Source organism: Anabrus simplex, chromosome 3 (assembly GCF_040414725.1).
Source record: "Anabrus simplex isolate iqAnaSimp1 chromosome 3, ASM4041472v1, whole genome shotgun sequence".
In the NCBI taxonomy this organism is placed as follows: Eukaryota; Metazoa; Arthropoda; class Insecta; order Orthoptera; family Tettigoniidae; genus Anabrus; species Anabrus simplex.
The window spans coordinates 430,891,146-431,035,324 of record NC_090267.1 but is presented as its reverse complement, the minus strand read 5'-3'; the positions used below and the strand labels follow the sequence as shown (position 1 = coordinate 431,035,324).

The 144,179-nt window shown below is 39.8% G+C and overlaps 2 protein-coding genes across 4 annotated transcripts; both read left to right on the top strand.

The window, feature by feature from the left end:
- The first annotated feature begins 31,655 nt into the window (after window positions 1-31,655).
- Window positions 31,656-121,845, top strand: LOC136867396 (mini-chromosome maintenance complex-binding protein). Of its 3 annotated transcripts, none has more exons than XM_067144585.2 (13): window positions 31,656-31,770; window positions 35,672-35,763; window positions 42,087-42,269; window positions 44,075-44,182; window positions 53,683-53,913; window positions 61,710-61,941; window positions 85,585-85,702; window positions 87,696-87,869; window positions 88,831-88,940; window positions 92,840-92,973; window positions 100,672-100,839; window positions 114,209-114,300; window positions 120,943-121,845. In XM_067144585.2, exons 1-13 carry the CDS (start codon window positions 31,764-31,766, stop codon window positions 121,058-121,060), a joined length of 1,767 nt encoding a protein of 588 aa, XP_067000686.2. In that variant the 5' UTR covers window positions 31,656-31,763; the 3' UTR covers window positions 121,061-121,845. The 3 variants fall into 3 exon arrangements, with proteins under 3 accessions (XP_067000686.2, XP_067000687.2, XP_067000684.2); XM_067144586.2 differs by lacking the exon at window positions 31,656-31,770 and adding an exon at window positions 31,796-31,877 and having other exon boundaries at window positions 53,686-53,913; XM_067144583.2 differs by lacking the exon at window positions 31,656-31,770 and adding an exon at window positions 31,796-31,877.
- Window positions 74,373-75,477, top strand: LOC136865904 (uncharacterized). The gene is made up of 4 exons (XM_068226539.1): window positions 74,373-74,592; window positions 74,721-74,791; window positions 74,919-75,053; window positions 75,259-75,477. Exons 1-4 carry the CDS (start codon window positions 74,454-74,456, stop codon window positions 75,475-75,477), a joined length of 564 nt encoding a protein of 187 aa, XP_068082640.1. The 5' UTR covers window positions 74,373-74,453.
- Window positions 121,846-144,179: the final 22,334 nt, after the last annotated feature.

Genomic DNA, 144,179 nt, shown 5'->3' with positions numbered 1-144,179 from the left:
GGTCCACTCAGCCTCGGGAGGTCAACTGAGTAGAGGTGGGTTCGATTCCCACCTCAGACAATCTCGAAGTGGTTTTCCGTTGTTTCTCACTCCTTCTCCATGCAAATTCCGGGATGGTACCTAACTTAAGGCCACGGCCACTTCCTTCCCTCTTTCTTGCCTATCCATTTCAGTGTTCGCATCCCCCCATCCTCTGTCGTAAGAGGAGACTAAAAGGGGCCCCAGGGGCTCTGAACTTGGGAGCGTGGGATGGCGACCATAGGGTCCTCAACTTGTGCCAGGCTCCTCACTTTCATATATCCTATCCGAACTCCCGTGGTCAATTCTTGTTCTACCGAGGTCGATAGCTGCAACCAGTATGCAGTATTCGGGAGATAGTAGGTTCGAACTCCACAGTTGGCAGCTCTGAAGATGATTTTCCGTGGTTTTCCATTTTCACACCGGGCGAATGCTGGGGCTGTACCTTAATTAAGACCACGCCCACTTCCATCCCTATCCCTTCCAGTCTTCGCATCTCCCACAAGGCCCCCTGTTCAGCATAGCAGGTGAGGCTGCCTGGAAGAAGAACTGGTCCTCCACTCCAGTTGTATCGCCGACCATATGTCTCACCCTCCAGGCCCCTGTGGGTGGGGGCGTAGAATAACATCCACGGTATCCCCTGTCTGTCGTAAGAGGCGACTAAAAGGGGTCCCAGGGGCTGTGAACTTGGGAGCGTGGGTTGGCAATCATGTGGCCCTCTGCTGAGTCCTAGCATTGCTTCCACTTACTTGTGACTCCTCACTTTTTTTCTATCCTATCCGACCTCCCTTGGTCGATTCTTGTTATTTTCCGATCCCGACGGTATTAGAGCACTCGAGGCCTAGGGAGTCTTTCATTTTCACGCACTTCGAGGGCTTTGTCTTTCTTTGGCCAATACCTTCGTTTTCCGAAGTGTCGGATCCTTTCTATTTTTTCTCTCAGATTAGTGTAATATAGAGGATGGCTGCCTAGTTGTACTTCCTCTTAAAACAATAATCACCACCACATCGCTAGAGCACCCTCCAGGAGGCGGTAGCGGTGGGATCCCTCGCTGAATCCGGGGGGAAGACCAACCCTGGAAGGTAAACAGATTAAATAAGCGAATAAATAAATATGATTATTTCTGGATTAAAGCCGAGCTTTCAACAAAGTTTTATAGTCTTTCATGAGGGCAAGCACATGAAGTGCTGCTCACAGTGGACACGGAAATGCTTCGGGGATTGTCACAAGTGTTGTGGTGATCGGGAGGGAAGTCACTGACTCACCCCCCCCCCCCCCCCCTCTGCTGACAGATTCTGGAGTGCGTCGTACTGTCCATGATAGCGTTACATGTGTATTCTCCAGAGTACAGGTCTCCATATATTTGACAACTTGAAGCCGCCTTTCCAGTTGAAGTTACTTGGGCACAGCTCTATCTCTATGGACCGAGCTCGATAGCTGCAGTCGTTTAAGTGCGGCCAGTATTCGGGAAATAGTGGATTCGAACCGCACTGTCGGCAGCCCTGAAGATAGTTTTCCGTGGTTTAGCATTTTCACACCTGGCAAATGCTGGGGCTGTATCTTAATTAAGGCCACGGCCGCTTCCTTCCCACTCCTAGCCCTTTCCTGTCACATCGTCGCAATAAGACCTATCTGTGTCGGTGCGATGTAAAGCAACTTGCTATCTCTATGGCTTCCCTCACAAGTCGGTCATAGTAGACTTGCTAATATAGATGTGGCTTTAATCCAGAAATTATATTTTTTTTTTCTAGCGGCTTTACGTCGCACCGACACAGATAGGTCTTATGGCGACGATGGGATAGGAAAGGCCTAGGAGTTGGAAGGAAGCGGCCGTGGCCTTAATTAAGGTACAGCCCCAGCATTTGCCTGGTGTGAAAATGGGAAACCACGGAAAACCATCTTCAGGGCTGCCGATTGTGGGATTCGAACCTACTATCTCCCGGATGCAAGCTCGCAGCCGCGCGCCTCTACGCGCACGACCAACTCGCCCGGTATTATAATATTTAATTAATATATTACGTTATCTCCTTCCACCACTTTTTTCACATCCTGGTGAGATTGTGGTTACGAACTGTGTCACACATGTCGACTTGACCCTGCTTTACGGCCGGATGCCCTTCCTGACGCCAATCTAAAGTAGAGGAATGTGTTCATTACTGCGTATTTATCAGGCTGTTGGTGGAGCGATGTGTTATGCGTAGGCCTACATGAAAAGTCGTGTTTTATGGCAAACACAAATATTCAGTCCCCAAGCTAGATTCATTAATCAGAATGGGTTAAAATCCCCGCCCTGACCGAGCTGGAAATCGAACCCGGCGCCCTCGGAACCGAAAGCGGCTAGGCTTAACAATCAGCCAAGGAACTGGACAGTACGATATATATTATTAAGAAGTGTAAATTTCATAGATATTGACCGTGATACAAACCGCGTTTGCTCTGGTAAGAAAACTAGTGACGAAGTCAGTCCACTTTCACATTCCGGTCATTCATTATCAAGGCGACTGAAAGACTACCACATCTGAGGCAATAACTCTTCCGAAGCAGCTTAATATCGTTTAATAATAATAATAATAATAGTAATAAGTGTGAAATACATATATCTTCATTATAGACTGTTCTGCCTTTCAGCGTTCAGACAGCAAGAATCAGTGAATTTACTAACCATCGCCACAATCCTCTATTTGTAACTAGTTCTGTTGCCTGGTTTAGTTTTATATCCCTTCTCTCTAAATCGTTAGAAACTGTCTAACTTGGTCTCCCACTAATTCTCTTACCCCCCCCCCCCCGGCCTCCCATAACAGAGTCCATTGTTCTCCTAAGTAACCTATCCTCCTACATTCGCCTCACATGACTCCAACACCGAAACTGATTTATGCGTACAGCTTCATCCACTGAGTTCATTCCTAACTTAGCCTTTATCTCCTCATTCGAGTACCCTCCTGTCATTGTTCCCACGAGTTTGTCCAAGGAATTATTCTCACTACTTTCATGTCTGTTACCTCTAACCTATGTATAAGATATTCTGAGTCTACCCATCTTTCATTCCCGTAAAGCACAGCTGATCTGAAAACAGACTAGTGTAAAGATAGTTTCGTCGGGGAACTGTCTTCCTTCTTCTGTTGATGGCAACACTGTGAACACACTGAATTTGCTTCACTGCACCTTGATTCAATCTATCTTACTATACTATCATCCTGGGAGATCACACATCCTAAATACCTGAAATGATCTACCTGTTCCAACTTAATATTCCCAACCAGACATTCAATTCTCTTAGATTTCTTACTTACTGACGACATTTTAGTCTTGGAAAGGATAATGTTCATATCATACTCATTTCACCTATTTTCATTATTATTATTATTATTATTATTATTATTATTATTATTATTATTATTATTATTATTATTATTATTATTATTATTTGCTCTACGTCGCACCGACACAGATAAGTCTTATGGCGACGATGGGGCAGGAAGGGGTTAGGAGTGGGAAGGAAGCGGCCGTGGCCTTAATTAAGGTACAGCCCCAGCATTTTCCTGGTGTGGAAATGGGAAACCACGGAAAACCATCTTCAGGGCTGCCGACAGTGGGGTTCGAACCCACGATCTCCTGAATACTGGATACTGACCTATTTTTAAGTTCCAAGATATTAGACTACAGGCTGTCGGCACAATCTGTGAAATAAGCGGGTTTTTTTTAATCATTCACTTTCAATACAATTATTCTCCGTTAAGAAGTATAAATCCCGATAGAACGTCAATGATTCACCACTTTTAGGCCTACGGGAAAGGTAATATGCTCCAATATTGCTCTGGTCCTCCTCTGTGGTGTAGTGGTTAGTGTGATTAGCTGCCACTCACAGCTCTGCCATGAGCTCACGAAATTTTAAAAGTGGTACGAGGGCTGGAACGGGGTCCACTCAGCCTCGGGAGGTCAACTGAGCAGAGGAGGGCTCGATTCCAACCTCAGCCATCCTCGAAGTGGTTTTCCGTGGTTCCCACTTCTCCTCCAGACAAATGCTGGGATGGTACCTAACTTAAGGTCACGGCCGCTTTCTTCCCTCTTCCTTGTATATCCCTTCCAGCCCCCTCGCCTTCCCACAAGGCCCCTGTTCAGTATAGAAGGTGATGCCACCTGGGCGAGGTACTGGTCTTCCTAGCCAGTTTCATCCCCCGACCCAAAGTCTCAGGCCCCATTCACAATGCAAACGTAACCGTAAACTTAACGAGGTAACGTAACCGTAACATTTGTGGTATTCACAATGGAGGAATGTAACATTAACGTAAAGAGTACACAGCAGCCAATCAAAACACCACCATGTTATTTAGCACAGAAGTCGGGTTTTGGACTATCTCGCAGTTTTATATTTCAGTACCTCGATGGAATCAAACAACGTGGTAGCGGAATTCATATTACTTCAAACATCTATTGCTTTGCTCCTGGGAGCTGCGTAGGCCTACCTGAAAAGGCGATCTAAAAAACGGTGCAGAAAATGGGCTCATTCCTTGAATCAGAGAAGGTTATCTCAGGGCGATTTCGGTAATCTACTGTAAGAAATGACCCTCATCAGTTCGTTTTGGACATGCGGATGAAACCTGAACTGTTTGACTTTCTTACGATTTGCTTCCCCTTTTCTAATAAAAAGGAATGTAAGGTCTCCTTTACGACATCTATGACCCTATCTATCACACCCCGATGAGATGTTGAGATCTATTTGTTTGGATGATATCGTTTTCGTAAACTAGCAGTCTGTCACAATGTTAAGAAATATACAGGGTCACAGATTTATGACAGGGATAGTCTCTCATCCGTTCGCCAGCGCTGCGAGCTTGTCTCCCGCCATTTACCGTCAGATTTCATTGCTACAGGATATTTATTTCCAGCTATTATTTTTCGGTACAGCGTCTTTGTAATTCTTTTTCCTTTCATCATACATACACACAAAGGTTATTTTGAAAGAGAATTACAAGTGTTTCGTCGAAAGAAGTCAATTATATCGTGCACAAAATACAATGTTTACCTCTGCTGTGAATGGCTGGTTCTTAAAGTTAACGTAAAATTAACCCGCAAGAGCTTGGAGTTTGCAATCCCTTAATTTTACGGACTCGCAGTTAAGTTTACGTCGGCGCATTGTGAATGTTTCCATTAGATAAAATGGCCGCTAACTTCTAAGTTTACGTTACGTTACATTTGCATTGTGAATGGCCCTTCACGCTCCAGGACGGTGTCCTTGAGGCGCTAGAAGTGGGGTCCCTCACTGAGTCCCAGGGAAAAACCAACCCTGGCCGGTAAACAGAGCTCGGAGTGCGCCGGAGTAACTCAACTACTCGCGCGGACTTCAGGTGTAGCCCAATCAACTTCAATACCAAATTCTGCATAGATCCGACTCCCTAGAAGTGTAAACGCTCACTCCATTGCTGTTATCTATTACGCGGCAAAGAAAAGAAAATGGCTGGGCTATGCATGTAGCCCACGCAAGTGTCGGAGGGTTAAGGAAGGAGGAAAAAAAAGAAATATTGCTCTGGGTCCTCAGAGCCCAGCTGTTTCAGTAAAGGGTTACGTAACAGTCGTTTTAAACTTTAATGAACACAATAGAGCTAATTTTATTGGTTATTCATAGTGATGGAAAGAGTACAAGAGCACCTTCAAGTACCACCGGACTGAGCTAGGGTCGAACCTGGATTACAAGTATATGAGAAATATTTTACTAAGTAACAATTGCAAATTACTTTTTAAATAATAATGTTATTTTTTATACGTTCCACTAACTACTTTTTGGAGATGCCGAACTGCCTGAATTTAATCCCGCAGGAGTTCTTTTACGTGCCAGTAAATCTACCGACACGAGGGTGACTTATCTGAGCACCTTCAAATTACTTTTTCAACTAGTAGACTAAACACGATAGCTTGGAATTTTTGAAATTATTTTCCCCATTATTTTTAACGTCCGGTTCCTTGTGCTTGTATAATATATAGGTCATCGGCCCCCGGCCCCTTAGCTAAATGGTCAGCGTAGTTGTCTTCGGTTCCCGGCCGGATCGGAAATTTAAAAGCTTAAATGTTTAATACCCTTGGCTCAGCGATTGGGTGTTTGTAATGTCCCCAACATTCTGCACGACACACAACACTATCTTCTGCTACAATAGCACGCAGTTTCTCTGCCTTACAAGGTCTGCACCACGCTAGCTACAGCCTCATGACATTATTATTGTTTTTATCATTTTTGTTTTAGTTAATGACTAATGACTTGTCATCATCATCATCATCACTGACGCGACAGCCCTTTGTGGGCCTTGACTTTCTAAAGAAATTTTCCCTATTCTTTCGTGTTAAGTGCAGAGCTCCTCCAGTTTTTGATTCCAATTATCTTTACATCCTCTCTCACCCCTCCTTCCCACCTTAACTTTGGTCTGCCAACTTTCCTGATTCCTTTTGACACTGCATTAAGTATCTTCTTTATAATTCTGTCATTAGCAGGCAACACATGTCCTGCCCACTCCAACCTTCTGATCTTTATGCAGTTAACAATGTTTGGTTCGTTGTATAATTTATACAATTCATGATTATATCTTCTTCTCCAGACACCATTTTCTTCCAATTTGCTTCAAAATCATTCAAATATACTGAGCTGTCTTTCATCAGATTTTGTCCAGGTCTCAACACCGTATGTTAATACAGGCTTTACTAAAACTTTATACATCAGGACTTTAGTTTTCCTGAACAGCAGTTTAGACTTCAGATGTTTTCTAAGGCCATGATAGCACTTGTTAGCAGACAGTATACGTTTCTGGATTTCAAGTTAATGACTTGTAGCGTTTAAAATCACTTTTCGTTTGTTTTACACATAAAACAACTGGTTCTTACAATTTTCATCGGTAAGCCTCGACTTCTTTGGGGGAAAGTACATATTCACGTTTAGGGAAAAGACGCTCTACAAGATCACTTTAAGGAATACCTGTGTTTATTTTTAAGAACATCGATGGGATAAGTATGATATAATTTTGGATGTATTGGAGAGGTAAAAAGTACCTCAGCACTGGTTCTGCTGAAAACGTAATTTCCATCATTTTTTTTTTTCTGTTAATGCTTCCGTGCGATGTATATCAAATACCAGAACATAGCATAACGATTACTATAATGTAACGATTACAATATTATTTCAAGAAGTAAATTCTTCTTCTTCTTAATCTGTTTACCCTCCAGGGTCGGCTTTTCCCTCGGACTCAGCGAGGGATCCCACCTCTACCGCCTCAAGGGCAGTGTCCTGGAGCTTCGAACTCTGGGTCGGGGGATACAACTGGGGAGGATGACCACCTACTGTGCTGAACAGGGGCCTTGCAGGGGAATGGAAAGATTGGAAGGGATAGACAAGGAAGGGGGGAAGTAAGCGGCCGTGGCCTTCTGTTAGGTACCATCCCGGCATTTGCCTCGAGGAGAAGTGGGAAACCACGGAAAACCACTTCCAGGATGGCTGAGGTGGGAATCGAACCCTCCTCTACTCAGTTGACCTCCCGAGGCTGAGTGGACCCCGTTCCAGCCCTTGTACCACTTTTCAAATTTCGTGGCAGTGCCGGGAATAGAACCCGGGCCTCCGGGGGTGGCAGCCAATCACACTAACCACTAGACCACAGAGGCGGACCAAGAAGTAAAGTACAAGTAAAAATGACTAAGAATGTAATCGGTACAAGTAATCCGATTACTTATACTCAATCTGGTTATATAAATGCATATTTGATCTATTTTGTTCAAAACACAATATGAGTATACACACACAAATAATCAACGAAATCTCATGGATTTACAGCCCTGACTGACCTTGGCCTACCCAACGACCGCTGCTCAGCGCAAAGGCCTGCAAATTCTAGACCGGCCCCCAATTTCAGGTAAAATTCCCTGACCTAGTCAGTAATCAAACTCTGGGTCTCCGAGTAAGAGACAAGCTCGCTACCCCTAGACTACGAGGTCGGCTATAAAAGTACTGGATTAAAAGACAACTGAATTATTTTAAAAATGTCAGCAGTTGTTTGTGTTACCAAATAAGTTTCTGACAAGTTACTTACCCTTGGCTTGGGGACATGGTGTTTGTACCGTGCGACTCACACACCACACACAGCACTATCCTCCACTACAATAACACTCAGTATCCTATACACGTCAGATGCCGCCCACCCGACGTTCCACACGAAATTATTATAGCGAAATCCTCTTCTACTAAAACCAGCGACCCGACCCGTCTTCGCACGAGAGCAATTTTGAATATTTATGGTGATAGGTAGTTATGATTTCATCGTAGACGGCAACAGCCGAGTACTTTCTCTTTCCGGTGCTTTCCTCCAGCTGCGTATTTTTCCAAGGCCTTTCCGTCCGCTGCCTATTATAAGATTACTCCTTTCTCCCCGCATGATGCTTAATCCATTCCTGCGTTTTCACTAAAATGATGTCCGACTTGTTGGCTGAATGGTCAGCGTACTGACCTTCGGTTCAGAGGGTCCCGGGTTCGATTCCCGGCAGGGCCGGGGATTTTAATCATTGGTTAATCCAATGGCCCGGGGACTGGGTGTTTGTGCTGTCCCCAACATCCCTGCAACTCACACACCACACATAACACTATCCTCCACCACAATAACACGCAGTTACCTACACATGGCAGATGCCGCCCACCCTCATCGGAGGGTCTGCCTAACAAGGGCTGCACTCGGCTAGAAATAGCCACACGAAATTATTATTATATACTAAAATGATGCTAACTCCTGAAGCCTACACTAAGCCATACATGCAAAATAGATACTGGATCCGAATTGATTCCCAAAACAAAATATGGCGTTCGGATCGGCTCCCAAATTCTCTTTCGAATTATTGCATCGATCCCCACTGCATCATCATTTTCCTTCCCAGTTTAACCTAGCACTGTGCATATTATGCAGGCCTGGATATTCTGAAGGGAATAATAATAATAATAATAATAATAATAATAATAATAATAATAATAATAATAATTCTTTTTCTACCGCGTTTTCACCCATCTGTGGGGTCGCGGGTGCGAACTGTGGATTTCCCCCTGTTTTACGGCTGGATGCCCTTCCCGACGCCAACCCTATATGGAGGGATGTAATCACTATTGCGTATTTCTGTGGTGGTTGGTAGTGTAGTGTATTGTCCGAATATGAAGAGGAAAGTGTTGGGACAAACACAAACACCCAGCCCCCGGGCCAGAAGAATTAATCAAAGGCGATTAAAATCCCCGACCCGGCCGGGAATCGAACCCAGCACTCTCTGAACCGAAGGCCTCAACGCTGACCATTCAGCCAATGAGTAGGACAATAATAATAATAATAATAATAATAATAATAATAATAATAATAATAATAATAATATCCCATCGTCGCCATAGAACCTATCTGTGTCGGTGAGACGTAAAGCCAATAGCAAAAAAAAAAGGATGAAATGATGATGAAGACGACATATACACTCAGTCCCCGTGCCAGGAGAATTAACCAAGCCAGGGGAATTAAACAATGGTTAAAATTCCCGACCCTGCTGGGAATCGAACCCGGGACCCTTGTGACCAAAGGCCAGCACGCTAACCATTTAGCCATTGAGCCGGACTAGCATATTCCATGAATGCCACTAACGGGAAATACTACATAATTACAGTTCATTTCTGAAAATAGCAACAGAATGCATTCCTCCAGAGTAGTTCTTGGAAGGCCACTGTTCGGCCAGAGATGCCTTGAACAGGTTTCAACATGCATAATCATAGTTAACCTGAAAATTTTCGTTGGTCGCGTATGAGAACTGGCACCTGGTAAAATGAGTGATCTAATTAGAACAGATGATTTTATTGATGATGATGATAATAATATACTAGGGGATGCCTGACCGATACGGTAAAGGTATAGGTCTATCCGGCTCACATACAAAGGCGTGGGTTCCATTCCCCATCAGGAAGCGAAAAATATTAGAAACGAGATATCCACTTCCGGGCAGGCACAGGAATAGAATAGAATACTCCCATCCCCTAGTTCCGGACCGCTACGAAGTGGGGAGAGAGTAATCATGTACTGCAATCCAAATTATTCTGATACATGCATAATTTTGTTGCATTTAATTTATCTATTACTACCTTAAATATTACAATTACGCCTGCTCACTAATTACACCCGATCTCTAAATTGTAGTTTCTAAGAATTTTATTTTTGTCCTAGACGTTAACATTGTTATATAGTCTAGGACAACATGTACCTTACACCAATTAATTCGTGTTAGTGCAAGTATTTACTGTATTTATGTCACGAGTCTGAACAATGTTATCCGTGGCTTACAATAGACATTATGAATTAACTGAATGACTGTACGAATGAATGAATTGCCTGATTGGATTATATTGGTTCACTGCATGCATTAATGCATGATGAATTAATTAATTAATGAGTGATTGACTGATTGAATGCTCTCCTCCTGCATCTACGGAACTCCAGCTGTTAGGGTGAGAACTTTCCAGGTGGATGAATGAGTGAATGAATTAATTAATTAATTATTAATGAATAATTGCATGATGAATTCATGCACGCATGAAAAGAAGTCTCTCTCTCCCAGTCGCGGAAAACCACCAACGGGGGAGAGAGCTTTTATTATTAAATTAGAGAATGAATGAATGAGTGACTGGCTGAACGAATGAGTTGCCGGACAGGCACATGGCCCGGAGGTTCACTCAGCCTATCCGAAAACTGAGTACCAGGTTAATTCCTGGGGGCAAACGTGGCCGGGCATAGATCTAATCACTATAACAGGAGATGGATTATTATTATTATTATTATTATTATTATTATTGGAAGGGATAGACAAGGAAGAGGGAAGGAAGCGGCCGTGGCCTTAAATTAGGTACCATCCCGGCATTTGCCTGGAGGAGAAGTGGGAAACCACTTCCAGGGTGGCTGAGGTGGGAATCGAACCCACCTCTACTCAGTTGACCTCCCGAGGCTGAGTGGATCCCGTTCCAGCCGTCGTACCACTTTTCAAATTTCGTGGCAGAGCCGGGAATCGAGCCCGGACCTCCGGGGGTGGCAGCTAATCACGCTAACCACTACACCACAGAGGCGTTGTCTTAATTTTACTTATTATTATTAGTAGTAGTAGTAGTAGTAGCAGCGAATTCTCCCAATATTCTTCTGTGGGTTCTTCTTGTTTTTCTAATAGGTTTTCATTCTTTTCGAGATTGCTTGTTTACTTTCTGCCGACCACTTTGGTCTGAACTGTTTTTGTTGTGGTTGCTCTGATGTAACTTCCCAGTTGTTTACTTTGTGTCTAAATATATCTCTTTCTAGAATGTCTGTTGAACTTATGTTTGCGTTTTTGAGGTCCCTTTGAAGTTCGTTAAGCCAGGATGTTGAGTTCTTAAGGGAGGTTACGTAATCTATTATTCTTTTTGTCAATCGATTTTCTGGTAATCTAGTCAGATGGCCGAAGAATTTCATGCGTCTTTTCCTAATGTCAGTTTCGATGTTTGAGAACTTTTCTGTTGTTTTGATTGATTGTAACCTGTAACCTTCTTGGGTGTATCTTGCTCCTAGGATTTTCCTAATGATCTTCCTCCCTGAATTCTTCCAGTTCTTGCTTTCTGTTGAGTGTCAATGTTTCACTTGCGTAAAGGACTGTTGGTTTTATGACTGTGTTGTAATGCCGAAATTTTGTATGTCTTGACATGGATTTTTTTGTTGTAGATATTTTGCACTAGCCCTAACGCTCTTTTAATTTTTTGGAGACAATTTTTTGTGAGATCTTTTCAAGGCCTATGGTTCGATAAATTCTCCGAGGTATTTAAAGTAAGGGACTCTGTCAATTGTACCATATTTTGTTCTTAGGCTCTTGATATCTGTCGTTGAAATAAAAGAATTTAGTTTTCTGGAATGATATCTGTAGTCCCACTTTTTCTGCACTTTCTTTAAGTATCTCGAGCTGTTTAACGGCAGTCTCCTCATCCTCTGTTAGTATCGCCAGATCATCTGCAAAAGCGAGGTATGGAGTGAAGAGGTTATGTTTGGGAAAGCCCAGTCGGACTGGCTTCCAAAACTCACGTTTCTTGAGTTCTTTCTCCCATTCTTCCAAAACCTTGTTTAGGACGACGTTGAACAGAATAGGAGGCCATAACCCTGTTTGAATGTCGAAGGATTCTGAGATTTCATTATTATTATTATTATTATTATTATTATTATTATTATTATTATTATTATTATTATTATTATTATTATTATTATTTTGCTAGTGGCTTTACGTCACACCGACACAGATACGTTCTATGGCGACGATGGGATAAAAAAGGCCTAGGAGTTGGAAGGAAGCAGCCTTGGCCTTCATTAAGGTACAGCCCCCCAGCATCTGCCTGGTGTGAAAATTGGAAGCCACGGGGAGGGCTGCCGACAGTGGGATTCAAACCCACTATTTCCCGGATACAAGCTCTCAGCCGCGCGCCCCTAACCGCACGGCCAGCTCACCCGGTGTTATTATTATTATTATTATTATTATTATTATTATTATTATTATTATTATTATTATTATTATTATTGTTGTGCACTATGTCTTCTGGAATGGGCTAGAACACTGTTGTTACTTTCATTGATCTGTCTCTGTCTTATCCTTGGCTTTGACAATATGAAAGTGACTGAGGTATGAGCGATGCTAGTAATACCATTCCTTCTGCAGCCAGTCCCTGCTATGAATGGTGTGAAAATGTTGCTCATAGGGTCGGTTGGTGTATGCATTTCAGTGGGCTTGGCAGACTGATATGTAATAGCAACTTCTGGCTCGGTGCGGAAAGCAACGGGAAACTATCTCACTCCTCATTTCCCTAGTACGCCTCTTCAGTGATCTAGCGTGCTACGGCTGTGGAGCCAAGATTTCTGTTTGCTATTAGTAGAACTAGGAATTTTAGGTGGTGCACCTTAATTCTTTTTCGCTATTTAAATGCCCAAATTAACTTGTCTTGCAAAGAAAACATAAAATGAACACCCCTAACTGTGTTTTAGTTGCACCTTTTCTCAATTCTAGCACCTTTTTGTACCTTTTCCTAATGTCAGCACCTTTTTCCACTTGTTTAATAGTCTACTTTTTTGGCTCTTTTGCCGTATTTTATTCCTAAGGAAATTAAACAAGAAAAGCCGAACTTTTCGTCAGTAAAGCTTGGTTCTATGTTCAATGTAGTTCCTTTATTCGACGCTAAAATCGTAGGCTCCCTATACTGCACTAATCGGGAGGTAAAGTACGAACTTGGCGATGGTTGAACTATTAGCTTGCCGCCCTTCATCAGTTGCTTATCTGCGGGCCTTATTATTATTATTATTATTATTATTATTATTAGATAGGTGATGGTTCAGAATACGCTTTGACTGCATGTGACGTCTGGCATTGCCCTATTATTAGAAAATAGCTTAATATTACGCTATTTGTTGGTACTGTAGTATCAGTATCAAGTATGCTGAAAAAGAAAATGAACGCCGAGAAAATACATGATAGTGGTAAACAGTTTAGTGCTGATGGTATTCAGTTCTGAGGTGCAACGCTTGTGATTTATTAATAACAAAAACAAAAAACACACACACATCAACGTAATCATGTTATACACTATACAGCTAGGGCAAAACATGTGAAGAAGCTATATGAAATTACTTAAATGGGCTGTTGTGATGAAGGTGAAGGAAGCACTGGAGGGTATTGCAAAGCAGATACTAGAACAGAACTTAGCCAAAAAACCCTGATGTTAAGGATGTTGCAATAAACAGGCATTTAATATCGACTGCGAACAAAATATGCACCACTTGTGTCTGTTCTCGTTGAACATTCTTTTTTTATATATAAGTATTTACTCAGTGACTGGAGATGCAATCTCACTGAAAATAACATAAAATGTTATCTGTTTGACAGTTTCCTGGACATGCGATTTCAAAAACATTGTATTGTTTTAGGCAGGTTTTTAATACACGATAACATGAGTGAATTTTGTGTCCTTTTATATGATGCAAAATTCGTTTTGGTGATGTTTGTATGAATATTCACATTTAAAATTTGCACCTTTCTTGCACGTTTTCCGACTATATTAAAGCACCTTTTTTACTAAAATTTGCACCTAAAATTCCTAACTCTAGTTATTAGCAAACTGGAATGATGGCATGTCGCACATGTATTGTACCGTTATCATTAACTAGCTGTAGTACCCGGCGTTGCCCGGGTAATTTTGGTTGAATTTTTACACTTAGGTTTGTATTAACTGTTAATTATATGTAAAGTGATTTTTTGTTTAAGTGACTCCCCCCCCCCCTCCCCATGGCACTACAGCCCTTGAAGGGCGACCGCTGCTCAACCCGAAGGCCTGCAGATTACGAGGTGTCGTGTGGTCAGCACGACGAATCCTCTCGGCCTTTATTCTTGGCTTTCTAGTCCGGGGCCGCTATCTCACCGTAGGCTGAGTGGACTTCGAACCAGCCCTCAGGTCCAGGTAAAAATCCCTGGCCTGGCCGGGAATCGAACCCGGGACCTCCGGATAAGAGGCCGGCACGCTACCCCATAATATTACGTTTTAGTTTTAGCTTATTGTTTTTCGCATTAAACGTTGTCCTCTTCGGCAACCCAGATTGTCTGGAAAGCAAAAAATGCATGAAAACTTAGTCAGTCCGGCCATTCTATCTGGTCGATTTCCTTCATTTTTTAAAAACTGAAATGTATTCATGCACAGATTTATCATCAGGTACTATAAATCACTTAACTTCCGCCTTCCGTAAATTATTTGATTTTTTCAACTTTTTGTATCTTTGAAGCAATCATATCTTTAGTTCTAATTGAGGTGCCCAGTTCGTTTTGGTCTAAAAACACTCAGTGGATCAAGTGCTTTCTTTTGAGGTAATAACTACTTAAACTGGCAGATTTTGGGAAAAGTTATGAGTACATTTGTCTCCATGACGAAGATCTTTGAAGGACTTTTCAACAGTTCGGCGCGTAGTGTTGTTCCAAGGAACGTTTAATTCAATTTCTTTGTGTGATGTATTTTCAAGTGTTTTGTTGACATAATATTCCATTCTATTACCACAGCAGATCATGACTGTGCTTTATTTCATTAACTCCAAACTTTGCAAATACATCCGTGAGGATGGTAATGACCAGCACCATACTTTGTACATTGCGGGTGGAGCCAGCGGGAAACTGCTAGTTTAAAATTAATAATAAAATTACGTATTTATTTTTCTTCTTGTTTCGTTGAGAGCGCTTGGGTCAGGTGGTTCCTAATTCTCGTGGGCTTTCTTCTTAGCCCAGTATTCTTAGCTTTCTTTTCCTGAGTCCACTTCACTCCCACTCCAGGACGCAGTGTTTTAGCGTCAGTGACTGGAGAGTATCGGGTGTTCTGATGCAGTAGCGGTGATTAGGGGAGGGGGGGGGGCGTTCAACCCCCCCCCCCACTTTTTGGAGAAAATATTACATTTTATTCGCATGTTATTCTGCTGAAACTAGGAATTATTTTAAAAAAGCAATTTGTGCAAACACTGTTATCTTATCAGCTAAATGTTTCCTTTTATTTTCTTTAATTGTTAACAAAATTTTTAGCGGAAATACGCACAAAATGTCGTTCGTCCTAGCTGAACCGATTTGTATAGCGCTACAGCAAGTAGTGGAGACTTTGCATTTGCTATGAGGAACGGCAGCAGGGGTATATATATATATATTTGCAAAGGTCATTGGCACTGAGGTATGATTCACCCGCTTGCCGCGCGCATTCGTCACTCTGGCATTCTGTTTAGTATCTGTTAGTTTCTCAGTGTGTAGCCAAATACTAAATGATTTTAACTGTATAATCACACCGTACTTTTGTTTAATTGTAATAAATGCATACCTAATATTATTCCTTTGGTGAGTGGTTTATTGTGTAGTATTGAATCAAAATCTTAAAACTTATTATTACCGCACTGAAATTGGTAAACTGTCAACCTTTACCTCCCTATCGAAATTCGCTCAGAGAGCATAAAAAATCCTCCCATTCTGTAGCCCGTTTCTTCAGTTTTTATGTATATATCCCCCCCCCCTCCGGCCACTATATCCCACAAACCCGAGTACTGTTTGTTGTCCGCATATTTTTTTTGCCCCCCCGCACTTTTAATACCGAATCGCCGCTACTGTTCTGATCAGCATTCTAAATTCATCACGGTTGAATATATCTTTGAGATCAATTTTTAAAAATTCTAGGATTTTCGAACCAGTTTCGTCCATTTAGCATATGTCCCCTTCCCTCTAGAAATGGTGTTGAAGATTGTTGACGTCAGTCTCTTGTTGTCTATTTAAGATATGTACCTAAAAATATCTCGGAGAATGGATAACCTCGAACTTGGTAAGAACGTCTCATCCCTTTCCCTTCGCCTCAAACTTCGACACTATGAAACCGTAGTACGTCCTTGGGTACAGTGTGCCTCGGAATACTTGAACATGGTTAAAAAGGGGCAGTTCAGGAATTTGGAACTCAAAGAACGACCATATGTGACCTCTTTCTCGTGGCTGATGTTATGCTAAATGTTGGTAAAGTCTGTTATTATGCCTAATTCTGTAATCACCTCTCTCTTTAATGGGGCCCATGATTTTTCTCAGGATCTTTCGTTCTTTCAGTTCCAAATTCGAAGTTTCAGGCGAAGGGAAAGGGATTTGCACTTGTAAAGGTTCTCACTAAGTTCGAAGTTATCCATTCTCCGAGATATTTGTAGGAGTTACTCTTTTTTTGTTACTGTATCCCCATGTGAATTGAGTTGGGTGCATCTCTGATGTTGGTGATGAACTCGGTTTTGTTACTGGCAATTTATTTATTTATTTATTTATTTATTTTTGCTAGTGGTATTTTTCCGGACATTCTAAATGTCAAGCTTGGTCTTACACCCCACAGTGTTTCTTTTTCCAGATAGTGTATAATTTGATTGCCAAGTTTGGTTGAGAGCTTTGCTGGAGCATACACATATACTACCAAAATTTCGATAATTTTGGACATTTTCTTTTTCACCCCCTCTCACACCTCATGTCAATGGGGGATGAACTTGTACTTAAACGAAATCCGAAGTGTGACTTTTCATCTAAGCGACCCCGAAAACTATAGATAACTGTGTGTATTCACGCGGCACGCCATAATTATGTACACGACTCAAACTGCCGTTGCGACTGTCACTAATCAGCATAGTGACCTCGAAAACTGTATATTCAGCACTAATATTGGACGCTTTCGATTATTTTTTACAAATAAATCCCCGCTCCCTCTCCAATCCCAAACTTAGGGGTGTCTTGCCCCCCACAGTATTTTTTTTTCCACATAGTAAGTCATTTGTTTGCCATGTTTGGTTTAGAGCTGTGCTGGAATATACACCCATAATTTCGATCATTTTGGACAGTTTCTTTCTTTCAACCTTTCTCACCCCCTATACCGATGGGGACTGAACTTGGACTTAAACAGCATTCAGAGAGCGAGCAAGTGACCGCATGCTTTGGGTCACGTAGGTGTCAGCTTGCATTCGGGAGATAGCGGGTTCGAATCCCACCGTCGGCAGCTCTGAATATGGTTATCAGAGGTTTCCTATTTTCACACCACCTTGATTAAGGCAACCGCCGCTACCTTCCCAATCCTAGAACTTTCCCATCCTTGCGTCGCCGAAAACCTTCGATGTGTTAGTGTGACGTTAAAGAAGAAGATTTGGTGAAATTTGATCAGAAGAGATAGAGACATCCAGGACTTTTTCGGTTAGTTTTTGAGGGAGATGTAGGCGGTAATAACGGTAGGGGCAGACCAAGGTATGAATATGGCAGATTAGAGTAGATGTAGGAGTTACGTAGAAATTAAAAGGTTAGTGCAGGATAGGGTGGTATGGAGTGCTGCATCAAACCAGTTTATAGACTGATGATAATGATTCAGAAAAAAAACATGTCAGAGGTGCCAACCTTTGAAGTGGATTATCAGTAATCGCCCTCCGCCCCCGAGAATAATTTCGAGTCAAGTCCAAAGCATGTTCCTTCCTTCTCGATAATGACACCCCTTTTGCCCCCTCCCTCTAGCAATCTGTTCGAAAGTATATCACATTACACAATGACATTTGCACGCAACCTGTTAGTTCTGTGATAAAACATTCCTTGTAGCTTGTTTCTCACGCAGCAGCTGTTTTTCAGTGTAGTTTTTCTTGAAGCATCCTTCCCACTCCGATAACATTTTCGTCTTCTGAACCATAAGCGATTCCAGTGCAGATGTGCCTGCCTTCTTTCTCAATCTTTCTGTCAACTGTCAGGTACACGTAACACAGCAAATACAACTTTACTGTAGGATTTATAGTGGAGAAGAGTAGCGCCTGAGCCCCTTCATTCTCAATGAATTTCACAACGCTTATGGGTAGCAAAAGGAAGTCACGATCGAATAGGTATCGTTGCCAACTCACAAGCATTGAAACGAGGACGATTTAGGAGAAAGGCTCGAAAGGATTGAACATTTTTCCTTCTCTTTTTTTCCGTAAAAAATTATTTTCTCGTGATGTCAGCTTTTCCGTAATAATTTCCCATTTGACCGTAATTCCGTAATAGTGAGGTTAAACCCATAATAATTGCGGACAATTCGTAATAGTTAGCACCGCCGTACTTTTGTACACACTTATCGTTTACCGTTTGGTTTGTTGTAGATCAGACCAATATTCGTAACTTCATACACCGTGAAGAACTGCGCAGCATACCTTGACCTTGGTAAAGTCCAGTACCGGTATTGAATTCTCTTTCCAAGAAAACGGGTAGGCTACAGTGCACGCTAACTGGCTTCTCAAAAGATCTCATAAGAAGATTAGGAACTTGGGGGGTAAGGGATCCTCTCATAGTCAGATGATTTATTGCTAAAAGCCAGCAATATGACTTCCTTCCCACTCCTAGCTCTTTCGTAACTCATCGTCGCCACAAGACCTATCCGTGTCTGTGCGACGTAAAAGATATTCGGCAGTCATGGCCTCGGTGTCCAGACAAAGTTTGACATTTAAAATGTCCGGGAAAATACCATAAAATAAATAAATAAATAAATAAATAAATAAATAAATAAATAAATAACCCATGGGTCCGGCTCGTATTGGCCTTCGGTTCAGAGGGTCCCGGGTTCGATTCCCGGCCGAGTAGGGGATTTTAATCGCTTCTGATTAATTCTTCTGGCTCGGGGACTGGGTGTTTGTGTCCGTCCCAACGCTCTCCTCTTCATATTCAGACAACATACCACACTACCAGCCACCACAGAAATATGCAATAGTGATTACATCCCTCCATATAGGGTTGGCGTCAAGAAGTGCATCCGGCCGTAAAACAGGGCCAAATCCACATGTGCGATACAGTTCGCACCCGCGCCCCCACAGGTGCGGGAAAAGCGGTAGGAAAAGAAGAAGAAGAAGAAGAAGAAGAAACTAAACCCATGGCACTACAGCCCTTGAAGGGCCTTGGCCTACCAAGCGACCGCTGCTCAGCCCGAAAGCCTGCTGATTACGAGGTGACGTGTGGTCAGCACGACGAATTTTCTCGGCCGTTATTCTTGGTTTTATAGATCGGATAAATAAATAAATAAATAAATAACCTAACCAAACTAACCCCATGGCACTACAGCCCTTCAAGGGCCTTGGCCTACCAAGCGACCGCTGCTCAGCCCGAAAGCCTGCAGATTATGAGGTGACGTGTGGTCGGCACGACGAATTCTCTCGGCCGTTATTCTTGGCTTTCTAGATCGTTCGGTTCTAGATTCATTTCGGTAATCGCAGATGAGACCACCGATATATCAACTACAGCACAATTTGTTATCATTCTTCCCAACGGTAAGCCAGTTGAAAGATTCTGGGGTTTCCTCTACCCTCTAGTCATGATGCTAAGACAATAGCAGAGTGTTTAAAATTTTCTTTGAGCAAAGTTGTGGATAATAGAGATAAGTTGATTTCACAAGGTTACGATGGAGCAAATGTAATGGGTGTCACCATTCAGGGTGCAAGTTCTCATCAGGGAAGATTTTAGGCATGCACATGATGTGCACGTTATGCCCATTCTCTGAACTTAGTCATGGCACAGGAGACAGGGGGGGGGAGGAGATATTGAGGGGGGATATTTCCTTCTGTTGAACCCCCAGTGACGAAAGTCACGCGCCGCCACTGGTATGCGGGCAGAACAGCCCTTAGAAAGCCGTACATCAGTAAGGCTATCAAGAAGAAGAGACATGGGTACGCTAAAGAGCACAGAGATGACAGCTATGAGAATTGGAAGACAGTCGTTTTAACCGATGTGAGTAAATGTACCCTTTTTAGGTCGGACAGACGAGTGACTGTGTGGAGGAAGACGAATGCTGAAGTTGAAGAGAAGAACATGACAACTACTGTGAAACATGGAGGTGGTTCCCTGATGGTGTGGGGTTGCATGAGTGCGAATGGTGAGGGTGAATGAGCCTTTATTGAAAGGACTATGGATCACAAAACATACATTAACATCCTCAAGACACATCTTCCATCAAGTGTACACAAATGAGACTCTCAGCAAAGTATACGTTTACGCACGATAACGATCCCAAACACACAGCTCTGAACACGAAACTATGTCTGCTATATAATACACCTCGTTGGGTGGAAACTCCACCACAATTACCCAACATCAACCCCATCGAGAATTTTTGGCACTGTTTGATGCAAAACACGAGAAAACATGTAATATCCAACAACGCTGACCTGAAAGAAACCTTACTCATTGAATGGAATAACATGCCAAAGGAAACTACCAAAACCTTGGTACGATCGATGCCAAATAGGTTGGCTGAGATTATAAAGAGGAAAGGAGGATCTACCAAGTACTGAAACGTTGACGAAGGATCAAGAAACTGCGTTATGTTAATTCAGACCAATACTTTTTGGATGGCAAGTGAAAATGATTGTTTTAAGTTATGGTTTTTAATTATAATGGCCATGGAAGAATTATGTTTTTCTTAACATGGGAGACTGATTACCTCACATCGAGTGGGGGTATTTCAGTTGCCTTGACAAAGAATATTGCAGTGTATTCGAAACGTCTGCAAACTAACTGTACGGAATTATCAGGAAACAACAACACGGTTCAACCCGGAAAAAGAAATACATAGGCCTAATTACATGTGTTCAACACGGCGTTTCCATAAAATTCGCGAAACATAATATTATGTAATCACCGTACAGTCTGCGTCTGTGGTGTAGTGGTTAGTGTGATTAACTGCCACCCCTGGAGGCCCCAACTAACCAAGGAGAAGAAGAACCTAGAAGACATTGGTCTGGTAGTATTTCTTCGCACATGTAGGTAAGCTGAAAATAAATACACGAGTGGTAATTATAGTGCAGGAAATGTACGAACTTAATTAAAAATGCGACCGGTGGTTGTTCAATAAATTTCCAAATTCTTTCAAATCATTTAAGAAAAGGCTAGGAAACAACAGGGAATCTGCCTCCTGGGCAACTGCCCTAAATGCAGATCAGTATTGATTGATTGGGCTCGATACCCGGCTCTGCCACGAAATTCGAAAAGTGGTACGAGGGCTGGAACGGGGTCCACTCAGCCTCGGGAGGTCAACTGAGTAGAGGAGGGTTCGATTGCCTCCTTAGCCATCCTCCAACTGATTTTCCGTGGTTTCCCACTTCTCCTGCAGGCAAATGGCGGCATGGTACCTAACTTAAGGCCACGGCCACTTCTTTCCCTCTTCCTTGTCTATCCCTTTCAATCTTCCCATCCCCCACAAGGCCCCTCTTCAACATCGAAGGTGAGGCTGCCTGGGCGAGGGACTGGCCCTCCTCTCCAGTTGTATCCCCGACCCAAAGTCTCACTCTCCAGGACACTACCCTTGAGGCGGTAGAGGGGGGATCCCTCACTGAGTCCGAAGGAAAAGGCAAACCTAGAGAGTAAACAGATTAAGAAAGAAAGAAAGAAAGAAAGAAAGAATCACCATATACTAGGAAAATAAATAATTACTTTAAAGGTTGCTACAAAGTATAAAGTGCAGAACAAAAAGCTTCCTTTGTTTTAGGGGCTTACTTGCTGAACTCTCCTATCAACAATTATGAACCAGAATAATAGCGAATGCTTTCCCGCTTCTATAGCCTATCGCTTCTGTGGCAAAACGTCATGTTTTTATTTAAAAAAAGGGAAATAGACTTCGATAAAATTAGCATCTCCTCAAGCAACCGTGTTGATAAAAAGTACACAAATACAAACACACACTAACCAATTGCTGTGTCAATACTTAAGGTGGGCAAGGTTTGACACCCGTGGTCTATCTGCTATATCGTGCTCGAATCCTACAAGTTGAGCCTCACTGGCATAACCTTTCCTAAACCCGAACTGCTTTCTATCAAACCAGTAGTTCTTTCCCACTGGATGAAGATATATACCAGTTTACCTTGTTAGGCTCAACTATCCTAAAGTGTGTCTAATTAAAGCGAAGCATGAAACTCGCAGCGAGGAAACAATTTTCGAATTAGCATACACGAGCAAGAGTTTTATTGATATTTTCTAATTCCCCCCCCCCCCCCAATTCGTAAACCAAGTGCTGTTATTTTGGAACATGGTATTTTTCTGGAACACGGACAACCGGGACTGTGCAAGTAAAAATAAAATAAAAAATGCCCATTTTTCAAGGGAAATACTACTTTTTTTTGTGGAGGGTGGGGGAGGGGGAGGTACTCGGGACAAAGCCCACTCAGCCAGTGAATTAGCAAGGAATTTTTATTTACTTTTATTTTAGGACTTCCAGTGGTATGTGTGAGTAGGACATGGAACAGAATGAGGTAGGAGTACCATAGTTCTAGTAGGGGTTAAATATCGATACTAGGTGAAGGTTTTAGATCCGCAATCCAACATTAGAAAGATTAACATGTAACTCAAGATAGGCAGAGTATTATTATTATTATTATTATTATTATTATTATTATTATTATTATTATTATTATTATTATTATTATTATTATTATTATTATTATCATCATCCTGGTGGCAATGGTCACTTACAGTAGTGTGATAGTAAGGTAAAATTAAAACACAATTACCCAACAACAACAACAACAACAACAACAAAAGTACAACAAGCAATTCCATAGAAAGAAAATATCACAAGAAATATTATTCATTTAACATTCTTAAGTATATTCAAGGCTTAACATTGCGGCTTACAATAATATAGGTTGAGCTTAACGATACAGGTGATAATAAAGTTACCGAGCTCGATAGCTGCAGTCGCTTAAGTGTGGCCAGTATCCAGTATTCGGGAGATAGTGGGTTCGAACCCCACTGTCGACAGCCCTGAAGATGGTTTTCCATGGCTTCCCATTTTCACCCCAGGCAAATGCTGGGGCTGTACCTTAATTAAGGCCATGGCCGCTTTCTTCCCACTCCTAGCCCTTTCCTCTCCCATCGTCGCCATAAGACCTATCTGTGTCAGTGCGACGTAAAGCCAATAGCAAAATAATAATAATAATAATAATAATAATAATAATAATAATAATAATAATAATAATAATAATAATAATAATAATAATAATAATAATAATAATAATAATAAAGTTAAAACCTAATTACCCAACAACACCGCTACAACAGCTAGAGCACAACAAGCAATTCCATGGAAAGAACATACGACAAGAAATACTACTAGTTTAACATTCTAAAATCCAGCATCATCATACAGTATATAATTTCACACATAACTTAAGTATTTTCAGTGCTTAACACTACGGCTTACAATACTGTAGGTTGAGCTTAGTACTAGCTTAGCATTACAAGTGATAATAGAGTTAAAAATTAACTACACAACAACAACAAGAGTCCTATAACAAGTAATTCAATGTAAAGGAAATATTACAATAAATATTACTAGTTAAACATTCTAAATCCAGTAAGTTATCATAATTTACGAATTCACTTTGGTCACTTTCGTAGAGAACTGACGAGAGAATAGGTGGTAATTGGTATCCCAATGACAATAATTCTTTTAGTAGAGAAGTAGTGCGAACAAAGTGGTGTGGATATCCAAAGAATATGTGATTAAGATCTGCAAATGTATCAGCTGAACACGAACAGAACGGAGATCGTAGCACTGTACTTGGATTTTGTGGAGGTGTTGAGGGAAGCAATCGTGATGAAATGTTATTCTTACGATTGCTCTGATGAGTATTGGCGCAAGTAGGGACGTTTATGGTGGCAAAGAACTTCCGGAAAATATGGATTGATAGTGGTCACTATTCGCTTTAAGCATGTGCTACGACTTCCTTAATCAACACGGGATTTACGACCTTCTCCAGTTCACACGGAACAATGTTCTCCTCTTGTCGGCCGTAAGTTTCTCGTCCGTTGTTTAGTCATGACAGAACGTGAAACTACGAAAGTTATTTGCGAACTAATAATACATGAGTTGAGAAATCTTTTGAAAAACTGAAAAAAAAAGAAAAAAAAGGGGGGCATGTGCAGGTTCGTGACTGGGTGAAGAGGCAGAATTTACTCGTTGCCACAAATAGTATTGTGCAGAGAGTTATCACTGGAAAATCAAAATGGCTACATAACTTTTTTAAGGATGGAGCCAAATCTATTTGGGTTTTTGCTGAATTATGTTAAAGCAACTATTCAGAAAAAAGACACCAGTATGAGGAGACCAATTCCGGAAGATTCAAAACTTCACGAAGAAGGAACTTGACAAGTTTCATCCGTCCCCTTTTCATTCGGCGAGTTTTCTGTTCGAGGGTCATCAGTATCAGAAATGTTTGTTTCTTCTCGCCACTTTGACGTTGTGCCGCTTCGAACTTCTGAATCCAGATTTGATCCAGTTACATTCATTTCCGGGTTCTTTTTTTTAAAAAAACGAATGCGCTATTGTAAACCATTGGCCCTGTGTTAATGTAAAATGCGGAAAATGCGCCTGAAACCATAACTTCCAAGATTGTGATCAACAATCTTTCAAATGTGCAAACTGTGAGAGAAATCATCTCTGCGGGAACTGAAAGATGTGAGGTACAAATACAAACAGAAAGTGATGAGCATAGAAAATAAATCATATCTAGAAGTTAAGAATTACTTTGTGACAATAGATCCTAGATACTCGAAGCGACTGACAACCTCATAATCAGCAATTCTTGTTATGGCAGGTCTGTTGTTATTAAAACGGTCTACAATCAATCGCTACTGATCTGCATTTAGGGCAGTCGCCCAGGTGGCAGATTCCCTATCTGTTGTTTTCCTAGCCTTTTCTTAAATGATTGCAAAGAAATTGGAAATTTATTGAACATCTCCTTTGGTAAGTTATTCCAATCCCTAACTCCCCTTCCTATAAACGAATATTTGCCCCAATTTTTCCTCTTGAATTCCAACTTTATCTTCATATTGTGATCTTTCCTACTTTTAAAGACACCATCCAAACTTATTCGTCTACTGATGTCCTCCCTCGCCATCTCTCCACTGACAGCTCGGAACATACCACTTAGTCGAGCAGCTCGTCTCCTTTGTATCAAGTCTTCCCAGCCCAAACTTTGCAACATTTTTGTAACGCTACTCTTTTGCCGGAAATCGCCCAGAACAAATCGAGCCGCTTTTCTTTGGATTTTTTCCAGTTCCTGAAAATCATCACTTTGGTCTTTTTATTGTTGATTTCAAGACCATATTCTCTGCTTCGCTCGTCTAACCTCCGCACGATGGCTTCTGGTTCATGATCATCTGTTGCAATGTCCGGCTCGATGGCTAAATGGTTAGCGTGCTGGCCTTTGGTCACAGGGGTCCCGGGTTCGATTCCTGGCAGGGTCGGGAATTTTAACCATAAATGGTTAATTTCGCTGGCACGGGGGCTGGATGTTTGTTTCGTCTTCATCATCATTTCATCCCATCACGACGCGCAGGTCGCGTACGGGCGTCAAATCGAAAGACCTGCATCTGGCGAGCCGAACTTGTCCTCGGACACTCTCAGCACTAAAAGCCATACGCTATTTCATATCTGTTGCAATTATCACAGTGTCATCCGCATATCTGAGATTGTTAATTTTCCTGCCACCAACTGTGATGCCGTCACTCCAGTCCTCGAGAATCTCCCTAATGTACTCACTGTATACATTAAATAGGAGGGGGGAAGGAATGCAATCTTGTCGCACTCCAGCACTAGTAGAAAAGATGTCTGAGAAGTCGCCATTAACTCTCACTGTCGCAGTGTTCGAAGAGTACAATAATTGTTGATTCAGGTACACTAAATGTCTCGGCGTCCCCATCTCAATGAGTATAGCCCAGAGCTTTGAGCATTTTACCTTGTCGAAGGCTTTCTTGTAGTCCACGAAGCACAGGAACATCGCATACACCTCAAACATATTCTCCATTTTACTTCAACAAATCACCATAAATGGACTTGGTATGGCTTTTGAACATCGGAAAGATACTGGCCCACGTAGAAATTATATAACAAAAAACATGTTAATACAGTCCCTACCGATTGGAATGACTTTCAGATCATTCCTATACTAAAAAGAAACGGGAGAACATCCTCAAGATTCAAATGGGTACCGGTATAGAGGAATTTCTTTGAATTCATGCTTAAGAAAAACATTCCCAAGAATTATATTACAACGCCTGCTATGGTGTTTGGAATATTATAATTCCAAAATATAAATTTGTTTCCTAAAAGACAGGGGTAAGGCAGACGCCGGAAATACTCTACTAACAGACATAATTACTTGCTAGGATTCGTGGAGATTGTGTAACTACTCTGTTTCTTTATATAAAAGGGGCCTATGATAATGTAGATATACTTCTGACCAAACTATATAGTTGGTATTTTCCGATTCAGTTTATAAATGTAATAAGTAAATAATAAGGCAACTAAACAACGCAGATAAAAAAGCAATGGGCAACATCTTGATACTAGATACACTTCCAAATGTCTGCCACAAGGCGATATCAAAAGACCGAATTTTATATATTTTACATACCTACAAGCGAGAATCATGGAATGCAGATGAGATAGTAATTTATTCAATCAACGAGTCAGTAGTAGAATCACGAAATACTATAGGGAAAACATTAGAGATTCTACATAGTGACCAGAAATCATGGGTTAGAAATATAATATAAAAAAACCTACTGCAGTGATTTTAACAAGAAAACGCTACTATGACCGTAGACCAGTGACATCCAATAATCATGAGATTAGTGTAAAAACACTCAACGCAATACTTAGGAATGAAAACAGATAGTAATAATTACTATGGAAAGAGCATTTAGATTATCTTATCTCCAAATTAGAAATCAAAATCAAATATTATTAACTCTATAACGAGAAGAACATGGGAATCCGACCCATATATACTCCTTACGGAGTATAAAAATACAACACGATCAGTATTAGAATATGTTTTTTTTTATTTATGAAATTGCCATCAAAACAGTACTTAAAATCTCATACGAGAAAACACAGTCAATGGAAGAAGCCCCACAATATTTAGATGAACAACCTGTGATAACTAAATTCGGCAAAATTTCTCAAGTAGACATTAAAAGAAAACAAAAAAAACTATTGGCTTAACGTCGCACCGACACAGATAGGTCTTATGGCAACGATGGGATAGGAAAGGACTAGGAGTGGGAAGGAAGCGGCCGTGACCTTAATTAAGGTACACACCGGGCGAGTTGGCCGTGCGCGTAGAGGCAGGCGGCTGTGAGCTTGCATCCGGGAGATAGTAGGTTCGAATCCCACTATCGGCAGCCCTGAAGATGGTTTTCCGTGGTTTCCCATTTTCACACCAGGCAAATGCTGGGGCTGTACCTTAATTAAGGCCACGGCCGCTTCCTTCCAACTCCTAGGCCTTTCCTATCCCATCGTCGCCATAAGACCTATCTGTGTCGGTGCGACGTAAAGCCCCTAGCAAAAAAAATTAAGGTACACCGGACGAGTTGGTCGTGCGGTTAGGGACGCGCAGCTGTGAGCTCGCATCCGGGAGATAGCGGGTTCGAATCCCACTGTCGGCAGCCCTGAGTATGGTTTTCCGTGGTTTCCAATATTCACGCCAGGAAAATGCTGGTGCTGTGCTTTTGTTGCGGCCACGGCCGCTAGCTTCCCAGTAGGCTACTAGACCTTTCGTATCCTTCTGTCGCCGAAAAGCTTCGTTGCGACTTTAAACCACTAAGGAAAAATAGTCCGAGTTCTTATGGTACGTATTTACATATTCATTGGTTATTTAATGATAAATAAAACTATCTTCGCCATAAGACCTATCTGTGTCGGTGCGACGTAAAGCCACTAGCAAAAAAAAAAAAAAAAAAAAAAAAAGATAAAACTCCTAGCTATACACTGTATATCCTCCCATGGTTGATAAGATTACTCCGGTGAGTGGCGGTGGTGATTTTTTTTTGCTAGGGGCTTTACGTCGCACCGACAGATAGGTCTTATGGCGACGATGGGATAGGAAAGGCCTAGGAGTTGGAAGGAAGCGGCCGTGGCCTTAATTAAGGTACAGCCCCAGCATTTGCCTGGTGTGAAAATGGGAAACCACGGAAAACCATTTTCAGGGCTGCCGATAGTGGGATTCGAACCTACTATCTCCCGGATGCAAGCTCACAACCGCGCGCCTCTACGCGCACGGCCAACTCGCCCGGTAGGTGGTGATTATTGTTTTAAGAGGAAGTACAACTAGGCAACCATCCTCCTTTAAGGGCCTATAACATTAATCAAAGAGGAAAATGGAAGGAGCTCGACACTTCGAAAAATGAAGGTATCGGTCAAAGAAAGATAAGGGCCACGAAGAGCGTGAAAATTAAAGACTCCCTAGGATTCAGCAAACCTAATACCGTCGGGTTCGGAAAAAAGCAAGAATTGACCCACCGCGAACCTCGAGGAGAACGGCGAGGGACACAGCGAAGCACGCAATCACATTTCTTGGCGTTGCACTACTTTGCTTCTACGCAACGCCTCCTTTTTTCTTCTGCCGGGTGACTGCTCAACTTTAATTCAGTACACCGCCGCCATAACAAAGCACATAGACTGGCACCACCAAGTTAAACGTCGGCCTTCCCAAAATGCCGTTCACCTGCATTGCCCGCAACATTCTTCTTGTATTATCAGAAGGTGACATCCTCACTGCACTTCGTCCGACCGGCGCCCATGTCTGCAGATATTCTTTTGTATTTTCACTCTCCAGCAGACCTCTCTACCATCTACAAGACTGGAGCACGCATTCATCACCACCTTTATCAAGCGGAACCTACTCCAGAGCATATCGTCATTGCCGGGACAAAACCTCCTATGGGATAATATTTTTGGAGATATACTGACCCGCAGCACATACATTATGATAAGCGAGAATGCCTTGACAATATGCACACAATATTGCACCTTAGATGACAGAACCTTACCAGCCAAAGTTCTAAGCTAAAATATTTCACATACGAGGTTTTGTCCCGGCAGCGACAATATTCTAGCGCAGCTCCTGGATAACGAGCCGTCTTCGCCTACAACCACCGCAACCGCACCACCTGCCTACCCCTCATCCCCGCCACCTTCGTCCTTCACTTCAACCACTTCTGTCACCACCACCACCATTACCACCTCAGTACACACCTCCTCCTACAAGTCTATTACTACCACTGTTACGTCTCATCCTTCCCCTCTCATGACATCTCATCTCCCCTTCCCTCCCTCCTCTGATCTAACACACCCCCAGAGCGCATCGCTTCAGTCGCTTGCCGAGGGAAATTCTTCGCCACATATACTCCTGGAAACATGGCACATCCACCATTGGTACCACATCCTTCTTCCAGCACCAACACCTATAGCTACGTCGTTTGCGGTGTGGAGCCCAGCATACCATCAGCATTCATCGTCCACGAACTCCGCCAGGCAGGGATACTCGTCCGCAGAGCCTTTCGTATTTACAACGCCGATGGTCCCACATATCTCGTCCGACTCCACCTTCCAATTGCTGAAGACGCCGCACGACTCATCGCCACCGGAATACACCTCAACGGCCGCCACCATCGAATCGAACCATCTCGTTCACCCCCCAAACTTCATCTCGTCACACCACACCTAGTTGCAGTCCCCGGCTTGCCCCACCTCCCAACCATCTAGCCCATAATTTCGCCCTTATCCACCCTCACCCATACCTAGTTACTTTTCATCACCACCCTCCTTTGACATACTTCGCCTTCTCCTCACTTCCGTTGTTAACTTCGCTTCCTTCTATCATACCCCTGCACTTCAACTATTTCCCTCTCACTTTCTTAGCATCGCTGTCCTATCTACTCATGTATTGTGAATCGCCGTAATTTCTTCACTGTATTATTCATAGCTCATAATAAAGCGCATTATATATCTTCACCTCCCTTAGCCAAGAGACCGATTCTTCACATCTCCCGTTTTCTTCATCTCCTTTACCCAACTCCTTTGTCTAACATTTCTCCCCAACCCCGTCATCTCTCCTGGCCAGAGAGAGGGCGTTACCATCTAAGTGGCCCGCCCCACCCCTTCAGGGTGGTGAATGAAAATATTCGAAAAAAATTGACCAAGCAAGGTCGGATAGGATAGATGCAAGTGAGGAGCCTCGCACAAGTAAGTGGAAGCAATGCGAGGACTCAGCTAAGGGTCCATGGTCACCAACCCACGCTCTAAATTCAGAGCCCTTGGGGCCCCTTTTAGTCGGTGAGTGACAGACAGGGACAAAATTGAGCTAACCCTTTTTTTCTCCGGTGAGGAATAAAGCTTATCGAAGTGACATAATATGATTCAACTGCGGCACGTTAAACGAGATACATAATGTCGAGGCGGTAAAGGCGTGCTCGGTTCACCCGGATGGACGAGGGGATCAGAAAATCGAAAAACGTAAGAAACGAGATTCCCATTTCCGGAGGTGCACATGGCCCTGAGGTTTACTCAGCATACACCAAAAATGAGTACCAGGTTAATTCCTAGGGGCAAAGGCGTCCAGTGCCGAGATAATGGATAGTGGAAGCCTTTACCTTCCGCCCCTTCAAGGGCCTTCATAGCCTATATGACGACTTTACTTCCATTTTTAATTTGAACAAATCCATATTTCATTTAACCACCGCCGTCTCAATCTGTAAGTCAGTGTATACACCGCCTTTTGACGGAACCTTACTGCGTGCAACCAACTGTACGAATGTAAAAGGAAGACATTTGAGACCGTTGTAATACATTGGGCAATAATTACTCGACCTGATTGCATCACGTTGGGGAGGGAGTTTTATGCAATCAAGTGTAGTTTTAGTGTTAGTACTGATAACAATCTTGTCATAATATCCCCTACATTAAATGCCTACTTCAACACAATGGTTGGTCATTATTTATGAGCAATAATTTACTATCGAATCCCGAAGATATGCTACTCACCACAGTCGTAGTGCACCCGTATTTACGCATTGTATTCGTTCGTATAAAAGACAATATTAATTAACTTCTTAAGGTACCAGTTCCATATTTTGAATAATTATATCCGGTGATATTGGAATTATTGCTATTAAACGTTCCTATAGTTTCTTCATGTTAAAACAGAGTATCTTTACGTTTGTTATTCCTTGGTAGTGTTTTGTTAGATTGTTACACCAATTGACCGATTTGGCGGGAATGGCGCTAGCGTTCAGTACCTAACGTGGTTTAGTGTTGGAGACTGTCATTATTTTTGTAATCGAAAATTTTTTTCATCTCAATTGTACACCTTATTGTTTTGACGACATCCAGCCTGAAAATTATGGACAGTAAGTATGGATTTCATTCCTTATCTTATTTTTGTAATCGAAAATTTTTCTCATCTCAATTGTACACCTTATTGTTTTGACGACATCCAGCCTGAAAATTATGGACAGTAAGTATGGATTTTATTCTTTATCGTTTGCTTTGTTCCTCAGCACAATGGTGATTATTACTAATTTCTGTAAGGCCTGTTTCAGTTCATTTTCAAGACTGGATAACGAATGTTTTCTGGGCTGTAGTTGTAGTTTGTTGTAAGGGACAAAGCAGCCTCTCAACACCTCGAAGGACTAAGAGACCAGGCTTTCGAAAAATGATTTTGACCTAATAACAAGGAAAGGACATGGTATGACAACCAAGGCTTTCCCTACGGTACTGGAGTGTGGGGTCCCTTTGGATTAATCTTGTGGGTTTCACCAAAAGACCACTTTTAATAGGAGTCAATTTCATTCTTTGAGCTGAAGGCTCGTTCACCCTCTGCTGTCTGCTGTGGATACTGCAAATATAGGGAAGACTGCTGACAAAAGGGGGAAGAGATTATTTTCTTTTAGCTTTTGTCTCGCATGTATTGTTTGTATGCCCCAATTATTTTACTTCAATCTTGAGTGTTAAGTTGATTACACAAATACCTGATACTTGCCTGTCCATATAATGCATCCTCTTGTGGGTGGGAGCGGTAGAATAGCATCTGTGGTATCTCCTGCCTGTTGTAAGAGGCAACTAAAAGGGAGACCAGGGATTCTCAACTTAGCAGTGTGGGTTGGCGACAGTGATTCCCTTATTTGTGAAGAATTTAAAGGCCTTCACAATTATTGAGTCTCAATGCGGATCAAATAATTCATTTTATAAGGTGCAATGCAGTGGTTCCCTTAGCCGAGTCCGGCATTGCTTCCCCATATTTGTGCCAGGCTCATTTTCATCTAGGCCTATCCTATCCGACCTGCTTTGTTCAACTCTTATTCTTTTCTGACCCTGACGGTGTTGGGTTCCTGAGGCCTAGAGAGTCTTTCATTTTCACACCGTTCCTTGTCCTTGTCTTTCTCTGGTTGATACCTTCATTTTTCAAGGTGTCAGACCTTTTCCACTTTTCCTCCTCTGATTACCCTCTTAAAACAATAATCACCACCTTCACCACCATCCATATAATGCATCCAAGACTTCTAGCCATTCAGATATATACCTCACAATTGAGTGATTATCTGTGAGATACCCGTGTTGTCAATAGTCTTAGAGGATGGTTGTCTAATTTTACACTACTTCCTCTTAAAATAATAATAATCATCACCACCACCACCTGTCAGCAGTCTCAGTTCCACCAAATTGGCTATGAGATAAAAATTTATGAAAATAACTTTTTAGAATTTAATCCTGACTTGTTAAAACGACTTAAGTCCAGTTTTTAGCGATTTTGAGTTAAGTATCAATACAAGGTCTACAGACCTCAATACACAATGTTGTGTTAAAACAACTTTAGTCCTCGAATCATCATCATCATCATCATCATCATCATCATCATCATCATCATCATCATCATCATCATTATCAACATCATCATCATCATCCCACTCCAGTCGCTCGGGTGTGGTTAGTCGCAGCATAGTATTGAAGATGCTATTCTGAGATGAAGTGTTAATAGGATTTAAGAAAACAACAATATCACTGGAAACTATGATACATTCTGTCCCACATTCTGAGAAAGAAGCTTCAAACCTACAGAGTATAGTACGCGCACCTTTTAGCGATAGATTTTTGTCCGGGGAGAGGAGTAAGGAGGGAGCTCTCCCGGTTCTGGTTATACTGCCAACTGAATGGATATGAAATCTGAATGGAATCTATAATATTATCGATCGATATGAATTTTCTAAACCTTTATTATCTTAAGCCAATAACTGTGTCACACACACATTATATAACGGTATATAACATTTCTCGATGCAAATCTTGTTCCTAGCATGAATTCTATAGTTTGGCTTTGCTGTGTAAACAACAACAGTACTAGTACGTAAAGTGTATGCCAGATGTCGCACAGCGATGCATAAGCGATTCATAGTTTGTGTTTCAAAGGTTGCCAATACGAATCTCGAAGATAACCGAGGTCGACCCATTCAGCACTAGGGTGTCCATCTATCACTAAAAGGTGCGCATTTCAAATACTCTGCAGATATGAAAGGTTGTGTAGTTACTTCTCCATACATCAGCAGTCCTGTTTGTCATAGTTTCAGACTTGCACAGCCAGGAGTATAGGCAATAATTCTTCCAAAGACTTTAGCATACCCACAGGGTAGTGTTTTCATAAAAAAAATAAAAACTGATATTCAACAGGTGCTGCTGTACATTCTCTACCAGGTGAGTTGGCCATGTGGTTATCTGTGAGCTTGCATCTGGGAGAAAGTGGGTCCGAACCCCGCTGTCGGCAGTCCTGAAAATGGTTTTCCATGGTTTCCCATTTTCACACCAGGCAAATGCTGAGGCTGTACCTTAATTAAAGCCATGGCCGCTTCCTTCCCACTCCTAGGCTTTTCCTATCCTGTTATCGCCATAAGACCTAATACCAATATAAATGGTCCGTTATTGGACATTATAAATTTTCCAGCTAACTCATTCCTGGTTGCCAGCGTTTCACCCTCGTGTGCTAGGCTGGGCTCATCAGTTGGTACCTAGCACACCTACCAAGACGCTGGCTAGTGCAGCCTAGCACACGAGGGCGAAACGCTGGTAACCAGGAATGAGTTAGCTGGAAAATTTATAATGTCCAATAACGGACCATTTATATTGGTATTATAAATTTATTCATTCGGAACAAATATTTCAGATTCCCTATGGGAATTAGCATCTATGCCATAAGACCTATCGGTTTCGGTACGACATAAAACAAAACAAACAAAACCTGTACATTCCTTGTGGTACAGAGGAAGACACATTTTACCAGGAGATTCTGTGGTGGAACAATGAAGACAGAGGGGGTGATGTTGGCGATGAAGACTAATGAAATAATATCGTCACGCTCATGACTTCTACCATTTGTCACATGTCTGTAAAAAGTGTGTCTATGTCACTTCAGTGGTATTAATATTAAAAAGTAGGCGTAATGAAACTATTTACATGTGTATGGTTTCAAACTGTGTCATATACCTACTAACGATATTCAAGAATGAATTGTTAAAAGGACTTAAGTCCATGTACTTTAAATACTTTAATCTGTGTGTAAAATTGCATTAAAATGAAAGAACTTATATCCTACATGTTATAGATTACAGGTTGAATCATAAGAATAGTGCAATTTACAAGAACAATATTAACTGGTTGATCAATAATGTTTTTTATTGTGTATTAAAATTAGGTTCTATGGACTTACGCCATTTTAACAAGTCATGATTCATTTGTCTCTTTTTTGCTATTTGCAAAGTAATTATCCTGCATGAAACTGGGTTAGAAATGTATTGTACAGGGTTGGGTGGCGCAGGCAGTAGGGTGCTGGCCGGTTCAATCCTGTTTCAATCTGGTTTCGTATCTTTATATTTTTCGGGCTTTTAGGCCGTAGTCCAGGAGTCCCGACGTTTCACCAAAAACTGCGTTTGAGATTCTCAAGGGTTCTGCTCTCTTTAGACTGCTACAAAGCACTGAGTGGAATACAGTGGTATCACAGTTCTACCTCAGTATTATTCATTATTAAACACGTTTCATTTCCATTCCCTCTATTGGTAAGTTGAAGTTCTCAGTGCCTTAGCAAATTTTTCTGTACAGCCCTTATTCTCGTATCAGAAGTACTTCATTGGTTTAATTTTAAAGGAAACTGTGAACCTTATGACTGCCATTAGTATCATATCTCTGTATTGTCATGTTTCTCTTCCTTACTTATTAAGTTTTGTATATTCTCCTGTCTCATGGTTTATACTTTATGTTGTTCAGGTGCTGACATACTGTCGTGGTCTCCAGTTTATTGGGAGGCTAACCATGAAGCATGTTTGCAATGTCTGGCCGAGGAAAAGAACTGGGAGTCGGTAAGCAGCCTTTCATTTTATTATGGTGGTGGTTCAATGATTATGTTATGTTGCATTTTAATATACTTGTTCATCTTTAAACCTATTTGGTACACACCTAGTGTAGGCACTCCAGCATATAACACATAACTTTGTGAAGAAATATATGTGAATTTTACCATAAAATCCTTTTAGAAGGGAGATATGTTTATTACAAATGCCAGGGACCCACCCAACGTGCCCAGAAAGATTAATTTACTTTCATAACCTAATGAAAGATTTCACGCGCCATTGTTTATTAGCCTGCCAGCTACAAGCACAGCCATTGGCTGACATGACATCATTCCCAGAATTCCTAACTCACTGCTTTCGTTACCAACCTGCTCAACAAGAAAAGGCTCTATTAGTTGTGAGCTATCTTTGCAAATCCGGCCAAGCTCTGTCGTGAGAACAGTGGACCCTTCGGGGGCCACACTCCCTTTGAAAGGATTTTAGCTATCCTATACTGCCTGCATGGCAAGAACCAAAAGTGATTTAGTGGTTGTAACCTTCTTCTGAATGCTGGAATGGAAGAGTTCCCATACTTTTCGTTGGACATTTCCGTAACAGTTGGTAACAGTTCGCAGCTTGTAAAGATGCTCCTGTCGGCAGTCCCATTAACTAAGCATAGAACAGAAATAAAAGAGCATCACCTGCCGCGGAGCTTCCGTGTGCAATGAGTGGAGTGCCTTCACTAGGCTTATGCCATCTATTTGAAAGGATGGATCATTTAAGAAAACTGGACTTTTGGATATCACAGCAGTACTCAATTGTTCTAATTTTACTTTCTCCTCCTCCTCCTCCTCCTCGCTTTACCCTTCTTAAACGGGGCCAGCTTCCCTTATCATGAGGTGCTGATGTTTCCTGTCCAATGCTCTTGTTTCTGACAGTCAGTCCAAGGGTTTTCATGTCTTTCTGATGGTAAAGTAAATTCGTGTCCTCATCCCAAGGTGGTGCAGCTCTTTTCAGGCCCACCACCATTGGAGGTGAGCTGCATGCACCATATCAACCACATACCAGCCCTCCTGCCAGTTTTAAATTTCTGGCAGCGGGAATCGAACCCGGGCCCACGAGGATGGCAGGTAATAACATTAACCGTTACGCTACAGAAACGGACTTTCTGATGGTGATTTTTGTTTAAGAGGAAGTATATGTGGGCAATCAAGTTGGTAGCCAGAGATCTATCCTATCCTCTTTTGGTAGTGAAAATGGAGTGACAACTTCCCTGCACATATTTCTTAATTGATCGTTCAGCAAGAATACTTCTGACCAGTCCAGAATGTTTTCTTAACCGCCCGTCATTCACTGCCATAGAGCATTGGATCATATGGGCATTCTATCACATAGCACCCCACTACGACTGCACCTATTTGTCCAAACCGTATTTATTCTGTGCAAATATTACTGGTGTTTTGAAATTCTGTATTGGCATATGAGGTCGACTGATTACAACACATTGCTTCCAACTGTAGAAGAACGAATTATTCTAATGCAAATAATCTGCCACCTGGGCGACTGCCTTAAATGCAGATCAGTGACGATTGATTGATTAATTGAAGAATCCTTTCCAGCAAGTAGGCCTACATAATATTCTTGTTGGCAATGTTTATTATGCCACAAGTTGTGTTATTTGGGAGAATGATAGGCCGGATAAGAAATGTCACTTGTATGAGGTAGAGTTGTGTATTACGAGAAGCTTCTGAATTTAGCTGATGACTCTCGTAACTTGAAGAAAGAAGATGAGGTCTGTTTATGTGGTGTGTTGTGCAGTGAGTGCGAATGGCATGCATTGATGTAATTTGTAGCTAGTTGTCGTGCTGATGATAAGAATTGCCTATATGGGCCTTTTGTATTTGAAGTAGACAGCTGTAGTCCTAATTCAAAAGCTCACAGCGGATACTGAAATTCAGAGAGGTGTTTTTCTGTTTCCTCTTTTATTTATATTCTTTTAAAATATTTAAACAACCTTCTACGGATTCAGAAATGTGGATGAAGACAACATAATAGTAATCAACTTGTTTAGAAACACGGATGACACTGTATCTATAAGTGACAGTCTCAGTTATCTCCAACCCCTGCTTGGCAAGGTCAGTCTGCTTTAGCAGTCAAACTAGTCATTTCTTTGCAGCTGAATGGTCATCTTACTGACTGGTGGAATTTTTTCTTATAGGCTACAAATGAATGACGCACAATCACAGAAGACCTAAACAATCCTCTAGAGCAGTGGTCTACAAAAAGATTAATGTGACATTATGATTGAAAGTCCGTATAATGCTACAAATTTAATCTCTTTTGTGAACAGTTATTCCTATTCTGTCCGGCCCCATGGCTAAATGGTTAGCGTGCTGGCCGTTGGTCCAGAGAGTCCCGGGTGTGATTCCTGGCCTTGTCGGGGATTTTAACCTTAATTGGTTAATTCCATTGGTTCGGAGGCTGGGTGTGTGTGGCGTATTCAGCAGTAGAAATCATCCTAGGTAGGGCCCTCATCTTCACAGACATGCAGGTCGCCTAATAGGCTGTCTACGAGAAAAAGACCAGCACTAGGCCTCTCCGGAGGCCATACGCCATTATTATTATTATTATTATTATTATTATTATTATTATTATTCCTATTCTCATATTCTTGGTACTGTGAACCCAGGTGGGAAGTTCTTGAATTTTAGTTCAGATTATTACACTTTCGCAATGAATCACGCTGCTTTAATTACAACTTCACAAGTATTGACCTGCATAGGCTGGCAACAAGATGCTGTCACCATGAGTTCTGAGATTAGTTGCTATGACTCTCGTAACTTGAAGAAAGATGATGAGGTCTGTTCATGTGGTGTGTTGTGCAGTGAGTGCAAATGGCACGCAGCGATGTAATTTGTAGCTGGTTGACGTGCTGATGATAAGAATTGCCTATATGGGCCTTTTGTATTTGAAGTAGACAGAAGAACTTCAAAATCATACCACTGGTAGTGTTAAATTCTGACTAAGAAATTGTTTTTCGAAGGGGGGGTGCTGTATAAAATGTTTGTCGGCCACTGATGTAGAGATAGGCTGCTGAAATAAAAAAAGAAAAGGAAAAAAGCCAAATGAACAAGAAAACTAAAATGTGGCATGTACAACCCGATTTCTGATTCTGTGGCTAACTGGTTATGCTAGCCCGTGGTCGAAGGTGTCCCGGATTCAATGCTTGGCCATATATTTGGTTATTTCCTCTCACTCGGTTACTGGGTGTTTGTGCCATTTTCAACATTAGGTTTCATCCTAGGTAGACAGAGCGAGTTGGCTACGCTGCTTGGGTCATGTAGCTGTCAGCTTGCATTCGGGAGAGAGTGAGTTTGAATCCCATTGTCGGCAGTCCTGAAGACGGTTTTCTGTGTTTTTTCCACCTTCACACCAGGCAGATGCTGGGACTGTACCTTAATTCTTTCATTTAGCAAGACTGCCTCGCTTTCTCCACGGTGTTCTAAAAACTCGTGCACATAAACAAGAAATACAAACATACAGGAGAAACTCTGTTATCCAAAACACTTTTAACCAAAATACTGCATAACCGAAACGACCGTAAAAATTATATTTTTGGATAAAACAAATTAAGGAAACATCATTAGTTATATTATGACAAAGTGGATGAGTAACATAATGCGTAGGCACTGACCTTGACTGCCTCCTTCCCTTCTCTCCTGCCAATTCAGTTTGTGATGTGACAAATCAAAGCCTTTGGACGTTCTGCTAATGAAATGGTGGCATGACATAGCTGTTAGAAAATGATGTGAATAGGAAAATAAGCAAAAGAAAATAGAATACAATTTCATATACATACTACATAGTTAAAGTATACGCTCTATAAAACATAGTTTTTTCTAAATTTGTACAGTAGTTTGTTTTTATTAAAATACTTTGTTAACATTGTATGTGTATTGTCATCATTTATCTTCATCTGGATCAGTAGCGGTGATTGGGTATTAGAAGTGGGGGGCCAAAAGCATATACATATAACCGAAAGTAGCCGGGTTGAGGGATATAGCGGGCGGGGGTTATACACATCAAAACTGAACAAAAAAACTACAAAATGGTAAGTTTTCGACAGAAAGGTAAAGGTTGACAGTTTACTAACTTAAGTGCGGCAATTATAGTTTTTTGAGATTTTGATTCAGTACTATACTTTCACCAAGGAAACAATATTGCATGCGTATTACAATTAAATAGAAGTACAGCGTGATTAGAAAATTAAAAAATCATTTAGTATTTCACTACACTGTAAGAAATTAACAGACAATATTAAAGAGACTACCAGACTGATGAATGCACTCAGTAAGCAGGTGAATCATACCTCAGTGTCCATGACCTTGGCAAAAAATATACCCCTGTTACCCTTCCTCATAGCATTAAAAAAAAAAAAAATTTCTAAAATTCCTAGTTTGAGCCAGCTAAAATGGTATTAAAATGTAATGTTTTCTCTACAAAGTGGCGAGGCGACTGCCCCCCCCCCCCCTGCTCCTCTTAGCCGCTGCTACTGATCTGGTCAACAAACATTCCTTAACCTCTAAAAATGACATTTTAAATATTATCCAAAATTTTGATTAACCGAAACCACTTTTTCCTCTTTGTTCTGGTTACCAGTAGTTCTACTTTAGATAGAAAATTTATTTTCTTAAAAACTATAAAAGTCATTCGAAGAAGTCCAGTTCCGTAAAATTGTCAGGAATATCGTATTTTCAAATCTGCTTAGGTCTACCCAATAAATTGTAGTTTATTGGGGATAGTAACAGAATCTACGAATTTAGGTGTGTGCAAAGTCCCGTCACCACCACCCGTTGCCAGTGAAACAATATTGAGAATACCACTGTGGTCTTCATCATGATTGGTATTTTCCTCACTAGGTTCACTTGAACTTTCACTTTCACTGAATAAATCACCATCACGATACACAAAACAGTGCAATGAAGCCATAGTGCAAACAAACAGTGGCTATCATTCTTTTGTTTCTAGTTGGGCCATAGAAGGGGGATAAATACTTAGAGCAGCACTGTTCAAAGAGAATATCTTTGTGATACTAATGATGTGCAACAGATGGTGTTTTGCATTCATTTTCAGCTGCAATTAAGAGAAAGCCACACAAGCCTGAGTATGTATTCAGGCTGACACTGTGCGGTGGCAATGGGGAGCCAGAGTACGTACTCGGGCAGACAGCAAAGAAGTTAATTAATACTTCCCTGTACGTACTCGGGCAGACAGCAAAGAAGTTAATTAATACTTCCCCGAATTTGTCCTCTCGAATTCCAACTTTATCTTCATATTATGATCTTTCCTACTCTTACAACTACTGCAAACACATGTATCTCCACAGAGGTGGATACAGGATGGATACTCAAGGTAAATTTGTAGCCAGTATTGTGTTGGACATAAAAGCTGAAAACCATAAAAAAGGCCATTAGTGGGACATCAAGCCAATAACATTATTGTTATTAGACATAAAAAGAAAATGTGACTAGACAACATCAATGGTTTAGCACTTGCAATGCCCAGCAGCTATTTCACCTAACTTCTGACATAGTGATTGTCAGTGTTTGGAGGACCAAACACAGCATACAATGAGCAAAGAGACTCTCTTGTTACAAGCTCTGAAATCTGTCACCTCTGTCAAACAGCTTTGGTAGTCAGTAGTTTTGTTCTGCAGTAATAGGTTCAAGGATGTGGCACATTATTCTAGAGAACTTAGGAGGAATTATTGTATGCAGAAGTGTGGATGTCATAGTTCAGTACACATGTTTATATGAACGGAAAATTGGTGATCACGGTAGCACAGGAAAATAAAATACCGGTAGTAACTTGAACTGATTCTGTCATCAAAATCCACTTCTTTGATCATCTTGTACATCAAACATCCTAGCATAATCAGTTGATTCACCTATCAAGGTGGTTATTATTTTAAGGGGAAGTACAACTAGGCAACCATCCTCACCTATCAAGGAGCAGGGGTTCATGTCTGGGTCAGATTTTCATACCTTTTATGTTTAATAAGAGTGAAGTGTTTAATATCTTTTTCTCATTCCTGTAATAGTTAAGAAACTATAATATCCGTACGGTACCTAATTTTCTCTTATGAGAATTCTTTTGTGCGCCATCATAAATGTCATCAGACTGAGCCGTATCTGAATCTAAAATCTTTGGATTTGGAGACTAGTCTACTTTTGTCACAAAGGCCAATTTTGTTGTTTTATGACGTGTAGTTCAAGTTATACTGTCCTTCCTCTGTTGGTAGAGGTGTGACAAAGGTATGCATTTCTAATACAGTACATGTCTGTTTATTTCAGATTCCTCTCCTGAATAGTGTGCCTTTGCATTCATTGGTAGATCAACAGTTAGTCCGATTCCAGGGCATGATTCAAGACATGTATGATCCTGAGTACTTTCTGGAGAAATATGAGGTGCTTGACACTTCTACTGGACAATCTACTGTTAGATCTGCAAAGTATAGGGACTTAGTGATTTGTAAGGTGAGTTAACACAAGGAACAGTTGCTCAAAATAAAGAATGGACACACTCTTGATAACTGTTTTGGCAAGTTCCAACAGCGGGTTTACATGAGAACCTTTACAGCAGTGTTACTCTACGTATTCCTTTCTTTCTTTATTCCGTTCTTTCTTTTATTTATTCCTTCTTCAATGATCATTATATCAATTTCTTGTTGCAAGGAGGGATATGAATATTACCATACATGGTTAGTGTCCTATTTTTTATGAGTATTTTTTTATTAGATTCTGAAATGCGTTGTGGAGTAAAACATTTAATAAAAATCATGACTGGTAACAGTTTTAATTATTCATAAATAATTCTCCCTGCCTGTTGCCATTTCTCGATGGTTGCAGCAAAGTGTAGGTTCCACCAAAATCCCAGTCTTATCCATGGCTGTGACAATATGGAAGCTACTGGGGTATGGGTATTACATTCAGAGCACGACTGGTGTATTTGAGTGTTAGGAAAAGTGTTGCTCATAGGGTCAGTCGTGCTGCAATAGCAGTTTGCGGCTCAGTGAGAAAAGCAATGACAAACTACCTCACTCTTCATTTTGCCTGGTATGCCTCATTTTGGCACAGTCATTTGTTATTGTGGGATTGCTACAACATTTGATGTGCAATTTGAGGATCCAACCAGCCTCTGGGACAAAAAGTTCTCCTTTTGATTTCTGTTTCACCATACACACTTGAGAACGTGCCGAGACAAATTGAATGACGCTTCACACAACGTGACATCATAGCGGCTAATTGGTAGCCGGGCAGTATGGCAAATTTAGATGGTGCTATTCCTTTACCCGATGACGGATGATGTCATACCGAGGTCAGACTCCTATTGCTGGGTATGTTAGTTCTTCCTCTTTCCACAGAGTTATTGAATGCTGTCATGAACATATTGCCTAAATATTATTTCAATTGTAAAACTTCCATATTTTTGTAACACTCACCAGCCCAAGTACGGTTCCAGAACTAGACATATTATCTAGGTCAATAATATTGTAATATTGAACAGACTATTCAAATTTTTATAAATTTGTTCCATTATGATTTAAGATCTTTGATAATTATATTGTTCATGTTTGTTTTATAGAGATGATACAGATCTACTTCCGTGAATTCATCTTTCCTTGCCTTTCTGTTTTCAATATTGTTACAGTACATTTTACCTGCAATAGACTCTTACCAGTAGATTTCCTGGCACATGAAAACAATCCCTCTTACACATGAGTGAACAAGTTATAACTCAAAGCTGTAGGAATTCAGTTAGAAGGAAGAAACTGAACAGTTAAACAGGGCCCGGATACCATGCTCAAAACTGCTAAGATAGAGAAGTCAAGTCGATGGAGTAGGGAACAGCCAGGGGAAAGCCCAACCTACTAGCATTGAGTCTCTGTCGGTGTAGCGATAAGTCTAGACTGTGCACAGACTGTGCGCCTCCACATATTGTGGTTGTGCATAGTCGCAGCTTTAGTCTACTACTGACCTTCGTTGAGAGTGGAGCCCTGATGCTAAGCACAGTTCATGGTGAAACATCAGAACTACCAACCCAGTTTGAGTACACCCTTTTATTATTATTATTATTATTATTATTATTATTATTATTATTATTATTATTATTATTATTATTATTATTGAGGGTTTTCCATTTGAAAGAATTTCAATCGTTTCTAGAAATTGGCATCTGGTGGATTGTTTCATATTGCTGGATATCTCTTAAATTCTGCTACTGCTTTATAACTAGTCCATGATCGTGTAATATTTAGTCTCGTGATGCAATTTCTTTACAGGATCAGGAGCAGCTTGTAGAGGATTCTACCCACATCGTGAACAGTGAGCGCCAGACTTGGTACTGCATCTCTACACCGGCTCTCAACAAATGGGCTCTTGCTAGCAAAGTATCCTTTGGAATAGGCCTGGTAAAGGCTCTAAGTACTTTTTGGGTTGAGTGAGAAGAGGGAGAAATAACAACAATAATAATAATAATGTATTTTCTCACGTAATTAACACACATTTTTGACAAACAATATAGACAAAAACTTTGGATGCGTAAATTATTTAAAGAACTCTGGTATTTAAAAATTATTTACAATTCATTTACATTTAAAAGATATATCAAATATAATATAAACACAATTGATTCAACTCATTTGCGTTATCGTCATTTGGCTAAAATTCCGGCGTGAGATTTTTTCTGAAAAGTCAAATCAAGTACACCAGGCAAGTTGATCACGTGGGTTTGAAGTACAGACACTGGAAAATATTCTTCCCGTTACGAGCTGACAGTACGATCTGAAGTGAAATAAACATGAACTAATAAAAGTACAATTCAGGTAATGTCATAATAATGACATACCGGCAAAAAAGAAAACTCCAACACGAGAAGGGCTGGGCATCGAAGGAGGGACCCTGTTAGATTTCTCCAAACCCTTTCATATCCAGTCTTGTACGAGTGACGTTCGCTCCACCCTTTTTCTTGGATACGAATGTGGGTTCCTTGCAGAAATTTTACTTTAGGCATTGTTTTCCGTTTTAGAACAAAACGTAAGGTGCAAGTTTTCTGCCATCAGCTCTTACAGCAGGCATTGCAGTACATTGTTGTTTTTCGCTTCTGGTAGCGTGTACGATAACACTCGATGTCTCTTATTGATTGTTCGACTTTGTGGCATATGGAAACTGATTGGCGTTTGAACTGCGGTGCCTATTTGGGAGATCAAAATATTGCTTCACCTTATGCTTCTAAGTCACAAAGTGATGAAAATCAATTACTCTTTGGTTGAAATCATTCTGCATTTTTGGCATAATGTTGTTCTTCGTCAAAGAGAAAGTCCATTTCTCTTCATAAAATTAATGATCCAGTCTCGGCTTACCTTCAGATCCGAGACACTGATTCCATGTGCATCGGTTATTTCTCGTCCTTTAAAATACAGCATTTGGGCAACAACTATAGCTAACAATGTATTGTAGTCTTTTGTGTATTTTCTTATGATTTATCGTAACAACACAGGTAATATTATGTTCACAATCAGCTGTTCTTGTACCTGGAATAGAAAGCAACTCCTTGAACTGAGATCAGTGAGTTTAATTCGAGAAATTTCTCCAGTCAAAGTTAATCCTAGTTCAGTGCGAATTGATCTCAGATTAATGTTTGTACAACAAAAAATCAGAGTTTAGCATCATATGATATTGTTTCATTGTGATTGCAAATTTGAGTTCAGTTGACAAAACAAATTCTGAGCTATAGTGTGGTGAAATGACCGAAGACGAGAAGCTAAGAAAGAAACTACAGTAGGAACTTCAAGAATAAATATTTCTTTTTCTCCCAAATCTGCTGTATATCAGGCTGTGTTATACTGGACTCTGTCTTATGTCAGAAGAGTCCTGACATAAGAACATAACGGAAGATCATGATGTTTGAACACATCCGACATACGAGTTCTCAATCACCACGACTGGAAATTATACAGTACAGGTCATAGTTAAAATTTATTAATTCTTTTGTACGAAGTACATTTCATATGGTGTACCGACAGTTGAACACAAAAACAACGAAACAAGTGACGGCACAACATCGCAAACACGCAGTGTCAATTGCCAGCATTACCACAAGAAAGCATAGAGACCATCCCAGGCAAAATCACGCCAACTACTTAGGGTAGGCCTCGACAAAAGCACAATGGAACAGGATGGCAAGCAATGGAATCTGGGCAATCCAAGGTCAAAAGAACCTCAACAGAGGGTGGATCATCGACAAACAAGGGATAGAACACTTCAATTAAAATAATACAACTCACCTTCATAGTTAAAGACCAAACATAAAATTTCATTAAAAGAAAAAGTTAAATGGTGGGAGGATACACAGAGAGTAATAAATCTAGAATGGTGGGTGGACCAAAAATAGAATGTAAATGAAATAAGTAAACCTTTAGCAACAAAATAAACAGTACCTAGAGAGATGTTTTGAAAGGAAATATCCTGGATATCAGACTCCTTAAAATGGTATGCAGTAGAACCTCGATTATACATTCCCGGAAACGACGTTTTCCCGTATTATTCCTTCAAAGTACATGGTCCCGCGAGCGTTCTAATTAAATCACGTTGTAAAAATCCTGCATTATCCGTTCCTCGAAGAAGCGACTTCCCGGATCAACTGTCCAGAAATTTCAGTCCCATCAACGCTAAATCCTCGATCATGTATTTTTCTAGAAACTGTATCTTACGAAAGGATGGCTATGGCATACTTACGGATCTTGGTGTTGATTTCCCGTCATTGCAGTAATTTGAAGAGAGTGCCCACAACAATTGGCAGGAGACAGAGTGCATTTCGACAGCTCTATTTGATGGAACGAGTTTTGTCAAATATTTGTACTTGCAAAACGTCTACATTATGTCCAGGGTTAGATGTTTATTTTTTTTTTTACTTTTTTTGAGTGTACCGCCGAACAGGTTTTTGGCATTTCCCTCAGGGCACTGTATAGTCACTGGGCTTTCAGGCAGGAATTGAAACTGCTCCTTAGGTAACACAAATTTAGTATTTTAATATTTTCGTATACGATTATGTTATCGAGACCAGAACACATGTTGCACCTTACATACGTACATAAAGCCATGGGAGGTTTTGGGATTGCCTAGTACTGTTTTCATCCTAATATAAGACTGGGAATTTCACTTTTTTTGTGTTAAAATGTTATAAAACCTGCAGTCGTTTAATTTGCGCACGTTACACATAAAAATATTGTATAATTTCGCACTCGTACTGACTTGTACAGTGAGCGCGCTTTCCAGCTGAGCTCAAGGTCACGAATAATTGTAATTTTGGAAGTGTTAATGATATTTTTTCTCTTTCCAATTTGATTGTGATTAGTGATGGGCAGAACTAAATATAATGCATTTGAGAACTTGAGGATTGATACTTTCGAAACCATATTCTCGAGTTCAACATAACCTTTCAAAATCGATATAGGCCTAATTTACGCGGTACAAGATTACAACGGAAGATTAAAAAAAAAAAAGATTTTGCCATCATGTTGGACGCTTTTGTATCTAATATGCTTTATCTTATTAGATTAGGGAATGAAAAACTACTTGTGGTCTATTGTTGTTTGGCTTAGCGTTACAGGTATTATATTTTTCAAAGAGTCTGGCTGATCAAAGATGCTGAACTGAAAAAAGTTTTCAAAGGAATATGACAAAGTTTTCAGAGGAAACTGATGAAGTTTCCCCGGTAAAACTGAATGTAAAGTTTCGAGATTTTTAAGTTGCGTACTGGTAATAAACGTTTGAAGCCAGCCCCACAGTCTAACTTGCCTGCCTCTCACCTAGAAGGCCCGGGTTCGATCACTGGCCAGGTCAGGCATTTTTTCCTGGATATGAAGGCTGGTTCCAGGTTCAATCATTCTACGATTACCTTTAATTGAGGAGCTATTTAATGGTGATATGGCGAACCCGGTCTAGGGAGCCAGAAATAACGGCCGAGAGGATTCGTTACACTGACAATGCGTCACCTCGTAATCTTAGCCAAATTGTTCATGGTTCATTCGTTCCTGGATTTACTGTTTTCCCCGTGTTGTACATTATTTTTCCGTGGTCTCTCCAAAAACAGAGAATTGAGGTTCCGCTGTACCTGCAGATGTAATTTAGATAACAATCAGGATAAGAGAAAATTGAGACGGGTTGTTACCACAGGAATGACAATACATCATTGCAATTTTAGTACCTTCTAAGCTCGGTATTGAATGTTTTAGAATAATGAGTACTCTTCATATTTACAGAAGTTAAATACATATCTTGTGCACGATTTGCGGTACCATCCTTGGTTTTTACCAGATTAATTTTTTATCAACATAGCCAGCAGGCCGACCACAAATAATTACAACCTGGTTTTAAAGAAAGAGACCTTGGTGAACAGTGAAGCGTATATAAGGAAACAAAAAATTAACACACACAGCGGAAATGCTAAAGTAAGTAAATCAAAAGGAACAATAAGGAAATCCAGATAAACAACAATCAACACCATAAAAAAATTTAAACCCAAAGACTAGAAAAAAAATTCAAATCCATTAAAACAAATTAAGTGCATTTCCCTGACCAAGTTCAACGCATTAAATACACCGACACAAGCATATTACATAAACACAACATTCAGTAATTACCACCATTATGATTGATGGCAACAGTGCACAAAACAATAAGAAGCTGTAATCTTATCAGCAAGCAAAGGCAGCATCCCACAGTAATGGAATGAACGGTGGCAAAGTTTAGAAAAGAAATCCACGAAATGGAAATTATCTCTGAAAAAGAAATGGTAATAATAACATTTAGGAAAATCAAAATAATAAAGGCAAATTGCATATCAAATTTATCAGATTAAAAGCACACTTCAGTATTCACAATAAAAAGCCCAAAATAAAATTATTTTCTAAAATCTGTAGGTAACTAATACTCCTTACAAGTATATATGTTGATATTTTAAAATACTTTCTAAACCTGGAATGTAGTGAGAGCTCAATGTTTTCCACCGGTTGTTTGTGATACCGATTTGTTCAACCAGGTGCACCAACTCCACTGGCACAAAAGTTTTAGAAAAATCAGTGATTTTGGGGTTGTCATCAAACACTGTTTGGATCCCAGAGTATGTCATAGTTACTTGAAAGTCTGGTGTAGAAAAAGTCATCCATCCATCACAAAAATAGTGATGAAATAGCTTTTGAAATCGCAGTGTTTTTATTCTTTCATTTAGGAGGAGGCTCTGTTTCTTTCTCACAATATTTTCAGCACTCTCTGTATCACTCTCACTTTCAAAATTGCTTACCAATTCATTAAAATTATCATCTTCATCATCACTTTCCACTGTGGTTGATAACTGAAAGATTCTTTGATCCAAAATAACATCGCTGCAAGAGCAACTAGCGTGTTGTTCCGCCATATTTGTTTATATCGCAGATGAACTTCGCAGACGTCTACAAAGAGCTTAATCCGTGATCAATTAGTTCTACATAATGCCCAACAGATGGCAGAACATGCCAGAGATTGAATCAGCACTTGAGAGTGAAGGAAACTCGAGAATTGAAGTTCTCGTGCACCGTCTATAGACAGGTCTAGCACTGCTGGACTGGCCATGTCAGCCCATCTATAGGCGGGCGTAGCACACATCGGGTTAAACTGCCACATTGACTTTCACATAATTGGGAGTCGTGCCACTTATTATGACAGCATGTTGTGTTATTCACAGATTACTCGGTTCTATTAACAAATTTCATATAACTAAGTTTGAGATACTTTTAGTGGACACGTTGGATTTCACACTACTCAATTATATCCGGCACAAAAATATTCACATCATGAAGTATTACAAGGTTTGGCGCGAATGGCACTTCCAGAAGAATTACAGCAATAATGTCTCGCATCGATCTGACATTTTGTTTAGCCGAATAAAGGAAACTTCATCATAGAGGTGAACTTGAGGACCAACTGACGAATAAACAGTTCATGCAGAGTTTAACTTACCTGACGATGTATAAGGAAAATCTTTCACATGACTTACTATTAAGAATTTCAATTATGCCTTGGCGACAATCGTGCACAGGAAATGAAAGTAGAATAGTCATGCCACACCTTAAATATGAAATTTAGAAATTTACCAGCCACCAATAAAATCGCAGAAGTAAATAAATTGCCCTAAGGCACTGGAAAAACACATTAGAGTGGTTCAAACACCAAGTTAGGCCAAATATAGGCCATCGTTGGTGGAGCCATTATGCCCCACATCTTCTCAGTCAGAGATTCACAGAGCGTCTCCCCAGTTCATACAGCTGACGCTAGAGTACACCACACAAACAGTTGAAGATCGAGTTTTGGAGTTAACCAGTTGCAAGTTCGGACACAATAATGTACAATTAAAAATTCAATGGCAAAGCGATTGGCCACAGTTGTATTCCAGTTTAGTCCAGTCAAGATTTTAGAGGTTCATCAGTTGACCAATTATAGCCAATAGCTGTCTTGCAGTTCATGGCGCATTGTTAAATGATACATTTTAAATTGTGAGAATAATTTCTCAGTACTAAAATGTCATATTTGTAATAATTATAATAATGTCCTTGAAATTATAACGCCACATTCATATTTAAGCTCCTGTATTGACAATGAATTCTTGTATTAAGTGAAACTTGGAAGGGAATCTACATTTTCAATACCAATCAATATACAGTAGAACCTCGATAATTCGAAATCGGTTAATTCAAAATTCCACGTAATTCGAAGAAGCTCTCGTTCCCGGAAACATGAGATACAGTTTTGCATGTTATTTAAATTGTTTAATTCGAAATACGGATAATTCGTAATTCGAAGTACATTGTTGGCCCCATTACCGAAATTCAGACTTTTAATTCAAAACTGCCTTTACATTTTAAAACAATAGTATGTTACAGAGTAATTTCAACTCGAAATTTATCCGCGTCATAATAGGACGCGTGTTCCGGAACGTGGAGGGGTAGCTTTCCGCACTTACACTCACTTCGGTGGGTCTACAGCGCGCTTCATGATTGCCAAGTTGAATGAAATCGGAATTCTTTTGTATTCAACCTTTTAAGGAGCGCTGTAATATCATGCAACAGGCAGTGTGCAGGAAAACAGAATGCGCGAACACTGGCGATGCCGACAGTTGACGAAAAAGCGTGGCTCATGTAATAAATTCTTAGGCACCGAACAATACTGTCATTGCCGATGAAACTGCATTGCTTTATTTTAATGCGAGCCCAACGGTCTTATGATTTTAAAGGAGAAAGTGCCAGCCGGAGAATCGTACAAGGGTCGGGGATGGTTGTCATTGTAGTGCGTTGCAATTGCAATGCACATGGAAGCAAGAAACTTCATCCCCTCATCATAGAAAAGTTCAATAAGCTACAATGTTTTAAGGGCGTCGGGCACTTTCCATCCCAGTACAAAGCATCTAAAAATGCAAACAGTACAGATATCCAAAAAATAATGCATTTGCACAGGGGAACCAGTATAATTTATCCTCGTCTTTGAATTGTGTGATTTTTTTTTTTTCTTTCGTTGCGTGAGGTTATGTTCGTCAGTGATTTATCCAAGTGCATTATTTGAACATTGTAAATGCACCTTGTTGGATACATTTCGGAAATAGTTTTTCCATGGCATTGGAAAGGTTTAAACTGTGAATCGAGGTGATTGCATGTGTTACCGTGTTTTTGCGGTAGGTAGAGGTGAAAGAAGGTGCGGGCTTGAACGGGTCTCAAACTACGAAATTAAGGTTAATGTAAAATTAAACAAGGTTATATTTTCTTTTCAAAATTAAGAAATAACAAGCATGGCAGGTACAGAGTAGCCAGGCAACAAAAGTATAGTTACAATATTTACCGGATTTGGGCTTTGCGCCCCAACTTCACAATTCTTGGGCAATCAGCCCACCCTTACTCCAAAATAAGTTTTAACAGAGGGGCAGAAAACCCCATGCATGCTCAGGAGCACTTGCTCCAAATTACACAGAAAAGCCTCCTCGAGGCATACAACACTCAACTTTCAAGAAAGAGCCACTCGCTCTCAAACTTTAAGCCTCTCAAAGGCCACACCAAACTCCACCTTCAAGTTGTCCTCTCAGGACATAGACACAGGGGTAAAATACCCAACCTACTGAGGTCTATTAAGTGAGAAAAGGATTAATTACATGACCTCTAAAATAACATTTTGAGAGGAGGCGATCTGCACTCCTAATGTATTTGTTTTAAAACCTAATTTGGCTCTAGGCCACTAATGCAAGGGCTAATCCCATACTAAAGAGGTGACTTTAGAAAGGAACAATTTACATTACGTTAAAGAAGAATAGATTGAGAAAAAAAAGGTTCACCTCAAAACAATATGAGTGGGAGCTCGAGAGGGTTAAGCACTCTCTATCCCGATATGCAGTTTAAAAGATAGAATAGATACCAAGTGTCTTTACATTTTAAGGAAGGTTACATTATGGAAAAACTTCGGACCCGCCCCGAGAGTTAAACTGCTGAGCTAGCAAAGAAAGAAGTTATTAATCGGCCATTACCTTGTTGTTGACCGTTGCCGAAGAAAGAGGCGCTTCCCGCCCCCTGCTATGTACTTTACACACTAAAAGATGGAACAGAAGTGGCGCAGAGACCCAAAAATCAGCAGTTTATATACTCTCGCGGAAAGTTCGAGGCGTTTTTGGAATGAGAACACCCTCCCACCAAAACTTTATTGGTTAGGGATAAGCAGCATATTCAAGTTGGGGGAAGATACATCAGATTGGTCAGAAATTAATTAAAGAAATTCGGGATTGGCTAAATACAAACAAGGGGAAAGAGAGGGATATACAGCCAACTTAAACAATAACAGAAAGAAATTTAACAAGAAACAAACTTTTGAAATAAAAATTTCTCCAAAAAACAGTTCTTTCACATCACACTAGGGTGCACCATTGCAGTTTTTCAGTAGTGTCCTCTAGAAGAGAAAGTTCACACTTCTTACTACCTGTAAAACAAAAATACATCAAAAGTGGCACAGTTCAAAAACTCCAAACTTTCCAAGTAGTGACATCTTCTGAGAAACTTGAAAATTAATACCGTCGATAAAGTTCAGACTTCCTCCAGCAGAGGAGTTTCAACTGGCGCAAATTTTAAATTAGCGGCGTGGAGGTGTACCGCCCGGTACAGCATGTATTAATGGGTCTTAGAATACTTTGTGACGCGGCAAGTGTTTACATTTCTGAAGTACGAGAGACGTGCCATGGCGGGAAATCGTACAAGGATAGAGTCATAGGAAAGTTTGATTTTAAGGGCATCGGGTACTTTCTGTGTAAATACAAGGCATCTAAAATGCATACAGTATAGTACTCCAATGAATAAAGCACTTGCACATGGGAGCCAGCATAGATTTCTCCTCGTCTTTGAATCATGCTGAGATATGCAAGTGCATTGTTTGAATACTGTAAATGCACATTTTTGGATAAATTTTGGAAATATTTCTTTCATGGCATTTGAAAGGTATAAACTGTGAATCAAGGTTAACTGCATGCAGTAACGGGCCTTAGAATATTTCGTAACGCGGCAAGGGTTGGTACTTCTGAATTGCGAATTGGCGGTTAATTCGAAATCACGTAATTCGAAGTCCGATTTTTTAGTCCCAACGACTTCGAATTAACAAGGTTTTACTGTATGTTCTAAGAGAAATATTATTACTTTCTTAATAGTACAGGTTTTGTTCTAATATGGGACATCTTCAGCTATAAGAACACTAGGTACAATTTTCCAAGTTCTTTTTCTTGTTGAATGTTATTCTTTTGTTGTAAAATAGTTTGTGTTTTTGTAAAAAATTTAATAAGGGCATGTGTGAAAGTCAGTACTCTTTAATTTAATTAGCTTTAACTAGTAAGCAGTCCAGTTTCCCTCCAGGCAGCACAACTTCGGTTCCTCGAGAGACTTCACCCCAATCTGTGAAGAGATCTGCATCGGAAGTGGAAATGGAATCCTCTCCATCTGAAGAAGAGACCAAAAGAGTATGTGGCGGCTTGCCTGAGCAGACACCAGAACGAGCGAGACCACCACCACAGTACAATCTCAACCTTCCTTTACCTGATCCTGATGCCAGGGCATGTCTGATAAAGGTAAAACACTACACAAGTCAACTAAATTACTGTAAGAGGAAGACCATGGTTCTGTTCTACTAGCGATTAGTACCATTGTGAGGGGCCAGTGACCTGGATTTTGGACCCCTTTTGATAATAAGTATCATCCCAGTAATTAAGACATTGTGAATTGGATCCACTGATTGTTTTTGTTTCACAATAATTTTCTCATCACCATTCGTTTCAGATTCTAGTCCGTGGATACATTTCAAAGTTTGAATTTTCATTTCATTACGCCTCGTACCATTAGAGGCCAATGACCTAGCTGTTAGGACCCTTTAAACAACAAACATCATCATCGTTGTCATCACTTTATTACTTTTTTTAATTCTCGGTATAAAAATAATTTCGTGTGGCTATTTCTAGCCGAGTGCAGCCCTTGTAAGGCAGACCCTCCGATGAGGGTGAGCGGCATCTCCATGTGTAAGTAACTGCATGTTATTGTGGTGGAGGATAGTGTCAGGTGTGGTGTGTGAGTTGCAGGGATGTTGGAGACAGAACAAACACCCAGCCCTCGAGCCACTGGAATTAACCAATGAAGGTTAAAATCCCCAACACCGCCGGGAATCGAACCCGGGACCCTCTGAACCGAATGCCAGTACGCTGACCATTCAGCCAACGAGTCGGACTTATTCTCGGCGAAACGACTGTTCCTACAGTTTCAAGTTCCTTTGGTCCTAGAAATGCCAGTAGTCGCGGCTACTAACCTCGTCACATTGAGAGTACTACCGGGATTTGTGTCACTAAACTTCTTAAAAATGTTATGAATACACTGTTTTTCTCCACTTTTCAATGCATTTCCCTTCTTATGTTTAACTTTGGAAAGGCTGTGCTCATACATCTTCACATCTCGTTGCACGGAACTTTGACAAAAGTTATGCAAATTTAAATAAAAACATTTAACTAAATCCTATACACCAAAACAAAGAATGACTACCAACTTGATTGATAATGAATGCTATATTACTAAATATTAATATGAAAAAAAAAAAAACCTCGTAATAAGTATAGCTCGGATTGTATGTAATACAGAAATGAGAAATATGTACATAAATATGTAGGTAAAATTGACAGAATATGTAGTTAAATATGTAATAAATAAGAAAATATGTAACTTAATATCTAAGCTTTATTTGATGTATTCTTGTACATAGAAAAGGAAAAAAAATAAGAAAAACTTAAAAGTGCAGATGTTATTCAACTTCTAATTTTCATTTGGAGGCGCAGTTAATAACTAAATATTTTTCCAAATTTTCTGTGGTTATCGAATGCCTTCTATCTGTTAGGATGTTCTTATAAAGACCCTTCAACTTCACGTGAAGTCACTGGCGCGTATTTCAAATTGCCCGGCAAAGAAATATTTAATTGCATACTTGCTCAAGCAAGGAAGGTGCTTATTAAGAGAGAAGAAATTTGATCTCATGAAACACAGATATGTTTATTACAAAAATGTTCCTGAAGACTTTTGTGTGGAGTGTAGGCCTTTATGGAAGTGAATAATGGGCAATAACCAAAGAAGAAAGAAAGAAAGAAAGAAAGAAAGAGAAAAGGTGCTTTTGACGTGTGACATTAAACCGAGGACTGACGAAGGGATCACAAAAGAATAGTCACTAAATGTGAGAGGAGAACAATGTGACAAACTTTGTGCAAGGGAAGACATGCAGCTCGAGACATCCAAAACTTGCACCCTCAACATAGCTAAGGAATGCGGTTCTTTGACAGAATACCTCACTTTAAATTATTAAATTATTTTTGGATGTTAGAGACGTACTGTACAGGCTTTTAAAACTATTTTCAAGTGTTTAATTAAAAAACTTAAGTCTGTAAAACTAGTGGAAAAAATTGTGTTTTCTTCCAAATGTGCTACATCCTTCAAAATATTTGAAATATGTAATATATATAAAAATATTTTTTATGCATTGAAATATGTAAAAATATGTAACTTTAAACTCCTGGAATAATGGTCCTTTTAGTGTGATTTGCTGACATTTTAGCTTTTCTTGTAGCTACATATATGGGACAGAATTTGTAATCTTATATAAATAAAATTGTAGGTGGTCCGCTGTTTGTTTGTCTGTCTGTTTGTCTGTTCCACCATCACGTCGAAACGGCTAGATAGATCTCAACCAAACTTCATATTTAGAGTATACTCATCCCGGGGAAGGTTTCGATATGCATATCATTTTAAAAATATTTGAATACACGGGGGGTTTATAGGAAAACCAGAATGGTTTTTCCACCATCACGTCGAAACGGCTGGAGAGATCTCAACCGAAATTAATATTTAGAGTATACTTATCCCGGGGAAGGTTTCAACATGCATATTATTTTAAAATATTTGAATACACGGGGGGTTTATAGGAAAGCCAGAATGGTTTTTCCACCATCACTTCGAAACGGCTGGATAGATCTCAACCAAACTTCATATTTAGAGTATACTCATACTGGGGAAGGTTTCAATATGCATATTATTTTAAAATCTTTGAATAGATGGGGGTTTATAGGAAAACCATTCTGGTTTTCCTGGTTTTCCTCCATTTTCTCTTATACTATTGATTTTCTGTAAACTTCGTTTACCGTACGTGAAACGTCTCCTCATTATAAACAACTTTCGTTATGTTCATAATTTACCTTACTCTTCACATAACGGAGAAATTTACAGTTTTCCGCTGGTATCATGCTCTGCATTGAGTGACCGACAGACCAACAACGAACCTACAGGTTACCATGGCAACGTCTCTGACTGCATGCCAGCAGGGAAGTAACGTATTGACATTTTCCTCATTATGCTTTTACATTCGTGGTTGTTCCTTGGGTAGAAGGCAAGAGAGGCGTCAATCGGCCTATCCGAGGGATATTGGCGGAATATCGTTGGATGTTATAACCGCCCTCGAGTAGATTAAGTAATAACACCATCAGTCATCTTATTATTTGTTTACCTAGGAATCAGTGGACCTAAATTTCTCCTCTGTTACCGCTTTATTATATCCATAACTCACACTAGCATAATTTATTGAGGGGCATTTGATTTTCCAGTACATTCACTTGGCATTTACATATTTGTCGTTATCCGGGTGTGCTCAGTTATAATCCATTTTCTATTACTTTCAACTTTCTTAACTGTATTATTTTCTTCCTTAATTACGCCGTATGTACGCGAGTGCTACAAACTACTGGATGTATTTCCACCAAGACTCATATTTAGAATATACACCTGTCCTTGATAGGTTTTAGGGCAAATATTGTTTCTAAATCCCTGAACTGACTGGAGGTTTATACGAAACCGAAACAGTGATTTTGCACTTCCACAAAATATACACAACCAAAGTTAATTTAAATCTACCTGCCTTGGTAGAAATTAATTTCTCATGTGCATCATTTCGATACGAGGATTAATAACGGAGATATCATTAACGGACCGTTTTTCTGTACAAGTCCCATCGGACTTAACTCACGAGCGGGTGCGTGTAAAGCGTATTCCTTACAACTTGAAAACTACTGAAGACATTCAAACCAAAATTTATATTTAGCATCCACCTGTCCAAAGGCAGGTTTTAAACGTAAATAAGATTTCATGTTCCGTGATGGACTGGCAGTCTATAGGGAACTGAATGATTTTACTCTTCCACAATATATACAGAACAAGACCAACCTGACTGGAAATCGACCAAATGTGATGGAATTCCACCTCTAAACCTTTTTTCATGTGCATTTTTTCGTCAGGAGGATTAATAAGGGAGATATCATGAATGGTCAGTTTTGCAGGTTAAGTCCAGCGGACATAGCCCAAAAGGTGTTTTACATGGAGCAGATTCCTTATCAATATAAATCAAATCGTAACGACTGTGTACCTCTACACTGACTATTTTGGCGAAATTTTCGTACAGCTTTCCGTTTAAGGGGTAATGACCATCTCCATAATTTTTGGTTTAGTTTCCTGAAAGTCCTAATTTTTACCCGCCTCGCCCAAAATCCAGATTGCGGCATAATTTGCCAGAAGAAAAAGAAGATAATTGAAATTTGACAAAATTATACGTTTTAGCCTGTAACGAACGGAAAACATCCAAGATCATTAAATATTTCACTTTTTATCCCCGAAGAATATCAAAATATGCAGGCAATTTTTATGATGGTGCAGACCTTCGGAAATTCCTATCACATAACAGATTGCACAATCTCCGTTCAATTTGGAATGATCTACAACCTTGGTCTTATGACTTTTTGCCGTATCTGTATAGTTGATTTTTCTCTATTAATCGATGTTAAGTCAATTTGGAATTTTCACAGCATAATTCATACTTTCGATTACTCATATGAAATACAGAATCATCAAACTCTTCACGAAAATTGGCCCACCCAGTAGCCATATGTGAGCCAAATGCTATGTATGTAGCTGTCACATAATTATCCAAAAAGTAATGTAATGTGAGATAATCTTACAAAAATGTTACCCTGTTCCACGTTTCTAACTCAATCTGACCCAAGAATAGATGACATATCATAGGACCAGCCATTTAGGCCACTAAATCCGGCGTGTCTTATGGTATAATCCTTTGGAAGATAGGAAACTTAAAAGGGTCCACCTTTTCAATACAAAAATGTTATAGTTTATTTACAACATATATTTACACCTGGAACTAGTTTCGACGCTGTTTGGCGTCATCTTCAGCCAAAATGTGGGAAATAGGCTAGCATGTAGACATTTATATTACAAAAGGCGTTACATTAAACAATACACATCTTACGAGGAGATAAAAACAGGGACGAATATAGAAACAAATGAATCGTTGAGAAAACAAAAATTATAAATATTAAAAATAACCTTAACCACACATCTTGCAGTGCGAAAATATTCGCCTTGAATGATTCCTGAATACAAAACGCACGCGCACACATTTCTGAAGAGCCAGCAGGCAGGAAAAAGTAAAGTGAAACCTTAAGAGTTCTTCTGAGAAGAGTTCATCATTTTTTCTATGTTCCGACTAACTAATGAAGTCTCCCTTGAGTTCCTGATAAACATACACAACAGGAAATTCTCCTTCACTCTCAACAATAGCTATAAAAACCAACGGTAAATTGCATTTTAAATATTGTGCAGAGACGTGAAAGCATGATCTTGAACATGATATAACTTCTTCATTTAATCCAATACACAAGGTGTTACATTAAACAATACACATCTTACGAGGAGATAAAAACAGGGACGAATATAGAAACAAATGAATCGTTGAGAAAGCAAAAGTTACACATATTAAAAATAACCTTAACCACACATCTTGCAGTGCGAAAATATTTGCCTTGAATGATTCCTGAATACATAATCCTTTGTCGATATGACGTGTGTTTAGTAGCAGTTAATCTGTAAATGAAGGTCTTCAATATTGTAAACACGCATATACTTTCGTATGTCGATCTATATATATTCACTGATGTCGATTTGTAGCGATCGAGAAAGGGTGGGTCTGCTATTGTAATCAGTACTCCCCACACGCACTTTGACTGGCAGTATGAAAGGGTTCCTTCTCCAACTCCTGTGTAACTGTCATTAGTAAGGAAGGCCTACAATAGTAATGAATAGTTCCCTTCTCGATTTGACTTGCAGAAGGCAAGTGAGCATGCAGTTTTGTTTATAACTCCCCTACCCGATTGTGTTTGGCAGTAGGCAAGGGTGCCCGCCATTATAAAGAAATGTCCTCATCTAAAATGTGACTGGCATTAGGCATAGTGGCCCGCTATTTTGATGGAAACTCACCAACTTGGTGTGACTGGCAGTAAGGTAGCTGGAAGTAGGAAAATGGACCTGGCATTATAATGATAACTGCACAACTCAACTTCGAGTGATAGTAGGGTAATTGCCTGCCATTATAATAAAAACTCCTCAACTGTAATCTGTCTGGAAGTAGGAAAGGGGGCTGCCATTTTAACGATACTCCCCAAATCGATTCTGTCCGCATAGTAGGCAATGGGGCCTGCAATTATAATGTAAACTTCCCAACTCGATTGTGAATGGCAATAGACAAGTGAGCCTGCCGTTATATCACAAATACATAACAAACTTTTTACATTGGAAACAACGTACGGGGACCTCCCCATGCTCTTTCTCGGATAACGCTAAGAGACATGCAATTTTAAAACAATCTTATTTACTGCATGTACACTATTTACGTCGATATTCAAATACAATGTAGAATACCGTAGCGAAGCACGGGTACATTCGCTAGTTACATATAATTTGGGCTCTAATGATAAGTAAATTCACTAGCGCGCCAATAACACAGTCACACAGTAGTAGACAAAGAGCTATTTGTGCATGTGGGTGAGATATTAGTTAAATGAGCGGCAACTCTTATGATGCAATGGCTGTTCTGCTGTTGACACTTCGCTCCTTTACTTTAATGCATGAGTATTGATTAAGAATTGAAACTAAACAGGTTTAGATGACTGCTTATAACTTTGCACATATAAAGTATTTGTAGTGCTAGGCTGCATCAAGTCATTTTCCAAGTTGGTGGTTTTTTTTTTTTTTTTGGTTTACTTTATCTCGCAACTCATTTGAGATAGAGTTTAGTTATAGATTTACTGGTGAATGATGTCTAGTCCAAAGTACCCTGGAGTATGATGTTCAACAGACAATATTGCCTTGTGTGATACCAACGGAGATAGACTGGAGCAAATGTCAGAAGAATGGTGGAAAGCACTAGAAGAGAGAGGAATGGAAATAAGTAGAGCAAAGACCAAGGACTTGTAGAGTCTTTCTTTGTTTCGAAAGAAGTTACAAGACCGTGCTAAAACAATGTTCCACAAAAAGTAGCTGCAACATCAGTAGCAATGACAGTAATAAATAATCAAACAACATCAAATATTTATTGAGGTATATTTTGGACTTATGCCGTGTAATTTATTGTAAACACACTCAACGCGTTTTGAAAGGAACCTTGCCTTTCTTCATCAGGAGACAACAGAGAAATGAAATAACGCATTAAAGGTTGCTAGGAGAAAGCAACAAGGAACTTGAAATGGTGGCCTAAGATGTAAAAGGGACGCCATTTTAGCCCCGTGCTAGAGACAACGAATGGCAACAGCAAAGCATTACTCTCTAATGGTTCTGATAATAGGTAGCCATGATTCACTGAGGTTGTAACCTGTATCACGGTTGAATTATTTGGGTGTTTACGTATTTCAATCGCCTCCCTGATAATTCTTGGGCGATATTGCTTTATACGGACAAAAACATCCACTTCTTGGAACAAGACATCATGACCATGTGTTAAGGCATGATCAGCAACAGCTGATTTATCAGGTTGGTTCAGTCTGATACATCTGGTATGTTCTTTGATGCGAGTACACACCGTTCTCGCAGTCTGCAGGAGTTGCCTAATCTTAATCTTAAGATTCTCCTAGCAACCTTTAATGCGTCGTTTCATTTCTGTTCTCTCCTTTCGAAACGCGTAGAGTGTGTTTACAAATAATTACACGGCATAAGCCCAAAAATGTACCTCAATGAATAGTTACACGGGCTGTGAAAGTCTAAGCGATAACATCAAATATATTAATTGCGTGTTTCAGCATTTTGTGACACACTTTCATTGCTCACCCTATTGGCTTCTTAGCACTCCCCTACATAATCCTACTATCCACCAAGGTGTGGTACTGCCCACTTTGGAACTCATGGTTTAGATCTGTTCTCATTTTTTTAAATAGTTTTTTTAATAATTGGATATTATTTTGTTGCATCATGAATCCATAAGAATATTTTATTATAAGTTCTTTTTCAGGTATATAATGAAGAGACTGATAAATACGCCCTAAATGATGTCTTAGAAGTCGTTGGCTTTATTTCTCTTGACCCTGCGCTGGGATGTGATGTAAGTGAAGGGGATGAAGACGCAATGGATATAGAAGCTCAGGCTCACAACCCTCCAACATCTTTGGTTCCCAGACTCCATGCTGTAGCCATTCGCAAATTACAGCATTGTAATCCTTTAGTCACTAAAAATCTGAATGCAGGTTAGTACAATTTCCAGGTATGTAGTGGAGTTGTGAAAGTACGTAAAGGTTGTTCTTTGTTATTCTCTTGTTTTGCTAGTTGTTTAATGTCACTGACACCTACAGGTTTTTGGCTATGCTGGGATGGGAAAATGTTAGGACTGGGAGGGAAGCATCTTTAGCATTTGCTTGGTGTGAAAATGGGAAACCATAGAGAATGATGTTTAGTGCTGCCGGCATTAGGGTTCAAACCCATCGCTTTTCCAGTGCAAGTTTACAGGTGCAGAACCCTCTTATATGTCTGTATTACTACCCTTGGATAAGTTTTTCATGAAAATAATTAATGTAAATAATAAAACAAATGTTTCACAGTTTAACATGCTTTTTTCTTTGAACATTCAAGTGATCCATTAATTTTGCCGGTCAGTGTAGATACAGGTTAAAAAAAAAAACACCTTATTTTATAGCACAAGAAAATCAAAATACATCAGGCCTTTGAAGCTCTCGTTCTTTTACTTTTGTCATATGGATATTACGTGTATGCAGTGGAAATAAAACATCAAACATTAATGTAAAAGGGGGGTGGGGAGGGGGGAAGTTTTAAAATGCATTGATATTCACAGTAGCTTCCAAATTGGGTTTGGTCACACTGGTGTTGCCATCTTCACAAGTTCATCTCTTACTCTTATGCCCGAGTGCACCAAGCTCGGTAATTATCAGCCTTTACGAAACCGTGGTAAAATTTTAACCGTGGTTTTGTCGTAAAAGCAGTGCACCATTACTATCGCCCGGTTTCGTTACCGCGGTTTCTTGGCGCTCGATTTTCTCGCTATTATTCCCCTCGGAAGAAATTCGAAGTAGTATTCAGGAAGCAGTGATCATTTCGATAGTCACTTGTCTTTAGTTCATCCAGCCGTCAGTGATCGTTTCGACAGTCACTTGTCCCTCGTGTTTACATTTTGTGACAGCGCAATCAAGTTATCAGCTCCTTAAAATGGAAAATAAAGTAATGAAATGTCCTAGAAATCCTAATTTCAGTCCTCACGAAAATTTTGTTTTGTTGGATTTGGCTGAAAAGTATAAGGCAGTCATTGAAAATAAAAAGACGGATGGTGTGACGTTAAAAGAAAAGGAGAAAACTTGGTTAAGGATCAGTCAACAATTTAGTTGTGTGCCAGGTAAGTAAATATAAAAAGCAATTTAATAGACTTTATCTGTCCCTGGGAGGGAAAGTACACTATGCCACTAGATAAATATTTGTGGGGAGAGTTTCTTTGGTAGTTGCGCTTTTGCATTGAAGTTCTGTTGCAATTATTTTGTGGATAGCTAGGTTAGTGTACATTTGCCAGTGTGAAAATTTAATGCCATAGTATTTTTTAAATTCCTGAAAATGGGCGGAAGTGGATTTATAATGTTCTATACCTCTGAAAAAGTAACTTGGAAATGACTTGATGAGTATTACTTCTAAAAATAAAGCTTTCATTCATATCTGTTAGCTCCATCTTCATTTTTGTTGTTACCCCTTTTTCAGCCTAATGGCGATGGTAATAATAATTGTTACCGTGTTTTTGTGGTAGTTATGCGTGAAAGAAGGTGCGGGTGTGAACGGGTCTCAAACTACGAAAGTAAAATTAATTTAAAATTTAACAAGGTCATATTTTCTTTTCAAAAACAAAGAAATAACAAGCATGGCAGGTACAAAGTAGCAAGTCAAAGGGTAGTTACAATATTTACAGGATTTGGGCTTCGAGCCCTGAAAACACAATGCTTGGGCAATCAGCTCAGTTTTACCCCAAACTCAAGTTTCAACAGAGGGGCAGAAAACCCCATTCATGCCTAGGAGCCCTAGCTCCAAATTACACTGAAAAGCCTCCACGAGGCATACAACACTCAATTTACAAAAAGAGCCACTCGCTCTCAACTTTAAGCCTCTCAAAGGCCACACCGAACTCCACCTTCAAGTTGTCCTCGCTGGGCATAGACACAGGGGTAAAATACCCAACCTACTGAGGTCTATTAAATGAAAAGGGGTAATTACGTGACCTCTAAAATAACAATTGGAGAGGAGGCGATCTGCACTCCTAATACACTTGTTTTTAAAACCTAATCTGGCTCTAGGCCACTAATGCAAGGGCTAATCCCATACTACAGAGGTGACTTTAGAAAAGAACAATTTGTTTTACGTTAACGAAGAATAGGTTGAGAAAATAAGTTCACCTCAAAACAATATGATTGGGAGCTCGAGAGGGTTAAGCACTCTCTATCCCGATATGCAGTTTAAAAGATAGGATAGATACCAGTTTCTTTACATTTTACGGAAGGTTACATAATGGAAAACTTCGGACCAGCCCCGAGAGTTAAACTGCTGAGCTAGCAAAGAAAGAAGTTATTAATCGGCCATTACCTTGTTGTTGACCGCTGCCGAAGAAAGAGGCGCTTCGCGCCCCCTGCTAGGTACTTTACACACAGAAAGATGGAACAGAAGTGGCGCAGAGACCCTAAAATCAGCAGTTTATATACTCTCGCGGAAGGTTCTAGGTGTTAGGGGAATGAAAACACCCTCCCACAAACTTTTTATTGGGTAGGATACAGCAACATATTCAAGTTGGGGGAAGATACCTATGATTGGTCAGAAATTAATAACGGAAATTCGGGATTGGTTAAATGCAAACAAGGGGAAAGAGAGGGGTATACAGCCAACTTAAACAATAACAGAAAGAAATTTAACAAGGAACAAACTTTTGAAATAAAATTTTCTCCAAAGAACAGTTATTTTTCTTCGCACTAGGGTGCACTATTGTAGTTCTTCAGTAGTGTCCTCTAGAAGAGAAAGTTCACACTTCTTACTTCAAGCAGAACAAAAACACATAAAAAATGACACAGTTCTAAAACTCCGAAATTTACAGGTAGTGACATCTTCTGTGAAAGTAGAAAATTAATACCGTCAATAAAGTTCAGACTTCCTCCAGCAGAGGAGTTTCAACTGGCGCACATTTTAAATTAGCGGCGTGGAGGTGTACCGCCCGGTACAGACCTCCCCCCCCCAAAAGTTCCTCCAGGGGTTACACATGAAATCTGTTTGAGACAAGGTCCAAGTTATGATGTAGATATGAAGATTAATTGCTGAAGAATTTATAAGATTTTCGTAATGAGGTTTGATTCAGTTTCAAAATTTTTGTTGTAACTGGAGAAGTACAGTTTTTATGTTTGTAGAAGTTGAATTCAGAAGGAAAACTTTAGTTTTTAAAGTTGTGGAAAATTTTCTAAGTCCACCAAAAATTGCCGTAGAATACCCAAGAAAGGGTAGTAAAGTTGATCTGGAATGTCCATATAGTTGATGTTGATTAAGTTGGATGGCCAGACCGGCCATTGCAGCTTGCGTCCAGAGGAGGCCGCCCGGACCCCTCAAGTACCCTGAGATACCGCTCGCCCGCACTATGAGGGGAGCAGTGGTGTTGAAACACGCCGCGCCCGCGGTGAACATATACAGGCTGCGGGCAAGTAGCAGGTCGTGCGCCGCACATCAGCCTTGGCCGGGAGGAGAGCTCCGGCTCGCCGTGCACAAGTCGTCCTTGCTGGGGTCGAGGGGGCCCTTCCTCGAGCCCAGGCGCGGCACGGCGCCACGCGGCTGCGGGGGCACTGAAACATTAAAACTAGGCGGCAGAATTGTTGGACCATCATCATTTTTTTTGAGGGCACAGGCTTGGTGGATAAGTTGAGGGGCCAGCGGCGTGCAGATATCCATGGCATTTAATATACGCAAGCCACAGTGTGTATAGCAGGAGACGGGAGCGTGGTAATGGCCGTGGTAAGGACAGAAGGGCAGTTTAACGGATCGGGGAAGGTCTTACAAAAGCTTACCTATAAAACAAAATATAATAGGAGGAGCAGAATGCCTTAAAAGTGAAACTCAAAAAAAAATATAACCTTCATATTCCTTTCAAATTATATGAAGCAAGTTAACACAGAAATTACACCGGTTTCACCTGGGACAGGTGAACCCTAAATATCCTCTCGGTGGCTGGATTGCTTACTAACAATGTAACCGGCGTAAGAAAATCGAGAATGATACAAGGCCCATGAAATCTGGGGGCAAGCTTGCCCGCGGGAACAAAGTTCTTGACCATAACTTGGTCACCTACCTTCAAAGGGGTGGGTCTCCGTCCACGATCATACCTTTCCCTAACCTTTTCATGAGACACTTTAAGATTGGCTTTAGCCTTCTTCCAAAGATCTTTAATGTTGTCCGGATCTATTGTCTCGGGTAGAATGTCACTCAGAGACCAGAGGTTAGAGAGCGGCGTGTTGGGAACAAACTTGAACATCAACGAGGCTGGAGTAAATTTATGTGATTCATGAACCGCCGAATTCAAAGCAAAAGCTAACCAATGCAAGGACGTGTCCCACCTGGAATGATCTTCATGATGATAGGCAATAAGCGCGGACCTGAGATTACGGTTAACCCGTTCAGCCAGCGATGGTTGAGGGTAATAAGCAGAAGTAGTTACATGAGAAATAGACAAGTCAAAACAGAATTTACGAAAAAGGTTTGATGTGAACGCCTTAGCATTATCAGACACAACATATTGGCACGGACCAAAGGAAGCAAAAATAGAATTTAGGCAAGTAATGGTGGACTGAGCGGTAGCCAGCTTAGTCGGAAATAACCAGGAAAATCTTGTAAAACCATCTACACATACAAAGATGAATTTGTTGGCATTTCCCTTCGACTGGGGGAAGGGTCCTACATAATCGATATACAGGCGTTCCATGGGGCGCGACGCTTGATGCGAAGACAGAAGGCCTACCTTGGTGGACATGGTGGGTTTACTAAGCAAACAAGATTTACACGCTTTTACAAGTTCACGGATTTCACCGTCCATACCCTTCCAGATGAACATTTCACGAATCTTTTCACGAGTTTTAAATATTCCCAGATGCCCCCCCAATGGGATCTCATGATAGTATTTGAAGATCATAGGCACAAGAACAGCTGGAACGACAACCTTCATCATCTTGTCATGCCTCGAAGGGCAACATAAAACACCATTCCTCAGAACATAAGGGACGACATGTTCCCCAGAAGAAAGGGTTTCCATTATCGGAGCCAGCGTCGGATCTTCACGTTGGTATTTCTCAATATCCCTAAAAAGCATGGGAGCATCTGTTAAGATGGCATTAACACCAGATAGTATGGGCTCGGGAGGTGATGAACTGTCGACCGGTTCCTGGGTCTCGACGTCGTTAGAAAACATACGGCTGAGTCCATCAGCAACAACATTTTCGGTACCTCTGATATGCCTGACATCGAATTGGAAGGCAGAAATACGGATGGCCCAACGGGCTATACGACCAGTACGACGCGGCCTACCTAAGACCCAGCTTAAAGCTTGATTATCTGTCTCCAGGTCGAATTTGACATGTTCCAGATAGAGACGGAACTTTTCTAAGGCGAATAAGACTGCCAAACCTTCGAGCTCATAGATGGAATACTTGGCTTCTTGAGCCGATAGAGTCCTAGATGCATAGGCGATGGGTCGCTTCCCTAGTTCAGTCTCTTGAAGAAGGACTGCCGCAACAGCTGACGACGACGCGTCGGTTTGGACGATGAATTTCTTCGAGAAATCAGGCATAGCAAGTACAGGGGCATTACAGAGAGCTAATTTAAGATCTTCAAAAGCGGCTTGTTGAGAAGGTCCCCACTCGAATTTGATGCCTTTCCTACGAAGAAGGTTTAAGGGCGCCGCTCTATTAGCGAAGTTAGGAATAAACTTCCTGAAGAAATTCACCATACCAATGAACCTGGCGATACCTTTAATGTCCTTGGGAGGTTTAAAATCACGGATGGCCTGTGTTCTAGAATGATCGACTGCTACACCATCAGGTGACACAATATGCCCTAGGAATGACATAGAGGGCTTAGCAAAGGCGACCTTGGACAACTTAACGGTTAACCCAGCCTTACGAAGGCGATTGAGAACTTCTCGCAGATGATCTAGATGTTCTTCAAAAGTCTCTGAAAATACGATGACATCATCCAAGTAGTGATATAAGTACTCAAATTTGATGTCGGAGAAGACCCTATCTAGTAGCCTAGTGAGTACAACTGCTCCCGTGGGAGGCCCGAAAGGCACGCGGTTGTATTCGTATAAGTTCCAGTCCGTGGCAAACGCTGTAAGATGTTTAGACTCTTCGGCAAGGGGAATTTGATTATAAGCCTGATTCAAGTCCAAGATAGTAAAGAACTTGGCCTTACGAAACCATGAAAAGCAAGAATGAAGGTCAGGAAGGGGCACAGATTGCAACACCACCTTCCGATTGAGAGCCCTATAATCATTGACAGGCCTGAAGCCTCCTTGGGGTTTCGGGACTAGAAAAATAGGTGAAGAATACGCCGACTTAGAGGGCCTAATAATACCATCCTTCAACATTTGATCGATGATTTCTTTCAATGCCTTCATTTTAGGTGGAGATAGCCTATATGGTGGAAAACGGACAGGAATCGAATCCGTGACCTCAATTTTGTATTCAATAAGGTCAGTAACACCAAGAGTATCAGAAAACACCTCTGGAAATGACTGACATAATTTACGAATACTATCAGCCTGCTCCTCAGGTAGATGTCTAAGGTCTAACAACATCTCATCCTGGATAGGCGAAATAGATGAACATGACACAGAATTACACTTTAACAAAGGAATTTTACATTTGGACGCAAATTTGAATGTGCACGACTTACTCTGAAGATCGAGCACAAGACCAGTGTGAGAAATGAAGTCCGCTCCCAGTATGATGGGGCAAGACAAGTGCTTAGCCACAAACAGTTTGGTTTTCCATGTAAATTTAAAAATACGAATTTTGACCAGTAAGGAACCTAGAATTTCTAATGGGGATGAATTAGCCGAAACATATTGAACAGGAGAGGAGACATAGTCAGGTAGTTTACAGACAGACTTAAATTTTGAATACCATAGGTCCGAAATAATTGAACAAACACTACCTGAATCTAATAGAGCGGTTATAGGCTCGTTATTTAACTCGATCTTAAGAAAAGGAATAGGTGCGGGGGTATCCGCCGCAATCCTAAGACATTCTTTAGGGCATTCAAAAGATGAATTTGAAGACTGCTCGTTCCCTGAATTTACAACCTGTTTACCAGGGGCTGAGTCCCGGGAAGATGGATTAGTCGACTCAGCCGAAGCCACTAGTCACTTTTTATTATTGGCATAGGTGGAATTTGCACCAGAAGTTGAGCAGGAGGGGGTGCTATTTGAGTTTGGGCAATTCTTGGCGATATGTGAGAAAGCCCCACATTTAAAACAGCCTTGTGATGAACCAGCCCCATTCCTTGTCCCACTCGACTTGATCAGTGGACACTTATTGCGCAGGTGGTCAGGCGACCCACAAGCATAACATTTACGAGGGGTGACTGATCGGCGAGGTGGAGGCCGAGTATTACTAAAGGAAGGCGGGGGTTCTTTCGCTACACGCAAAGAATCGGCGTATCTAACTCCTTCTGCTGAGACGGCCAATGCTTCAAGTTCAGAGAAAGTTTGCGGGCACGCCGCGAAACACAAATATGACCTATAGGGAGGTGAAATTCCCTCTACAATAGCCTGTACAATCTGATCCTCCGGAAAGTGAAGAGCAAACACCCTAGTATAGAATTTAATATCTTGGATGAAGTCAGCCAGGTTTTCATCCAAACGCTGTACACGATAATAGTACTTCTGAATCAGAGATGACCTCGCGCGGGCGGGAATAAAATTTGCAAGCAGATGTGCATGAAAATCTTCAATAGATGACTGTTCGGCTATGGCTCTTACTATTTTGTCAGAGAGAATACCAATTGCATAAGGATAGATAATTTGCAAAATTTGACATGGAGAAAGAGAAAACACAAGGGCATGATCCTGAAATTCAACTAGAAATCTTAAAAATGAAATTACGTCACTGGTGGTGTTAACGGAAAATTTAGAGATACCTCTGAGCAACATTGCCAATGGATGAGGCAAGCTACTGAACCCGGGTGACATAGTAGGCAAAGGTTTCAATGGCAAGGAAGTTAATTCCGAACGGATGTTACTCAATGATGCACGGCGTTCAGATTCGTTGTCCAATGGGGCAGGGATAGATTGAGCAGCAACGGTTATCCTATTGACTTCTCCCTTGGGAGGCGCTTCCTCACTACCTGCATTCACTGTGGTGGGTAGGTCGCTTTTGGGAGGAACTTCCCCAGTTAACAATTGAGTGACCTTGCTAGATAATTCAGACATATTTTCAAGCAGCGTACTAGCTTCCTTCTTCTGAACGTCATTCAACTTTAGAGACAACAGATCGTTAACTCTATTTGAAAAATGAAACAGCCTAGCTTGCACACGCTTAATTTGATTGGGAGAAGGATCATTTTCATCAAAAAAACTAACTACAGAAGCTAGCCCAGTAATATTCTCCGTGATCGTGGAAAGAGAGTCGTCAATTTCTTTCTCTCCCAAATTGGGGATGGAAATGGGCAAATCTAAGGACTCTCTAAGCTTGTTTGTGTCTACTGCAACCGTGCCTCCAGATTGTACATTTCTGATAGTTAACTCATAGATCAACTCCTCCTTGCGCAAATAGTTAAGATGGAGAACATCGCGAGGTCCGGGCATGATGACAGAACAATTTTGAAAAACTCAAAAAAAAAAAATTGTTAGAGTTCGAAACAAAACAATGTTTAGCCGTCAAAAGGGGCTAAATTGAGACCCATTCAACCACACTCTGCTACCACTTGTTACCGTGTTTTTGTGGTAGTTATGCGTGAAAGAAGGTGCGGGTGTGAACGGGTCTCAAACTACGAAAGTAAAATTAATTTAAAATTTAACAAGGTTATATTTTCTTTTCAAAAACAAAGAAATAACAAGCATGGCAGGTACAAAGTAGCAAGTCAAAGGGTAGTTACAATATTTACAGGATTTGGGCTTCGAGCCCTGAAAACACAATGCTTGGGCAATCAGCTCAGTTTTACCCCAAACTCAAGTTTCAACAGAGGGGCAGAAAACCCCATTCATGCCTAGGAGCCCTAGCTCCAAATTACACTGAAAAGCCTCCACGAGGCATACAACACTCAATTTACAAAAAGAGCCACTCGCTCTCAACTTTAAGCCTCTCAAAGGCCACACCGAACTCCACCTTCAAGTTGTCCTCACTGGACATAGACACAGGGGTAAAATACCCAACCTACTGAGGTCTATTAAATGAAAAGGGGTAATTACGTGACCTCTAAAATAACAATTTGAGAGGAGGCGATCTGCACTCCTAATACACTTGTTTTTAAAACCTAATCCGGCTCTAGGCCACTAATGCAAGGGCTAATCCCATACTACAGAGGTGACTTTAGAAAAGAACAATTTGTTTTACGTTAACGAAGAATAGGTTGAGAAAATAAGTTCACCTCAAAACAATATGATTGGGAGCTCGAGAGGGTTAAGCACTCTCTATCCCGATATGCAGTTTAAAAGATAGGATAGATACCAGTTTCTTTACATTTTACGGAAGGTTACATAATGGAAAACTTCGGACCCGCCCCGAGAGTTAAACTGCTGAGCTAGCAAAGAAAGAAGTTATTAATCGGCCATTACCTTGTTGTTGACCGCTGCCGAAGAAAGAGGCGCTTCGCGCCCCCTGCTAGGTACTTTACACACAGAAAGATGGAACAGAAGTGGCGCAGAGACCCTAAAATCAGCAGTTTATATACTCTCGCGGAAGGTTCTAGGTGTTAGGGGAATGAAAACACCCTCCCACAAACTTTTTATTGGGTAGGATACAGCAACATATTCAAGTTGGGGGAAGATACCTATGATTGGTCAGAAATTAATAACGGAAATTCGGGATTGGTTAAATGCAAACAAGGGGAAAGAGAGGGGTATACAGCCAACTTAAACAATAACAGAAAGAAATTTAACAAGGAACAAACTTTTGAAATAAAATTTTCTCCAAAGAACAGTTATTTTTCTTCGCACTAGGGTGCACTATTGTAGTTCTTCAGTAGTGTCCTCTAGAAGAGAAAGTTCACACTTCTTACTTCAAGCAGAACAAAAACACACAAAAAATGACACAGTTCTAAAACTCCGAAATTTACAGGTAGTGACATCTTCTGTGAAAGTAGAAAATTAATACCGTCAATAAAGTTCAGACTTCCTCCAGCAGAGGAGTTTCAACTGGCGCACATTTTAAATTAGCGGGGTCTAGGTGTACCGCCCGGTACAATAATAATGTAGGCATTAAAATTAACTTCGCAAGAATGTGAATTTCGCCTTTGTATTAGAAATACCGAATGTAGTGAGAAACATGACTTTACATACTCTTGCTACAGTTTTATTCACTGTAAGTTAAGTTTGCACGTCGGAGAACTGGCTTTCGATTTAGACCACCTGTTCCTAGAGTGTGAAATCTGTGGGCGAACGAATAAAATGCCTTTCGGTATCATTACTTTTTTTGTTGGGCATACCAGTAATATGAACAGAATATTTCCAACCTTTCTGTTCCCTTATTTTTTTATGGTAATGCAGAATCATGGTGATTTCATTGCTCTGTATTTGCAGCTTAATAGTAAATAATCATTCAATGTCTTGCTCTGTGAAGTGGAACAAGGGCTGCTTTGATATTGCATACTACTGTGGTGTAATGAAGCACAAGATGGTTAGTGTTATAATCTACTGAAGTAATTTTGCTTCCTTTGTCAGTATGCTCAGATGTGGTTATGGGTGATGTATCTGCAACTCCAACAAATGGTAAGCTCTGTAAGAGTACATATTATGACATACTTGTTTTGCTATAATAAATTTACAATAACTAATGGGGATCTGCTGATCACACAAATGGAGAAACTTGCTGTAAATTCTTATAGATTTCACCATGGTAAGATTGCATTGACCTCATGCCAGTTTAACCTTATTGCTTACCTGGACAAGTGTTATGATTTCTATTGTCACAAATATCCTTAATAACTTTTTTCCTCCAGAATGCACGTCCTCATCACTTCAGTTTATGTTTCTCCAAAGAATTCAATAACTTCATGCTATTAGAACACTGCAGCAAACTGCTGAACAGTCCGAAAGACTCTGCATAACAGCTGTCACATGCTGCTCAATGAGCCATCAACGATGCAGGTTGTATGGGAACCATAAAGCATTTTTAGGACCACATGCCACTAGAAAGGGCAGAATGTGTAGGTTAGCATCATATGTAGTCACTCAGAAAAAGAATGAACGCATAGTATTGTATTCTTTGTAACTATGAGTTTCATGTTCTGTATTGATGGTATGTATATTGTATAGTATTAAAAACTTCATTTTTTGTCCGTATTGACTCAAGATTTTACAATGCTTAGTAAAGCTAAAGGTTCCACCTATTCAATACGTTATCGTAATGGTCTATTTAGAACATCACATATTTATTTAACTTATCATAAAATACATCTTTGGGATTGCCGAAACCGGTCCCAAAGATGTATTTTATGATAAGTTAAATAAATATGTGATGTTCTAAATAGACCATTACGATAACGTATTGAATAGGTGGAACCTTTAGCTTTACTAAGCATTGTAAAATATATTGTATAGGCCTAAATATAATATTGAAGGATGTTCCTCCTAATAAATACAATTTCAGATTAGTACACATTTGATTATATTATTACATACATCGTTCTAGTTTTTCAGCCCTACAGTTTGGGCCATCTTCAGCCATATAACTGTAAGATATCCTAAAAACTATTAGCCTATGCATAGAATTATTTCTGAAAGTAATATACACTAAAAATCTTGTCACTTTGTTATACTAGTGCATGATGAAAAGAGTCTGTGCTTATGTTGTTAACATAAAATGGCATATAGCCTACTTCAGTATTTTTTGTCAGTTTGTTACATTAGTGCTTGATGAATCTGTGCTTATATTGATGACATTAAAATAGTTTGCACATGCTTCAATTCTTCCAATGCAGGTCACTTATGGTGTTGAGCTCGATGTTGATATTGTGTAATTCATGTTGTCGATATGTTAGACAGAAACTGTTTACTAATTTGAACTTGTATTGATTAGGAGGATCATCCCGCAATGTTATATTTATGGCATTCTATGTTTGTTGCAATTATATTTTATTAAAGTAATTTTGAATTGTTATTACAGTATAATTCAGCTCCCAAATAGATACAAATACTCTGGATACCCATAACAAATATTATACTTATAGGTTCTCTTGTTTCTGAGAAAAGTGTACCCATGAGGATCTTATACAGTACTATGTGCTCAGTATTTTGCTGAATAACAACTGTATAGACCTGAAGATTGTAATTGCACGTACAGTAGTGTACTTTGCCTCCAGGGTTCAGGCATTTGTACATATGTTTTATTATCCTTTTGCAACATGTTCTATTATATTTTTCTGTACATATTATTCAGGTACCACACCTAGGTCACACACTAACTTAAAAGGTGTGTATGAAAACCTTAAAAGAAGGGCTAGAAGAGCCTCTGCCGATGACAAGGTGGAAATGTACAACACAGGGGGTGGACCTAGTGTACCGTCGAAAGTACAAGATATTGATAAAAGGGTGCTTGGGATTATTGCGGAAAGCAGTGTGTGTATTCCAAGCACCCATGACTCGGATGCGGGTTATGCAGAAAACAAAGGTAGGCCTAAATAGAATACTTATATGGTAGTAAACTCATATACTTATATATATCTTGCTTGTACATTTCATTTAACAATAGCATATAGTAGATCACTTTAAAATAATAAACTGTAATATAACTTCCAGAACCTGATGACAATCTGAAAAGACTTCCCAGTACTTCCAACCCTCTGGACACAGTACGAGATATTGCTAATGTGAGTACTGGTATGTTAATATGTTCACCATATATCACAATGCACAAAACTACACACAAGTAACTGCAGGCCACAGAAGTACAGTGCGTTTATGTAATAATACATATATATAATTATTCTGTTTTAGGGGGACTTTGGTGTTGACAATGGTGGTGGTGATGATGGTGATGATGAGGGTGATAACTTAGGCCAGTATTCTCATGATTATGGGCAAACTCCACTACATACACCAACAAGACCTTCAAGTGGTGTAGGCCTAAAGGTGAAATATTTTCTTTTTTAATTTAGTTTTAGGAAAACTTCACTGCACTGCACTGGAGGTGGAGTTTAGATAGTGAAAATAAATTTAAAAATCACCAATATTTATAACACCGAGGCCAAACTATTAAATATTCTTTTTCAATTTACATGGCACTGCATTTTTTTCTCTTTTCACTAAAAGAATGGGTGTATATTTTACTTTGCAGCACCAATCGAGGAAGACACCTGGAGGTACAAAAAAGAGGAAGCTGACAGCAACAGAGTCCATATCTAATGCTGCAGAAGTGCAGCGAGAGGCACTTCTGTTGGACATGACGCTGAAGAGAGAAAAACACAACAAGGAATTAGAAATTTTTAAATTAAAAAAGGAATTATTAAAAGAAAAAATTGCTTACTGGAAAGCAAAAAATGCTGAACCATTGTAAAAGAAAATAGTGTTTAAATAAAGTCTCACCTTAACTTTGTTTGAATTTAAGTAAAATGTCTGTTAATTACAGCACGTCTGGTAACTTGTCCTGGATTATCATCATTCCTGAGATGCAGATGCACAGCAGGTATTGGTAAATTGCCTTCTTCTTCTTCATCAAGTAATTGAAGATTAATTTCAGGGTCATTGGGAGGATCTATTTCTTGAGCTGCAATGGCAATGTTGTGCAGCACAGCCGTGGCAACAATAATGTTCGACATGTTTTGAATGTTGCATCGAAGTCCTAAAGACATGGAAGGGAACCTCCTTTTCCACATACCATATTGTCTCTTGACAACATTCCTTGTGGCAATATGGGCTCTGTTATATCGTTGTTCTGCTGGGGAGGTGGAATTCTGAACAGGTGTAAGGAGGAAGGATTTACATGGGTAACCTCCATCACCCAAAAGATAGCCATTAGCTATTTCTCTCGTCTCGAGACGCGCTCTCAGCCAAGAATTGGGAATATTGTGCTATCATGAGTCGACCGTGGCCATCTTGCTACAATATCTCGTATCATGAGATTCGAATCGCTTACAGTTTGCACGTTTAGCGAGAAATAACCTTTCCTATTTCTAAATACCTCCCCATTTTCACCTCCAGGAGACTGTATTCGCACATGAGTGCAGTCCAGAGCACGCAATACACCAGGGAACCCAGCTATTGTATGAAACCCTTCCATAACCTCTCTTTGTTCCCGCTGTGTAAGTGGAAGTTGAATGAACTGTGGCGGTAACGATGCAAGTAGATCAGAAACCTTGTGTATTATGCGGCATACAGTTGTTCTGTTAACATCACAGACGTCACCGATCACTCCTTGAAATGTTCCAGTTGCATAGAACCGCAGCGCTATTAAAAGACGATTTCTAGGCGACATAGGACAGTTTCTCCCGGTCGGGAATTCCAATTGTTCACCAATTAAATCTAAAATGAAATTCACTGTTTCCTTACGCAATCTAAATCTTCTCTGGAACGAAACACCGCTTAATACTTCAAATAAATCGCGTCTCTCTTCTATAATTCTCCCTTAATTTCTTTCAAACTGATTAAGATACTGGAGATATAACCTATAGTTGTTAAGCTCCATCTTGGAATCTTTAACCACAGAGCACAAATACAACTTTACCGCGGTTTTCTTAGTTAACCGCTCGCTCATAGGCGGTAAACATTATACCGCGGTAAAATGTCGGTAATCTCGAAACCGAGCTTGGTGCAACAGAAATACGACTTTACCCTGATAAAATTGTGAAGGTTACCGCGGTATTCTCTTTACCGAGGTTGGTGCAGTCGGGCATTAGTTTATTTTGCTGTGAGCCTGCTTTTTATGAATCAGGAATTGATGTCTGGTAAGGGTTAAAAAAATATGCAGAAGAGGCCCAGCCACCTTGATAAACACCATGTTCTTCATTTGTTGAGAAGTTCCTATTGGTTCCTTTCTCACATTCAGCAATAGAAATAGGTAAGCTGTTGATAGTGAACTGCAGTAGTGTAGTAGGCATTTTCTTCTCTATCAGGAATTCATGAACCTCTAACAGTCTGTCGTCGTGGAATGCTTAGCCTCTAATACATACTCTCCATTACATTCTCACTGAAAATAACATTCCTTTACGACCATCTAGCCAACACACTGGTTACAACACTTTCATCCATTCTGGAATTTGCATCTCGTCTGCAGGTTGAAGGCAAGTTGTTTAAAGGAGTCATAAAGTTTTGTTGAGTGTGTGTCCAACCCTTGTCCTGTTTTTCTACGGGGTCAGCTACAATGAAAGAACATGAATCTTCGCAGCAAATTTTTACGATCGGATACCCTCCCTGACGTCAGCCATCTCAGAGGAGTTAATGAGATGAAATTAATGTAGTGATATCTGATAGTAGGAAGGGGGAGGGTGAAACCCGGTGTTGGCTCATGGCCTACTCCTGTCGAATGGTACTAAGGGGTCTGCTTAAGGCTTAACATCGCCATCCGATGGATGAATCAGCATCAACAGCTGATGCGGAGGGGTTTGGAATTGAATCCAGGTTTTTTGACACGCAGTCTAGTGATCAAAAATTTATTGTATACCACCACTTCTCCTATCCTGCCGGCCAACATTCTGAGGATGGATTTTTTTGACCGACGGGACTCGAACCGACTAACCATGGTGTCAGACCATATAGACTTAATGTGATCGAGTCGAAACTGGAAGGTGTGTTTCAGCATTCATGCCAAGTCTGCACACGCTTAAAGATGTGGATGCCAGTCGACTTGCTGACAGACTTTAATTTTGTCTTCATTAGTAAGGAATTTAATGATTTTTTCCCCTATCCATAATTAGGCTATCACAAGACAGATATGCACCACGCTGGGCTACTTCACACAGTTACGTTTCAGATGTAGGCTATCACGCAACAAATATTCGCTATTGCAAGTAATCAGCTTCATTTTCCGTATCAAATTCTAATCACAGAGACTTACAATAATTGAAAATCTTCCACCTTTTTGATACATTTTATTTGCTTTTTAGCAAATTAATTAAATATAAACAGTACATGTTTCGTTCTCACTTGAGAACATCTTCAGTTGTTGTTAAGCTTAGGTGAACCGCTAAGTTTCTGAGTACATTATTTTCAGGTACATTGTTCCTCTTAAAAACTATTTGAATATAAATTAAGTTAAAATGATGTTAAAACAATGTGGAGGTTAATGGGTTGATGAAATGAGACAGGATGAATACATAGTTAGCCTACTTAAAAACTATATCTATTAATTGGAATAGTTGTTAAAAGTTTCAACTGTGTTACACTAAAAATATCTGTTTGTCTTCCAGTTAAAGGTTTAAAAAAAAAAATGATTGACTTCTTGACACTGTTCTAATTACTGTTGAATGTTCGTTTCTTTCACTCCTTCCAGGTTGGCTGGTTTTTACTTTAAGCTTGCTTAATGTGCCCTAAATGGAGTCTAATGCGGAACTATGAAGCTGATTGTCGATCACTTTTAGAGAAGGGAGCTTCGTTTCAATTTCTTACTGTTGTTAAACTCCAATTCTACCATGACCCTGGGGGGGCAATGTTTGAAGCTGCTTTACGTCTAGTATAATAATTATTATAATATTAATATTAATTTTGTGTTTAGTTGTACAGTGAAGGGTAGCAAATATTTCACAGAGACTTACAATAATTGAAAATCTTCCACCTTTTTGATACTTTTTATTTGCTTTTTAGCAAAAGAAATGAACATTCAACAGTAATTAGAACAGTGTCAAGAAGTCAATCATTTAAAAAAAACCTTTTAACTGGAAGACAAACAGATACTTTTAGTGTAACACAGTTGAAACTTTTAACAACTATTCCATTGAATAGATATAGCTTTAAGTAGGCTAACTATGTATTCATCCTGTCTCATTTCATCAACCCATTAACCCCCACATTGTTTTAACATCATTTTAACTTAATTTATATTCAAGTAGTTTTTAAGAGGAACAATGTACCTGAAAATAATGTACTCAGAAACTTAGCGATTCACCTAAGCTTAACAACAGCTGAAGATGTTCTCAAGTGAGAACGAAACATGTACTGTTTATATTTAATTAATTTGCTAAAAAAACAAATGAAAAGTATCAAAAAGGTGGAAAATTTTAAATTATTGTAAGTCTGTGAAATATTCGCTACCCTTCACTGTACAACTAAACACAAAATACATTTCTAAATTCTGAATAGAATGTGAAATACAAGCACAAACAGGCTCATTGTGTTATTCTGCAGTTTCACTGCTAACCAGCACGCAAAACTGAGCATTTCTGAGGCTCCCAAAAGATGCAGTTTGTCCTGTGAAGTTCAAGAATTCAAGGCCTTTTCTCCTTATCACGCCACTGCGGCGAGGGCTCTTACCCGAGTAGGAAATCACGTTCCTTCCACAAAGGATGATAACATTTTCAGGGTTAGGAAAAATGCGATTGTACTAAGCGGTAATAGCAAAAATTTGTGACGCGATAAGTGAGGTATTTAATACAATGAGAATCGGAACTTCGAATTTACGTGGAAAACGTGTTAATAAGGAACACTCGAACGAGATTTCACAGTATTCTAATTTGTTGCTCGGTTGTTACCCTCTTCTCTAAAGTCACTTCTTTAAAGTTCAGATTTTCAACTGTTTGTACAGCTTCATAATAAAAGAGTCTGCCATTGACTTTGTCTTCAAACAGCCAAATCTTACTTGATATACTTCTAAATGTTTACCAAAATATGTTCTGGCAGAAGAAAAGCCGTTGATGGATGGTCTCTTTTCAAAGTTAGACTCTCATCCCTGTCTTACACTTAACACATTGAGTCCCTGCCCATTCTTCACCACCCCCTGTGGGTGGGGGGGCGCAGACGAAGAGTACACCCACGGTATCCCCTGCCTGTCGTAAGAGGCGACTAAGAGGCAATCAAGGGATGATTGTATTAGAACCGTGAAACTACTTGTGATTAGTACCACCACACAGGGAACACCATGGGTCGGTTTTACTTGCGCGTAGTACTACGTTAGGTAACAAATAGGTTTGTGATTAGTAGCAACAGAGTGCGTTGCTGGCTTCTACAGTACCTGTGATTAGTACCATTTTAGGATGGTCACCATGGTTCTGGCTTGCCTATGATTAGTACCCACTATATGAGGAACACCACAGGGTAGTGCGGGTCCCTGTGGTTAGTACACGTATGTGATGAACACCATAGTTTGCGTTGCCCGTAAATGGCACCGCATTGTTCTAAACACCATAGGTCTGTATTGCATGTGGGAATTTCATTACCTGTGAGTAGTACTGTGTGGAATGCCGCGAGTCTACGCTATTTTGATTAGTACCGCAGCATGGCATATACTGTGGTTCCACTTTCCTAACGATAAGTACCATTATGAGAGGCCAGTGACTTCGATTTTGGACCCCTTTAGACCAAAAGCATCATCGATTTAGTATTATGCTATAGACGCAGTCCATTGGTCAGCAACACTATTGTTTCACGTGAGTTTCTGTGAATGTGAGACATTGCGGATCGGATCCACTGATTGTTTTAAATTCATATCCATCCATTCATGTCCTCACGTTTTTAATTCTGGTCAGTGGAGGATTTTGGATTTTTAATTTGTCATTCCATTTCGTCTCATTTCATACTATTAGGGGCCGATGACCTAGATGTTCAGCCCCTTTAATCAACAAGCATCATCATCATCATCATCATCATCATCATCATCATCATCATCATCATCATCATCCTTCACCTTTTGGTTCCAAAACGTCAGGCCTTTTAGTATTATTTCATATTGTTTTGTGGGCAATTTTTTTAACATAATCAAAAATTAGTATATATTAAAAGAAAGAGGTTGAATAATTTTGTGGAAGGTAAAAATTGTGTTAACAGTATATGCACTTTTTGAAAAAATATCCACTTAATGATGAGAAAAATATGCATGTAAGGAGCATAATTTGAATTACTGATCATTTCTTCTACGGCATACACAATTATATTTTCAGTTGAAATGACTTGTGATATTTGTGACATATTTATTAATAAATACATTGTACAATATAATTGTTTAATTGAGTCGTCCTATTCAATACATTATTTCCTTCACCCTTGAAGAAGTCATTTCTGCATTATCAACTATATATGTTTTGATGGTAGATAATGTAGAAACAACTGGGGCTGATTCTAGGTGCTAGCTGCACAATTAGTAGAACTGTGGATGCCATTGGTGCTAATACACGATGTAATGCGATTTTCCATACCACTTCTTGAGTGCGTGATGGTCCCTGTTGGTCAACATATATGACCTACCCGGCTACGATTTTGTTGTGGTTTTCTTTTCTTGTTCATGTCCTGAACAGTTGATTCGGACATCCTGAGAAGGGCAGAAATGGCCTTGACTTACTGCTTGCCGATGTGGCAACCAATAACCATTCCACATTCAGTGTTACTAAGTTCTCTTGCTGCAGGTATCTCATAGCTTTAGTGGTAGCATATTGACAGTTAGGCTCTAGTTTAAGTGTAGAGAGGAGTTTATTGATGCTGTTGATAATTTATAGTGTCCCAGTCTTGATATTTTGCTTCAAGTATTAGCATGCATTAAGGTGAATCAAGTGCTCAGAATAACTACAGGAATTTCTCCTTTTAGGATGATCATAATTGAAGAAGAACAATATAAGTTGATATTTTGTCATTGGAACGTAATATACGGTGATGAGTTTTCTGGACAGTTCTACACATAATTGATTCGGGAAAAAATATCTGAACAAACAAATTAAAATCGGTGGACGTTGAGTGGCAAGAAATGAAGGGTAGTAATTTTGTGAATGAAAAGAGGCAGTTTGGTTGTGTGGTTACGAGTGTAGCTCATACGAACTTCAAACAGATTACAGTATACTTCTAAAGGGTAAGTGTCTTCGTTCAACAACTTTGATTAGTTGCTGAGAATAGTTGAACTTGCAACTGTTTGTATCGGTTTGTAATTAATTTCCAAATTATATCCTCACTTATTTAAAACCTCTATTTTTAAAAAAATGCCACTCAAGTAAAGAAAAAAGTAAAAAGTAGAATTAAGGGTTGTAATCAGAAATTTCAATGGTTGCTGTTGGAAGCAGCATAGTTTTGTGTAGGTTACAGTTAGTGTAAAGATTTTATTAACCGTTTCTCGTCTCATATTAAAACCAGCCAAAACAAGAAATTCAAGATAAAAATTTGTTATTTGAAATTAGGATATTCAGATTATTCGTTTGTACAGTGGTACCTAGTTATCATTTTCTTGCGAAGACTGAAAGGAACAATAATATAATGAGGAAAACATGCTAATTAAAATAAAAAACAAGAAGCTTGGATATTATGATTATATGTAAATTTAAATATAATTGGCAAGGAAATGTGCATTGTTTAGCAGTGGTTTTTGTTAAAAGTAAAGTAATATAACATACAGTAGAAGTCCGATATAGCGAGTACGGCATATAACGAGAACCCCGTTATACTGACAATGTTGTGCTGTCCCCTCAAAATTCCTATATTAAACGGCGTATTATCCTTCGGTTACAATGAGAGCCTATCACTGATGCATCCGTTATTACGAGTGATTAAGCGCGCACAATTTTTTCTGTTACCAGTACTTATGCACCCCAGCGGTTATGTTGCATGCAATCGAATATCTTCACTATCGTTTCCTCGCTATGTCCACTAGCGAGTTCTCTCGTCGACATTCAAAGCCAGTGTCAGTCTATTAGTAATACTCGTTGACTCCTGTTCCGTAAGGAAAATTCGAAATGAAACAGAACATATTTTCGTAATAAATGCGTAAATAAAGTGTCCGATAACAGTTATTAACTCGTTAAAAATAAAGGCTGACTAAATGATGGCTTAGTTTTAATGCTAAATACTGCAATTAAGCAAAAATGGGATACACCTTGAGATACGGCAGAGTGCAAAATTGATTTCACAGGTTAGTTTACATTTCCTCGCATCTGGTTAAAATACAGAAAGGTTATTATCATGTAAATTTATAGCGAGAAGGTTATCATTTCTCTATTGGCGCTTGAAGTAATATATGTTTTCATCATATGTATAGTAGGCTACAGTTAAGTTAGGATAGGTGACGCAGTTTGAATAAGGAAACTGAAACGTTCGTCACAAAATGTGATTGATAATCTTTGGTACGGTATAGTTTTCTCACTGTGCATTTGCGAGCTCTCTCGTCGACATGTTGGAGTCGATTAGTAATACCCAACGACTTCTGTTCTCTAAAGAAAATTCAAAATGAAAGAGGACAAGTTTTCGTAATAAATGCGTAAATAACATGGCTGATAGCAGTTGTCAACTCATTAAAAAACGGCTGAAGTAAACGATCTCTTAATTTTAATGTTATATACTGAAATTAGGTTAGAATGTGATACAACTCAAGATATGGCAGAGTAGGCCTTCATCACTGATTTCAGAGGATAGTTCATATTTTCTCGCGTCTAGTTAAATTTTGGAAAGGCTATTCACATGTAAATTTTTAGCAAAGATAACTCATTTCTCTACGTGCTTTTCAAATATGTTTTCACGACACATATACGGTTAGGTTAGGTGATGCCATTTGAAGAAAACTCTGGAGTGATACCATATTTCTCAGAATCCAAGACGACGTTTTTGTCCTCAGAATCTCGTGTGAAAAATCAAGGGTTGTCTTGCATTCACGGCTAACAGTAATGATTACTATTGACTACTCTCGCGGTGACCACGCTGCTTCTTTTAACCCCTGCGCGCGCACACAAAATATGTTGACATTGACAATAAACGACCGCCTCTTTATTATCCATTGCTAGCCGTGACAACTGGTTGTACGGTGCCTGTGTGTAACATCACTGGATCTCGGAAATAGTGAAGATAGAATGACATTCTGTTAACCTCTACAAAAACGTTTCTCAAATCTGCTGAATGGCATCAAAACATGTGAGCCTTCGAATTCTTAGAAAGGCCACGGCTGCTCAGTGGCAGAGTTATAACGCGTCGCCTGTACCTGACTCTTAGTAAAATTAAGTTTTATAGACCGCAAGAATATTATCGTGATGGATAGTCGTAAAGATACATGGAACAGGTATTGCCGGCAAATTTTCAACGGGTTCTCGTCGATATTATGATGCCAGTCATAAGTTAATGGTTATTAAACACTCGGAAATGTAGAATAATTGTGCAGGTGCAAGAAAAAATGGCATTGGCCTAACTAAATCCAGTATTTGGCGTCAGCTAAAAAAATGTGTACTGTGCAAAAAAATGCATTCAGTGGTCCGCGACGAGGATGCTTTAAAGAAGTCGAAGATGAAATTGTCAGGTATGTGCACGAAAAATGCAAGGCCTTCGGAATGGCCATACCATGGTGCAATAAACTTGTTCATTGACCTTCAACGACCGTGATTAGGCCTGTACATTGCTAGCCGCTGAAGTTGGCCGAACACAGCACGCGAGATGTGCGTGTAGCGGTAGCCGGTTATATCTGACTCTGAGTAAAAATACTGTAATAGTTCTATATACAGCAAGAATATTGTAGAGACGCATGGAATAGGTATTGCCGGCAAATTTTCAACGGGTTCTCTTCGGTATTATGATGCCAGTTTTAAGTTAATGGTCATTAAACCTACGGAAATAAAGAATAATTGTGCAGCCGCATAAAAAGTGGCATAACGAAAGCCAATGTTCGGCATCTAAAAATAGCCTAAAAATGCGTACTGTACAACAAAGGCATTCATTCATATGATTTTACAAAGCACTTTTTGAGCATGATTTAAACTTTTTGAAGGAAAAAGTGGGGTTCATCTGGGATTCGGAGAAATATGGTACTGTAATTTTTTCAGAATGAAATTAAACATACACTTTCAGGTAGTAACGGATGTTGAAAAATAACAAACAAGTAAGCTGTAGTGTGGATATCATCTGCAGAAACGCAAGTTTTGAACAAACTGATTGCTGTTTCATACAGATTTTAATGTGTATGGGGGTTTTCCGACTTTTATACAAAAATCTGATATAAAGACAATCCGCTATAGCTAGTAAATTTTCTGCTGTTGTGAATTCTCGCTATAACGGACTTCTACTGTACTTAATATATATCAGAATTTCAAACAAGTAACATACAGAACATCAACATTACAAACAAAAAAATTACATAGTATTAAAACAATTGTGAACCATTACACATAGCTTAAGAAATTCACTCAAAAATCATATGTTGTATAAAACACAAACATCAGTCCCATTCAAAGAAGATGTGTTCGATGTGTATTCAGTCAACATACTTTTACTCTTGATTCCAGCTTTTTATGAATGTAATAAAAATCTTAATGGGCTTGTATATTAATACAAATACTATAAAAAAAAATTAAAAAAAAGAGTGAAGAAACCTACAGTAAAGGTGTATGTGTGATGGACAACAGTGAATTAAGCTTATGACTATCTGAATCTTTATCCCTTGTTTACATATCTGTAATAGTTGCTTGTAATGAGAGTATTGAAAGCATTTGTGTTATTGATCGTGAATGTTGGAAATTATACTCAAATTAGAAATGAACAACATTAAACTTGATTGTTGCAGATGAAGTTCTTGAGAGCGCAGACTCTGTTCGGAAGGATCTTCGCCTGGTATTGAGCCAGTTACTTATGGGTGATGACCTTGCTGCTGATTACCTCATCTGCCATCTAATTTCTTCCATGTGAGTTTTTACATGGAGTGTTCTGATGTTGTTAGAGATACAATGATTTCATGGAATATCTGAATTGGTACTGTTGTTATTAATGTTATGTGTACAATGTGTTCTGAGTATACAGTTCGAATGGTGAACGTAGTGGTTTGGCCTACATTTTGGTAAATGTTGAATACCTGACTTCTAGGCGTACATATCGTATTTACTTATGTAATGGACACCTGTGAAAATAAGATGATAATAATAATAATAAAATATTGCATATATAATATTTTTGTTATTTTGTGTGGCTGTTGTTAGCCTGGCGCAGTCCTCATAAGGCAGATACTCCGATGAAGGTGAGCGGCACGTGCCATGTATAGGAACTGTGCGTTGTTGTGGTGGACGACAGTGTAGTGTGTGGTATGTGAGTTGCAAGGATGTTGAGAACAGCACAAACACCCAGTCCCCGAGCCAGGGTAATTGATCATTTAAGATTAAAATTCCTGACCTGGCTGGGAATCGAGCCTGAGCTCAAGGCCACTATGTTTACTATTCAGCCAAGGAGCTGGATATTGCATATTGGAAGCACCCCAATTTTCTCCTTGTAATATTTTGGACCAACAAAAAAATAGTCTTAATAACTTTCTAAAAAATTCTAAAATCCCTAATTCTTCAAGCGATTGTTTCTTTATGATTTTTTTCTCACTTTTATAATCATCTCCACAATGTTCCTTATCGATATGGGACCGAGCTTGATAGCTGCAGTCGCTTAAGTGCGGCCAGTATCCAGTAATCGGGAGATAGTGGTTTCGAGCCCCTCTGTTGGCAGGCCTGAAGATGGTTTTCCGTGGTTTCCCATTTTCACACCGGGCAAATGCCGGGGCTGTACGTTAATTAAGGCCACGGCCGCTTCTTTCCAATTCCTAGGTCTTTCCTATCCCATCGTCGCCATAAGATATATCTGTGTCGGTGTGACGTAAAGGAAAAAATAAATAGATATTGATTTGGGCTGATGACCAGGCAATTTTGCACCTTAAGATGATCACAACGAAAACCATTATCGCTGGTTAAAATGACTGAACAATATATCCGTATTAGCAATGCTCAGCGTTGGTATGTCCGGCTCCATGGCTAAATGGTTAGCGTGATGTCCTTTGGTCCAGAGGGTCCCGGGTTTGATTCCCGGCCGGGTCAGGGATTTTAACCTTGATCTGTTAATTCTGATGGCTTGGGGGCTGGATGTACATGCCGTCTTCGTCATTAGAATTCATCATAGGTAAGGCCCCATCCTCATAGACGTGCAGGTCGCCTATACGACGTCAACTCAAAAGACCTGCACTAGGCCTCTTCGGAGACCACACACCATTATCATTATTATTATTGGTATGGACTAAGCAACAAAAGTTTAAAAGTTTAAATTCATGAATATCTATGTTATCATAGCCGGTACGGTAAATAAAACTGTAAGACATAGTGTAAATGATCAAAAATTGTATTCTATATAACTTAACAGTAGTATTGGACGAGGGGACCATAATAACAGATACTCAAGAATTAAACTTTATGCCTTCCCCTAACTATATTGCTTAACGAGAATGAAATTATTTATTGCCCAGAATGTTCGCCTTATTCACTGACTTTACATACCGATTCTTTATTCAATTCTGTTCAGCCATTTTCTTGTGATGTGCGTACATACATTTGGAAGACAGACAGACAGAGAGTGACGATGGCAAAAAGTGCATTTCCTTGTTACTGTGGACACGACTGACACAGATATTCTAAATTCCCATGGAGGGAATTAGATATTTTCTTTAAAATGTTTTGGTTTTTGACACAGATATACCATTCCTTAATTCTGAACACTGTACAGACAAAAGTCTTGTAGAAGTATATTATAAATATTGTCATATTAAGATTGGAATTTATTATTTATGTGCTGATTTAAGTGAATAGTGAACAGCAGAGTTGTTTTATTGTTTTTATATTTCAAGAACTTGTTTTAACATGTTACTTTCAGTTACCTGCGGACAGAGCTCATGGCTTTGGGCCAGATGTCGTTGAATTTGAGTAATATACCTGGTGATCACTCGTTCGCCACAAAGCTGTATTCCATCCTGGAACTTCTGGTCCCAAAGAGCCATTATTTGCCTATGACACTGGAGAAACTTAATTCAGAATCGTTCATTCCAAAGTAAGTGATGGTTATATTTCATACTTTGCTAGCTACGCTTTTATTGCTGTGAGTATTTGTTGAGATTACTATTATCATAATCAGGAAGGTGTTGTTGGAGAGTTTACTTTCCTATCAGGAAGCACAAGATTTGCCACCCAGATTTACATCCCTATACTCCCTTGTATATGTGTGTAGTAATAATTTATTACATAGTAACACTTCCTTAATTTTGAGGTTACCTAAAAGACACAGTATGAGTTTGTACCAGCTAAAAGTGTGTAATTGAAAATAATTAAATAAGCCTTTGGATTTTTGGATTTTCAAAGAAAATCATCAAGGATGGTTTGATTTTAAGGCAAAATATATCACTATTTTTACCACCAGCATGGTCTAGTGACTTGTACGCATGGTTTTCACCCAGAAGGCTAGAGTTCAATTCCCAGTACCAGAAATATTAGCCAGCCATGTAATCTAAGGCCAACGAGCCTGCCTCTTAGCGAGAGGCCCTGGGTTCAATTCGTAACCAGATGAGGGATTTTTACCTGTAGCTGGGGGCTGGTTCGAGGTCCACTCGGCCTATGTGAAAACGGTTGGGGAGCTACTTTGTAGTGAGATTGTGACCCCAGTCTAGAAACCCAAAGAATACCAGCCCAGATTTATCATGCTGACCACACATCATTTTACAATCTGCAGGCCTTTGGGGTGAATAGCAGTTGCTTGGGGGGCCTAAGCCCATCACGGCTGCAGCACCAGTTTTTTGTTCATTTGTATGTCCCTTTGCAAAATGATTGGCTTTATTCAGAAATTGCTACAATAATATTGTTATGAATGAAACATAGTCCGTTTAATCCCACTAATTTATTTCAGGATGACCCAATAAATGTACATGCGCAGTCTCTCTCTCTCTGACTCACTCACTTAAAAATGTTGTTATGCACTGATTTCTACAACTTTGTTATGCATTTTCTCTTTGTTTAAGGAAAGACTATGTTAGCAACCAGTTACGTAGTGGAATTTTGCAGCTGAGTAACCACACGCATCTAATCTTGGATGAGACTGAGCTCCAACCTGGACAGCTTCAGAACACTGGTAAGATACTGTCTGTTTTTATCTGTTTTAGAGCCTTGTAATTTGCTTTTTTTTTTTTTTTTTACATTTGTCTGTAGGTTGATTTTTCATGTGAGGCATGTAGCAATTGACATACAATATTTAAACTTAATTATTATAATAGTAATATTTTTAATAGTAATAATAATAATAATAATAATAATAATAATAATAATAATAATAATAATAATAATGGTTTTATATCCTACCAACTACCTCTTAGTATGTATATTCCTTGTATTATTAACTATTACCATAACATCTCATTTCACTTGTTATTCTTTAAAATAATATTGTCTTAGGATTTCGGCACAAATGATCTTTGCTCCAATACGGCTGATGATGACCCCTAGATGGGTCGAAACTAGTACCGTATAATTTTGTAATTTTGTGAATATATTGTATTGAAAAGGTGGAAACATTTACGTTATTATTATTATTACTTATATATTACACAAGAGGTGCCAGAAATTTTTCCAAAGAAGTTAAGCTCATCGGACAAAATATTAGTCGCCCTAGTGGGCACGCACTGATGGATCATTAAGCCTGTGCATGGGGTGCAGCAAACTAGTTACATGCTGAACCACACGTGCACTGCCTCTTCGTGAGCATAAGGCAGTAGCAATCAGTGAGACGGGCCTTGATGTTTCAAGCGGACAGTGTACGTTACCATGGGTAGATGTAAGGATGTGATAGAATGACAATGGCCATGCGTGAAGTCGCTGGATTTGTTCGTATTTTGCAGCGGGCTGTTAATGTCTACAAGCAGTGGTGTACTACACGTGGCCATGAAACATGACGTCAGAATTGTGATTCCAGTATACAGCAATTGGTCCATTATTGGGCATTTTAAATTTTCCAGCAAACTCTTTCTTGGTTGCCAGCATTTCGCTCCAGTGTGCCAATTTGGGCTCATCAGTTGGTAACTAGCACACCTACCAAGACGCATGGCTAGTGCATACCGTGGAGGCAACTGCGTAGGCTACTTGGAGCCACTGGCAGTGTCAATGCACTATGTGAGATTTTGTCTCTTTCATAAAAACTGATGCCTACTAGGCCATCAGATCATATAGATACTGATTCCCACAGGGAACCTGAATTATTTGTCCTGAATGAGTAAATTAATAATTCCAGTATAAATATTTCAGTTTCCCTATGGGAATAAATATCTGTATGTTGAGAATTGTCGTCTTCAGTGGGCTACAAATCATTGAACGTGGACAGTAGCCAACTGGCAGAACGTACTGTGGTCTGATGAATCACATTTTAGCCTGTATTCCAATGAAGCACGTCGTCGAGTGCACCAAAGGCCAAGTGAAGCATTTCATCCTGGATGTGTGCAAGGTCAAGTTCTAGCCGGAGGTGGGTCTGTGATCTCTTGGGGGGTATTTTTCATATCATGGATTGGGCCCGCTCACTGAGGTGACCACTAACATGAACCAGCATGTTTATTTAACCATTCTGGATGAAACTCCAATTTTTCAAGGTGACAACAGGTTCATCAGGCTGGACACATATGTGACTGGTTTTTTGAACAGTCCCCCACCCTGTTACATCTCGATTGGCTTGCAAAATTACCTGACTTGAACCCCATTGAAAATATGTGGGATGTGCTGGAACAGCGGGTAAAACGCCGACATCTGCCTCTCCGCAATTTGGTGAAATTCGTGGGATGTCGGCACAGCTTCGACAACTTCCGTGCTGTTTCCATGCCAACAGATAGCCTAAACGACGCAAACGACGTGCTTCTCGTGAAGTAGTATTATAGTTACAACACTCCGCAACACTCATTCTCTTTCTTATAAGCTACAAATACAGTACGCACACATGTCGTTCTCTCTGCACTATAGTAAAAAATGGAGTAGAGCAAGGAGATTACTCTGGACTTCATTATGTAATAGAAAGGCCTTGTTTGTGGGTTGTCTCATCAAAGGAATACAGAGATAAAGCGATGAAAGCTGACAGTTTGCAGGAACTTGAAATTGTCTATAATTGTTGCAGCGAGTGCATCAAAAAGAACTAGCGTCCCTCCACTCCCAGTACAATCGAGAATTGCAAAAAGTTCAGAAAAGTGGGAAGTCGGGGGTGGGAGCGGACGAAGTTTATACTTCAAAGTGGTTTGCTTTTGAAGCAATGAGCAGGATGAGGGGAGGAAATATGTCTAATAAAACTGCATTGCTAAATCATAACAGGAAGCAACAGTGGCAGTAACAAAGGCCAAATCCTCTTCATCTTTCTTCTTTTTGGTAGTGGCTTTACGTCGCACAGACACAGATAGGTCTTACGGCGACGATGAGATAGGAAAGGCCTAGGATTTGGAAGGACGCGGCTGTGGCCTTAATTAAGGTACAGCCCCAGCATTTGCCAGGTGTGAAAATGGGAAACCACAGAAAACCATCTTCAGGGCTGCTGACAGTGGGATTCGAACCCACTATCTCCCGGATGCAAGCTCACAGCCGCGTGTCCCTAAATGCATGGCCAACTTGCCCGGTAATCCTCTTCATCTGAGTCCAATATCCTCGTTTGAAAATATTAGACACCACGTAAATATTTTACCACAAATTGATTTGATGAACTACCTGTATATAGACAAAGAAAATCAAGTTTAGCACGTTTATTAAGTGTGGACACAATGTTAAATGAAACAGTATTCAACATTTAACATGTTGGTGTCACCAGTTAACATTTAACATGTTGTTGTTAAATGTTAATCAGTGGAGATCGGCCTTTAAATGTTAAATCAGTGGAGACCTGTCTTAACCTGGATGCGACGTACCTGCACAACCTTTGGACTTACTTTCTAACCGAATCCAGGTGGTTATGAAGTCCAGAGGCGCGAGTTCCATGGTATTAAATGATGCTTGTATTTTTTATGATAGTACTAATTTCACTCCATGTTGGTCAACATTGAGTGTTGGCTTGCTTATTCAAGTGTTCTCCATTATTTTCAGCATCATGTTAAAAGTTAGTTTGTAATATTGGTGAAAATCAGTCTCTTCTGATACTGTTTCTTATGTTAATTTCTTCTGTGATTTGATGAAGATGTTCTCCCTTAGGCCTTGTTGAATGCACTTGCAAGTGACCTTGTTGACATTAGACCATTTGCTACTAGTTATCACAATTAAGAAGAAATATTTTAGACAAAAGAAAATGTTCAGTGTGTTTATTATTTTTATCATCTTATTTTATTAGGTTTTATATGACCATCTATTTTTAAGTATTTACTTTTTAGGATGTCTACCACAATATCTACCACAATATTCAGTAAGGTGAGCATGATCCAACATGGGTTGAAACATGTACTACTTATAAAATATGACTATAATTTCCGTTTGTAATTAAGTGGGTAGTCTATATGTATTGAAAAGGTGGATCAATTACAGTAATTTATTTTATACTGTCAAAAAAATTGCCTAGCCAATATGGAACTGATAATAAAATTTCACTTGTAATCATTCTGACCTTGGTGTAGAGACACACATTCAGTGATCTTATCTAGGTGTATTTAAGTACTGCTGTGCCAAGTGCTAACCCTTGGAGAATTTAGGGACTGCTGTTTCGTTGCAACTGACGATTGTTCCTAGCAAGGGAAGTTATCCACCACTTTGATAACTTCCTTATTTATATTGATGTATATCTGATGGTGAACTTGTCATTAGAATCTTTGTTTTGCTGTACAAACATATGCACACACTAATGTTTATTAATTCCTTCACTAATACAACCTGCAAAAAATGCTCAAAAGTTACTTTTGGGGTTATCCAGTATAATTTGGCCTTTTCCCTATTTCTGTCTAAGCAGTGCAGTCCACTAAGAGAGGTTGGTGATCCCCGATGTAGACAACGAATATATGTACATTTTTCCTTTGTTCTTATTTACAGGAGTACACAACATGTCTGCTTTAGAACGTCTGATCTCACAACAAAAACTGTCGTATGAGTTCCAGTATTATCAGTTAGACTTTGACTATGATATTCCGGTTCTTGTTTTGTCCGAGGGAAAATCCTTACTGCCGGTGAGTGCCACTTCTCCTCTTGTGATTGTACATTGTATGTATGTATGTATGTATGTACGTATGTATGACAGTCTGTAGAAACTGCTCCACATAAAACTCACCAATCATTATTTTGACAGCTTTCACTCCTGGCTTGACAAACACTCTCTAGCCTCCTAACTTGCTATTTGGGGTAAAAAGATCTGTTTCACTCTGAAATACTATGCTCTTACTAACCTGTTCTCACTAAGGCCTCTACTGGGACTTAATTTACCTACTACAAATATTGCCCACGAATTGGTCATCTTCCCACTGTATATTGTAACAGGAACGCCCGTACTTCAGTATATCGGAGAGCATGAGGAACGACAAGGCGTGTACGGCCCATGCTAAGAGAGTAAGAGAGAAGGGTAGTGAAAGAAAAATTCATGATTAAGTGGATCCTTCAGTTTATTCAATAAATAGGCAAATAATTATGTCACCTTTTATAGCTGAATTGTAGATTTGTCCCTGAGGGCGTGAAGAGGACGTTGTCCCGCGGCGGCTGCGTCGTCTTGCGGTCGGCGTCGGCGTTGTCTTCCGTCGTCGGTGTTTGTATTAGTGTTGATGACTCGAACCAGAGGCAGGAGCGGGGAAATGTGGAGCTTCCACATTTGACGTCATGGGGTACTGGTGTGACACTTCCCTATGGCGAAGCACACCGAAATAGTTCCCACAGCAGCAAGGATAAAGTTAGAGTCACAGTTCGTATTTGGAATAATACGCAAATGAAACAATCTAGGACCTTCCGAGGTGCGGTGATCAAGCACTTCATAACGAAAATTAAATTTATCGAGTACAGTCTCTGCACTGTACTCCACCAGCATAATACATTTGTTGAAATAAATGACAGTCCAAGTTCCAGCACGTCGTGATTTTCAGATTATCACTGGCACTTAAGATCATAATGCAACACAGTTCAACGGATAGACACAGTCTTTAAATGAAATTGAGGCTGGCTAGAAATACTACCGCTGCTTTCACACAGTCTTTGAACGAAATCAATGCTGGCACAGTTAATGCAAGAACACAGTCTTTAAATGAAATTAAGCTGGCACAGTTAATGCAAGAACACAGTCTTTAAATGAAATAAAGCTGACACAATTAATGCGAGAACACAGTTTTTAAACGAATTCAAAGCTGGCACAGTTTATGTGAGAACACAGTCTTTAAATGAATTCAAGCTGGCGAGAACACAGTCTTTAAACGAATTCAAATATACAGCCGGACCGAGAGACGAATTATGTCGCGACGTGCTTACTTGCACACACTCGCTGACTCACGGCTTACTGCCGACTCACTCCACTCTCTGCCTTCAGCACACTGCCGTCGCATACCGCACACTCTCTCTGCTTTACTGCAGGCTCTCTCTGCTTACATTCTGCCTTACCCCAGGCTGGCGACTCGCTTATATTTCGTTCATGCAGCAATGGAACACGAAGGAACCTTCTGCGTGACGTCGCTTGTCCTTGGCCGGTGTTCTGGAACGTCGCGAACTTGCTCGCAGTTCCCACTATGCCAGTGCGCTCGGCGCAAGCTTACGGCCGGGTATTAGCGAGCTCCACTTAATAAAAGAATGAAACGTGAATGCTCGTAGGGCGTTACCGTTTCATCTCCCCCCCTGCTCGGGAAAAAGAAAATTGCTGGGCGATTTTCTTTTCGCTCATCTCCTAGTAAAGTATTTCTTGAGATTGGCCGAGTTGAAGATTCCCTCAACGTCGCTATCTGGCCTTCCTACTTCGTAGGCACCATTATCTAGTGCGGTAAGTATCCTGAAGAGTCCTATGAACAAGGGACAAAATTTGGCGTAAATTCCCTGGTCAGGGTGTGAAACTGCAGGCTTGCGTATTAATACTAGGTCATCCACTTGTAATGGTTGTCGAAACTTGTGATGTCGTAACTTCTTTTCTCGGATTTGAGCAGCATGTCGTAATTGCCGAAGTGCCTTAGTAATGCGAGCTTGTTGGCTCACTGCTGCGTCAGGTTGATCAGGCAAAACTCGATCCCAAGGTCTGTCAGGGGTGAGGCCTTTATGTACACTCAAAGGGATGTCCTGAATAGACTCATGCATGGTGGTATTGACGATCCTTTGCATAATGGGCAGAACTTCAACCCACTTCCAATGCTGTTGTCCACAATACAATCTACAGAATCTGGCAATTTCGCGCATAACCCGTTCGGCTGGGTTGGCTTCCGGGTGTCGGATAAGGCCGTTTCTTATAAGGTGATGTGTCAGTAACATCTAAGCGGTGCTTGAAACCCTTAATGACTCCAGGTTTCTCAGAAAATACATCTGAAAACTTCTTAAAAAGCTCTTGGATTGCCTTTATTATTTTATCATCATCGTAATCTGGGCTTTCAGCTACATTGGCGTAAAGCGTGAAGTTGTAGTGGTCCTCGTTAAACTCATCATCGATAATGGACGCCATCTGGTCCTCTACGGGTCCCACTTCCTCGGGTCGCCCCTCTTCGTGGACGCTTTCTTCGACAGGCGGAGCCTCGCTCATCTTGCCTTCTACTATGCCCACCGGGGTCTCACATTCCGGATTCTTCACGTCATTATAAGTAACCAACTGTAGCCCTACAGATTCGACGTGGAAAAATTTAATCACATTAGCGGGATAATCAATGATTCCCCCATGTTGAATGAGAAAGTCTGATCCAAGAATTAAGTCAAATTTCATTTGCGTCAAGATCAAAAATAGATGTTGGAACTTAACACCACCAATTTCTAACTCAAGAAACGCCTGGAATTTGCATTTAATAGCTTTGTCAGGAACTATGCCTTTAACCTTAACTTGAGCAACCGGCAAGATGGAGATGTAGGTCGTCTCCTGCGCCACATCTATTAATTTCTGCGAAATTAGTGAGGCTTGCGATCCCGAGTCTACTAGAGAGTGGACAATCATATTGCCTAACTTAATGATAATGATCGGTAAGCCGTGTTGTATCTGAGGCTGTCGTGGTGTTGAATCCTCATATAGTAAATCTGCATCCTCTAAATACCAATGGTTAATGAGTGCGCTACATACTACTTCTCCTCCCTCCGGGTTTTCAGGCAGTCTCTTTATTGCTTCGACAAAGTTTTTTTTTTGTACCCGTAGCTCTTGTATCCATTTCCGTTCTCTCATTTCTTCTCTGTATCTCTGCCTGGTATTCCAAAGAAGCTGCTCCAGGTAAACCCTCTTCCCTGTTCTTATTCCTTACATATTCCGTAGTCTCTCTCCAACATTTCTCTAATTCTTCCCGCTGGGAGTTCCTATTATCATTGGGTTGATTAGCTGCCTGCCTCCATGAAGGTCCAGGTTGAAACTTAGCCCTCCCTTCGTAGGGGCGATTCCTAGATCTTCTATACCGAAACGGAATATCTCGGCGAGTTTCTCTTTCTTCTCGCGGTTCTGGATTTACTTGAACTGGAGTTTTCATTTCCGTAAAGTTGGTTGTAGTTTCTTTGGTTCGACCTGCTTTTGCTGCGCTCTGAGTGTGCGCAGTATCGAGTTTCCTCAGGACATCATCGAGCTGCTCCAAGTCCTGGACGTTTGCTGCCACCAATATTTCCTGAACATTTGGTGGAAATTGCAGCGTTATGACCTGAATAAGTTCTTGCTCCGGTAAAGGAGGGTCGAAAAACTGCATCTTTTTAAGCTGAGATATGAGATAATCTGAATATCGCGAGGAATTGACGGACGTGTTATACTTTCTAGAGTATAATTGAAGTTTTATCAGGTGCTGAGCCTCAGCACTCCAAAATCGTCTAAGTAAGGCTTCCTTAAATTCTTCGTAAGTGTTAATACTGAATTTAAAAGCGGTAAACCACATTAACGCCTTGCCTTCTAACAATCGAGATGCTATTCGTAAACGACGGTCGGTCTTAACGTGATTTTCTTGAAAGAATTCTTCGAGGTTGAGGAGAAACTCCTTAGCAGTATACTCCTCTTTCCCCGAAAATTTGGCTGGTTTTTCCTCAGTTATTTTAAAAATTGTGGAAACATTCATGGATTCTCCACTAGTGTTGTGAAGGCTAGATGATGAAACATCCTGTTCGATTTGCGATACTTTGCTGTTGAGAGCTTCTATACCCCCTTGGAGTTCAAGTTTTAGGGTTTTAATTTTCCCCTGTACGGAATTCTCAATTTCCTTGACCTCCTTCTCTATGTCGGTCTTGACTTCTGCTACATCGCGACAGATACGAGTAATCTGCGTGTGAGCATTATCTAACTGAGTCTTGACACGTTTATCGGCCTCCTCTTGCTGACTTTTCAGAAGAGTAATTTCGTTTCCCAACTTCATGAAATTATTTTTAACAGATTCATGAAGTTTGTCTTGAATAGACGCGATTTTAGTTTGCGCAAGAGATAATTGAGCATGGGACTCTTGAAATTCTTCCTTTAAGCTTTCTACTTCTTTAAGGACTTCCTGAGAAGAAGACGGGAAAGCAAGTTTTAAGTCCTCCGCCACTTGTGATTTTATATCTTGCTTAATGATTTCTAAGTCACGAGTTAATCTTTCATTTATTTCCGTAAACTTAGAATCCATTCTTTTGTTAGATTCTTTAAATCTTTTTTCAATTTCGGCACCTGCACTATTGAGCCTACGTTCCAAATTATTATTAACTTCCGCAAATTTTTGATCAACAGATTCTGTCAATTTTACAATGTTGGCATCATTAGCTTCCCTTAGTTGAGTGATACTACGATTAGTTGCTTCATTAGCCTCCCTAAGTTGACCTATACTAGCCTTAGTGGCTTCCAGGGTCGCGTTAGATTCTTTAAGTTGAGCTCCTAAAGTATTGTTAGATTCAGCAATCCTACGCCCGAGATTAGTGTTACTTTCCGTAATCCTGTCATTTAGACTGATTTTTAAAGCCTCGATGGCAGCTAGTATATTTTCCATATTAATGTCGTTATTTTCACAAAATGCAGAAAATACAATCATTCACCTCATACGTAAAATCACCATTATTGTCCAATGGTAAAGTTCAAAATTTCACCAACACAAAATATCAAACACTTGTGCATAAAATTAAATATCACCATTATTGTCCAATGGTAAAGTTCAAAATTTCACCAACATAAATATCAAAATTTATATAAGCCTGTGCATGAATATTATGCCTGAAATGTTTTACATAGCAAGAGAAAGAGAAAAATAATCACTTGTGCCATAAACTTGATCAGAGTTCTGTGCCAAAAGTTTAAAATTTCGTCAAAGTCATTGAATTGAACTTCGTAAAATTTTAACATATTCACTGAACTGGAATTAACGTACGTACTATGCACTTTTATTTGAATTGGTAAGTTAAGATATCACTGATTTCAAAGTTAATTTTTATCACTTTACTCTCTTTAATCTGGCCCCAACGTCACGGGTGCCACTATTCACTACCTTCTCTCTGTAACAGGAACGCCCGTACTTCAGTATATCGGAGAGCATGAGGAACGACAAGGCGTGTACGGCCCATGCTAAGAGAGTAAGAGAGAAGGGTAGTGAAAGAAAAATTCATGATTAAGTGGATCCTTCAGTTTATTCAATAAATAGGCAAATAATTATGTCACCTTTTATAGCTGAATTGTAGATTTGTCCCTGAGGGCGTGAAGAGGACGTTGTCCCGCGGCGGCTGCGTCGTCTTGCGGTCGGCGTCGGCGTTGTCTTCCGTCGTCGGTGTTTGTATTAGTGTTGATGACTCGAACCAGAGGCAGGAGCGGGGAAATGTGGAGCTTCCACATTTGACGTCATGGGGTACTGGTGTGACACTTCCCTATGGCGAAGCACGCCGAAATAGTTCCCACAGCAGCAAGGATAAAGTTAGAGTCACAGTTCGTATTTGGAATAATACGCAAATGAAACAATCTAGGACCTTCCGAGGTGCGGTGATCAAGCACTTCATAACGAAAATTAAATTTATCGAGTACAGTCTCTGCACTGTACTCCACCAGCATAATACATTTGTTGAAATAAATGACAGTCCAAGTTCCAGCACGTCGTGATTTTCAGATTATCACTGGCACTTAAGATCATAATGCAACACAGTTCAACGGATAGACACAGTCTTTAAATGAAATTGAGGCTGGCTAGAAATACTACCGCTGCTTTCACACAGTCTTTGAACGAAATCAATGCTGGCACAGTTAATGCAAGAACACAGTCTTTAAATGAAATTAAGCTGGCACAGTTAATGCAAGAACACAGTCTTTAAATGAAATAAAGCTGACACAATTAATGCGAGAACACAGTTTTTAAACGAATTCAAAGCTGGCACAGTTTATGTGAGAACACAGTCTTTAAATGAATTCAAGCTGGCGAGAACACAGTCTTTAAACGAATTCAAATATACAGCCGGACCGAGAGACGAATTATGTCGCGACGTGCTTACTTGCACACACTCGCTGACTCACGGCTTACTGCCGACTCACTCCACTCTCTGCCTTCAGCACACTGCCGTCGCATACCGCACACTCTCTCTGCTTTACTGCAGGCTCTCTCTGCTTACATTCTGCCTTACCCCCAGGCTGGCGACTCGCTTATATTTCGTTCATGCAGCAATGGAACACGAAGGAACCTTCTGCGTGACGTCGCTTGTCCTTGGCCGGTGTTCTGGAACGTCGCGAACTTGCTCGCAGTTCCCACTATGCCAGTGCGCTCGGCGCAAGCTTACGGCCGGGTATTAGCGAGCTCCACTTAATAAAAGAATGAAACGTGAATGCTCGTAGGGCGTTACCGTTTCAATATATGCCAATTGTTCTTTGGTATTTTCACAGATGGACCATGGACCTCTGCCTGGAGTTCTATACAACTCTGTCCTAATAACCCTCTCCCGCACACTGCATAGTAATGCATACCATGGAAGCTGAGCATCTTCTGCCCATTGTGCAGTAAAGCATATTTGTACTTCCATTTGCATTTGTAAGCCGCCCATCGGCGGATTAGCTAATATAGCTGACTATTACTAGCATGTGCACTATCTAGAAACCATAGATGCTGTTTCTTTCTAACACAACACAATTTTGCTTATCAACTGCCTGCTTGTTTGGGTTGGCTTCAATCAGAATCATTTTTACAACTGGAATTTGTGATTTCAGGCTTCTTTCATCTAGAACATTTATCGAGAAAATGTATGTCATATATTACTTGTAAAAATGTGCAGTATTCTGACTGCTCCTTTAAACATAAAAATATTATGTTTGAGCGAATGTTTAAGAATTATGTCTTCAAGCTTGTTTAATCGTACTTCACTAATATGAATATTCCAGTTTTAAGAAAAACAGTTTAAAACGACACTCATTTTAGAGATTTTCAGTGTATGTTAGTTCATCAGTTTCATCATTTTAAATATTTTTTAACCACAAGTGTATGTTTAATGATTTTTATGGCTGAAGAAGGCCAAAATTAGGCTAAAACATGTACCTGATGTAATTGTTTGTTGAAGATGTGTATTGTATTGAATAAGGTTTTAACTTCAATTGTTTTGTTTTAAGGAATATTTTATGACTTTTCAAGTTAATACGGAATGAAAAGCACAAGATTCATAAATTCTAGCTGCACTGACTTGTTACTGGTGTTTATTGTATAGTGTGCTCCTGTTCCTGTTTCTGTCCTTCTATATATGTCTTGACTTGTTGCTTGTTTGTTTTTGTTCCCTTATCATTAGAAGCATATTAATTTTATAATCTCTATTTCCAGTGTTCTGTTGTGGTTCCACTGGAGACTGACCCATCATGTGTGGACACACTGGAAGAAACTTTGCAAGCTATTAGACACTTCTTGCAAGCATCGCTACTCGATAGAATCAGAACGTACCTGACTGTTGTTCGAAGCTCTAACTACGATATGTCCCCGCAGCTTCAAAAGGTAAATTGTGCGGAGGATTGGTGAGAGCTCTTGTTGATATTGATGTGTAGTGTGATTAGTATCAGAAACAAACTGTACAAATTGTGCTCTTCTTATTTCTTGATATATTTGCTACTTCACTCACTCTGTGTACGCATTAAATTTTTTTCTTTTAATATTGAAAGGAAGGATTTTCAATATACTAGGTGAACCAGCTATCTGTTATAATTTTGGAAGATAATGTGCATTAGTTGTGAGGGTCGATATTTCTCTTTCTTGCCGTATGGTAACGACTCACCACAAGCATATCCTGCAAAACACTCTGGACTGTTATTAATGGTTATGAATTTCATGTTTTTGGTCCGTATTGAACTGAGAATAATATATAAGTAATAATAATAACAACGTAAACGTTTCCACCTTTTCAATACTAAAATATATTCACAAAATTATAAATTACACGGTACTAGTTTCGACCCATCTAGGGGTCATCATCAGCCGTATTGGAGCAAAGATCACTTTTGGCGAAATCCTAAGAAAATGTTATTTTAAAGAATAACAAGTGAAATGAGATGTTATTATGGTAATAGTTAATAATACAAGGAATATACATACTAAGAGGTTTTTAACAAAGAATAAAGTATAAATGGGGTGTTGTAAAAATTATAATCATGGAAATCAGTAAGTTCTTGTATTGAAATGAAATATGGCTTAGGAAGAGGGCTTAAGGTGGGGCTGAAGGGTACAATACTTCACACATCAACAAGACCAGCAGTTTTTTTAAAATCAGGAGTTTATAGGATCAAATGTACCACCTGTAAAAATACCTACATCGGGCAAACCGGGAGAAACTTCATTATCAGATACCACGAGCACGCTAACGCAATAAAATACAACAGGTTTTCAGCCATCAGCCAACATGCAAGATTATAACCATAATTTCACTAATATTGAACAAGACATGGACATCCTCGTATTAGCAAACAAGGGCCCTTTACTCAACATAATGGAAAATTACTACATACACCTAGACCAATACTTTAATGCCAGTCACAATCTCAATGAAATTTCAGAGAAACCCAACATACTCTTCGATCTATTTATCACTTTCCTCAGAAACAATAATGCAGCCAACCTAAACTCAATCCTAAATTTAATCAAAGGTACTTTTCCAAGACAATTACACTTTCTCCCGCACCCTTCAGCCCCACCTTAAGCCCTCTTCCTAAGCCATATTTCATTTCAATACAAGAACTTACTGATTTCCATGATTATAATTTTTACAACACCCCATTTATACTTTATTCTTTGTTAAAAACCTCTTAGTATGTATATTCCTTGTATTATTAACTATTACCATAATAACATCTCATTTCACTTGTTATTCTTTAAAATAACATTTTCTTAGGATTTCGCCAAAAGTGATCTTTGCTCCAATACGGCTGATGATGACCCCTAGATGGGTCGAAACTAGTACCGTGTAATTTGTAATTTTGTGAATATATTTTAGTATTGAAAAGGTGGAAACGTTTACATTGTTATTATTATTATTATTATTATTATTATTATTACTTATATATTATTCTCAGTTCAATACGGACCAAAAACATGAAATTCATAACCATTAATGATGTAGCTTACCAGGCAAAACAGAAAGCCTTTCAATATCTAGGCCTAAAATTAAAGATAGCCAAATTACGCAAAGACATCGATTTCCTAAAGCAATGTATATCACTTAACTTGACACCTAATTTTCTAAGAAGCAATAAAAAGACACATCGGACTTCACCTCAAACCATCAAAACTCAAAACAAAACAAACAAAATATGGTTAAGAGACGAAATTAAATTCTTGTACAGGAAGAAATCTTTTTTGAATCAGAAATTATACGACACTCACCTCGCAGCGACTAAACTACTTTCAAACGCACAATGGACACTATTCTATCAAGAAGTAGAGAACAAATTATTCTACGAACTAGCCAAAAAACAGTCAAATTTGGAGAATAAACTCAACAGGCTAAAAAACTGCCAACTACATAACCAACAAACTTGAAACTCCAATAGTAACACGTTCGATCGTACGCAGTTTCATCCAGCTGTTGTAAATCTATCTAACACGCCCTTAAGTGAAATTGAACACTTAACTTTATCCAAAGGACCGAAACACAACTGGCCAAACTTGAACAGCCTTAACATAGCCGCTACTATGATCACAGAATCAGAGCTAGCCATCAGCAAAATGCCGGAAGACACGCAAAATGAGGTTAGAACCGATGTTAAAAGGAAACTGACTGATATCCTCCCCAATTTAACCAAACCCGCAAATAACCTCAATAATAGAGAAAAAATTGCTGAACAAAAGCGCATATACGCCCTCAAGAAGAAAATTATAAAGACAACGAACTCATCGTAACCAAAGCTGACAAAGGCAATGCAACAGTTATCATGGATAAAAAAAGTATATATTGAAAAAACAAAAAACTTTTTCACAGACAGCTCATTTTCCATAATCAAAAAAGACCCCACCCAAAAAATTCAAAAACTACTTAAACAAACTCTTAAAAACACTTCATTTTTATTTACCGAACAGGAAAAATCCAAACTCATACATATGAACCCAGGACTCCCCACTGCTAAAGCTCTTCCCAAAATTCACAAAACCGGAATTCCCATCCGGCCAATTATCAACTATAGACCGAGTCCCTTATACAAAATATCACAATTCATCCAATGTTTCTTAAGAAAAAATTATCAATTCTTATCCAAAAAGTCTATTAAAAACACATCTGAGCTAGTAGAAAAACTAAACAAGTTCAATTTGCAACCGGATCACTCCATCCACTCTTTCGATATTGTAAACATGTACCCAAGCATACAAGTATCAAAATTAATTCCGATAATTATAAACAATTTAAACAAAAACGGCCACTTAAGCAAACTAGAGATACAAGACTTTATCACAATATTAAAACTTATCATCGACAATAACTTCTTCACTTTTGACAATGTCATATATCAACAAAATGGTTTGACAATGGGTTCACCGGCCTCAGGTATCTTAGCAGAAATATACCTGGACTTCCTCGAATACACCAAAATTGACAACGAATTCGAAAACATTCTCTTTTGGGCCAGATATGTTGACGATGTCTTTGTAATCATGAATGAGAAATCAATTAACGCATCCACCACCCTCTCAAGACTCAACAATATTGATCCTCATATCAAATTCCCGCTAGAATCTGAATCAAATCAAAAAATCAACTTTCTAGATTTAACCATCACTAGAAACTCAGATTCTTTCAGTTATAAAATTTTCAGAAAACCCACTCAAACAGCCTCCACCATTCGCCAAGATTCAGTGCACCCCCAGTCCCACAAACGAGCCACATACAACAGCCTAGTTCACCTAGCCTTCAGCATACCTATGTCCAATAAAGATCTAAAAAACGAACTCAACACAATCCGCGGAATCGCAAAATTCAACGGCTTCAGCAATCATTTTATACAAAGGATAATCAATAAACACAAACATCGCCCAAAAACTACCCTCAAAAAAGAAATAACCAAACCTCTAACATTTTCCACCTTCACGTTCAACAATGATATCTACAAGTTAACCAACATCTTAAAGAAACAAGGCGTTAAAATAGCCTTCAAAACCAACAATAAGAACATGAACGTTTTATACAATACTTCACACATCAACAAGACCAGCAGTTTTTTAAAATCAGGAGTTTATAGGATCAAATGTACCACCTGTAAAAAAAAACCTACATCGGGCAAACCGGGAGAAACTTCATTATCAGATACCACGAGCACACTAACGCAATAAAATACAACAGGTTTTCAGCCATCGGCCAACACATGCAAGATTATAACCATAATTTCACCAATATTGAACAAGACATGGACATCCTCGTATTAGCAAACAAGGGCCCTTTACTCAACATAATGGAAAATTACTACATACACCCAGACCAATACTTTAATGCCAGTCACAATCTCAATGAAATTTCAGAGAAACCCAACATACTCTTCAATCTATTTATCACTTTCCTCAGAAACAATAATGCAGCCAACCTAAACTCAATCCTAAATTTAATCAAAGGTACTTTTTCAAGACAATTACACTTTCTCCCGCACCCTTCAGCCCCACCTTAAGCCCTCTTCCTAAGCCATATTTCATTTCAGTACAAGAACTTACTAATTTCCATGATTATAATTTTTACAACACCCCATTTATACTTTATTCTTTGTTAAAAACCTCTTAGTATGTATATTCCTTGTATTATTAACTATTACCATAATAACATCTCATTTCACTTGTTATTCTTTAAAATAACATTTTCTTAGGATTTCGCCAAAAGTGATCTTTGCTCCAATACGGCTGATGATGACCCCTAGATGGGTCGAAACTAGTACCGTGTAATTTATAATTTTGTGAATATATTTTAGTATTGAAAAGGTGGAAACGTTTACGTTGTTATTATTATTACTTATATATTACTCTGGACTGTGTTAACCTTTTGGACCATGAAAACAAGACCTTTTCAGAAATACAACATTCTTTTTTTGTTGTATATTAATCTAACCAATGATAGAGTTTCAGGTCGTGTCAAGTGGTTAGGTTAGTAAAATGTTCAGTAATAAAGTGGCATGATACAATAATGAAACAGCAGAATTGAGGAGAATTGCACACTAAGCATCCACAGTAGAATTCCGCTGTAACGAACACCAGTATAACGAAATTTTCAGGATAATGAATTTTTTTTGGTCCCTTCCTTTTTCCCTATTTGTTGTGTGTTAAAATATTTCATTTTAACAAATTTTGTAATTTCAGTTTAACGAATTAAAATTGAGCTCTTTTCTTTACCAATTTGACCATATTTTCTCAAATTAAAACTAAAATTTATCCTGTTTTGTGACCAATATTTTTCTTGTTACATCATTTTGTTATTCAGACGATATGATCGCCATTTTCCATATATGCACCGTACGTGATCGAGAAGGCAATCGCTTTTGTGTAACCAATATGCTTCGCCCATCATCCAGTGTAAGACGCCACTGTATTAACTGAGTAGGAGCGCCAAGTTTGCAATCCCCCAATGAACGCTACGCCTTGTGTAACCAATAGGTTTCGCCCATCAACCAATGTAAGACATAACACTATTGGCTGAGTAGGATCGCGATGTTTGTAATCCACCAATGAATGCGACGGTTTCTTCGCATTATGCATTGCATGTTTCTTCTTCATGTTTAATTCGCAACGAAATGTGTTTCTGTTGAGGTTATATCATTTAACTTGCAAAGTTTGTGTGCATTTTGTTAAATAAGTTCATATCATCGCAAATGGATAAGCGGAAGCGACAGCAGTTTTCGTTGAGTGAAAAACGTAAAATACTTGCAGAAGTAGAGAAAGGCGGAAAGAAAGGAGAAGTAGCGAGGAAGTATGGCATTAGCCCATTAACACCTTCTATGTTTTTAAAACAGAAAAGTATGATGGAGGAAAACATTGATGCTGATGCCCTAGGTCCACAGCATAAGAAGATCAGGACAGCCGACTACAAGGAGGTGCACCAAGCCGTCTATACGTGGTTTGTGAAAATGCGGAGTAAAAACATTCCAATTAATGGCCCACTGTTCTGTGAGCATGTGCGATCTTTCACACGTTCGCTTGGGTCACCTGAGTTTATGGGTAGTGATGGTTGGCTTCATAGGTTCCGGGAGAGATATGGCATATTCCACAAAATTATAAGTGGTGAAGCTAACAATGCCCCGAAGGGAGTTGCGTCTTCATGGCCGCTGGAGACTCTTAACGGATGCCTTGAAGGAATATTCGCCGGCAAACATTTATAATGCGATGAAATTGCGTTATTTTATAAACTAATGCCGAACAAAACCCTTGATTTCAAGGAAAATAAGTGTTTTGGGGGCAAACGTTCAAAAGAACGTATCACGGCTCTTTTGTGCACCAATTTCACAGGGATGGACAAACTGAAGCCTCTCATTAGTGGGAAGTTTGGGAAGCCAAGGTGCTTCAAGGCGGTACAGCATCTGTCCTGTGAATACAGGCACAACTCTAAGGCATGGATGACATATGTGCTATTCAAAGAGTGGTCGTTGGACTTGGAATGTCGGATGAAGGCCGAAAAGAGAATTCTTCTATTATTGGACAATTGCTCTACTCATAATTGTGTGCCTCACCATTTGGAGCATGTAAAAGTTTTATTTTTGCCTCCAAATACAACTTAAATTCTGCAGCCGCTGCAGGGTATAATTCATGCAGTAAAGCTGCATTACCGAGATCGTGTGGTCCGTCAAATGCTGTGCAATGTTGCCACGAATAGACATTAACATCAGCATATTGGGAGCAATGCAGATGTTTAATGCTGCATGGAAATCCCTGAGTGCAGACATCACAAACTGCTTTAGAAAAGCTGGAGTGGTTTTTACAGAAGACGTCGCAGAAAGTGAAGTGTTGGATGATGTGGAAACCGAGGAGAATTGGAAGCGTTTGTGTACAACGTTGGATCTGCCATCTACGGTAAGTCTTACCGACTACATCAATGTAGATAGTGATGTAATAGTCCATAAAGAAATCACCAATGAGGAAATTGTGGAGGACCTTATGAATGATAGAGATCCTTGTGATGAGGAAGAAGAGGAAGACAACCCCCAGAGTGATTGTGATCGACAGAGCTTGACTCTTCAGCAAGCAACAAACATGGCACGTAGCCTTCAAGATTTTCTTGTGTCACAAAGTGATGTGCCAGAATCTGTTTTAAATTCATGTGCAGTGGTTGGTGACTATTTGGAACGAGCTTTTGTGTCTGGATCTGTTCAGAAGAAAATCACATACTTTTTCAAAAAATGAGTTTCTGGAACAATGTGTAGACTTGCTGGTATAATGTAAAAATAGATTTTCTGAAAACATCTGTCAATACTGTAACTCATAATGGTATTTTGAAGTTATATAGATCCTGCAACAGATATAACAGGGTAGATGACCTCGTAGTTCCGCCCCTAAAAACAACAATAACTAACAGATATAATACTAGGTGTGTTCTTAAGAATTGACTTATTTTGGTATAACAAAATTTCAGTATAACAAATTAATTTCAGAGGTCCCCAAAATTTTGTTATACTGGTATTTTACTGCATAGGGAGCGTGCACGGTACTAGTAACAGAGCGCTCTGGCAGAGTTCCGAGAATTAATTCGGTGAGAGTGCGCTCCGCTGAAGTGAAGACTTGTGTCATAGTTACGGCAAATATATCGTTGCATCTTTTCGTCAAGATATGACGTAGTGCTATGGAAGTTGTAATACAATACGGGATTGAGTACATACACTTCCAAAATAGTCGCAAGTCAACAGTGAATAAAGCGCAGAAACTAGTTGACAGTCGCCATGTGTTACAGGTTGAAGAAGGACGAATTGTTTCCAGTTGTACACTTACTGGCTTCGTCATAAGACAGACGAATGTTGGCAAGAGCCCGTAGAAAGTTACAATTGAGGTAATTACGTTAGCTCATTATTATTAAATATTCAGTATTATATTTTACATTTTAATTTTATGTGATTCAGTGAAGTCTGTAATACTTCAAATTTTTATTACAACTAAACTATCAACGAAACTGTGTTGAATCGAACTGTGACTGTGTGGCTGGTGCCGAAGGGCGCTGTAAACACGTATGTGCCATTATACAGTACTGCAATTCTAATTCAGGATTTAGTAAGACAAATTTGCCGCAAGAATGGGGAAACCAAATTTGAAAATAGCTGGTATGTAATATCGCTGTTAATTATGTAATAAATTCAGAAAGGAAGAAAGTAAAAAATTGAATGTTTTATATGAAGCACTTGTTAAATCTTTCAACTGTGCCCCACTTTTTATGCTCTGGTATCCATGAAATCCTCTGCGTATGTCCAGGGGGGTGTTGGGACCACAACTTTTATCCACCTTCTCCGAAATACTTGGAGGTACTGTGCTTGAGTTGCACTGTGTGCCTACACCATTCTCACTAAAACACAGGTGAATTCGGAAGTCGTTGCCTCAATCTCAAATGCTGCTTGCACCGACTTTTGTAGTTTTTCACACTCATTTTTTCGCAATAAATTCATGAGTTTCCTGATTAGAAGACGTATGTATATTTGAACATTTCATTGGTTTACTCGCTCTTTCAAACCGGGATAACCGAGCTCGATAGCTGTAGTCGCTTAAGTGCAGCCAGTATCCAGTATTCGGGAGATAGTAGGTTCGAACCTCACTGGTTTCCCATTTTCACACCAGGCAAATGCTGGGGCTGTACCTTAATTAAGGCCATGGCCGCTTCCTTCCCATTCCTAGCCCTTCCCTGTCCCATCGTCGCCATAAGACCTGTCTGTGTGATGTAAAGGCAACTAGCAAAAAAAGCAAACTGGGATACGTCACATTCTCTTTTCGGTTCCTTATAGCTCTCGTGAAACACAGATGGTATATATGATGGATGATTTTCAATATTACTTAGCTTTCCTCCAACAAAATGTTCACTCCAAATGACGGAGCATTTGGTGTGTCTCCATGGATCCATCTGAACTGAAATGCAGAAAAACATTTATTATTATTATTATTATTATTATTATTATTATTATTATTATTATTATTATTATTATTATTATTATTATTATTATTATTATTATTGTTACAGTGTTTTTGTGGTAGTTATGCGTGAAAGAAGGTGCGGGGTGGTGAACGGGTCTCAAGCTACTAAAGTAAAATTAATTTAAAATTTAACCAGGTTATATTTTCTTTTCAAAAACAAGGAAATAACAAGCATGGCAGGTACAAAGTAGCAAATCAAAAGGGTAGTTATAATATTTACAGAATTTGGGCTTCGCGCCCTGACTTTACACTGCTTGGGCAATCAGCTCAGTTTTACCCCAAACACAAGTTTCAACAGAGGGGCAGAAAACCCCATTCATGCCTAGGAGCCTTTGCTCCAAATTACACTGAAAAGCCTCCACGAGGCGTGCAACACTCAATTTTCAAAAGAGCCACTCGCTCTCAAATTTAAGCCTCTCCCAGGCCACACCAAACTCCACCTTCAAGTTGTCCTCAACGGACATAAACACAGGGGGTAAAATACCCAATCTACTGAGGTCTATTAAATGAAAAGCAGGTTAATTAAATGACCTCTAAAATAACAATTTGAGAGGAGGCGAACTTGCACTCCTAATACACTTTGATTAAGACCTACTTGGCACTAGGCCGTTAATACAAGGGCTAATCCCATACTAAAGAGGTGACTTAAGAAGAGAACAATTTGTTTTACGTTATTGAAGAATAGGTTCAGAAAAATAAGTTCACCTCAAAACAATATGAGTGGGAGCTCGAGAGGGTTAGCACTCTCTATCCCAGTATGTAGCTTTAAAAGAGAATAAATGAAAAGAGTAGTTACATTTAGGAAACGGTTACATGGTGGAAAGCTTAGAACCCGCCCCGAGAGTTAAACTGCTGAGCTAGCAAAGAAAGAAGTTATTAATCGGCCATTACCTTGTTGTTGACCGCTGCCGAGGAAAGAGGCGCTTCCCGCCTCCTGCTATGTACTTAATACACTGAAAGATGGAACAGAAGTGGCCCGGAGACCCTAAAATCAGCAGTTTATATCCTCTCACAGAAGTTTCTAGGCGTTAGGGGAATGAAAACACCCTCCCACAAACTTTTTATTGGCTAGGGTACAGAAACATATCCAAGTTGGGGGAAGATACATTGGATTGGTCGGAAATTAATAACAGAAATTTGGGATTGGTTAAATGCAAAACAAGGGGAAAGAGAGGGGTATACAGCCAACTTAAACAATAACTGAAAAAAATTTAGCAAAGACAAACATTTGAAATAAAAATTTCTCCAACAAAATAGTTCTTTGACTTCGCACTAGGGTGCACTATTGTTGATCTTCAGTAGTGTCCTCTAGAAGAGAAAGTTCACACTTCTTACTTCAAGCAAAACAAAAACACATCAAAAATGACACAGTTCAAAAACTCAAAATTTTCCACGTGGTGACATCTTTTAAGAAGGTAGCGAATTAATAGCGTATATAAAGTTCAGACTTCCTCCAGCAGAGGAGTTTCAACTGGCGCAAATTTTAAATTAGCGGAGTGGAGGTGTACCACCCGGTACAATTATTATTATAAATATTCAGCGTAGTCAAGACATGTGCACATGAAAGGACATGAATGTAAACATCGAACCTGCTGCAGTGCATACTTGAAATCAAATGTAAGTTACTATTTCAAATTGTACTTAAATGAACGTGTTCTTGACTTGGCATACCTGGTATGTTTGAAATGTGTGATATGAAATGTGTGATTTATGTCACAAATGAAATAAGGTACTGTACTTACTTTATTCTTCCCACAGCCGAAATCCACTTCCTGCGTCTGTCCGATTCCCATGGACGAGCAGGAAATGTGTGAAATGTAATTCCTTTTCCATGCGTGTGTTGTGGCAGTTCACTGCACAACAGTTTCTATTTGATTTAGGCATTTTGATACCACAATTTCACACCCACAGTTACACAGCCTGCACTGACCGCTCAAGCTTTAGGAGGTGCTGGCTCAAGACAGGATCACCAAAACGTTACGGATTTCTTCCACTAGAGGTGCTAAGAGCGGTCGTGCACGCTCCCTATAATGCAAGCCTCTTGCACATCTTTTCCATAGCTGAGTGGCTTAAGAATCGGAGTGCTGTTTATACCATAGTACGCCCAGCTACTCAAGTCCCAAATTGTATAAGTGTTTTTACTTGTAACATGGAGTTTTAATTTCCAAACACTGGCCAGTTCTTGAAACATTTGACTAGTACAACGTAATTTCACCGTGCTTGGCAAACCACAGCCTACTATTATGTCAGCTATTGTCCTCATGGGAATAAACATGTTTCAATGCTATGCTCACTGCTCGTTTGGTTATATCCTGTTTGTTACCTCCGAGGACAAATAAACAGAAATTAAGAGACATCACTACATCTTAGACTGTGATTTTAGTATTCGGGAGATAGTGGGTTCGAACCCCACTGTCGGCAGCCCCGAAGATGGTTTTCCGTGGTTTCCCATTTTCACACCAGGCAAATGCTGGGGCTGTACCTTAATTAAGGCCACGACCGCTTCCTTCCCACTCCTAGCCCCTTCCTGTCCCATCGTCGCCATAAGACCTATCTGTGTCAGTGCGACGTAAAGCAACTTGCAAAAAAAAAAAAAAAAACTGTGATTTTCTTTATCATGCATAACTACAGGGACCAATGTTTTTAGGTGCTCTATCAACAGTGGGGGACGTAAAACTACATAATAAGGGGCAGCTGGTTCTGCTGGTATGATATATCTGCATTGAACCACAATAAAGGTGTTTTAATCCACCTATTCAGTACTTTTATTTTCACTTATAGTGGTTACATAAATAGACTCACAGTTAAATGGGACATGTTTCGCCCTGAATTAAGGGCATCTTCAGCCTAAAACAATCATTAAGAGTACAACTAATATTAAAAGTGGAAGCTAAAAGTTTAGCCAGTTATTAAAATTCGGGACATAAAAATGATACAATATATAAAGATGCTAATGGAAACACTGTCAATGATTAAACTATAATCTTGTCGGAGACTAAAACTTCTTCCATTAAAATTCAAATTAAAACAGTTCACTGTCCTATTTATGTAACAACTGTAAGTGAAAATAAAAGTATTGAATAGGTGGATTAAATTAAAACGTTATTGTTGTTGAACTGTAAATTTTCAATACGGACCAAAAATGAGAGTTATAACACGTAATATCTGCATTGTCCGGTTTCAGTCTAGATTATCAATAACTGCAGATTGTTCTGTCTCATCCATCAAGAGTATTGTCATGTAAACAGTAACTTGTTATAACAGGGTTAGACTGACTTTGCGGATGTATCATGCCATTATTGATTGCATTGTCACTCTGCTAGGAGTAGGAGTGCAGTAAATAGATACGTGAAAAATATGAAGACTTTATGGTTACATATGCAGAAAACACTGTATTGTAACATTTAAAATAGTGATCATTTTTCTGATTTGTTCACCTGTTAACACTTGTATCTAACGTTAGTATGTCCATTATTGTAATGTTGTACCCAGATATGGCATCGTATACCATTTCCATTTGTAAGATAGAGTCTGACCAACATAAATTTTTATGTATGTATGTAAGCTTTCTTATTGGTATTCTGTACAACTGCACAGAATATAAAGATTTGTACATACAACATCTAAGAACAATGTTAAAATTTTGACATTAGCTTCATTTGTAAAGAACTCGCAAATAAAATGTTCTGAATTAATGGAGAAAGTCAACAACTACAGTATGTTCCTCTTTCATGTGTAAGAGTCTGTCAGTCTTTTGAAACCAGCTGACAGAACCAATTATGCCTTCCATTGTCCATTAATGAGAATGATGGGTGTGAATAAGTTAGAAATGGATATTTCTGACTTTTCACATTCTGTATTTATGAAAAATGCCGAAAAACATAATGTGCCAAATACGTAACATTTAGTAAACTTGGCTTATTCGACTTTCTGTACTAATAATTTATTTTGTTATTACAGTACCTGTATACATGTATTTCTTAGTTATAAAATCTAATGTGCAACATGGTTTTATGCTGTTAATGAAGTATTATTTTTATCATCATATTACAGCCATTAATTAGTGCTGCTGCGCCATTTCTTTCCGTCTCCCTTCCGAAGCCTAATACCTTCTGTTGTGTGTGTCTGTCATTTTCCGGAATTCAACCATATCTGATCTCTGTGTGATAATAATTAACAGAAAAATTGTTCACTATCTTCACACAAATTCATTGCCATGAGAGTATTATCCAGCAGACTGTACATATTAACAACAGAGTCAGTACTGGCCATGAGTGGGAGCTTTATGGCGTTACAGTATACACACTCTTCCAGTCTTCTCCTCTGAATCTTCTCCTGGGCCTCTTGCTGCCCACTACCATCTTGTGCATTCTTCTGGGTATCCTCGAGTCCTCCATTCATTTGACTTGTCTGTACCATGTTCAGTTGACATTTTTCTATCCTCTCTTGCATGGGCTCCTCATTCAGTACTTTCCTCACTTCATTTCTCACTCTGTTTCTTGTAACTCCTATTCTGCTTCTCAAGAATTTAATTTAATTTGCCTGCAGCCTGCTTATATCTCTTCCCTTCATTGCACACGTGTCGCATGGATAGATTAGTATCGGAACAAAATAGGTATGATGGGATACATCCTTGCCCCAGATCAAGCTTCCCTTTAAAAAGAAGTCTACTTTGGAAAATAATGCTTTGTGCTTATTGACTTTCTACCTTGCTATTATATTTACCTTATCACTTTTTTCGTAGGTGATACAAGATGATTTTGTTGCTCTCAGGCAAGACAGACAAACCAAAAAGACGTCTGCTGAAGATCTGCACAATCTTATAGTATTGGCTCGGTAAGTACAGTAGTTCAGTAACATATGGCTCTAATTCAGTTATTTCTATTGTATACTTATTCTTCAGTTTTAGCCATTACTAGAACCTGGATATTTATGCAGTAATAGTAAACTAATTTGGTTACTAGGAAGTGTCGTCTAGCACGTTCTTCTGTTATGTAGCGAGAGTGACATACGTTCCAGGGGTTCTGTTGGGCTGTGCCCTTAAAGTTTATGCAAAACTCACAGCATAACCATTGTACAGTAGAGACTATGCTTGTTACTTTCCTCAGTAAGTTTGAATTCTAACCTATTACTGTGTAAAATTCCAGGCTCGAGTCATAATATAGTGACTGTTTTGTGTATTTAAATCAATACAGAATCATTGTATTCTAATGTAGATATGTGTAGTAGTGAAACAGAAAAAGTATTGACTATCATGGTGTAGTGTTATGATATTAGTACGAAGGCGTATCAAATATAAATGGGAATTTGAAAGTACCACTGCTGTTGGTAATAATTCTTAGGCAAGGTTTTGCCAGGATGTTGGTGGGGGTGTCTGGAGAAGGGATTTGCGCACACGACGCTGGAGAGCTGGGCTGCTTCGGTATGCCATTAGTGAACAAGAGGTGCACACATCTGTTGTGCAACACATCATTATCAAATTTCTCGCAGAAGAGGGCACCAGACCTTCCGAAATTTTGAGATGGCTCTGCGCACAATTTGGGGAAGAAACACTTCCACAGGCTAGAAATTTGTGGCAGGAAGAGAAACTGTGCAAAATGAACCTCGTGAAAGGAGACCGCGGACAAGCATCACTGCAGACAACACTAATGCCATTCGTGACATTGGTGAAGATCGGCGAATAACAATTTTGCAAATTGTTTTAGCCATGGGAATGAGTTACAGAAGTGTTCAAACCATCATCCGAGATGAACTCCATTTCAGAAAATTGTCTGCCAGGTGGGTTCCTCGTCTCTTCAACCAGAAACAAAGAAATTTACGCCAGGATGTTTGTCTGAGACTCCTGCATTGCTACGAGGAGGAAGGAGAGGATATCTTGCATTGTATTGTGACTTGTGATGAAACTTGGGTGCATCATTACACCCCAGAGTCAAAGCAAGCAAGCAAGCGTGGAGTAGCGGCGAAGAGACGAAGCAGGTCCGTTCAAGGCCAAAACACGCCCATCTGCTAGAAAGGTGCTTGCAACAGTTTTCTGGGACTCCGTGGGCATTTTGCTGGTGGATTTTCTTCATGAACAAGGGACAATTAATGCAGCCTATTGCTGTTGCCTTTTGGATAAAGCAAAAGCTGCGTATCGCAACAAGCGATGCTGGCAACTAATCCAAATTGTCGTTCTTCTCCATGATAATGCAAGGCAGCATACTGCCACTTTGACGCCAGAAAACCTTGAGGAAATTGACTGGACACCTCTGGAAGACCCTCCGTACAGTCCAGATTTATCGCCCTGTAACTATCATTTGTTTGGACCACTCAAACAAGACGTAGGAGGACAGCGGTTCGATGATGATGCAAGTGTAGAAGAGTTTGTGCGCAACTGGCTCCACACATCCCTCTTCTTTCTATCAGGACGGCACCAAAAACTTACCAAACCGATAGAGAAAATGTGTATTGAAGGCAGGACACTAAATAGAAAAGTGATATCTATGTGTGTATTTTTTTGGTTGATGCAATTAATTAGAAAAAGTAATTTCCATTTATATTTGATCTGCGTCCGTAATTCTTATCTATTTTTTTTTTATTTTTGTTTTTTTACTAAAATTGGGACTTGGTTTGTGTTAACCTTTTGCCTTTAAGGGATCTGTACAGTATGCAGTCTCACTTGCTAAAGAGAGAAGGCCCGAAGGGATGTGCATTTGCGGTGCACATTTGACTGTGATACACGTCCTCTCTGGGTGTGTGGATCTGGCCAATCTCCTCTATAATCTAAAGTTACCTAGCACACTGTCCCTCAGTTGACTTCGTTCATCCATTTTATGAGAGATAATAATATTTTTTATTGTTTTTAATTGTTAAAATTTTATATTAGATATTTTAAATTGTTTTTTCTTTTACTGTAAAATAATACTTAAACCACTCTTTTAAGGTAAGTTACACTGTTGGTTTTTTTAACCTTTTATCTACGAGATGTGTGCTTTGAATTTGATTTTTTTTTTTCATCTTTTAATACAAGCATATTTTTAAGTCAATATCTTAATGAGTTTGAGTTTTGTCACCTTTTGATTAAAAAAAATAAAAGGTAAGGTATTGGGGGTTTTAACTGTTGACCTAGATGTTAGACACCTTAATAAATCATCAAATGTGTTGAACTAGCTAGGAAATATGAAGAAACGAAAGGACGAGGATAAACTGCACATCTCCACACTCTGTTGTGTTTATAGGAGGATAAGAGAGGTGTGATAGCCGAGTGACAATGCTGCTGGTTCTCACTGAAGCAGATGCTGTTTGTATCCTTCATTCCTGATGTGGGAAGTCTAGGACAAGACTAAATTCAAATAAACACATAATCAGAAAAGTTCTTCAAATTGTAGTTAATGTTGATGTTCTTAACTACAGTATCCAGAACATTTAATTCTGAAAACATTTTTGATAAACTGCTTATTTTATGGCCATTGTTCAAATTTAGAGGTAATCATGCGCATAGCTGTGATAGACAGAAGTAATGTTAGATCTGGGTATCCTTAATTTCTCCATTCATTTGACTTGCTCATACCATTTTGGTTGATATTTCTGTATCCTCTCTTGTATGGGCTCCTCTTTCTGTTCTTTCCTCACCACGATTCATGAAATAAACTTCAAAATTAAGCTACAGCTATTTATGTTAATCAAGTAGAAACATGAATATGTTTTGGGATTGAGAATGACAAAAAGAGCAAATTATTTTATCTGTTACCGCTGAGGAAGTGGCTGTGCAATTTGGGTCATGTAGGTACCAGCTTGCATTCAGGGGATAGTGGGTTCAAACCCCACTGTCGGCAGCCTGAAGATGGTTTTCATTGTTTCCCATTTTCACACCAGGCAAATGCTGGGGCTATACCTTAAGGCCACGGTTGTTTCCTTGCCACTCCTAGCCCTTTCCTATGCCATCGTCGCTATAAGACTTATCTGTGTCAGTAAGACGTAAAGCAGACAGAAAAAAAAGTTACCATATTATAATACTATTATTTATATTAATCAAGTGGAAATACGAATACCGTATTTTCTTGCATAATTAATGCCCTTGCGTAATTTACGCATCTCATTATTTCTGGATCCAAAGTGGAGAAAAAAAAGTTCATGTATTTGACGCACTCACTTTTTCGAACATCCATAATGAAGCTCCGGATGCGTTTCAAAGTAAAGATCTCAACTATTCAGGTAGCAGCAGCCTTCCTATTGCCAAACCGGACATTCCAAATACTTGGCAACGTGCTGTTATCAGTCGGTAGGAAATAACACTGCACTAGTACAGTGAGAGAATCAGCCCAGAAGAGACTAGTAATGCTCTATTCCAGTATGGTACAAACATATTTTACGAGTGTTTCAGGAACGGGAGATGCGTTTTCTGTGATCTCAAAATTGTTTGTTAGTCCACAGTGAGCAAGAATTAGAGTAATAATGCATCATATAAACTCGCGGTTTTCAGATGCGCCGAAACATAAGGCAGCAGACCGCAAGTATTCAGTATCCAAATGCAACGCTCGCTACGGCGGTAACAGAGAAGTGCACTTGAAGTGACCAGCAAGTCTCGCAAAGCATTTCGCAGACCAAATGGCGGCAAGTTTCCGAAAGTAGAGGAGGATCTACATAAATATATGGTTTCGTTACGTTACATTGGATATGCTCTTTCTCACAAAATGCTGTATTTTAAAGGTCGAGAAATAGCTGCTGCACATCGAATCAGTATCTCTGATTTGAAGGTTAGCCTAGGCAGGATTATTACGTTTATAAAGAGAAATGGACTTTCTCTTCGAAAAACAACTTTTTGCGAAAAAATGCTGAATGATTTCAACGAAAAAGTAATCGATTTTTATCGTTTTGTTATTGAGAAGCGTAAAGTGAAGGAATATTTGCTCTCCGAAATAGGAACCGCAGGTCAGACGCCATTCATTTTCCATATGCAACTAAGTTGAACAATCGATAAGAGGGGACATCAAGTGTTTTTGTACGTATTACCAGAAGGGAGAAACAACGATGTACTGCAATGCTTGCTGTAACAGGTGATGGCAGAGAGCTTGCGCCTTAACGTTGTTCTAAAACTAAAAACAATGCCTGAAGTAAAATTTCCCCGAGAAATCTACATTCATATCCAAGAAAAAGGTTGGATGGACACGTCACTTGTACAAGATTAGATACGAACGGTTTGGGGAAATCTATCAGGGTCCCTCCTTCGATGCCCGGCCTTCTCGTGTTCATTTTTTTTTTTGCCAGTATGTCATTATTATGTACTGATATGAATGGTAATTTTATGAGTTCATGTTTATTTCACTTCAGGTCGTATTGCCAGCTCGTAACGGGAAGAATATTTTTCAGTGTCGATACTTCAAACCCATGTGTCCATCACTTTTCAGAAAAAACCTCATGTCGGAATTTTACGCGAAATGATGATAACCGAAGATGAGTTGAACCAATTGTGTGTATATTATATTTGATGTACCTTTTAAATGTAAATTAATTGTAAATATTTTTTCTAAACATTTGAATTCCTGGAATAATTTACGCATCCAAAGTTTTCACCTGTATTTTTCTTTAAAAAAGTGCATTAATTACACGAAAAAATATGGTATGTTTTGGGATTGGGAACTAAAAAAGAGCAAATATTTTTGTTACAAGCATGCTAGAATAAATAAGGGTCAGACTTCCCTGACAGAGGCAACCTGGAAGAGAGCCCTATCAATGGAATAAGAGTGCATAGCATCTCCAAGATGATGATTTGCCTGCGTGCCTCCTGAGATATCAGTGTATATAAGGGGCAGTCAAATGAAAACCGAACACTTGCTACAACGTGACCATGGAATGATTTTATTCAAAAGTAATTATCAAAATTGGTAATAAATTATTCCACCGGGAGATGAGATGATTAATTCCAGTTTTATAGAAAGAGGTCGCCAACCACCCTTGCACTTGCTCGTCCGAATGAAACCGACAGCATGCACGGAGTCATGGCTAATGCCGACCTGCATATGAATTTCTTACTCCGTGATTCGTCGGTTTTGCCAGATAAGGCCATCGATCCGCCCTATGAGTTCAGGAGTAATGGTTCGATGTACCTGTGCTGGCCGCGCATTGTCTTGCAGTGATGTGCGCCCTTCTTGGAATATCCTATGCCACTCGTACACACTTGTCATGGACATGCAATGTTCGCCATACAAAGCAGATATGCAACAAGTTTTGCGTGCCCCAGCACCCTCGGCCACCAGAAAACGAACCGCACTTTTCTGCTCTTCTTTGCTTGCCTCCATTTCTGCAGCTGCACGAATACACTAGACCAGTTTGCGCACCAACAAAGACATAAGTCAACAACTGTGTGCACCTTTGAGTTGTCGCTAGGCAGTTCTCATGTCACAGCGATGGCAGTATTGATACGTAAGAACAGTGTTGCCAACTTTTGCGCGGAACGTGTGTTATAGCGGGTGTTGGGTTGTCATTTGGCTGCCTCTTACATATTGATGTTTGTTACAAAGGCAATCACTTTTTTTTGCCACTATTTAACATCTGCTTTGAGCTGTATTTTATGTTGTAATCAAGACCTTTGTGCAATCTGTGATGCCTTCTCACACTTCCCATGTACAGTATTATCTGCAAAACGTTTAGTGATACTTCGTTTTACGGAAGTGAGGAGGGAGCTACCCCGGTTCCGGTAATACTGCCAACTGAATGGAAATGAAATCTGAATTGAGTCAATAGTACGATTGATTGACAGGAATTTTCTAAACCTTTATTATCTTAAGCCAACAACTGTGTCACACACACACATTACAGTATATAACATTTCTCGATGCGAATCTTGTTCCTAGCATGAATTCTCAGAAATACCACTTTCACAATCGCCACTGCTATCTGTAGTACTATTAATTGCAATCTTGGCCGTGGCTATTTCCATGATACTGTTGTGCCTCCAGTATTCCTCTTTGAGTTCTTTCACCTTTGGACAGATACCGAATGGAATGCCTCGATGGTCAGTCATCGTAAGGTAGCTGCTGACATGTCTCCCGTAATATTTTCCTCACTTATGTTCAGTTCTAATGTATATCTTAGCTTTGCTGTGTAAACAACAACAGTACTTAAAGTGTTGCAATTATACTGCCAGATGTCTCACGGAGATGCGTAATCGATTCATAGTTTTTGTGTCAAAGGTTACCAATACGAATCTCGAAGATAGCAGAGGTCTACTGATTCAGGACTAGGGAGCCAAAGTATCACTAAAAGTTTTGTGGATAATACTTACCTTCCAGTTATCCTCGTTTAACACTATCTACTGGTGCATGTAGTTATTATGACTGTAAACGTGACTAATTTTTTCATCGAGGGAACTTGTCTTTTTCCGTTACTCATCAAATTTGTTTCATATCAGCGGATGTTGGTTCCGTTTCCTGAATGGTAAATGATATAATCTCTTTGATCATAGAGTATTTGTTTATCATGGTGTAATGTTATGTGCAGACTGCTGTCCCTGAGTAAGGGCCAGACTTCCCTGACCGAGACAACCTGGAAAAGAGCCCTGGCAATGGAGCAAGAGCGCAGGCAGCGCCTGGCAAGTATCACGTCAGCAAGAAGATGATTTGCCTGCATTTCTCCTGAAATTTGAGTGTATATATTGAACATTGAGTGAAATAACTAATGAAGTACGAAAGTAATCCCAAAATAAGGTCTCCTATTTTTTTTATAAATACATAGACTTGTTTATTTCTACAGTGATTTACATCATTTTACAGCTTGAACATAATCACCATTTCGGTCGATGCATTTTTGTAGACGCTGTGACAGTTTTTGTATGCCCATGTCATACCCGCTCACCACCATGTTGTTCAGGAAGTTGTGAGCGGCGCTTCGGGAAACCTCAAGTACCAAAGTGCATTGATCATCCAGGGTGATCCGCCAATCTTCACGCATGACGGAAATTGACGATCTCCTCCTCCTTCGTTCGTTCGTCGTGAATTTCAGTCCGACCGGCTGCAAATTCTCTATACCACTTACGAACATTTTTGACATCCATGAACGACTCACCACACACTTCCGTCAATTGGCGATGGATTTCAATCAGTTCAGTACCTTTTGCGTTCAAAAACCGAATAATTGCGTGCACTTCGCACTTGGCGGTAACATCCCAACGGGAGCTCCATTCTCAACGGCTGCCAAGCCAAGACTGAGTGCCTCGGTGCGGCATGCGCATGTTTATATGCGAGCGTGGGAAACACTCTTCACAATATTGTGACCAACAGCCACACGAACAGAGTTCTATATTTCTTAAAAAAATAGGAGACCTTATTTTTGGTATTACCCTTGTATTTAGTGATTAGCTATGAGCACTCGTTTTAATAACTCTGAGTGTGTGCTATTGTAATTTGTTACTGTCGCAAATTTTCAAATAAACATGTTACCAACCTTGTGATGATTTGTTCTGGATATATACAAGCCCGTTTCGTAAATCATGGCAGCTGCGATATGGCATATCTTCCAATAAAACAGCGGCAATGTAAACCCATTTTATGCATTTGAAGACTACTGGAATGTGCTTCTCAATGCTAGCACAGACTTGGATCTGGGTACAAGACCTAATGGCAAGGGGCAATTGAAGGATATGTAAGTAAATATCATGGTTTTATTTTGCACAAAAATCTTGAGCATCTGCAAAGCCTAGTGTAAAATTCAGAACACTGTTGACACGTAAATACCCATATGTGTGGATAATTCCTTTAAAGTCCAATGCCTGTCTTTTGTTCAGCACTGGCCAATGACACCTCTGTAAATGGACACAGTATGTAAAATCCACTTTGCGACAGTTCGGCAGATGCTATACGTCTGTGTTTGAAGGCCTGAACGGTTTGATACGGCAGCGCTCGTTAATTTCTGCCACGAGGAGCTGCCGTTTTCATGTATGACCACTGTTTCCATTTAACTTGTTTGTGCTTTGTTAACTAGCCACCATTACACACGAATGCTTCTGTTGGTGGCGTGTAGTCATGTGTGATACAGATTATCAAAACATGATTTTGGATTTACCATGCTCTCATCTTCAGAAGGTATAACAGAATTGCCATGACTTATGAAACAACCTCTGTACATTATTGAAGCTCTTTCATGGGACGGATAGATGTTGGCCTTTCTTTGCTGCGCACTGTGAATAAATATTTACATTTAAACAAATTTATTCAGGCAGTATACTTGGCATCAGTCAGAATGCCTGCAGACGGTAGCTGATGTCACAGGTAATGAAAATCATAGTGAATCCGTATTGAAAATAATCTTATGAAAAATATGAAAAATTTATTTTTCTTCCACCTATTCAATACAACTCAATATTTAAGTTAGAGTTAAATTCTCATTAAAATAAGAATTGGTACATGTTTCGACCTTTCCTGTGGAGCATCATCAGCCGTAGCATTACCTCAAACCATATCAGGAACCTGATCTAAAATATACTACAAAATTGTATATGTTAATAAACTTCACTTAAAAAAGTAGCCATTACATGAGTAACTTAATTTAAATACAAGTGGAATTAACAGTGTTGATGGCTTTGAGCCATGGTCAATGTTGAATACGAATCATCATAATCAATGTTCCACTCTAGTCGCCCGGGTGTGGTTAACAAGCCTCCTCCACTCCTTTCTGTCCTTCTACTTTTCCTGCTCCATTACTTCTGCCACATCTAATCCAGCTTCTCTAATGTCCTTCCAAATCTGATCCATCCACCTTTTTCTTGGTCTTTCAACTGGTCTCTTTCCCTTAACTTCTCTTTCCAAAATTCCCTTCTTGCTACCCATTCCTTTCCCATTCTTTTTACATGTCCGAACCATCTCAGTCTTGCTTTCTGTATGTCTGTACTAACGATTCTATATTTAGCTCTTCTCAGATTTTAATATTTTGAATTCTATCTCTTGTTTTTGTAACCGATGTTCTTAAAAATTTCATTTCTACTGCTTGGATCTTACTCTCTTGTTTCTTTATTGGTTACCAGCATTTCTAGTTTGTATGTGACAGTTGGTATGAAATACCGTTTGTATAATGTAAATTTCGTTCTCTTCGGTACTTTGTCATCCCATAAAAGCTCTCTGACTTGATGATAAAATGTTGTACCTTTACTTAGTCTGTTTTTAATTTCAGAGTTGATTTCATTACTTCCATTAATAATGCTACCCAGATGTGTAAACTGTTCTACATTCCCTAACCGTTCTCCGTCGTATGTTCACTTGGCTTCTCTTATTCTCTTTTCCACAGTGCATGACTACAGTTTTCTTTTTACTAATTACCATTCCAAACTCCTTCAGATTTTCATTCTAAATGTCCAAATGTCCAGTCCTCTTTGTACTTCCTTTTCTCCCTTTCTCCAAATCACCACATCATCTGCAAATACCAAAGCATTCACTTCATCACTACTGATACTCTGTTTTACACGTTCTATGATTTCATCAATCGGTATAATAAACAATAATGGCGACAGTGCACTTCCTTGCTTGAGACCTTTTTTTGTATAAAATATTTCGGAGTCACCACTCCCCACGTGTACACTGCTTTTACTCTCATGATACAACATTTTTATCTTGTTAATTAATGATTTTGGTACATTCCTTTTCAGTAGGCATTCCCATACATGTTTTCTCTTAACTGTATCATAAGCTTTTTCCAAATCTAAAAATTCAAAGATGATTTCCTTGTTCCTTTCGAGATGATTTTCCAATATCGTTCGCACTGTAAATATCAAGTCTATTGTTGATCTGTTTGGTCTAAAGCCATATTGTTCTTCCTCTGTGTTTCTATTATATTCCATAGTCTTTTGTCTATGACTTTCTCCATTATTTTTAGCCCATGTGATAATAAGGTTATACCTCTGTAATTTTCACATTTCTTCCTATTTCCTTTTTTGAACAGTGGTACAATGCTTCCTTGTTGTCAGTCTTCAGGTATCCTTTTATCCTTCCATATGGCATTGAGGGCTCTGTATAGCCACTGTAGTCCAATGCTTCCTACTGCTTCCTTAATCATATCACCATTGAATTCTTCTTTTCCACTTGCTTTACCTTTGGTCATTGCTTTGGTACATTCAAGTTCCAGCCATGTTATTGGGTTCTCTTCTTTTTCTCCATCTATTAATTCCATTTTCTTATCTCCTCCTTCCTCCAAGCAGTCATCCTCATTATAAAGTTTTTCAAAATACTTTGCCATCACTTTCTGAAGACCCTTTTCGTCATGTACTATGGATCCATCGTCTCTCTCTAATGCCTTGATTTTTTCTTGATTTATTATTTTCGATATTATTACTCTGTATAATAGTTTCTGATTTCCTCGACTATCTTGTTCAATTTTGTTGGTAAACTCTCCCCAACATTTCTACTCTTCTTCCTTGATACTCCTCTTTACTTGTAGTTTCAATCTTTTGTGTTCCACATGTAACCTTTCTATCTTATTCTCATCGCTGTGGTACATTTAATGCTTTTTCTTATCCATTTCTTTCTTCACCTTGCTCCTTTATTTTGTTTCTTTTTTTATTTTGTCAGTCTACCATCGTGTTTCCTTTCCCTTAACCTTTGCTTTTGTTTCCCCGCATACTTCAATTGCTGCTTCTACAAATGTCTGTCTTAAACTGTCCCACTCTTCTTCTCCACTTCGTGTTTCCGTGTTAGGCAACTTCCTTTTTATACAATCTTGGAATGCCATTCTTTTATCTTTTATCCTCCTCCTCCCATTCCCAAATCCTGATCTTTGGTTTCTTCGATACAATTTTAGGGATTTTTACTTGTTTTAATTCCACAATCAGTAAAATATGATGCTTCGGTAGACATGGCACGTTTGAAATCTATGATCACCTTCCATATATCTTCGTATTCATGACGTATCTTCCCCATTCTCAGTCTGTTGTTATAAAATCTATGAGTGTTCCATACTGTACATCCCAATTATATCGGCTGATCATTGGCTATTCCTCTTCATAAACCATGTGTTCTTTTTTGCTAGTGGCTTTACGTTGCACCGACACAGATATGTCTTATGGCGACAATGACGTTTGCGATCTTTTACTACGAGTGAGAAACTGAAAGTAGTTCGGGAAGCCGAAATTATTGGAAATCGTGCCGCCGGTAGGAAATATATTGACGAGTCGTGTATTCGTGATTGTCATTTCAGCGTCACATAATTCGGTTGTGGAAGGAAAATGCATATTTGCTTTCCCAAATTGGCAGTGCAGATCAGACGCCAGTCTACTTTGAAATGCCAGTGGAAACAACAATAACTTCTCATTGTAGGCATCAGGAAGACGCTGTGAAATTGAGGTACGCCTTCGTACGCTCAACCCATTTCTTTTATAAATATTACAAACCCTTCCGATGAAAGTTTCTTTGCGATCTCTAATGCCTGTAGCTGACACATTTCAGTTGACACACCATATCCCAATTCCCGCCTTCTGTCACATACTTATGAAGTATTTTTCCAATTTCTGGAAACTGTTCACTCAGTCCACGAAAAGCTCTACGATCACCAGGCACATTCTTCTTCGGCAGCCCTGAAGATGGTTCTCCGTGGTTTCCCATTTTCACACCAGTCAAATGCTGTAGCTGTACCTTAATTAAGGCCACAGCCGCTTCCTTCCAACTCCTAGGCCTTTCCTATGGGAAGGGGTTCGAACCCACTATCTCCCGGATGCAAGCTCACAGCTGCACGTCGCTAACAGCACGGCAAACTCGCCCGGTCATGTGTGGTGGTGGTGATTATTGTTTTAAGAGGAAGTACAACTAGGCAACCATCCTCTATATAACACTAATCAGAGAGAAAAAATGGAAGGGTCTGACACTTCGAAAAATGAAGGTATCGGCCAAAGGAAGACAAGGGCCATGAAGGGCATGAAAATGAAAGACTCCCTAGGCCTCCATACGTAATACTGTCGGGGTCTGAAAAGAACAAGAGTTGACCAAGGGAGGTCGGGTAGAATAGATGAAAGTAAGGAGCCTGGCACAAGTAAGTAGAAGCAATGCCAGGACTCAGCTGAGGGCCCCGTGGTTGCCAACCCATGCTCCAAAGTTCAGTTCCCCTGAGGCCCCTTTTAGTCGCCTCTTACGACAGGCACGGGATACTGTGGGTGTTATTATACCGCCCCCACCCACAGGGGGACCGGTCATGTGTTCTTTTTTATCAGGTTATTTCTGATACAAAAGTCCAACAGTTTCTCTCCATCTTCATTGCTATCACCTTACCCATGTGGGCCCAGAACATTCTCATATCCCATTCTATCAGCTCCCACATGAGCATTCAGATCTCCCATTATTATGATCCAATCTCCAACAATATGTGTTTCCAGTTCAATGAGGAACTCTTCTTTTTCTTCCACGCTACATCCTGTCTGTGGAGCATACACCTGTATTATCTTCAGTAGTTCCTTGTTTATACATGTATGTGTCTTATTATAATTCTTTCATTTACATACTAAACTTCAGCTATTGGTTCGACATTCTGATTTACCACAAATCCCACTCCATTTCTTTTCTCTTTACTGTTACCCATCCAGTGCAAGGTGTACCCCTTTCTTAATTTCTTCATTCCTTTCCCTTTCCATTTTACTTCACTTAATCCCAGGATGTTGAGTTTTCGTCTCTCCATTAGGTCAGTCAATTCATTTTCCTTCCCATTCAGTGTTAAAATATTTATTGTTACAAATCGGTTTTTGTTCTCTGATCTAACACTTGCATGAATATCAGCATTACCATTATACTGTGTAACTGTCAACTTGAATACAATTAATGGCAACAGATATATTTTATTATATACAGGGGGTAATTCCCATGGAATTATATGTCCCTTCGACTACGTACGTATCAGAATTACGTATCCCGATCGTAAGAGGGCTGTCACATACATCAACCGGGAGGGACTCGCTTATATTTACTACCGAGTGAACACGCATAATGGTGAAAATTAAAAAGTAGGTTGTATGTGGTTTTTATGCATATAATCGTATAAGTTTTCAGCAACTATCAGATAATTTACATACAAATTTTTATTTTTTATTTTTCTATTCCACCTATTCAATACAATTGGTTTTGTGGTGTTAGAAATTCATTTTATTACAACACTATATTAAAAGGGACATGTTTCGCTCTGTTTCCGAGCATCCTCAGCCTTTTAACTTATCTGAAGGTCATTGTCATTGTTAATTTGCTTATAACTAATTTGTACTTAATTATGATTCTAAAAAGTAAGTGGTAAAATACATGAACTTAGGCATTTGTAAACACAATGGACAGTTTAACAATTTAAAATGACAGTGCTAAAGTAGGGATACACATTGATTTTAATAACACTGACATCCAAAACACAGTAATCACCTCATAGTAACGAGATTTGACTAAAATTCCCATGTTCTTTTTTTTAAAAACAATTTTTAGTTTACTTATTTTATTGTATACATTAAATTTAAAAGGTTAAGGAAATGTGGTAGAAGCATAGGATATAAACTTCATGGTTTTGATCCTTATTGAATTGTGATCACCATAATAATAATTAAATTAATGTTGTAATGGTCCACCTTTTCAGTACTATAATATGCAATATTATAGAATTACAGTACTAAACTAGGGACTAGTTTTGGCCTTTGCTGGCCATTACGACATTAATTTAATAATTATTATTGTAATGTGGTAAAAAATAAAATAAAATTGTGGGCCATGAAGAAAAGCGGTAGTGCAGGTGGTGAGCAAGAGAGTTACTGGTTTCTCTACAAACACTTGATGTTTGGACATGTCGAAATATGAAATGACATATGGTTTTTAATGCCGGGAGTGTCCGAGCACATGTTCGGCTCGCCAAGTGCAGGTCTTTTGATTTGACGCCGATAGGTGACCTGCGCGTCATGATGAGGATGAAATGATGATGGAAGACGACACATACACCCAGCCCCCGTGCCAGCGAAATTAACCGAGGATGGTTAAAAAACTTATCCACAAACGCCTCTTCCTTCGTTTCAGTCGGTTGGTAATTATTTTGTTAAATATTCTATAGACGCTGCTGCAACTGCGATATCCTTGCTGTGGACTACCAGGCACCAGAGTGAGAATTTGTTACTCATCTAAATAACTTCTTGCCCATCAATTCAGTTTCTCTAAATTTCCGATCAAGTTTCTGCAATCTTTCTTGGCGAGTATTGCCGGAAACTGTGTTGCCGGGAAATATTGAGGCAAGTTTAGGAGTACATAATTCCCAAGATTGCCGGACATTTGTTGCCCACCTAAATGTGCCTTAAACATTAGGTATTCACCTAGGTAACTTTTAGCGTTCTTATTTGCCTGCATAGCGTCCTCAGTTTAACGAACTGGATAGTTCATGATAGCATCGATTATGAAAATGGGGAAGAACTAAATGGGCTAGTTGCGCGGATCGTGACCGATCAAGTTGAAAGATTAAAGGTGTGTCGACACTTGTATCAGGTCAGCATATCTGTATCAAGAATTGATCGCACGATCATGATACAGCCGTGTTTTGACAAGGCTGCCCGATCTGTATTACGTATTTGTATCATCTATGCGTATCTTTCTGTTTTCCACCCATCGGTCCTGTATCATCAGTTGAGTGTTGGCTCCGTTATAGTGACAACGTCTCTTCAGCTGCATTTGGCTGCTGCTAGCTCTTCTAAGAGCCGCAAACATATACTTTGTTTTTCTTTCCATGATTCAGTAGGGTTCCCAACCAAACACTGTAATATTATGTCATTTGTGATTTCCTCCCATGCATCATCATACCTGCCAACTTCCCCGATTTAGGCGGGAGACTCCCGATTTTCGACAGTTTTTCCGATTACTCTTATTATTTCTCCCTATTTTAGCTTTTTTTGGTGAACTTTAAAAATATGTTTTCAAATCCCGCCATTTCACCTTTCTACGCAAGTGGCCATAAGTCCTTCGTTGATTGCCGCTTTCATATGAAATATTGACGTTTATTAATGCGATAAATGCGCGCTAATGTGCGATGTTTATTGAAACCGGTATATCACGTAGTGTATATCGATTGTCAGTCTCTCGTTCTCGCGTGCTATGTTGGTGTTCGTTCACATCAGTCTAGTTGATTCTAGAGACTATTGCTAGGTTTGAAGTCTTTTGTAATAATCTAGTGACAGAATTTCAAAGATAGCAACTAGTGACCTTTCTGGAGATTTTAGGAGCCATTCGGAGACAATTCTGGTGAATTTTAATGTACTACTTGATAAAAATAACATTGCGCTTCGCATAATCGTGCAGGCGCGTGATGCAATATATTAATCTATGCATTTGCTAAGTAATGGCATGTGAGTGCATGACTGATTCACACGTGCTGAGCATGAGTTCATACTATTTTCGGAAGACTTATGAATGACCGATCATTTCACTCACATACTGGTACTTCCTGTGAGAGTACAGAGATGTGTAATTTTTAATCTGGTAGCCTCGTATAGCAACAGTTGGGTTTTGAAGCAATAAGTGTTATAATATACCATAGTACTCCTGTATTGCGCAAGACATGTAGAACAAGCAGTTTTGCCGTATCTCCTGATTCCTCCCTATTTTTCCTGATTTTCATATCTAAATCTCCTGATTTTTGGTTTTATAAAGTTGGCAGGTATGCATCATTCTTTATCAACCGATTACAATGGTGCAGATCCTTTGGGTCCTACAAAATGGTCTTTTGTTGATAATAACTTAATTGTTGAACTTTTTCCCTGGACCACTTCAAATCTATTTTTCTTCAAATCGGAAGATCTCCAAACAAAGGTTGATGCAAAACTAAACGAAGTCGGAAGGACGGTGAATGGAGAAGAGTGACTGGGGCTCTGAGCATGCGCAGCACAGGAGGCGATGATACAGGGTGCTGATTGGGGAAACTCTCCACACTCGACGTATCTGAATCCCGTATCTTCCGTTTGATTCACAACTAAGTATTTTTTATTTTCCACCTTAAGAGCGATACGGACCATGAAGCTGATTTTATGTAATCTTTCGTTTGATGCGACGGCAAAAGACCGACTCGGTGGGAACGTCCCCGATGTGATCGTTGTATCACAGTTGATATACAATCTTGATACAGAACTCTGTTTTCACAAGGTCGATCATGTTACAGATGCAGTGATCTGATACAAGTGTGGACACACTTTTTCAGTCAGCAGCCAAGTCCTCACAATGTTAGTGTTTTTGTACAATCACAAAATGTTCTTTTGTTTCCATTCTTTGATCTGAAGTTGCAAACATTTAGATACTTACGTGAGGATGGTTGTTTGAAGCTGTTTTGACTCCATGGAACAGTACACATTTGAGAAATGCTTCCACTGTTTGAGCAAGTAAACACTGTTTCAAATAAAACTTGGAAGTGTTTGTTTGTTTGTTTGTTTGTATTTAAGAGTTATGTGGATGGATTTGCCTGTGTACACTGAACAAGTAGAATCAAAGAGGTTCATTTATGCAAATAATTTATTAACAAGGAACTCTTGTAAAAAAAATGTTAACAGCTATTTTTGAGATACATTTACCTCCTTACATAGTAGATAAGCAGTTTACTTTTGGTATCAAAATGACTGGTGCTCAAAATATTACAATGCTGTTTGGTTGAATTTTTTTTCCTCAAGTCTGGTATCACCTTTCATATATTTACATATTTTCTACATTGGTATAAGATTATATTGCTACATATTTTGATGCAATTAAGAATAGGAAGAACGTATTCAAGAATTTCTCAGCAGGATAGAAGTCAACCTTGTGTGATGTCTTCAGTACCACGAACAGAAAGGAGACTGATGGTAACCAGAGTTTTGTGCTCCTCGCGATGCTGATGGTGGAGGCGGCCAGTGTGCAGTCAATGACATATCAGTTCCAACGGGTGCCATAGGGCTGCTACAACCTACATAGGGAAGAAGTGAATTTGATTCATGAAATCGTAGTTTGCTCTCCAATTATACCCAAACACTCTGTGATTGTATCCCAGGAGAAAATTATTGATACTCTGAGAGAAGATACCATTGATTTGTATTGTAACATGCTTGAAAATATGCTCTGTTGTTCATGTGAGTGCATCTTGATATTGAAAACATATTGATGTGTATAGTGGCAGTTTTGAAAATACAGCGGCTCTTTGATTAAACGGAAACTTGTCTTAAACATAAATATTTGACATTCCCGTGAATTTAGGGGTGAAAAATATGTTAAATTCCCTTCAATAAATGGAAACTGTGTTACGCTGACAACAAAAATCTAAATACGCATTTTAACGGAAAATTTCCACGTTCCAGAATGCAGTATTTGGAAAATTTTCAGGTACCCTGTGAAAGTCTACTATGTTTACTGTAACAGTTGATTCTGTAGCTAACAAAGGATGGGCAAATAGGTCTTCATTCTTTTGTTCTCCAACTTACAAGTTAAAGTGTATGGCTAATTGCCTGTTTATTGTTGTTCCACACCCACGGTAGCCCCTGCCTTTCGTAAGAGACGACTAAAAGGAGACCCAGGGGCTCTCAACTTAGGAGCATGAGTTGGCGACCACGGGGCCCGTAGCTGAGTCCTGGCATTCTTTCCACTTGTGCCGGCTTCTCACTTTCATCTATCTTATCTGACCTTCCTTGGTCAACAGTTGTTCTCTTCCGACCCCGATGGTATTATAGCATTTGAAACCTAGGGAGCTTTCATTTTCATGCCTTTCATGGCCCTTGCCTTTCTTTGTCCGTTACTTCATTTTTCAAAGTGATGGATCCTTTCTTTGTTCTCTCTCTCTCTTTCTCTCTCTTTACCCCCTGTGGGTAGGTAACGCAGATGAAGAATACACCCACGGTATCCCTTGTCTGTTGTCAGAGGCGACCAAGGGATGATTGAATTAGAACCATGAAAGTACTTGGGATTAGAACCATCACGCGGGGAACACCAAGGGTCGCCTTTACTTGCAAGTAGTATCACTATGTTGGTACACAATAGGTTTGTGATTATTAGCAGCAGAGAGTGGTTCACCGTGGGTTTACAGTACCTGTGATTAGTACCACTGTATGAGTGACACCGTGGGACAGCATTGCCTGTGGTTAGTACCCGCTATGTGAGGAACACCACAAGAATACTGGCGCCCGTGATTAGTACATCTATATGAGGAACACCATGGGTTTGCGTTGCCTATGAGTGGTGCCTTATGTGAGAAACACCATAGGTCTGTACTTGTGCGATATACAATACTTGTGAGTCGTACCATGTGTGGAACACTGTGAGTCTACACTACTTTTGAGTAGTACCGCAACATGAGAAATACCATGGTTCTACTTTACGAGTGATAAGTACCATTATGAGGGGCCGTTGACCTGGATTTTGGACCCCAGCGCCATCGATTCAGGATCATGCTTTGAAATGGCCGGTAGTAGTGTTGTTTTTAGATAGTTTCTGTGAAGGTGGGGCATTGCGGGTCAGATTCACTGATTGTTTTAAGTTCATAATCATTGTTCGTTTGCTTACTTTCATCCCAGATTTTTCTATCTCTTGATTCCATACATAAGCACAGAGAAAAGTAAAACAATAGTGATGACAAGGGGAAGGAAGGAAGGAAGGAAGGAAGAGGAAAGATAAAACTGAATGGTAAAATTCTGGAAGTGGTTAAAAGTTTCAAGTACTTGGGAATTGTGATCACAGAAGATGGAGAAGGTGTCCAAGCCTTTCCCAGTTCTCATTTTAATGAACTGTCAGTCTATAAATACCTGTCTTTGTTTTGGCTGTTATCAATCAGTTTTTAATGAGCACTTCTAAACTTTCATTACTGACATACATAGTGCAGCAGTAGTCATTGTGACTTTGAAAGCAACAGTTGTGCTGGATCTTAACACAAGAGTAAAAGTGATTCATGCTAGTGAACGAGATAAATGGAGTGTAATGCACATTATGAAGATGTTCAACATAGGTAAGACACAAGTGCACAAGATCTTAAAGAAGAAAATGGAAATTTTGAAGCGGTGGGAAATCTGTGCTGACAGAAAAGTAGAGAGGATATAAGAAAACTGAAAACCAAGACATTAAAGAATAGTGTGGGAGTGATTCGTTAGTGTAAGGGCAAAAATATCATAGCATTTAAGGTCCTATGTTACAGGTATGCGTTAAAAAGGTGGCCGAGGAACTAGGTAAGACTAACTTCAAAGCATCTAATTGATGGTTGGAGAGTTTCCACAAAAGACCATTAGATAGTTTTTAACAAATTTAGTGGTGAATTTGAGTGACATCAGTAGTGAGACCATGTACAGGGTTGGAACTGGCACTGGCTGGAAACAATGCCATCAATGTAGCCATATACCGGTCACAACTTGTGTAAATATTGTATATATAATGTAGATATCGTCTTGTAATTCTTGCTTGTATATGTTGGTACCTTTGACATGAATGAATGAATGAATACATAAATAAATAAATAAATAAATAAATAAATAGTGAGACCATCGCTGAATACATGAAGACATCTTTTAAGCAAATAATAGGACATTTTAAGAGACCCACATCATTATCTACGATCACAAGCACCAATTGATGCACAACTATGCACAAAACCTCTAACACAGGAGTCAAATGAAGATATACGCAAGACATGCATATTCAAACCCATGAAGTGTTTTTACACATGTTGTTTTTTAATGTATTTTAATGTGTTCATGTATTTTAATGTATTTATTGTATTTGTACATACGCCTTAGATTTAAACATTAGAATAGGTTGCATAGTCAAATTCCAAGTCTTAAAGAAGACAGTTTTATACCCACGTACCCTAAATAATAACACATGTTCAATTCACATTTGGCATGCCCAATTTGGACACATTCAGATATGTTGTTTCCTCACGACACCTCGCTTTAGACAGAGTAATGTCAATTATTGCCTAACATACATGTAAAGGTACAAAATTAAGTTCAGCTGATGATGACCAGATAAGGTTGAAACCGGTACTGCAAGATAAATATTTTTTTTTTTTACAATGAACAGTACTGATAAGGTGGAAATCCTTTTTTATCTGTATATGTGTAATCTGTCAATACGGACATGAAACTCAAATCACGAAATTGGAGAGTGGTGGTAGTTTGGTCCCAGCTCATTCTGGTGGTATATGAAAATGCACAAATGTTGGTAGAAGCTTCATGTTGGTAGAACTTCTGTACTTCTCAGAAAATTGTGACCCATTGCGCAGAAAGGGACCTAAAGCTGGATTTTTATATTTTTGAGATTTTTTTGTTCTAAAATTGGCATTAGATACTGAACATTAAAAAAAAAAAAAAGGTTAATTCTTCTAGGTGTGATGCTTCAGAAAATGAGAAAACCGCAATCACAGCTTTCACTAATTTTCTTACCAATTGTATAAAGTTATAACATCAGGTGGTGAAGACTCGGAACTGCTCCGTAACTTGGTTTGTTGACTTTGGGTCCCTGTCTGCATAATGGGTCACAGTTGTAAATGTAGTTACTGGGAAAGAAATTGATATTATTTTGATTTGTCATGTCCAACTAGGGAGCACGTTTGACTTACAGTATTTAGCACACCTTTTCTTCTTTTTTCACACTCTCTTCACATCCATTTGCTGAATTTATTTTTGTGTTCTGTCCAGCTTGTATCTTTTCCTTTATATTTTTCAATTTGCATTTGTTTATTATGGTTCTGAATTTTGTTCTGTCATGAATAGTTTCTTTGTTGATACCAATTTCTTGTAGTTAATTGTTTATTTCTAGCAGCTGGTTGTGGTTTACGAGGGTTAGTGCTAGGTTTAGAATTTTCCTTGTTAGCCTATTGTTATCAATTATGTACAGGTGGCTGTAAAATTATAATTGCCTTTTTTGATTGTATCTGTGACTTCTGTCATTGGAATAATTTCCTCATGATTTCTTTTTCATCCAAATTATATTCAGTCCCAGGATTTTTCTCTCTCCTTTTTACAAAGTTATTTATTTGTGATCTGTCTCCAGTTACAGACCGTATTGCTTCTTGTATATTGCTGGAGATGACTTCAGGGTCATCTGCAAAGGCTAGGCATTCAAGGTGAATTTTGTTTTTGAAAAGTGTGGTAATATTTATTATAAGAGGTGATCAAAAAGTTCCCGTTCAACGGCCGTACAAATCCTGAATAGGGATGCCAATCAGGCAAAATCGCAGTAAACATTGAGGCACTCATCCACCAATGCACCAAGTTGAAGATCCCTGAGTGGTAAAACACAATGTTCTGCTGTGTGCAGTCCATAACCGCCTGCTGCACATCCTCGCCTGACAGGAAGCGTCGACCCTTCAAGGCCTTTTTGAGGGGTCCAAAGGCGTGATAATCGTACAAATTGTTATGCGCCGGTCTGCCCTAATCGCCTCATCCACTGCCCACTTGTTGTTGTCCGTAATGGATGAGGCTGGCCTCCCAGATCAACCGGCGTCTTGTGTCGAAACCATTCCACAACGGTGGTTTTCGACAGACATGTTGCCCCTATACACAGTCTTCATTTTCCAATGGATGTCCACCAGTGTTTGTACTTCGCCAGCAAAGAACGGAATAACAGCATGTTGGTCCTGGTTGGACTCATTTGGTAATAACGTCGCCATAGTTCACGTGGCTGCATTTAAAGCATGCACCTTGGCACGACTGCCACACTAATCCATTTACCTACATGTCCGTGCTTATATACCCGCATCAGAGTCGCGCTACGTTAAATGTCCGCTGCAGTAACGCCCTCAAATGGAAACTTTCTGATCACACATCATCATCATCATTATCTTTGAGGGAGCCATCTTGACAGATCTTCAGCCTTGATATAAACAGTGGTAGTTCTTGCTAAAATTCAGCTGTGTGCTGGAATTTTCAAGTAAGAAACCAAACAATTATGTTTATATTGTTTAGGGGTTTATTTAATAACTAATTCATAGTAATCTAATCATTCATTGACCAGAATTAAAGGCAATATGCTGCTTTCTGCTGCAGAAATGACTTTATCCAGGGTGTCCACCCGTATGGAAAACCTGGGAAACAGGGAAATGTCAGGGAATTCGATAATTAATGGGAAAACCTGGAAATGTCAGGGAATTCAGGAAAAAATCTGGAAATTCATTCTTCTGCCAGATAAAATTGACATACCGTATTTATCCGTGTAATACAAACACATTTTTCAGTTTTTATAACATTAATCTAGGGCATGTCTTTTATGCCAGGAATAAATTTTAATGAAAAGTTAAAGTGTGACCTCGAATGTGAAGTAATCAATAATATCAATAGCTATATGATTGATCGATCGAATTTTCAGTGTTTTTATCTGCTTACTATTGAATATTCTGTGTTGTTGGGGAATGGTGAGCTCGATGAATTATACCTATATTGCGTTCTCAGATTTTTCCAGTAATGTTTCCAGACGCTGAAACAGCTTCGAAAGTTCAACTGCTCAGAACAAAAGTTGCATATACAATCACTCATGGTTTGGCTCTCTATTTCCATAAACAAGTTCTTGAGATGGGTAGTAAGTGCACACATTTCACCGTTGGGTTTGACGAGTCACTGAATAAAGTTTCTCAGATAGGCCAAATGGATCTTGTAGTTCATTGTTTCAATCCTGATACTAATGAAGTATACACTTCTTATTTTGATTCCATGTTTCTTGATCACTCTACCTCCTCAGATTTGTTAAATGGTTTTTTGCAAGCACAGCAAGGACTCTATCTAAAAAAATTACAATTTTCAGTGGATGGTCCAAATGTTAATAAAAAGTTCCTTCAGGATTTTGGTCATTTATTACATGATCTAGATGTTCCTATTTTGTTGAACATTGCATCTTGTGGCTTGCATACTGTGCACAGTTCATATAAAATGGCAGTAAAAGAAACCCAGTGGAATATTGCAGAATTTCTTCGTGCTCTTCACTTCTTGTTTTGCTATGCTCCTGCAAGTCGTGCTGATTATATACATTATTCAGGTTCAAACGCATTTCCTTCGAAATATTGTGCTATAAGATGGCTTGAAAATTTTCAAGTCATTGAACATGCTATAGATATCCTACCTAATATCGAAAAATATGTGGAAGGAACAAACAGAGACAAGAAAATCCCAAGGTGTAACAGCTTCAAAATAGTATCAACTTAAAGATAAGGTTCTTAAGGCCAAGTTGTCATTTTTATTATCACTTGTTGAAGATTTGGAACCATTCCTAAAAGTTTCAGACATATCTCCCATTTGCATCACTCCTTTATGAATCTTTCATTGATGATAAATATCATGACAAGGTTTGTTAAGTCTGAGTCACTGCAATCTTCAGAAGATCTCCTAAAACGTATTTAGACAGTAAAGAAAATTTCTCAAAATGATACTAATGTTGTTTCATGGAAATGCTTCACTTGAATGTGGTTTTCCTGTTAATAAAGAAATTATAGTAGAGAACATCCCTGGTGGAATTGAAAAGGTCTCCATTAATAACATGCTCCATGCTGCAAGGAGTGCTCATGCTTTGTACGTTCAAAATCTAAAGGAGAAACGTGAAATATTGGAAGTAGAAGATTCTTTGCAAAAAATAAGAGAAAGGCCGCTTTGTTGCTGAAAGAATTAAAAGAAAAGGAGGGTGATGGCAGAAGCTCGAGTCGTTGGTGGCTACAAAGAAGTTTCTTCGCTGAAGCAGTAATGGTAATACATGTAAAAAAAAAACTTAAAAGTGAATTTAATCAGACTAAATGAAACTTCCAAGTTTTAATATGCACATTAATTGCTCATTTATTTTTTTGGATGTTAAGTTTTAAAAATGTACTTTAATATTACTGACACTTCCTTTATAATTGTTTCTTGTCATGTGTCAGGGAAAAAACTGGTTTTTATATCTGGAATACAGGGAAATGTCAGGGAATTTTAAAATCTGGATTTGGTGGACACCCTGTTATCAAGTTACCCCTTGTTGCTGAGAGCACAGCAAGGGCACTAAGCCGTTTGCAGCGACGGTGTTTCAAAGAAGGGTCTCGATTCTGTTGAGGAAAGTAAAACATCTTCCCCATTCAGCAGTTGTCATAGAAAATGACTAGAGTATTCTCAAATTTAGAAGACTACAATTGCTTTGCTGCCTCTATGCGGAGCCGTATTTGTTAAGCAGTGGGGAGTACGCTACTTGGCTGTGAGTCTGATAATAATAATAATAATAATAATAATAATAATAATAATAATAATAATGTTATTGGCTTTACATCTCACTAACTATTTTTACGGTTTTCGTAGATGCCGAGGTGCCGGAATTTAGTCCTGCAGGAGTTCTTTTACTTGCCAGTAAATCTACCGACACGAGGCTGATGTATTTGAGCATCTTCAAATACCACCGAACTGAGGCAGGATAGAACCTGCCAAGTTGGGGTCAGAAGGTCAGCAGGTCAGCGCCTCAACCGTCTGAGCCACTTAGCCCGGTGGCTACGAGTCTGGTAGCCCAACAACTGATTTAGCACGTCTCATGCACTGTGTTGACAGGCCTACTCCTGCATGACAGCATAACTCCTTTCCAGAATTTCAATATGTGGTGACGCGGCTACGCCCTTGAGAGATTTTTTCTGGCTGTTTCTTTCATAAAATGGTGCATAGAACGAAGAGAATAACATTTTGTTCTGTAAAATAGAATTTCCATTGTACTACAGAACATTAGTACATAAGAAGCAGTTGCGTGTACAATGCGCTGGATAAGAAGAGAGCGGGATAAATATAGGGAAAGGAAGATACTGGGAACAGTGAACATGATACAGTACAGTACAATGGGGCAGTGGACATTTCGAGATCAAGGATATTTCCAAACTGTTGTTAAGGACATTTTATTCTTCTATTACTGCAGCAAATGCAAACAGTGTGGTGATCTAATATAATTAGAGATTTGTTAGCATACCTGAGGTGGGACCCATGAGAGGGTAATTTGCCATGCTGTGAACAGTTGCCTGGCTGGAGTGATGCGATGTGGCCATTGCAGGGCTCGCCATCTACAAATATACAGAGACATACAGTAGTCGGTGAAAACTGAGAATCCTCACTGGTTTCTTTAAACTAATCTGTAGAGGTGACCTACATAGTGCAGTGAATGGTAAAAGGTCTTCTTCACATGATAATTCAAAATTTACTGCATGACAATAATATATTTTAATGTACACTGACTGACAGTGACAATGCAACACCAAGGAGGAGTGGTTCGAAAGGGATGAAAGTTGGGGAAAAAACAGAGACGGCACGGATGAATAATTGATGTTTATTTCAAACCGATATGCAGGTTACACAATGCGCACGGCATCGACTCAGTAGGATGTAGGACCACCGCGAGCGGCGATGCACGCGGAAACACGTCGAGGTACAGAGTCAATAAGAGTGCGGATGGTGTCCTGAGGGATGGTTCTCCATTCTCTGTCAACCATTTGCCACAGTTGGTCGTCCGTACGAGGCTGGGGCAGAGTTTGCAAACGGCGTCCAATGAGATCCCACACGTGTTCGATTGGTGAGAGATCCGGAGAGTACGCTGGCCACGGAAGCATCTGTACACCTCGTAGAGCCTGTTGGGAGATGCGAGCAGTGTGTGGGCGGGCATTATCCTGCTGAAACAGAGCATTGGGCAGCCCCTGAAGGTACGGGAGTGCCACCGGCCGCAGCACATGCTGCACGTAGCGGTGGGCATTTAACGTGCCTTGAATACGCACCAGAGGTGACGTGGAATCATACGCAATAGCGCCCCAAACCATGATGCCGCGTTGTCTAGCGGTAGGGCGCTCCACAGTTACTGCCGGATTTGACCTTTCTCCACGCCGACGCCACACTCGTCTACGGTGACTATCACTGACAGAACAGAAGCGTGACTCATCGGAGAACACGACGTTCCGCCTTTCCCTCATCCAAGTCGCTCTAGCCCGGTACCATGCCAGGCGTGCACGTCTATGCTGTGGAGTCAATGGTAGTCTTCTGAGCGGACGCCGGGAGTGCAGGCCTCCTTCAACCAATCGACGGGAAATTGTTCTGGTCGATATTGGAACAGCCAGGGTGTCTTGCACATGCTGAAGAATGGCGGTTGACGTGGCGTGCGGGGCTGCCACCGCTTGGCGGCGGAGGCGGATGCGCCGATCCTCGCGTGCTGACGTCACTCGGGCTGCGCCTGGACCCCTCGCACGTGCCACATGTCCCTTCGCCAACCATCTTCGCCACAGGCGCTGCACCGTGGACATATCCCTATGGGTATCGGCTGCGATTTGACGAAGCGACCAACCTGCCCTTCTCAGCCCGATCACCATACCCCTCATAAAGTCGTCTGTCTGCTGGAAATACCTCCGTTGACGGCGGCCTGGCATTCTTAGCTATACACGTGTCCTGTGGCATACGACAACACGTTCTACAATGACTGTCGGCTGCGAAATCACGGTACGAAGTGGGCCATTCGCCAACGCCGTGTCCCATTTATCGTTCGCTACGTGCGCAGCACAGCGGCGCATTTCACATCATGAGCATACCTCAGTGACGTCAGTCTACCCTGCAATTGGCATAAAGTTCTGACCACTCCTTCTTGGTGTTGCATTTGCTCTGTCAGTCAGTGTATATACGAGCAGTTACTTGCCTGCAGTTAGTGAGTGAGAGTTAGACGGAGTGAGTGAGTGAGTGAGTGAGGAGTGAGATTGAGTTCGCTGGCGTGAGTTAGGGAAGAGCGCAGTCAGTGATAGTCTGGGCTGAGACGTCAGCCTGATGGAGTATCTGTCCGTTGGAGCCGAGGACTCGTTCCTGTTTCCCTGACGTCGTGTGTGCGAGTCCCTTGAGGCCGGCTGCTGGAGAAGAACCTTGGGTGTTCTGGAGCAGCGCGAAGGGAACACTGGGTGCCGACGTGTGCAGACTGCGAACGGAGTTGACGGGTTGAGTGAACAGTGGATACTATCCCGACCTGCGAGATTGACGTGTAGGCTGTGGACTGTGACAGCGCTAACGAGTGTGACTGAATGGCTGAGTGAGTGCTGTGTAAATAATCGATGACTCTGTGTGTGTGTGTCATTGTATATGGAACATGAGAAACAGAGAGCGCGAACCGTGTTAGTGTGTAACCGTGTACTTGTGTAAGTTGTAAGCTCGGCTGTGGTCTATGTGCGTGTAAATCTCTAATTGTAGTGCTAAGTTAATAAATCTTAGAAATAGGATGCTACCAGTTACTGTACTCATTTATTTATTTATCTACCCTGCCAACAAGTAACATCTGGTGTCAGAAGTGGGATGGACAAGTGTGATAAACTAGTGGATAAACTCTTACGTAAAAACTGGTGTCAGAATCGAGTACCTGGTAACGTATTTTGTAGTCGACAGAAATTTCTACTAGTGAAATTAATTCCTAACGGCTCCAGGTTTTTCTAAGCAAGTTTATTGAACTTGAAAATAACATTTTATCTGGTTATGGCGAACTCATTAATGAACTGAGATCTGAGCGGAGATCAACCCGGACCAATTGAAAACAGACTGAAGTAAAAGGAAGAGCGTTCTCTCGAAACCGAGGTCGACAATGACGATGTGAAGCGCGACAACGAACTGGACGAGAAGGGGTCCGAAGAGATGCTCGCGGTTGTAGAGTCCGGAGTTCGAGGCCCAGGGGTGGAAGTGAGTGCCCTGCGTGCGAAAACGATGGCTGTGGAGACGGGAACGAATCCTGCTAGCAGCGATGGCGGCTCCACCATCGTGAAGTTGGAAACCCCACGGGACGACGGGATTACTTCCAAGAGAACATGCCGGACCCAGTTCGAGACCGGATCGACGTCCAAGAAGAGTGCCGAATATCCGACTGCGGGACTACGTGTACAGAAGATGACAGTACAACGCAGCCCCCAGCCAAGTTCGACCTACGACGAGGTTGTGGGAGTGCTCGACGTGCGCTGCGGTGTCCAGCAACCGAGAGCCACCTACCGAGTGCAGCTGTAGGAGAGGAATCAGCGCACCGATATAACGCAGCGGGAATTCGACGCCGAGATCGAGCGACTAGGCGACGTGATTGTGGAAGTTACCCCGAGGTGACGTCAAGCTCGAGGCGGCTGACGTCTGTGATAAACTACGTGGCGCTGAGATCCGCCCAGGGAGGGCGATCGGCAGGAAACAGAACTACGAAGAGGCTCTGATGATGACCCATGAGACAAAGGCAGCGATTGCAACGGCACGGCTGGAAGGGCCCCTACTAGGAGACGGAGCAGCAATGGAAGACGAACCGATGACCAACGAATGAGGATGCCACCTGACCAGGACACTTGTTCCGGCACGAAGCTGTGTACCAGTACGAACATCAAATTCCGCACCCCGGAAGAAAAGGAAATTTAGCAGGGCTAAATCTGGGACGAGCAAACCAGTCACGGGCATCACACCAGAGGACTGCGAAGGCGCTCGAGCCCTGAAAGTAGACGCGGCTGTGGACGAAAGGAAAACCACCAAAGTTCCGGCTGCCACGCGAGGACTTGCTGATCGTTATCAACGGGAACGAGGACACCGTCGACCGGACCCAGCGGATCCCCCATGGCAAGGTGGTGGCCAACCGAACAAACCGTATTGCAGCATATCGTGGAGCAGCTCGGGACGAGCAGCCTTAAGGAGGGGGCAATGTAATGGTTATAGCGTCCGTCATGCTAACTGGCTATGGGCCCGGCTCGGCCGTATCGGCCCCACCCCCCTTACGCTCGACCGCGCCAATCACGAGCAATACGTAAGTGCTGGGCGGGCCCTTCTCTCTTCTGTCCGTGGTCGCGCCGCATGGGACGACGGAAATTACTCGACTATTAATCTGGAGTCTTCCATCTCGCGAGGTTCCTGGATTAATCGAGCATCCTGACTGTTCTAGAAGGGCTGGCGCAGGTATATACGAGCAGTTACTTGCCTGCAGTTAGTGAGTGAGAGTTAGACGGAGTGAGTGAGGAGTGAGATTGAGTTCGCTGGCGTGAGTTAGGGAAGAGCGCAGTCAGTGATAGTCTGGGCTGAGACGTCAGCCTGATGGAGTATCTGCCTGTTGGAGCCGAGGATTCGTTCCTGTTTCCCTGACGTCGTGTGTTTGAGTCCCTTGAGGCCGGCTGCTGGAGAAGAACCTTGGGTGTTCTGGAGCAGCGCGAAGGGAACACTGGGTGCCGACGTGTGCAGACTGCGAACGGAGTTCGACGAGTTGAGTGAACAGTGGATACTATCCCGACCTGCGAGATTGACGTGTAGGCTGTGGACTGTGACAGCGCTTACGAGTGTGACTGAGTGGCTGAGTGAGTGCTGTGTAAATAATCGATGACTCTGTGTGTGTGTGTGTGTGTGTGTGTGTCATTGTAGATGGAACATGAAAAACTAAGAGAGAGAGCGCGAACTGTGTAAGTGTGTAACCGTGTACTTGTGTAAGTTGTAAGCTCGGCTATCGTCTGTGTGTGCGTAAATCTGTAATTGTAGTGCTAAGTTAATAAATCTTAGAAATAGGACGCTACCAGGTTCTGTACTCATTTATTTATTTATCTACCCCGCCAACACGTAACAGTATGTACAGTACAACCTCTCATATCCGGCCTGGTTTCCGGTGATTAAAAAAGCAAAAACAATTGGATAATTTATGAATACTGGTACCATATTCCCGCAGTATAACGTGATCTACCTTCATCAGCACAAGGAATGTACGTTGTGTTTTTCTCTATTCATTACAAAAGAAATAGTTTACTGATGTTTTAATTTCGTATTTAAAATTCAAATTTTGGGCCCCCGATATGAAAATCAATTATGTATAATTTGA

Bases quoted from the DNA above. Each gene is read 5' to 3' on its own strand.
- LOC136867396 (XM_067144585.2), top strand. The intron at 85,703-87,695 runs GTGAGTTTTTAC...TGTTACTTTCAG, and splicing joins TGCCATCTAATTTCTTCCAT to TTACCTGCGGACAGAGCTCA. The intron at 92,974-100,671 runs GTGAGTGCCACT...CTCTATTTCCAG, and splicing joins AGGGAAAATCCTTACTGCCG to TGTTCTGTTGTGGTTCCACT.
- LOC136865904 (XM_068226539.1), top strand. From the start codon at position 74,454: ATGTACAACACAGGGGGTGGACCTAGTGTACCGTCGAAAGTACAAGAT. The intron at 74,792-74,918 runs GTGAGTACTGGT...ATTCTGTTTTAG, and splicing joins CAGTACGAGATATTGCTAAT to GGGGACTTTGGTGTTGACAA. The intron at 75,054-75,258 runs GTGAAATATTTT...TTTACTTTGCAG, and splicing joins CAAGTGGTGTAGGCCTAAAG to CACCAATCGAGGAAGACACC.